General features: G+C 33.3%; 42 protein-coding genes and 14 pseudogenes across 56 annotated transcripts in view, besides 12 other annotated features; 24 read left to right on the plus strand and 32 right to left on the minus strand.

Annotated features, from left to right (window-relative positions):
* Positions 1-1,204: 1,204 nt before the first annotated feature.
* On the plus strand, positions 1,205-16,159 carry TVAGG3_1022940 (uncharacterized protein; the record flags this gene model as incomplete). Its single annotated transcript, XM_001311938.1, has 1 exon — positions 1,205-16,159. One exon carries the CDS (start codon positions 1,205-1,207, stop codon positions 16,157-16,159), a length of 14,955 nt encoding a protein of 4,984 aa, XP_001311939.1.
* A 719-nt stretch (positions 16,160-16,878) lies between these two features.
* Positions 16,879-17,715: a mobile genetic element.
* Positions 17,716-18,238: 523 nt separating this feature from the next.
* Positions 18,239-19,210: a mobile genetic element.
* Positions 19,211-19,691: 481 nt separating this feature from the next.
* Positions 19,692-20,531: a mobile genetic element.
* A 558-nt stretch (positions 20,532-21,089) lies between these two features.
* On the minus strand, positions 21,090-21,992 carry TVAGG3_1022980 (uncharacterized protein; the record flags this gene model as incomplete). The annotated part of the gene is made up of 1 exon (XM_001311939.1): positions 21,090-21,992. The coding sequence occupies one exon, from the start codon at positions 21,990-21,992 to the stop codon at positions 21,090-21,092; it is 903 nt and encodes a 300-aa protein (XP_001311940.1).
* Positions 21,993-22,029: 37 nt separating this feature from the next.
* Positions 22,030-22,067: a mobile genetic element.
* Positions 22,068-22,644: 577 nt separating this feature from the next.
* Positions 22,645-22,681: a mobile genetic element.
* Positions 22,682-23,123: 442 nt separating this feature from the next.
* On the plus strand, positions 23,124-23,368 carry TVAGG3_1023010 (protein of unknown function, DUF4106 family; the record flags this gene model as incomplete). The annotated part of the gene is made up of 1 exon (XM_051254890.1): positions 23,124-23,368. A coding segment is annotated over one exon (245 nt), but the record flags the coding sequence as incomplete, so codon positions are not given.
* A 2,943-nt stretch (positions 23,369-26,311) lies between these two features.
* Positions 26,312-26,869: a terminal%2Cinverted (terminal inverted repeat of Maverick-1C transposon ID:TVAGG3_1023020).
* Positions 26,312-47,725: a mobile genetic element.
* TVAGG3_1023030 lies at positions 27,143-27,471 on the minus strand (annotated as a pseudogene). Its single transcript has one exon. A coding segment is annotated over exon 1 (329 nt).
* Positions 29,983-30,485, plus strand: TVAGG3_1023040 (annotated as a pseudogene). The gene has a single exon. A coding segment is annotated over exon 1 (503 nt).
* TVAGG3_1023050 lies at positions 31,807-32,837 on the minus strand (annotated as a pseudogene). Its single transcript has one exon. A coding segment is annotated over exon 1 (1,031 nt).
* On the minus strand, positions 32,885-33,861 carry TVAGG3_1023060 (annotated as a pseudogene). Its single transcript has one exon. A coding segment is annotated over exon 1 (977 nt).
* On the plus strand, positions 34,834-35,308 carry TVAGG3_1023070 (annotated as a pseudogene). Its single transcript has one exon. A coding segment is annotated over exon 1 (475 nt).
* On the minus strand, positions 35,401-35,856 carry TVAGG3_1023080 (uncharacterized protein; the record flags this gene model as incomplete). Its single annotated transcript, XM_051254891.1, has 1 exon — positions 35,401-35,856. One exon carries the CDS (start codon positions 35,854-35,856, stop codon positions 35,401-35,403), a length of 456 nt encoding a protein of 151 aa, XP_051080465.1.
* On the minus strand, positions 38,341-39,426 carry TVAGG3_1023090 (integrase core domain containing protein family; the record flags this gene model as incomplete). Its single annotated transcript, XM_051254892.1, has 1 exon — positions 38,341-39,426. The coding sequence occupies one exon, from the start codon at positions 39,424-39,426 to the stop codon at positions 38,341-38,343; it is 1,086 nt and encodes a 361-aa protein (XP_051080466.1).
* TVAGG3_1023100 (keratin-associated protein family) lies at positions 39,757-40,477 on the minus strand (the record flags this gene model as incomplete). Its single annotated transcript, XM_051254893.1, has 1 exon — positions 39,757-40,477. A coding segment is annotated over one exon (721 nt), but the record flags the coding sequence as incomplete, so codon positions are not given.
* On the minus strand, positions 40,739-41,449 carry TVAGG3_1023110 (uncharacterized protein; the record flags this gene model as incomplete). The annotated part of the gene is made up of 1 exon (XM_051254894.1): positions 40,739-41,449. The coding sequence occupies one exon, from the start codon at positions 41,447-41,449 to the stop codon at positions 40,739-40,741; it is 711 nt and encodes a 236-aa protein (XP_051080468.1).
* TVAGG3_1023120 (protein of unknown function, DUF4106 family) lies at positions 44,589-44,978 on the minus strand (the record flags this gene model as incomplete). The annotated part of the gene is made up of 1 exon (XM_051254895.1): positions 44,589-44,978. A coding segment is annotated over one exon (390 nt), but the record flags the coding sequence as incomplete, so codon positions are not given.
* Positions 45,798-46,346, plus strand: TVAGG3_1023130 (uncharacterized protein; the record flags this gene model as incomplete). The annotated part of the gene is made up of 1 exon (XM_051254896.1): positions 45,798-46,346. A coding segment is annotated over one exon (549 nt), but the record flags the coding sequence as incomplete, so codon positions are not given.
* On the plus strand, positions 46,597-47,124 carry TVAGG3_1023140 (protein of unknown function, DUF4107 family; the record flags this gene model as incomplete). Its single annotated transcript, XM_051254897.1, has 1 exon — positions 46,597-47,124. The coding sequence occupies one exon, from the start codon at positions 46,597-46,599 to the stop codon at positions 47,122-47,124; it is 528 nt and encodes a 175-aa protein (XP_051080471.1).
* A 39-nt stretch (positions 47,726-47,764) lies between the features above and the next one.
* Positions 47,765-64,253: a mobile genetic element.
* TVAGG3_1023160 (protein of unknown function, DUF4106 family) lies at positions 47,834-48,100 on the plus strand (the record flags this gene model as incomplete). Its single annotated transcript, XM_051254898.1, has 1 exon — positions 47,834-48,100. One exon carries the CDS (start codon positions 47,834-47,836, stop codon positions 48,098-48,100), a length of 267 nt encoding a protein of 88 aa, XP_051080472.1.
* TVAGG3_1023170 (protein of unknown function, DUF4106 family) lies at positions 48,487-49,149 on the plus strand (the record flags this gene model as incomplete). The annotated part of the gene is made up of 1 exon (XM_051254899.1): positions 48,487-49,149. A coding segment is annotated over one exon (663 nt), but the record flags the coding sequence as incomplete, so codon positions are not given.
* TVAGG3_1023180 (protein of unknown function, DUF4106 family) lies at positions 49,200-49,610 on the plus strand (the record flags this gene model as incomplete). The annotated part of the gene is made up of 1 exon (XM_051254900.1): positions 49,200-49,610. One exon carries the CDS (start codon positions 49,200-49,202, stop codon positions 49,608-49,610), a length of 411 nt encoding a protein of 136 aa, XP_051080474.1.
* Positions 51,349-52,298, plus strand: TVAGG3_1023190 (uncharacterized protein; the record flags this gene model as incomplete). Its single annotated transcript, XM_051254901.1, has 1 exon — positions 51,349-52,298. A coding segment is annotated over one exon (950 nt), but the record flags the coding sequence as incomplete, so codon positions are not given.
* TVAGG3_1023200 (protein of unknown function, DUF4108 family) lies at positions 52,622-53,041 on the plus strand (the record flags this gene model as incomplete). Its single annotated transcript, XM_051254902.1, has 1 exon — positions 52,622-53,041. The coding sequence occupies one exon, from the start codon at positions 52,622-52,624 to the stop codon at positions 53,039-53,041; it is 420 nt and encodes a 139-aa protein (XP_051080476.1).
* On the minus strand, positions 53,058-53,501 carry TVAGG3_1023210 (uncharacterized protein; the record flags this gene model as incomplete). The annotated part of the gene is made up of 1 exon (XM_051254903.1): positions 53,058-53,501. The coding sequence occupies one exon, from the start codon at positions 53,499-53,501 to the stop codon at positions 53,058-53,060; it is 444 nt and encodes a 147-aa protein (XP_051080477.1).
* Positions 53,719-54,414, plus strand: TVAGG3_1023220 (protein of unknown function, DUF4106 family; the record flags this gene model as incomplete). Its single annotated transcript, XM_051254904.1, has 1 exon — positions 53,719-54,414. The coding sequence occupies one exon, from the start codon at positions 53,719-53,721 to the stop codon at positions 54,412-54,414; it is 696 nt and encodes a 231-aa protein (XP_051080478.1).
* On the minus strand, positions 54,841-55,398 carry TVAGG3_1023230 (organellar and viral DNA polymerase type B; the record flags this gene model as incomplete). The annotated part of the gene is made up of 1 exon (XM_051254905.1): positions 54,841-55,398. One exon carries the CDS (start codon positions 55,396-55,398, stop codon positions 54,841-54,843), a length of 558 nt encoding a protein of 185 aa, XP_051080479.1.
* On the minus strand, positions 55,531-55,779 carry TVAGG3_1023240 (organellar and viral DNA polymerase type B; the record flags this gene model as incomplete). The annotated part of the gene is made up of 1 exon (XM_051254906.1): positions 55,531-55,779. The coding sequence occupies one exon, from the start codon at positions 55,777-55,779 to the stop codon at positions 55,531-55,533; it is 249 nt and encodes an 82-aa protein (XP_051080480.1).
* TVAGG3_1023250 (uncharacterized protein) lies at positions 55,894-56,256 on the minus strand (the record flags this gene model as incomplete). The annotated part of the gene is made up of 1 exon (XM_051254907.1): positions 55,894-56,256. The coding sequence occupies one exon, from the start codon at positions 56,254-56,256 to the stop codon at positions 55,894-55,896; it is 363 nt and encodes a 120-aa protein (XP_051080481.1).
* Positions 56,482-56,856, plus strand: TVAGG3_1023260 (uncharacterized protein; the record flags this gene model as incomplete). Its single annotated transcript, XM_051254908.1, has 1 exon — positions 56,482-56,856. The coding sequence occupies one exon, from the start codon at positions 56,482-56,484 to the stop codon at positions 56,854-56,856; it is 375 nt and encodes a 124-aa protein (XP_051080482.1).
* Positions 56,995-57,828, minus strand: TVAGG3_1023270 (annotated as a pseudogene). The gene has a single exon. A coding segment is annotated over exon 1 (834 nt).
* TVAGG3_1023280 lies at positions 57,854-58,439 on the minus strand (annotated as a pseudogene). Its single transcript has one exon. A coding segment is annotated over exon 1 (586 nt).
* On the minus strand, positions 58,481-59,070 carry TVAGG3_1023290 (annotated as a pseudogene). The gene has a single exon. A coding segment is annotated over exon 1 (590 nt).
* Positions 60,880-60,917: a mobile genetic element.
* Positions 62,091-62,127: a mobile genetic element.
* On the minus strand, positions 62,329-62,493 carry TVAGG3_1023320 (uncharacterized protein; the record flags this gene model as incomplete). Its single annotated transcript, XM_051254909.1, has 1 exon — positions 62,329-62,493. One exon carries the CDS (start codon positions 62,491-62,493, stop codon positions 62,329-62,331), a length of 165 nt encoding a protein of 54 aa, XP_051080483.1.
* Positions 64,254-64,690: 437 nt separating the features above from the next.
* Positions 64,691-65,550: a mobile genetic element.
* Positions 65,551-91,600: 26,050 nt separating this feature from the next.
* TVAGG3_1023340 (KilA, N-terminal/APSES-type HTH, DNA-binding family) lies at positions 91,601-91,852 on the minus strand (the record flags this gene model as incomplete). Its single annotated transcript, XM_051254910.1, has 1 exon — positions 91,601-91,852. One exon carries the CDS (start codon positions 91,850-91,852, stop codon positions 91,601-91,603), a length of 252 nt encoding a protein of 83 aa, XP_051080484.1.
* Positions 91,853-106,359: 14,507 nt separating this feature from the next.
* TVAGG3_1023350 (uncharacterized protein) lies at positions 106,360-106,638 on the plus strand (the record flags this gene model as incomplete). The annotated part of the gene is made up of 1 exon (XM_051254911.1): positions 106,360-106,638. The coding sequence occupies one exon, from the start codon at positions 106,360-106,362 to the stop codon at positions 106,636-106,638; it is 279 nt and encodes a 92-aa protein (XP_051080485.1).
* Positions 106,639-106,791: 153 nt separating this feature from the next.
* On the minus strand, positions 106,792-107,226 carry TVAGG3_1023360 (uncharacterized protein; the record flags this gene model as incomplete). The annotated part of the gene is made up of 1 exon (XM_001299706.2): positions 106,792-107,226. One exon carries the CDS (start codon positions 107,224-107,226, stop codon positions 106,792-106,794), a length of 435 nt encoding a protein of 144 aa, XP_001299707.2.
* Positions 107,227-108,373: 1,147 nt separating this feature from the next.
* Positions 108,374-108,814, plus strand: TVAGG3_1023370 (uncharacterized protein; the record flags this gene model as incomplete). The annotated part of the gene is made up of 1 exon (XM_051254912.1): positions 108,374-108,814. A coding segment is annotated over one exon (441 nt), but the record flags the coding sequence as incomplete, so codon positions are not given.
* Positions 108,815-109,228: 414 nt separating this feature from the next.
* Positions 109,229-109,461, minus strand: TVAGG3_1023380 (uncharacterized protein; the record flags this gene model as incomplete). Its single annotated transcript, XM_051254913.1, has 1 exon — positions 109,229-109,461. A coding segment is annotated over one exon (233 nt), but the record flags the coding sequence as incomplete, so codon positions are not given.
* A 191-nt stretch (positions 109,462-109,652) lies between these two features.
* TVAGG3_1023390 (uncharacterized protein) lies at positions 109,653-109,841 on the minus strand (the record flags this gene model as incomplete). Its single annotated transcript, XM_051254914.1, has 1 exon — positions 109,653-109,841. The coding sequence occupies one exon, from the start codon at positions 109,839-109,841 to the stop codon at positions 109,653-109,655; it is 189 nt and encodes a 62-aa protein (XP_051080488.1).
* A 2,887-nt stretch (positions 109,842-112,728) lies between these two features.
* On the plus strand, positions 112,729-113,446 carry TVAGG3_1023400 (protein of unknown function, DUF4106 family; the record flags this gene model as incomplete). The annotated part of the gene is made up of 1 exon (XM_051254915.1): positions 112,729-113,446. A coding segment is annotated over one exon (718 nt), but the record flags the coding sequence as incomplete, so codon positions are not given.
* A 257-nt stretch (positions 113,447-113,703) lies between these two features.
* TVAGG3_1023410 (protein of unknown function, DUF4106 family) lies at positions 113,704-114,867 on the plus strand (the record flags this gene model as incomplete). Its single annotated transcript, XM_051254916.1, has 1 exon — positions 113,704-114,867. A coding segment is annotated over one exon (1,164 nt), but the record flags the coding sequence as incomplete, so codon positions are not given.
* Positions 114,868-116,039: 1,172 nt separating this feature from the next.
* Positions 116,040-132,263: a mobile genetic element.
* TVAGG3_1023430 lies at positions 119,047-120,043 on the plus strand (annotated as a pseudogene). Its single transcript has one exon. A coding segment is annotated over exon 1 (997 nt).
* Positions 120,189-120,826, plus strand: TVAGG3_1023440 (annotated as a pseudogene). The gene has a single exon. A coding segment is annotated over exon 1 (638 nt).
* TVAGG3_1023450 (His-Me finger endonucleases family) lies at positions 120,861-121,445 on the plus strand (the record flags this gene model as incomplete). The annotated part of the gene is made up of 1 exon (XM_051254917.1): positions 120,861-121,445. The coding sequence occupies one exon, from the start codon at positions 120,861-120,863 to the stop codon at positions 121,443-121,445; it is 585 nt and encodes a 194-aa protein (XP_051080491.1).
* TVAGG3_1023460 (protein of unknown function, DUF4108 family) lies at positions 121,487-121,906 on the plus strand (the record flags this gene model as incomplete). Its single annotated transcript, XM_001296676.2, has 1 exon — positions 121,487-121,906. One exon carries the CDS (start codon positions 121,487-121,489, stop codon positions 121,904-121,906), a length of 420 nt encoding a protein of 139 aa, XP_001296677.2.
* On the minus strand, positions 121,923-123,374 carry TVAGG3_1023470 (annotated as a pseudogene). The gene has a single exon. A coding segment is annotated over exon 1 (1,452 nt).
* Positions 123,742-124,633, minus strand: TVAGG3_1023480 (annotated as a pseudogene). Its single transcript has one exon. A coding segment is annotated over exon 1 (892 nt).
* TVAGG3_1023490 (organellar and viral DNA polymerase type B) lies at positions 125,850-126,764 on the minus strand (the record flags this gene model as incomplete). The annotated part of the gene is made up of 1 exon (XM_051254918.1): positions 125,850-126,764. The coding sequence occupies one exon, from the start codon at positions 126,762-126,764 to the stop codon at positions 125,850-125,852; it is 915 nt and encodes a 304-aa protein (XP_051080492.1).
* TVAGG3_1023500 lies at positions 127,422-128,283 on the minus strand (annotated as a pseudogene). Its single transcript has one exon. A coding segment is annotated over exon 1 (862 nt).
* Positions 128,340-129,044, minus strand: TVAGG3_1023510 (uncharacterized protein; the record flags this gene model as incomplete). The annotated part of the gene is made up of 1 exon (XM_051254919.1): positions 128,340-129,044. One exon carries the CDS (start codon positions 129,042-129,044, stop codon positions 128,340-128,342), a length of 705 nt encoding a protein of 234 aa, XP_051080493.1.
* On the minus strand, positions 129,091-129,681 carry TVAGG3_1023520 (phage tail repeat-like family; the record flags this gene model as incomplete). The annotated part of the gene is made up of 1 exon (XM_051254920.1): positions 129,091-129,681. One exon carries the CDS (start codon positions 129,679-129,681, stop codon positions 129,091-129,093), a length of 591 nt encoding a protein of 196 aa, XP_051080494.1.
* On the minus strand, positions 129,696-129,851 carry TVAGG3_1023530 (uncharacterized protein; the record flags this gene model as incomplete). Its single annotated transcript, XM_051254921.1, has 1 exon — positions 129,696-129,851. One exon carries the CDS (start codon positions 129,849-129,851, stop codon positions 129,696-129,698), a length of 156 nt encoding a protein of 51 aa, XP_051080495.1.
* Positions 129,947-130,272, minus strand: TVAGG3_1023540 (uncharacterized protein; the record flags this gene model as incomplete). The annotated part of the gene is made up of 1 exon (XM_051254922.1): positions 129,947-130,272. A coding segment is annotated over one exon (326 nt), but the record flags the coding sequence as incomplete, so codon positions are not given.
* Positions 132,264-132,905: 642 nt separating the features above from the next.
* On the plus strand, positions 132,906-133,366 carry TVAGG3_1023550 (annotated as a pseudogene). The gene has a single exon. A coding segment is annotated over exon 1 (461 nt).
* A 4-nt stretch (positions 133,367-133,370) lies between these two features.
* On the minus strand, positions 133,371-133,613 carry TVAGG3_1023560 (serine threonine-protein phosphatase family; the record flags this gene model as incomplete). The annotated part of the gene is made up of 1 exon (XM_051254923.1): positions 133,371-133,613. The coding sequence occupies one exon, from the start codon at positions 133,611-133,613 to the stop codon at positions 133,371-133,373; it is 243 nt and encodes an 80-aa protein (XP_051080497.1).
* An 18-nt stretch (positions 133,614-133,631) lies between these two features.
* On the minus strand, positions 133,632-133,994 carry TVAGG3_1023570 (uncharacterized protein; the record flags this gene model as incomplete). Its single annotated transcript, XM_051254924.1, has 1 exon — positions 133,632-133,994. One exon carries the CDS (start codon positions 133,992-133,994, stop codon positions 133,632-133,634), a length of 363 nt encoding a protein of 120 aa, XP_051080498.1.
* A 1,578-nt stretch (positions 133,995-135,572) lies between these two features.
* On the plus strand, positions 135,573-137,870 carry TVAGG3_1023580 (uncharacterized protein; the record flags this gene model as incomplete). Its single annotated transcript, XM_001300316.1, has 1 exon — positions 135,651-137,870. One exon carries the CDS (start codon positions 135,651-135,653, stop codon positions 137,868-137,870), a length of 2,220 nt encoding a protein of 739 aa, XP_001300317.1.
* Positions 137,871-138,760: 890 nt separating this feature from the next.
* TVAGG3_1023590 (uncharacterized protein) lies at positions 138,761-140,692 on the minus strand (the record flags this gene model as incomplete). The annotated part of the gene is made up of 1 exon (XM_001300315.1): positions 138,764-140,668. The coding sequence occupies one exon, from the start codon at positions 140,666-140,668 to the stop codon at positions 138,764-138,766; it is 1,905 nt and encodes a 634-aa protein (XP_001300316.1).
* A 1,867-nt stretch (positions 140,693-142,559) lies between these two features.
* The window catches only part of TVAGG3_1023600 (protein of unknown function, DUF4106 family), a gene marked incomplete at both ends in the record, with an annotated part of 673 nt that continues 425 nt past the window's right edge, over positions 142,560-142,807 (plus strand). The window contains one exon of the mRNA XM_051254925.1: positions 142,560-142,807. This exon is cut by the window's right edge and continues 425 nt beyond it. Coding sequence (XP_051080499.1) covers positions 142,560-142,807 — 248 coding nt within the window.

A 142,807-nucleotide genomic window follows, 5' to 3' on the forward strand; every position in this document is an offset into this window, starting at 1 on the left:
TACTCATCAAAATTTCTTGCTTTATTGATTCTTAATTATTTGCAATAAGGGTTTCGTTTTGCTAAAATTGTCACTTTTATAGCATATTTGTTTTTGGATGTTTTGCGAAACCAAAAAAAAAAACTATGATATACAATGTGTGTGTAAAGAAAATACTTTATTTACTAGTTAAAAAATCACTTGGTATTGATCAAGTTATTTTTTCTGGATAAGATATTATATGGATAATTGGATAGAAAATACAATTATATAATCTTGTACCTGGTTTAATTAAGCTAATTGTCATCAGAAACTTGTAATTTTTATGAATTTCAGATTTTCTTTTCATTACTGCTTTTCTTAATAGGTCAAGTTCTTATTTACGTTATAAAGTATGATATTTACAAATATCAAGTTATCATGTTTTTTGAGAAATTATGAGAAACAAACAAAAATGAAAAAGATAGGAATAGCAATGAATAGTGATGTGGGTATAGAAAATGTAAGAGATATGAATGCAAAGCAATCAGTATTTAGGACATTGACCATAGATTTCGAAAAAAAAATGCTGCATATTGAGCGAAAACTATGATTATATTATAAGGCTGTCATTTAAAGCATAATGAAACTATTCCCTTTTCATTTTAATCGAATAAGATAGTAAAGATTTTTGAATTAGCTAGAAACTGATGAGATATTTTCACAAATCAGATTTTTAATCTCTATAATGCATAATTCACTCAATATCTCAATTTTGATATTGCGAGATATTTTTGCTATCGGTTTCGCAATTTTGACACAATAGCAAGAGGGTTCTATAAGCATTATTATCAACGTAGAATCTGAATATCATATCAGAAAATGTCGCAAATCTGACATTTACCCGACCAAATAGCAAAAATAATTGAATACTTTTCGCAAAAACTTTAAAAATCGATAAAAATATGAAATATAGATATTAAAGAGACTTTTTATATAATATTCATAAAGATTTTCCAAAAATATGATACCGCAAAATTAAAAAAGTGACGTCTTGAGTGGAGTCAAAGGTCGAAATTGCTAGCTAAATGTTTTTTTAGCGAAATTGCGTATTGTACGTTTTTTTCGCAAAACGAAACCCTTATTTGCAACAACCACTTCACAAAACTGGAGATCAGAAATTTGATTTGAAAAAACTTTTTTTATCAATTTTTTTTCTCCTCGATTTATAAAATCCTCTAGCAGAATGGAGGAATTTTTCGAGTTTTATACGATTTCAGATACAAAAGATAAAAAGCCGAGGAAGTTTCGATATAGTTCTCTTTTTACAGGACGAGAACTGTTTTATATCGCATGTTATAACCTAAAATTACCTCAGAAAAACAAAAGAAAACTATACTATTTCACAGATAGTTTGAAACAACACGAGATACTTCTCGACGAACCTTTAAACAATCAAGAAATTCGTAAAACTAATTCGATTTTTCTTCTGGAAGGAAAACCGCAAAAACTAAATGAATGCCCAGCATACAATGCAACAAGGATTGATTCTTTGCCACCTGCTTCACTTGATTATGCTTCCAATGAAATCTCATCTAACATTCAAATCGCTATCGACGATAAATATGTTGATTTTAATATTACAGATTCAAATGAAAGTATTACAGTCTATGAGGGCTTAACACCAATGAAAACTTATTTTCAATATGATGAAAATAATTTGGATCCTTGCCAATATTATCTCAGCATGACATTCGCAATGACATTAGAAACAGCAATCAAGCATCTCGGAATAAATCCGAATATCGAATACAGAATTTTTATCAAATATCCAGACGAAGATCCAAAATGTTTCAAAGAAATTCATCTGCTAGAGTTTTATGAGGTTACGGAGAAATGTACGATTCACATATTCCCGAAAAATTTACCAATTACTATCAGATCCATGTTTTCGAAAGATTATAGGCAAGAAATAGATTCGGCAGCTACTGTCGGCGAAATTGTAGAAAAGATTGCGCAGAAATTAAAGATCAACGTCTTTCACGATTACACACTTCAAATAACAGATGATCACGGTAACAAAGTAGCACTAAATCTCAGGAAAACAATACCAGCACAAACAAACAATTTCAATATTTTCGTATTTTACAGAAGATTCTTCATTTTTTCGCGAGAAGATATTGATAATCTTGAAAACGCGATCTTTGCAATCAATGAAGTCCGAAATTATTTACATACAATGACAATATATCCATCTATTGATCAAATTATCAATTTATGCTATTATTCAATTGAAGCATTAAATGGACCACTAGAACCAGCCTATTTCCCACTTAATCTTAACTATCTTCTTCAAAATGTCAAAGTTCCAGAAGATATCCACAATTTGATTGCCAAAAAGTACGCGAATGCCAAACATCCTGACAAATTGAATTCCGCGCGGTTATTTCTGAGAGAAATGCGGTTAGTTCCTGGATTTGGCGCCTCATTTTTCAGGGCAATTTATACAGATCAAGATGGCACACTTCATCCTAGCAAATGCAATGTCATTGTCAGTCCAATCACTTTGTTAATTGCTACAAAACATTTAACGAAAACAACAAAACAAGATGATTGTTATTCATTGATGTTGACATACAGCCAATTTAGAATAACAAATGTACACAGGAAAGAAGTAACTTTGGAATGTCAAGAATCATATGAAGTCCCACAATACGAAATAACTCTGAAGATATTGGATAACAAGATTGATGAATTTTTCGAAATTGTTTCTGAAAACGCGAGAATTATCAAAAACATTTTCGCAGAGAGACAAAGAAAGAGAGCTGCAGGAGAACTGATTTCGTTCTCTGCTTCATACGATAGAGTTGAATTGTACACTGTTTTAGATGTAAATGATCCAAATCCACAGATCTTTATCTACGACAGATCAATGACAGGTCAACAATTATGTGAAGCAGCCATAAAGAACTTGAAACTCGACGTAAAACCAGAAAATTACAGAGTTTTACTTTACAGATCGAAAGATTCAAATGAATGGTTTGAACCTGGCCAATTAATTGCTTCTTCTGATCTAAAGAGTAGAATGAAAATCATAGTAAGTCCGCTCTTCATATACGCTACAATCCATTTCTCAAATAACCGCACTAAAACCATTAAAATGGATTTAACACAAACAACAGGACAAATTGTTGAATTCATTTTGTCAAAAATTTATCATCCGATTTACAACGGTTTCGGTTTGTACACTTTTAAAGACGATAAAATTGACAAACCGTTATTTAATAAGTTCTTTATTCCTGCACAAGTTTACAATGTCACTCATTATTTCTTTATGAGAAGAGCATTTGTTTTATCTAAAGAAGACTTTATTACTCGTGTCACAAGAGTTCAAACATTAAGTGATGCGATGTATTACTTGAATACTCAGCCAACATCAGTGACAATGGATCAAATGTATGAATTGATGATTTTGTATAACATTGTCATCGATCCGAAACAAAACAGATCAATCAATGACCAGTTATTCAAGCTGAAACTTCCTTACGGAGTTCCTTTTTCTGAAGAATTGAAACAAGAATTTTTACAAAAAGTGGCAAGTTATGAAAAATTTGATCCAATTAATGCTGCGAAAAGATTCATGAAGATCACAAGGAATATCCAAGATTTCGGTATTATTAAGTTTGTTTGTCAATTCGATACACACGGAGTTGCAGGCGAACAACCGAATTTCAAGGATAAAGATAGAATTGTTGGTGTTGCTCCACAATATCTTTATTTGTACAAATCAGAGACGAAATACAAAAAGTTTTCATGGTTTGATATCAAATACATCAAGGTCTACAACAACAAGGTGATGAAATTGAATTACATGCCGAAAGACAAACAAAACGAAGACAGAATTGTTTATATAACAAGTCAAGTTCCTTCTGCTTTACAAACATTTGATAACTTCAGAGAAGAATTCTTAGTAACTTTGAAAGAAAGAAATAGAATGAGAAAGGAATATTTAAAGTTGATTCCTCTCCAAGAAGCACAAAGAATACAAGGAACATTCGTTGAAGCTGATGGAAGAAAGGTTGGTCCGCAAGTTGATATGTATGTTGGAACAAATCCTGGTGTTGGAACTAACTTAGATAAAACATGGTTCGAAATAACAATGACTTATCAAGAAGTTTACGAAAAGTGCCTTGAAATTTTGACAATTGATCCAACAAAAAAGTATTCATTGTTGTTGTATATTAATAGAGAATCATATGTATTTGATGAACACAATACATTAGGTGATTATTCACCAGTTCGCGAGAGTTTCATTTTCATGGTTCCTCAACAGCAAAAAATTACTTTTGTTTATGAAGATAAGAAACAGAAAATCATGACAATGATGCTCAGTGACATGAAGACTCTTTGTTATTTCATTTGCGGATGTTTCTCTATAATTGATCCAGAAAACTTCTTCTTGTGGATACCAAATGACAGACAACGTCAAACATTGGATCCGAATTTGATTTTGAGCCAACAAACATCAGGAAGAATCGAAATCCATGCTGCAAGATGCAAATTCACCATCCCTCCTGATGGCATGAAATCTCTTTCTTACTTGATGTCATTGTACAGATCAATGAAGGACATCGTCATCACTTCTCCTTGTATCATTGTTGCCATGCAAACATTCACTGATTTAACTGCTTTGAGTTTAGTTATTGAAGACATAAACATATCTAAATTCGAAGATTTAGGACCATTCACGCCTAAAAACTATCAGATGAAGAAGACAGAATTAAGAGATGTAAGAAGTTTCGCACATGTTTGCAAAGACAGACCGAAGCCAGAATTGATATTGATGTACAGAAAATTGTGCATGGACATTCCAACATTTTCAGCTGAATTTGATTTAATCAACATCGAAACTGAAGATGGTTTTGTCGAAAGTTATTGTGTCATTCGAACAATGAAACTCTTCATTGTTTCAACGAAACCAACACTCCAAATCACATTCGAAATTGATATCAGTTCAATTGTTTCAACACCAATTATTAGACCAGAAATAAGACACAACAGAATGTCTTATTTATCAATTAATTATGTTGATACAAATGGAGAACCGAAATCAATTTTGATTCAAGGATACGATGCCAAGAAGATCATGAACATTATTGATGCAAAGAAACAAGAACTCAAGAAGAAAACTAAGCTTTGGCTCGAACAAGATCCAAAGAATCCTCCAACAGTTGAATTACAAACGAAGTATTTCATTGAAGGCGCAAGAAACTTAACTAAAACAGTTCAAGTTAAATTACCTTTAACAATAAAGAAAGCTGAAATAATTTCAAGAATTGTTGATGAATGGAAAGCCAATCCAAACACAAAATACGATGCACTTATCTCTATTGCTATTAACAAATACGAGATAATCAATGAATCACAGCAATTGGCTTATCAAATCATCAATAAAAACGCTGATATTGTTGTAATCCAAAAATTCATGGATTGTAAATTCACTGATGAATACAATACAACGAATATCATGACTTTGGATATAACAAAAAGAGTTGCAGACATAATTCCTACAGTAGCAAATGCGTTTGGCATCGAATACTTCGTAGGATTCATGATTTATTCCAATGGATCAATGCTGGATCCTCATCTTCCTTTAATTCAACAAACATTTGATATCGACAACCTCCAGTTCTTAATGAAAATTTTCCCGCCATTTACAAAATTTGACAGCAGTTTGGCACATTCTGCCAAAGAGATTTTTGATAATTACAAGCGTGTTTTACTCAACACGAAATCAATAAATCTTCCTGAAGACAAACTCATCAAAATGGCTTTGTATCAATGGAATGTCGAAGTCAAAAACAATTTGGAATATGATAAAAGACCAAGGAAATTCGAACCTTTCTTACCAATAGGAAACAAACCAGATCCAAGGAATTTGATCAGTCTTTGCCAAGCAGTCAAAAAGAACAAATACATTGGACCAATTGTAGCTGCAAACAACTACATCAATACATGCATCCAAGAACTAAACACTGGACAACACAGATTCAAAATGCATGTTTTTGAACAACAATCAAGTTCCGAAGTTATGGTTTATATCAGTCCAAACGGTGTCTTGATCAAACGAACAAAGACAATTGTGATGAATTTCAAGTTCAAAGACATCAGGAAATGTTTGCTTTGCAGAAACATTTTGTTCATTGGCGTCATGGATGTAACAAATAGGTTGTATTCGGATATAACATTGAAATCTGATAAAGCACAAACTGTTTATGACATTTTATCAGTTTATCTCAAATACGTGTTGCCAATTGTTGAACAAAGAGAATATTATCAAGCGAAACAATCAGAGTATTTGAACAAAGAGTTTTCAAGTAACGCAATTACAGCTTATTTATGCAAGAAATTGGAAAATCCTTATTTGATAAACCTGAAAATCGAACCAGATTCAATTGCAGGTGATTTGATTGAAGTAGCAGCGAATTTCTTAGAAATTGGTAATTTCAAGAAATACATGTTGTTTGCAAAAGCTCCTGAAGAAACACAAGTTTTGCCTGTTGACGCGAAATTGAAGATCCAAATGACACAAGTCCAAAATGATTCGATTTTATTGTTATTACCACGAGAAAGAGAAATTTTGATTCATTGTCCTGTTTATTCCGTCCGACCATTTAATGTTGATATACTTCAGAATGTATCAGATGTTTGTTTCTACATTATGAAAGAGTTTAATCTTGGTTTCGCTGATGGCCACACATTGAGAATCAGAAAAGGAACGAATTTCCTCAGTTTGGATCCAATGAAACAGATTTACAACGATTCTTTGTTCATGAACGATTATTACTTGATAAGACGTAATTATTACTTCTCAACAATCACGTTTACAGATATTTTGACATTGAAGAATTTGCACATTGAGCTCAAAACTCTTGCAGAAACAAACCAAATTTATATTCCTGAAGAAAAGAGAATTGAAATTTTGGCAATCACAGATTACATCACTAAGAAAGAAACTGATCCAGATTTCAAGAATTACTTCAAGACGAACATAAAAGAAAGACAATTCACTCCTGAACAAGCTTTAGAGTTCAAGAATGATTTGTCAACATTAAAAGCAAGAGGTGACATTTCCAAAGCAATCATGAAACATCTTTCCATTTGTTGTGAGATTCCTGGATTCGGTACAGAGACTTATTCATGTTCTGTTGATCAAACACAAGGATACACAATCTTTTCACCATATGAAATCATTGTTTATTCACTTAAAAACGAAGAAAGATTGTTGACACTCAAAACAATTGATCTTCAAGAAGTAACAATTAAAGATGATCAACTAACACTCAAATATACTAAAACAGAAAATTCATCACTCAAGGAATTCACATTCAATGTTGTTCAATCATTAGAAGCCTATAGGTTCTTGAAGAACATTATTCAAGTAAATCAAACTTCATCGATGTTTACATCCATTGAAAGTTTGCAAGAATATTTGTTGGATAGTATTGATCCGAATAAACCAAAGCCAATAGAAAGGGAAGAAGAAGCATCGAGCTCTTCATTGCACTATTCATTAACTCCTACAACAGAGTTCATGCCTGATGTTGAAACATCTGAAGATGAACCACAAGAAGTCTATGTTCCTGACATGGTGAAATTTGAAGATATTTCAACGACACAATTCACTGAAATCTCGTTAGACATTGATGAAGACACCAAGAAAGAAGTTGAACCAAAAGAAATCGACTCTGATCAATGGTGGAGACTCAATCCAGCATCATTAAACATTTCAGGAATGTTAGGTGGATTCAGAATGATTTCGAAATTTGTTAGTGTTTATGTTGCTAACAGTAATATCTTGGATTCACAGTTCAAGTCATTCATTGAGCAAACATTCCTTGATATATTAATGATTGATAAAAGAGGAGATGATGATTATGCAACGAAATACAATGAATTAATCAAAAATGTAATTCAAATCGATTTTGTTCAAAATGAATTCAAATCTAGTGAAAAATGTGAAGAATTGGAAATCATTTTCGACTCGAAGATCAACTCAATAATGACAACAGAGAACAATAAACCAAGCACTCTTCACGATACAAATGCAGAACTTGTCTACAAAGTTCTCAATTTTGTCGATAAAATTGAGAAGTTTACATTATTCTTCTATTATCAATTTTATGACATTGTAATTACAGGCAGCAATCCGAATGGTATTGTCCATGGATTACACAACGTCAACAACATATTGATGGAAGGTTGCCAGCAGTTTTTGAGCAATGGTGAAATGAATATGATTTCTCAAGCAGTTTTTGAAGCAAATAATTTAATGATGGCAGCAAATTCATTTTTAGAAGAAATCAAATCAGAGATCAACATCATGGAACAGAGGAAATTACTTGAAAGAATGGGAAGAAACATATTCGAAATCAATACTTTGATACAACACATCAATTCCATAACAATCGAAAAGAATATGTTTGATAATTTAATGGCTGCAAGAGCAACGGTTTCTTCAATTTTGACAACTTTACAAAACAGCACTGTTTCTTTGAGTTCCGATGCTTTGGTATTCACGAACTGTTTGATCTTTGTCATTAAGCATAATTTAGATAAAGTCCATATTGATGACGATTTCACTGAAGCAGACAGGGAAATTTATTTGTCAATGTTCTTGAAAATCCGGAAATATATTAAATTCGGAATTACCAATTTCTATGAAGAAGAAAATGACAATTTAACATATGATTTAATGACATTAGAAAGTCATTTGATCAATATGTCCATCGCAAACATTTCTCCAATGAACATAAATAACTTAATCATTCGATTAAATGAATTAAGTTCATTTATGATCACAATAACAAATATTTGTCCACAACTTAAAAGCGACAAACAATTTGATCCAATCATGAACATTATTTACAGTTACATGAATGACTTGAGTCAAAGTGTTGCCATATTAGAAGACTTCATCTTCGATTCACAAACAATTCTTTTAATTCAAAACATGGCAAAACAAATTTCTTTGAACATGTCAGATATTATTTTGATGTTACAAAGTTATAATTTGCCACAAGGAATTACTTATCATGTGTATTTGCTGACGGAAAACATACAACAGAACTTGCAGAAGTTATGTTGCTCCGAAGAGTTCTTCTACGATGAAAACGAATTCCCACAAGTCAGAGAGTTTTTGTTGTTGAAACATTATTTGTTTGAATTGTTGCAAAATTTGAATTACGAAATCACAGTGTCAAATTTGCAAAATCTGATAGATATTTATAATGTTATGAAGAACTACCATGCACAATCATTCTACATAAGGAACACATTGATCTCCAACTTTTATAATGTAGATCCTCTTAATAATTTCATGAATGACATCAAGAATGTTTTGATAAACTTGAACAAAGAAATTTCTCATGTAAATGTTAAAGAAGTAATGAAGGAAAACATAAGACAGATGCTATTAGCCATTGAAAGGTTCTTTAACATGAATCTAAGATTCAAACCTCGTCAATTGAGGAATCCGCCTGTTCCTGAACAAATCAATCGTGCTGTTTCCAATTTGGATTCGATTAATTCCAAATTGAAAGAAGACATGAGTTCCAGTGATATATCAACAATGTTGATTAACATTTCTACATTGGATAGTGAAATATCATTCTTCAATGATATGAAATCACAATTATCTGACCAATTAAACCATCCTTCCCTTAATTTCTACCACATGATTGACAAAATCATCAGTAGAATTGAATCCATTCCTGCAAAGATTATTTCTACAACTTATAGAGCATCTCATGAACAGTTCTTCTCGCAGATCAAACATGAATTCCAAGGAATTGTTTTGATGTGCAAGTCATCAAATGAATCAACGAAAACATTCATTAAATCTTTCATTGATTCTCTTCCGAAAATCACGAAAATACCAAACCTGGAAGAAATCAAGAAGATGAAAGATGTTTTGCAGTTGATGCTGAATGAAAAGGAATTAAGTTATCCAATGATGAGTTTACAAAGATCTTATTTACAAGGAATCAAGAATCTTCTTGAAAAATCAGCAGAAAAAAAAGAGAATTTCTCAATTATCACAGATATTCAAGATGGAATACACTTGATTAACAGCATTGTTACATCAATTGATCATATCCCTTCAATCAGAGACTATTTGTATGAATACTGCAACCCAGTAACATTAGAATCAGTCACTTCCAAATCATTTGACATCATTTTGTCACAGATACAAAGTTTGCCATTAATCATTGAAAACATCACTTCTACTGGCAACATTTTGTTCTATCCATACATGAGTTCTTTGATACAAGAGATAACAAAGAAAGTCAATAAGTTCAAGCAAGAATTGACGAAGAATAACTTGAGAGCATTTATTGACAACTTTAATTCCATTGTTGAAAATCTTGATAATCTGGAACTTTATTTCTGTTTACACAAGAATCCAAATATCTCTAATTTCTTATACGTATTAATAATGAACTTACAATTGTACCTCAAGTACCAGGAGCAGCCACACATTGATTCCCTTAATTTATGTAATTTCCATGATGATATCAAACATTTATATGATTTGGTCAACGAAATTGGCGAAGAAGAAGATAAGAACATGTTCTTAAAGGATTTACGTTCATTGTTACAAGAAAATGATCCACAAATTGCTCAAAACAACTCAATTTCTTTCGCAAAGTTCGCATTAGAAAAAGTGGCAGACAAAAGTTTGTCAATTTTGACACATAAACTTGCTTATCATATGATAAATAAATTACAACTTTACGTGGCAGATTTCTCATGTGATATTATTCCTAAATTCATTTTACAAGATGAAGTTTATATCAGTGAAACAATCAACATCTTGTTATTGGAAGATTGCAACTACGAAAGAGTTTTAGAAGTCATTGACGAGAACAAAAACATTTGGCCAATTTCAATTTGTGATGATTTATATTTACTTGGTGGTTATATCGATGAAAGTATTCCTTCTATAATCAGAAATGGCATAATTCTTAGAGCTCTTGCAATGTTATCTCCTTCACAAGATATCATTACAAACTTAAGAATTTTAATCAATAAATTCATAAGAATTTGTTTGAAACTGATGCCATTCAGAACTGAATTATATTTGGATTTGTTGGATAATTTCATTTCATTCGAAACTTCAAATTATATCTTTGGAATTATTGTGGAAGCAAACTGCAAGATTTCTTATAATCCAATACCAAACTACGACCAATCTAACATAATCTTTGGATTGTACCAAATCATCGCTTGTTACACTGATGTTTTCTATTGCATGATGATGAAATTTGTCAATTTCATTGAAAATTATAAAGAAAAAGTGCCAAGATTGAAAGAATTCATTCAAAAAGTAACAAATCCATTGTTATTTGGTCTGAAGGTGATAGAAGTTCACCCAGAAGAATTATTCAAATTGAGCAATTTCTTGAATGAATACATACTTAATTTCCATGACAATTTGTTATCATTTACAACAGAATTCGAAAGAAGTCAAATAACAACAATTTTGGAAGATTTGAAATTGTGTCAATGCTTTGTTGATCATGTTTCCCAAGTCATGAACAACACAAAGATTTATCCAATTGTTATGACTGTTTTGTCTCCTTTGACAGTTATTGCAAACAAATTAAATGACAATAATTGTAAAGTTGTCAAATTAATTATTAAGTCCATGTTGAACTTTGTGAATTACGAAATCGAAAACAACAATAACAAAGGATTTGTTAAGATAATGAGAGAGATAAACAACGAATTCGCTAAATTAACTCCAGGAAACACTTCGCAATTCATCAAATCCATTGAAAAGATTGTTAATCTCTCAAGTAAAGAGAAAGTTGAACTCCAGGAATATTTGGAAACATGTTCAATCAACTTCAAACAGAAAGATACAGAAAACAAATTCGGAAACTTGATTGCAACAATCAAGAACTTGAAACCATACGAGAACTTGAATGTTCCTAAAGATTTCCCTGTTCCTGAAAGACTATTTAAGTCAATCAGAGCTATCAAAACTTACGAAGATAATGATACAATTGATACAACAGTTATTTCTTCTATCGTCATGAAACGGTTTTTGAAATACGGTCAAAATATTTTGTATAGTTTACAATCGGTTATGTGTCAATTTATATTAGCACAGATAAGACCGGAATCATTCATTTCCAATGTTGACATGGTTCAGTTCCAGCAGATACAAGAGAACAAGTCAGTTAAAACATATGTTTCGATGATGGACAAAGTGAACAATTTACAAAACATTCAAGAATTCAATTCTTTGATCAAATCATTGACAAGAGAAGAAGCTATTTACTTGCACTTGATATTAAGACAACAGGCGACGATGGAACATAATATTGTATTCGATATCAATGATCAGATCGATGAATTGACAAAGAAATGTCCTCAAAAATATTCTCTTAAAGAATTTGTAAATCACAACAAAAAAGTGACAAATTATTCCAAGTTGTTGCTGGAATTCTTGACAAATACTAATGAAATAATCTGTCTGATTGCTATGTATTACTTCTTACAGTCCAATTTTGCTACTATCAAGAAATCCGAGCCAATCGATTCTTTGATTGCAGAAAAAATTGACATTTCGAACACAATTTTGGGAATTTTCCATTTGATGCCTTTCCCAACTATTTTTGTTTCTTCCATCATATCATTGGATGAGCAGACTGTTCCTAAAGTTCTTTCATTCATCACTAAATCATTAGTTTTGATTGGAACTAAAGGAAACAACGACAAACAAGTGAAAGATGTTTTCCAAAAAGTAATTTACAAAGAACAACTTGATGAAAACTTGACAAACGACCATTTGAAGAATATCATTAATTTGATCAACTCAAACTTCACTACGTATTCTGTTCTTCAAGAGTTATTGTCAATGGCAGCAATGATTCTTCAAAATCAACAATTTACAAACGCTAGACCTGACAACACTCAAATTCCATATGGAATTCCAATTCTCCAAGAAGCATTGAAGACAAAAGAATACTCCAAAGTATTGTTCCAGCCTCCTAAAGTCAAACAATCCCTTTTGTTCGCGATCTACAACATGTTTGATACCATTTACAGCAACCAGATACAAACAACATTTAATTTAGGTTTTGTTTGTCCAAATCCAACAGAATTCACAGACAAATTCAGATCAATGAGGAACTACAATGTTCTACAGAAGACTCTGAAGAAGTTCACTACACAGTTCACTGAATATGCTGTTGTATCAAGAGATTGCACCAGAATCAACAAATTCATTCCAGAACTGATGAAAGCGAAACAAGTTTGCATCAAAGCAACTCCATTTGGCGAAATTGATAAGAGACAAGCTTACGATGAAGACTTTGAGATCTCCAATCAAAATGAGCAAGTATTAAATGGATATTTGAAGTACTTGTATGCAGGAATGTTTTCAGAAGATTTCATCAAAGAGTTTTGCAAATACCAGCAATTTTTCATCAGAATTATTTTGTCATTCATGGATGGAAGAGAAACAACATTCAAATCCAGTGATGACGTAATGAGTTTGATGAAGTTAATCAAAGGACAAAAGATTCAGAACCAAACTAAAAAAACAATCAGAAAATTCATGTTGGAAAGACTCAATAAATACACACAAGGAGATACATTAGTTATTAGAAACCCGTTGCCGATCGATCAAATGAAAGTTTTCATGAAAATCCAAGCAAATTCATTTGATACAACTCCTGAAGATTTTTATCCAGAACAAGTTTTGTTAGAGCATCTTTGCAATCTATCAATGGACATCCAGCCAACACAAGCTTCTAGTTATGAACAGTACTTGAATGTCTTGAAATCAACACAAACAGAAATGATGCAAGAAGCGGAAATTACTGATTTCCCATTGGATCAAAAAGGTATCGAAAATGAACTGAAAATTATTGAAGATAATAAAAGAATTGTCATGTTGAAAGAAGAACTATTCTTAGTTTATCCGGAAGTTTCTCAAAGACGACATCAAACAGATATGGTCAATCTTTCATTCCTCGATATCTTCATCGCTGTAGAAAACCTGTTCATGATAATGACAAGTCAAACAGAAGCACAAACAGCAACTTTCATTTCCAAATTGTCTAATTACGAAAGTTCCATAATTTTCATGATTTTGAAGTTGATTTTCAATTATCCACTTCAAAAGACTAATTCTATTCTCAAGAAAACGATCAAAGTTGATGGTTTCGAACACACTTTATGTTCATTGATGACTAAGACAGATGAAATCATCCAAATCATGGAAAGATTTTCAAAAGATGTTGAAGAAATTGCTCCATTGTCATTATGTGTTCCTCAAACAACTAAACCTGCTTTAGTTGAAAAGATCTCTTCCGATATTATCCTTGTAATAGAAGAGATAATTCAATCAAGAGGTCCTGCTTCTTTAGATCTTCTTTACAAATTATGCATCAAAACTTCCCAAATTTTGCCATTATTTGTTGATGACGACAGATTCAACATCCAGCAGCTTGTTGACAGCATCAGAGAGGTTGCACAGTATTCTATCAATACTCCACACTTGAGTGAGAACAAGATGAACAAACAGTTCAAATCAGCCATTGCTTCTCTTTACATAAATTTAGTTGTTTTCTGCACAAATGTCAACAGAACTAAATATTACGAAATGTTCATCAAATCAATTGACACATATTCCCTTGAGTTGTTGTTCATCTCTTTGAACCACATACAGAATGATATCCATGACAGCATGATATTACCTTTGATTTCAAAGATAAACGACAAATTCATTTATAATTTGAAATTAACTGAAGATGATTTCAGCGAATTTTCCGTTCTCACTAAACAAATTCGCCGGTTGTTATCAAACCAAATTGTCAATGTTTTCGAGTTTTATCCAAATCCACAGAATTTCGCAGATCCATTTTTGGATTTCGATCCAAGCGATGCGGATTCTTTGATGAGAGTTTGCGCAGTTTCTTTGAAACTTTGTTCATCGAATGTTCCTTCAATCGCAACATTAAAGGACACAATACAATTAGTTGCTGTTCTTTTGTTCTCGAAAGGATCAGATTTTGCTGATTTCTCCATGAAAATTGTTAATACCATCAAAAACAATTTGGAACAATTCTTCACTCCAATGGGATTATTCAATGAAACAGCTGAATTAAAACTACTGAAGAGTGTTTCAAACACAATGTTGTTCTGTTTGCTTTCATTGGCAAACGATAACTCAACCTCGGAATCAGTTCTTAAACGAGAAAGAATTTCACAAGCTCTTGGAAATTACGATGAATCATTCAAAGTTTGTGCAAATGCTTTGGATAACGACAGTTCACAGTTGTTTAAGAACTCAATTGCAAACATGAAGAGATGTTATTCGATCAACAAAAACACTGAAAATGTTTGGATTAATTTGCTATCAATTTATGAAAAAATTATTTCAAACAAGACATTTTCTTTCATTGAAAACGTGAAAGATGTGAAGCCAAACATCAAAGATATTGCTTCTATTCAGCAGAATCTTCAAGATATGATCGAATCCGTGATTTCTATTCTTAATTCAACGAATGAACAGCTTTACAACGCGTTCAAACAAATTGATGAGTATATCGTGAATTACTCATCAATTTTGTACCAATCCAGTTTGTTTATCTTGAATATGAGCTCGAGAATAAGATTATTGGCATTAATTACTTCAATTATTTCCCAATATGAATCAATTCTACTCAGAATTGGCTCGAAATCGAAGATAACAATCAATGAATTCCTTCCTTTGTCTGATACAATATTGAACGCTTTAATGATTGTTCAAAACGACAAAGAGAATGCAGAGATTGACGAAGAAGTCAAGAAAGTTTTGATCAGGTTGCACTTTGAAGAAAAAGAATGTTTCACCGATGAAGACGTCAAAACATTCATGTTGATCGACATTTTAAGAGAAATCGAAGAAGATATTCTCAAACAGAAGTTGGCACCAGAAGAAGTCAACAAAATACTTGATCAATACGACAATTATTCCTTCAAATATCAAAAGATAAATACATTGGTCGATCTTCTCAAATCAAAAGGAATTCATGACCAGGATCAGAGATTGAAAGAAACAAAGTTCGTCAAACACTTCTTACAAGGAACTCCAACGTCTGTAAGATTGATTTATGAGAAATTGGTTTTCCAGTTATTATAATCTTTTATTTGTATTATATGTTTATATTTTATATTAAAAAATTATTTAGTTTCGTTTTAAAAAAAATATTCAATAGATGCCCTGTAAGCTCTCAAATTTTTAAAAATGGCTGGAAATAAGATATTATAAAGGATATATACATAAAATAATTACAAATTTTAATGCAGCTGCTATCGGCTTATAAGGATTTTTGAAAGGATTTTTTGGTTTACAAATCAGGTCCAGAGAAATTGAGTTTTTTTTTTAAAGTAAAATAGTATTGGAATAATTTCAAAATAAATAAATACATGAAGCAATTGTAATTCTCTTGTTAGACTCTTCATTAATTGAATACTCATCTGTAGCAGAATTTTACAAATAATGGATATGAATGCTCATAAATTTTAGAATATACTGTTTAAGATGATAAATCATTATTTTCGATCTGTAGTTAACTGAAATTTTTCATAAGTTTAAATTTGAATTAAAAATAATTATTTCAAAAAATTCTGTGAGATTTTCTCAAAATTCTGATATAATAAAATTTCTTTTACTTTAATTTTTCATAGCATTTCAGTGATGCGAGATTAAGAGAACTTTTTTTTTGGAGTAAAAATTGAAATAATGCTTTAAATCATTTGAAATATTTGGTCTAATTGTAGCATTATTCTCTATCAGATGGTATTATTTTTTTTAAATGCTAAAATTTGGATTTAGTTGTTTTTGTTATCCAAATTTTGTTATAGACCGAAAATAGATTTTTTCGGTTTTCTCTTCAAATAATTGAAAGAATGATACTATTATAGGTTTATTATATTATATAGCATATAATCATGCTATAGCCGAAAATTATAAGTTTTGAGAAGATTGAATATAACACAAATAAATTTGAATGTAAGTTAAATTGCTTGTTGTTTTTAATAGCTATTTAATGAGAAATCCAATATTGCAAAATTCAAATTGAATGATTGAAAGAACAGAAAAAGTCATTCTTTTCAATTTCGAATATGTTTCATTGTATTTATAATTATATGGCAAATAAGATATTTAAACTTGATTTTTGAAGGAAAATTCACAAAATTGAATAAATTCAAATAATTTTTATTCAAAAATAAACTAGTTATTTGAGTTTAATACTAATTATCTATTCGAACTACAAAGTTTGTAATTTAAAATATTTTGTGAGATCAGATTGAATTAATTCAATGTTCTTTTCAATTAATATTAATGACCATATTACGCATTTTCGAACATTCTAAACCAAATATATAAAAATGGGAGACGAATGTTAAATTTGCTAGACATGGGGAGTTGTCTGCAAAGTTTTATCTCTTATCTCTAACAAAAAATTAATTTTTAAAAAAATGACCGAATACGTTTCACAGCGAGAAAAAAATAAAAGGCAAGATAGAATTTTCTAGACAGAAAGAAGTTGTTTACCGAGTTTTAGCTCTTATCTCTAACAAAAAATTAATTTTTAAAAAAATGACCGAATACGTTTCACAGCGAGAAAAAAATAAAAGGCAAGATAGAATTTTCTAGACAGAAAGAAGTTGTTTACCGAGTTTTAGCTCTTATCTCTAACAAAAAATTAATTTTTAAAAAAATGACCGAATACGTTTCACAGCGAGAAAAAAATAAAAGGCAAGATAGAATTTTCTAGACATAAAGAAGTTGTCTACCAAGTGTCAGCTGTTACTTCTTCTCAATACTGATATAAAATAAAAATCTTTATTATTTATTTAACCTTTATTGTTTCATTAATCTTCATTTATTTATATTATAGTTTTATTCTTTTAGCTACTTGTAAAATACTCTAATTTTATACCATCATTTTACCGGATTATTCTTCAGTACATCGATTGTGTATCTAAAATAATATCATTATCCTTATTCTGTTTTTTCCAAAATTCTTTTAAATATCTTTTTTGGTTAGATTACTTTATACTTTTTACTTTTATTTTTTAATTTCAAAAAAAAAAAATTTGGTGATTGTTCTATTCTGTTACAATGTGCATTATCATATTCTAATGAATTATTCATTACATACATTTAAAAAAACTTGTTAAAAATGAAATTAAAAAATTATGTTTATTATTACGCTGTGAATGTGTCAACAGCGGTCATGCCTGTATCTGTATCCCATATTTGCCACAACCTTTCTGTATCTGCATTTGTGTATTTCGGTTTCAGCTGATACATTTGATTTGGCGTGTAATTTGTTCCAGTTAATGGATTAATTGGGAGATCTTCATGCGGTGTGTTATTATTGTACTCCCAAATAAAGGCAGGAATAGCCTAAATGCTTTGGCAGCGCTCCAATGTCGGCCAGAATCTCTCAATCTTCCCATTTTGGTAGGGAGAATGAGAGTCTGTATGCCGCCATTGGACGCCCCAAAGATCAAGTAGATCTTGAAAGGCGTCCCTATTTTCTGAACCGTTGTCGGTCCAGAAACAATAAGGGGCGCCAAATTCAATGAAGGCGGAAGCCGCAACGTTCGCTGTCGTCGCTGCCAGCATATCTGGTATTTGTATACACGCTAGGACTTTGCGGCTAAAATCGTCGATTATGCCATAAATATACTGGCCACGAACACCCCTAAAATAATGAACATCTGCGTGCCAGATAAGATTGGGTGAAAGCGCCCAATATCTTACTGCTGTTTCTGGCCCGGCATGCTCTAATCGCGTCTTGGTGAAATGATTTTCTTTGAAGTATCTGCGTACTTCTCTATAAGATACATCAATTTGTTGTAATTTCAAACGTTTCCATTGTTTTGTTTGACCACAGGGAAAGGCCCAGTGGTCATGTATCACAGCAAGAGCTTTGATTTGGTCGTAGGGATTGACCCTACGACCTTTCTTGCCTTTAGGCAATGGGATATTCTGTAAGCTAAATTGATTTTGTAAAAAAGATTTTGAAACATCTAAATATTTGAAATCATTTGATTGAAGGGTTGGGGCGATGGGAACATGGGTGCAAGCTTCTTCCCATGTCATTTTACCTTCTTCAATCTGATTGGAAATACCAATTAGGTAAATTCGATCGACATACCCTTTGTAAGGATTCATTCTAATGAAGTACGTTAACAATCAAAATATTCTATAAGTGTCTAGTATGGAATTCAAAAGAATAAAGAAAATGGTAACGTAAATAAACGTATTATGAAATAATTTATAATTAAAATGAAAAAAAGAAAAATAATAAGTAAAGTGACTGGAAATGAAAATGAAAATCAGTGTACAGTTTTATTTTTTTCTCGCTGTGAAACGTATTCGGTCATTTTTTTAAAAATTAATTTTTTGTTAGAGATAAGAGCTAAAACTCGGTAAACAACTTCTTTCTGTCTAGAAAATTCTATCTTGCCTTTTATTTTTTTCTCGCTGTGAAACGTATTCGGTCATTTTTTTAAAAATTAATTTTTTGTTAGAGATAAGAGCTAAAACTCGGTAAACAACTTCTTTCTGTCTAGAAAATTCTATCTTGCCTTTTATTTTTTTCTCGCTGTGAAACGTATTCGGTCATTTTTTTAAAAATTAATTTTTTGTTAGAGATAAGAGCTAAAACTCGGTAAACAACTTCTTTCTGTCTAGAAAATTCTATCTTGCCTTTTATTTTTTTCTCGCTGTGAAACGTATTCGGTCATTTTTTTAAAAATTAATTTTTTGTTAGAGATAAGAGCTAAAACTCGGTAAACAACTTCTTTCTGTCTAGAAAATTCTATCTTGCCTTTTATTTTTTCTCGCTGTGAAACGTATTCGGTCATTTTTTTAAAAATTAATTTTTTGTTAGAGATAAGAGATAAAACTTTGCAGACAACTCCCCCATGTCTAGCAAATTTAACATTCGTCTCCCATTTTTATATATTTGGTTTAGAATGTTCGAAAATGCGTAATATGGTCATTAATATTAATTGAAAAGAACATTGAATTAATTCAATCTGATCTCACAAAATATTTTAAATTACAAACTTTGTAGTTCGAATAGATAATTAGTATTAAACTCAAATAACTAGTTTATTTTTGAATAAAAATTATTTGAATTTATTCAATTTTGTGAATTTTCCTTCAAAAATCAAGTTTAAATATCTTATTTGCCATATAATTATAAATACAATGAAACATATTCGAAATTGAAAAGAATGACTTTTTCTGTTCTTTCAATCATTCAATTTGAATTTTGCAATATTGGATTTCTCATTAAATAGCTATTAAAAACAACAAGCAATTTAACTTACATTCAAATTTATTTGTGTTATATTCAATCTTCTCAAAACTTATAATTTTCGGCTATAGCATGATTATATGCTATATAATATAATAAACCTATAATAGTATCATTCTTTCAATTATTTGAAGAGAAAACCGAAAAAATCTATTTTCGGTCTATAACAAAATTTGGATTTATTTTTTAAAATTATGCATTAAAAACCTATACAATATCAATTTAGTATGTAGAAAGCAGAAAAACACTATTATTTAAACGCAAAGAAAGATATCTTTTGAACTATCAGGAAAATGGAAACAGTGTGCGTGGTGTGGAAAATAATCATGAAATAACGATGTTTTGTAATACAAATTTGTTGAAATTCCAATAGATAATGCCTTTTTGTTGGCAAAAGTTTTTTTCTTTTAAATAATTAGAAAAGCAATGAATATAACAATTGTGTGGCGGATTCGATAAAAATAAATGGGTATCATAAGTCAAAAAAATTTTTTCTTCCATTTTAATTTAGAAAAAAACGAATCAGGATGATTCCCACATACATTCTGGTTTTATTATATATAAAATCTGAAAAACCTCAATTCAAATTGATTTCTCAAAATTGAATTAAATGATATTTATTAATAAGCACGCGAATCAAAAAAAAGGTAGTGGGGCTTCCAGGCGCGTTGCGCCCTCTAGCCCCGAAGATGTTTAGTATAAATGAAGTTTTTATTCGGAAAATTGTTAGTCTTCTGGTGTGAATTCGGAGGACTCTTCTTGGATAGAGTCTTGTATTTCCTCCTCCTCTTCTTCCTCCTCCATTGCTTCTGGGAAGAAGCCTTCTTCTGGGTCGAAAACATTATATAATGTGTAATTGAATGACACATTATATCTTTCTTTGAGTTCGCTCCTGACAAAGAACTTAGTTCCAGGAATACAGAAGACTTCTGTGCGTTGGAAAAGCTGATGTCCTGGAACGAATTTGGCAATTAGAGACTTCTTTTTTCCGAATTGTTCAGGAGTTTTCATGACGACAGTAACAACATCTCCATCTGCGAGGTCTTGTTGTTGTTCGGAAAGGTAAAGAGCAATGATATGAATGGTTGCTGCGTTGAATTCGAGAAAGTCGAATTCAAATTGTGTTGTCGTATAACATTCAAACCATTTTGTACAGTTGTCTCCGAACTCGTCAACGTATTCATCTTCGTCATATCCGTAACTAAAGACTTGGAATTCGGCAATTCTCGTGTCGAATGACCGTTGGATGTAACGAGGAAGATTTTGACGAACTTGGTATAAAGTTCTCAACATTATAAGCTTAGTAAATGTTGGAAAATACTGAACTAAGACATCGCTAAGCTCAATTGGACTTGGAATTGTCTTAGTAAGTTCAATTGAACTAGTAATTGCTTTGTTCAGAACTTCACAGAACTGAGTATTGTATGTAGCGTCTGGTTGTGTGTTTTCTTCGGCGTCTTTGAGATATTTAGAGCAAATTTGTTGAAGAATTTCTCTTAATTCGCTGTTAGACTTTTTGGTGGTTATTCTAACCGCTGTGCCAGTTCTTGGAGGTTGTGGGGCTTTGGCTTTGGTTAGCGGTTGAGAATTGTTAATGTTTGAATTGTGGTTAACAGCGTTGGCTTCCATTAGATAAAAATGAACTGACCAAAAAAGACAGATATTTTGTTGTAAACAGAAATTCATCAAAAGTGACACCTCAGAAAAGCTAAAATATTGAATTTTTGGAACTTTTGATAGAGCACGTTTTTAAATATTAATTAAAGTAAATGTATATTTTGTAAAGATTCTTTTTAATAAAAAAATAAAATTTTGAAGAAGAACACAAAATCTTCTGAAAAATAATATCACATAAACTCATATTATTTTCTAATATATAACTATTTTATATAAAAATCAAATTCAATGATCTTAAAAGCGAAGGATAAACCTCAAAATTTACGAATATAATGAGTGGGAATATAATGCTTATCTATCATAAAACCATATGAAATATCAATTTTTGCTTTACGCCTATTCCCACTCATTATATTCGTAAATTTTGAGGTTTATCCTTCGCTTTTAAGATCATTGAATTTGATTTTTATATAAAATAGTTATATATTAGAAAATAATATGAGTTCATGTGATATTATTTTTCAGAAGATTTCATTCTATATGCCTATGAAAAGTACTCTCAAAACTAACTTTTTCCTAATTATAATTAAATCTAGAATATTGTATTATGCTTAGTATTATTTTATTTTTCTCATTCAATTTAGAATTTACAAATGTCAAAAAATTGAGAGCTGTCACTTTTGATGAATTTCTGTTTATTACAATTTAAATATTTGAGATGAACCGTTTTCGTCAACGGTAACCCCCTCTATTTTTTTATTTTATTTAATAGTTACCGTTGGAAAAAACGGTTTATCTCAAATATTGAATGAACTATAAACGTGTTTTGTTTTCTATATATACTTTTTTGTCCAACGGTAAAACTTTTTACACAACGGTTTTTGAGAGTCGTCGCCGTTGACTTTTTTGTAGAGCACTCAAAATAGTATAACTTTGTCCGGACAAGTAAGGGTCTATCGTCGCTACAGGAAAAGTTACAGGCGTTCCAAGGAAGTATACTTTGAGAAGCCTTTTTCCCCTTATAGAATGAGATAGGACGGTTATTTTACAAAACTGACAACACTTTGACCGAGTAGTTTTTTGTGCTGAACAAAAAGTGTCATATAAACATCTGTCAAAAACCGCTTTTTAACTTCACTTAAAATGCCGCGTAAGCTACGTAAGAATATACGTAAGAGGAAGAGAGCATTGAAACATCCAATAGTAAAACTGACACAACAACAACAGTTGCAACAACAAATGATGAATGACCCCACTATGTTGCAACAAATGTCAAGCAACCCTATGCTTTTAAACCGAGTTATTGGTGCACAGAGTGGAGGTTTAAGAGCGGCACTTTTAGCGAAAATGGCAGGCTATGGTGGAGCTGCAGACGGAACAGCTTATAACCCTCAAAGTCAAATGAATTTGAGTTCACTCAAAAATCAAATAACAGATGTCAAAAAGTCAAACATAGACATACAGAAACAAATAAGTGAAAACGAAAAGAAACTAGAATATGACAGATACACAAAGAAACTCAATGAGTTAAACGTAGAGAAAAAGAAGAAAGAAGAACAACTGAAAGAACTAAGTACAGAGGAATATGCGAAAAAAGTGTCAGAAAAAGCAGCAGAAGTAGCAAAAATGGAACAAGATGTTATAAATTTGAAAAACCATACTACTCAATATAAAGTACTGAAAGATGAAGAAATAAAACAAAAAGCCCTGAAGACATATATGGATAGCGACGAGTATAAAAAAGAAGTTGAAGCAAATGTAAAGGCAGAAAAACTTTTACAGTTGCAAAACCAAACCGTACAGTATGAAAACTTAGCACAAGAAAGTAAAAATAACGACGCAGCCATGCAAAAGGCAATGAAAAGCGCAGAATATATAAAAGCTAATAATGACTGGTTAGATGCCCAAGCCAACGCTAAAGCAGCCCAACTTATAGGGTCAATAAGGACAAAAATACAAGCGGATGAAGACAGTTCAAATGAAGCTTTAATGAATGCTGACTTTAAGAATGCCTTCGAAGCTCTTCATAGTAAAATGAAACTAGTGAACGACTTCTCATCTGGAAAGAAACTGAAGTCTGAAGGTTTCGACAAAGAGTTAAGAGAAGTAGCACAAAATATGACGAAAATAACAGATGCAGCAACGAGACAGGCAGTTCAAAGTGCCTATGACGCCGTTAGAGCAACTGTTGTGGAAAGTCAAGAAAAAGAGTTACAACAGACCAAAACAGACCTAGTAAATGCTTTCTTAAGAACGAAAAGTCAGGTAGGACATTATGCTGCAGATGGAACATATGTGCCAGCTGGTGGAACTTATATACCACCAAACCCTCCAAGAGAAGCACCTGCACCAGGACTACCTAAAACATTTACATCGTCACATGGACACAGACACAGGCATGCATCAAAACCAACACAACAACCAACAGTTCAAAATCCAGCACAGCAACCAACAGTTCAAAACCCTGCACAGCAACCAACAGTTCAAAACCCTGCACAGCAACCAACAGTTCAAAATCCAGCACCACAACCAAAACCAGCACAACAACCACCTCCACAACCAGCACAGCAACCAACAGTTCAAAACCCTGCACAACAACAACCACAAACAGAGCAAGGACATAAAAGAAGTAGAGAAAAAGGAAACCAAGAATTCTTAAAAATGCTTAAGGAAGATTATGGTTACCCAGATACTCTTGACTTTAGTGACAGATATAAAGAAGCTATTAGAAAGTTCAAGGAAGGAAATACTGACCCGAACCTATTTAGCTTTATGGTTCAGCATCAAATCGGATATAATCTCAAACCTGGAAAATACAAGCTCGCTAAGGGATATGATTTAATAGCATATCATCCAAATGACATGAATGAATTTACTCCGAGATATTTGATGTCAGAGCTAAATGATAATTCAACTCTCTTCATGAAACGCGTAAAAATAGAGACGGAACGAAAGAAGAAAGGTTTATGAGTCCGGATGACTTAGATAGGGAACTTGTTAAAAACGGTCTCGGAATATATGAAATGCCACCAGATGAGGTACAAGAAACTCCACAGGAAGAAGTTCAGATACAACCAGACATGGAAGAAATAGTTCAGCAACAACAGCTAGAAGAGCCTGAAGGAAACGAACAAGTCCCTCCTTTGGAAACTAACTTCACAGAACTAGATGAAGATTTGGAACAGCCGAAAAATCTTGACCCTCAACAAGAGTATGAGGTGAATATGGAATCTTTCCAAGAGTCTAAGAAATTTCGGCTGACATAGTAGAAGAATATCGAAAAAATGTTCACCGACATACAAAAGACTCCAACATCAGATGAAAATATTCAGCATAGAATGGAAGTACTGAAAGAAAATGTACGCAAATACAATAATCCTTTTTACTTACGACCATATAACGTTCAATCTTTGGCTGAACTCGGTGAAAATAAAAGGTTAAATTTCAACAAAACATATAGAAATGAAACATTGTTTAAAGTTCATTCAGAACCTAACCAATATGGAAACAAACCTACTTTTGTTTCTGCAGACTATGGAACTACAATGAAATGGGGTCATAAAGCTAATCCGGATAGGTGGTTCATAAACTTACAACCTCAATTCCAAGAAGTTGTTGACGCAATGGAAGTGAATGGTGAACCAGATATAACGGGTATTTTCAGCGCGCTTTAATGCCATTGAAAGATATGAAAGATGCAGATATTTTGGACCAGTATGAAATGAACATGGCTGAAGGAAATATAACACCTGACGTTCTAGAACATTTATCTCAAAGAACTACACAGAACATAGAGATGGTATATTTGGTGAAGAGTTTAGAAAGAAAGTTAGGGAGAGAAGGAAGAGAACCTATTGTACATGACCTTGCAACCGAAAGTTTGCAAAATGTCATAAAAACTTACTTTGCAGACAATGAACTGAGAAGGGATGAATATTTAAGAAAACTCAAATGGACAGTACCAAATGAAATGTTAGTATTGAAAAACATGTTCCTTGACAAAATAAAACCAACTACAGAAATAAATGACGCAAGACTGAAACGTTGGGTAAAAGCTTTCCCATTCACAAAAGATATTATTGGTTACATGGAAAGAAAACCAGAATGGCTACAAAAACATATATTTGGAAACGAGCTTATTCCATATGGACAAGCTCTGTTTGAAGTGCTTGAACCGGAAACTCAGGAAAGAGTCATGCAAACAATACGCGAAGACTCAAATACAAACTATGACAAAATCTTTCTAGGATATAGGTTACCTGAGTTAGTATACAAGTCATGGGTACGGCTGCACTGCGTTCCACCTTACCCAATACTTGTGAATTTGACACTTTACAAAGCCGCCAACCACTTCACTAACGAACTCACTAATGTAAAAAATAAACGTTCTCACTATCGTTCTCACTAACGACTTCACTAATGTTCTCATAAATTTTCCTCAATATCTTCATCATCAGTGTTAACCCTATTGTAGTCATACTTGAAGCCATAAACTTTCTCTAACTTCTTAACGTACAATTTACATAACTTACCTTCGTCATCGTATGGTTTAATGATATAACTATTTCTATCTTTATACACAGTCAATGAAAAGTCAACTGGTCTCGGATGTATTTGAAAGAACATGTTATGCTCAGGAAGGAAGAATAAATGTTTAAATGTATGTTTGTTATACTGTGGAATTCGAATGAGTTGCTTTTGTTCTGTCATTTACATCCAAATAAAAATTTTCAGTAAAATAAAAAATAAACTTAAAAATTAATGATATCACCACCCTCACACGTATGAAAACATAGCACAAAAATAAATTTAGGTGAAGTGGTGAGATCTCACCTCTTTTTTCACCTCTTTTTTTCACCCTGTTGAATTCATTGCTTTATAACTCTCTTCCTTTCTCCAACTCTTCTAACTTCTTCCTAAGTTTAGCAATGTTGTCCTCATGAAGTTTAATCTTTCTCAAAATTCCTTCTTTATCTAATGGTTGCTTTATCTTTCTAAACTGAACTCTACCATCCTTCATAGTATGAATGTAAAAACCTTCTGGAATAGTTCCTGATTTAATGTATTCTACCAAGAACTTTTGTTTCATTGCTTCAGTGACTTTATTTGTCATTTCAATCAAATAAAAATTTTAATATTAAATAAAAAGAACGTTATTTTTTTCAGTAAGGAAACGCAGGAGTTTTACGATTTATTTGAGGAGTAGGTTCTGGTTTAAATGTTCGAGTCGGTTTAGGAGTTGACTTTTGAACAGGAGTTTGTACTTTCATAGGTTCAGGAGTCATTGAAGGTTTTGCTTGTGAAGGTGTCGGAGTTTGTTTAACTTCAGCTACTTCAGTATTATTTACAACATTTGCTTTGTTTCTTTTCAACATCATAACTGCTCCTGCTGTAGCTAGCAAACCTAGTGGGAGACCATATCTTATATAAGGACTTGACCAAATGCTATTTTTGACAGGAGCTGGTGGAACACCTAACCTTGGTGAGACTGCTCTTTGCCATTGTGCAGCTCGTAAGAAATATTCAATAGGTGCTCCATAATCGTTTGGTAAAGTTTGTTTCATAGATGGTGAAGGTTCACGAGAGCTTGATGAAGAACTCATTTATAAGCTTTAAAAATAAACGTTCATCCTTTATTCCTCACTGTCGTCCGTAGCTAAGTTATAGTCATCTAATCTTATTATGGGGATGCCATTAGCACGCACCTGAATGGCAAAGCAACAATCCTCATAAATCCAATAAGTGGCTTTGGTACATTTTCAGTTGCTAGTTCAATAGGTCCTTTAACAGACAATTTGTATGTTATTGGAGCAGTAGATGTTTGACCTTGCTGGAAGCAAAAGTCCACTTCTGTTGGAAAACCACATAAGAAATGTGTGTTGTCATAGCTATCCCATTTATGTTCCACACTACCATCATCCACCAATGACCTCATAACATCTTCATTAAATCCTATCATATCATTGTTTGTATTGCAGGCGTTCGCAACCATTTCATAAAATACAGGTCCATATGATTTTTCAGGTTCTGCAGGCATATTTCCATAAGCTCCCATGGAAAGCTGAAGATATTTAAACTTAGGGTTCTCAAAATTAACATAATAGTTGTCTTTCTTTCTAAATAGTGCCCAAATACTTTTAACATTAATAGGCGTATAAGCTGCTGTAAATGTTGCACTTGAACTATCTGTATTCTTTGAGAATGAACCGTCCATAGGAATCCAATCCATAACTTTAACAGGAAAACATAAAGCCTCGTTTGTATAATGTTCTACAAGTTCTGTATAAATGTTAGGGTCTAAAAAGGAATGACTTTGGATGAATAAAACATTCATTAAAATCCATCTTTGTTCGAAATAGTTGCTGGGTTACAGTTGTAATAGTAACTGTTCCACTAGCTTCTACTGCCTTCGTTATCATAGTGAATGGTTCATTCCATGGAACAAATTTATTTGTCGGTGGATTTGAATCTGAAGCAAATGCAACTTTAAGAGTTGGATTGAAAGCAATGATATCATTTACAGATATAGATGTGCATTGTAAGGCGTCGCTACTGAACTTTACTTTAAGCTGAATGTTTCCTGCAAAAGCTGGAATAAATCGAATAGCTTCTAATGGAAGGAATCTTCTAACAGGAATTCTTAAACGAAGCTTAAAATCAAATGATTTTCCTGCTGTAATTGGACCACTAACAATTTGTCCTGTTCTGCATGTTCCCGAATGACTCCATACATCTTCATGTCGAGTCTTTGAGAAAACATCTACTTTCTTATTTGTTCGGTAGTTTGTGAGTTTGAAGTTATATATGCTTCTTCTCTTGCGTTGTCTGAGAATATACGATACGACCATTTGCAAGGATTTGATAGCCAGCAACTGCATAGAAAGCGTCATCGAAACCAATCCAAAATCCTGGTGGGTTTGTTTTATTGGAACCTGAACCAATTTCTTTATCTACAATAAATTGACCTTCCATTTTATACGTAATGAATGTATTGTAAAGGTCCAACATATTTTCACCAGGAGGTGAGAGATTGAATGTTACCCATGTGTTATCTTTAGCAGTTCCAGGTTGTGATGGAATCTTTGCGTCAGAATATTTTCTATTAGTGTCACCAATTTGAACTGCATTGTCTATGATATCGAAATATGAGCGAATCTGATGAATATGCTCTGCTGGAGTAAATTCGTTTAGCTGTTCGTTCTGCATGTATTTACTTCAGATAAAAATATCTATTTACTTCATTATTCTCACTCTTCTTCTTGGCATTCGTGGTGGAAGTTGTTTCTTGACATTTTCAATGAACTGTACATTCTCTTTTGTCTCAACTTCTTTCACTGGTGGGTCAGGGTTCTTTGACTCGGTTTGTTTTTCAATGAAATTCACGAACTTTGCAATAAGCTCTTGGTTCGTTATTGAAAGTACATCTGGCTTCTTTTCTTTGGTTCTTTTGGTGGCTCAGTTTGAACAGAAGGTTTATATGGGCTTCGTGGACTTCACCCTTGCCATGCACCTTAATGTTGTCGCTTTCTGCATTCGCTAATGGAACCTTTCTTTTTCTTACATATATTTTACCATCTTTACTCTGACTTACGTAATAGAAAGGATGTTGTATTCCTCTGGCGTCATTTAATATAATAGACTCTCGTTCTGATTTTGACAAGCTCATTTTACATCGGTTAAAGTTTTAATTTTGTTTTTTATCTGCAGTCAAATGACTCAGACAAGCCCTACGGACAAGACCCAAGGGGTCATAGATGTTGAAGCATTGAAGAAAGAAATTCGCGAGCAAATTTTATCCGAACTGAAGGAACAAAACAAGAACAAAGCCAGAGAGACCAAAGAGAAAACTTAGTGAAAAACAACTAGCTGCATTAGCTGCTGGAAGACAAAAGAACCCACGTTTGCTGGCAAAGAAAGCTAGAGAAGAAGCAAAAGCAAAGAAGAACAAAAGCTAAAGAAGCTGAACAAAGAAAGAGTAAATGGTTTATTTTATCGGAATTAAATGTATAGACAAATACCTTTAATGTTGCGTTCAGTAGTGAAAACCCTGACGTCAAAATAAAGGGGAACAGAGTAACGTTTAAGTTTCCAACAGACTGGATTGTGAACATAAATGAAGAGAAGTACATTGGCATAACATCTATGTATATAACACGTGCTTTCAGAAAGGTTGACTTTATACTTCAAGTCGAGATAGAAAATGACGAACAGTCTTTAAGCGCCCAAAACATTCACATATACAAATACTTTAAAGACGATACAACATTGTTGCAATGTATGATTTCATTTAATGAGATGTTCGAGAAAAAGTTCAACATTGAAGTACAAACTTTACAGCCTTTACGTGAGTTTCTTGCACAACTGAAGGAAGAAGGTAGTCGGCCACAACTTATAGACTTTCATTATGAATTTAATGAAAATGAAGATGGAACTCATGACTGTCAGTTTGTTGTATTCTCACCATTCAATGAAGTAGCTAAAGAGAAAGAAATCCATTACGTATAAGGTTTCAAATCTCTGAACCAAGTGATGATTTCAAGAATGTTTTCAATTATGATGCAATGCTTCGAGGAAAAATGAATTTTCAAAGATTGTAACACTGGCATTTGGGATAGAAAGCAAGCTATATTATATTCAAACTTAAGTAAGGGAGTTGAAAATGAGTTCATTGGTCATACAAGAACTTCACCACTTCCTAACCTAAATACTATAAATTAACTGGCTTCAATCGTGAGTTTTGGATAGACATGTTCTCACTCATGACCATAACGCCCAGTGTTCTTACCTCCAGACCATAAGGACTGTCTCTAACATTGAAGCACAACTCTTAAACTCTACCATCGCAGTATTGTAAAATCTACGCTAGCTTTATTTTTATCACGAATGACCTCATTGCTGACAAAAATAAATGACCTCATTCATGATCTCATTGCTGACCTCATTCATGACCTCATTCATGACCTCATTGCTGACAAAAATAAATGACCTCAGAACTTCAACTTACGAATAAAGCTTGTTTTAGTCGTTATTGAGAATTAAACTTTTCAGCAAAGCAAGGACTAGAAGACTTACATAAGTCAAATCCAATCTTGACCGTCATAAAGTGCTTTGTAAAGTTTCATTAAACTGAACTCAGAGTCTTTGTCATATGTTCCTTGCGGAACCATTAACCCTTTATCTTCATCATAGAAACACTGAACAGAGTCAGGAAACATTTCATTAGCGGTTAAAGCAATAACATCTTGCTTCACGCCTTTCATTCTGCAGTGAATGCAAACTTCATTTAAATCATTCGTGAGTAAGTCTATGTAAGTCTTCTTTCCACAAAATATTGACTTGTATGCTAAACTTTGTTTTCCAGGTGTTATTTCTGCGAAGTCGCTATGAAACTGACCAAGGTTTTTTACCAATGAGAACTCTTCCATAACGTTTCTCAAACTCTTCAGCTAAACGAGGATATCTTCATTGTAGAGATGCATACTGTCGGTATCGCTATAAAAGATGTCCATTCCTAAGTCTTCAGCAGTACAGAATACTTCACACATTATTCTCTTCGACATAGATAGAATGTTAACACCAAGTGGACAGAAGTTAAAGTGTCTGCAAATGCTTTTCGTTAGCTTGAAAATAGTTTTATCTGAACCATCCAAACCTTCGAACTTCACTATATGGTTGTAGTTTCTGATGGCATATCTTATAGCATCTTGTCATTTACTATGGTTATTTTTTGACTCAATAGGAGATAGAATAGTTTTGCCATAAATACTGTTCAGAATGAGCTTATATATTTTCTTGTAAAGGATTTCCTTCTTTCTTATACTTTAACCTTAACTCAAACAACTTCTTTACTTCTCATCTTATTCTAATATCTCTGTTTCCATCGTAATAGTATCCTTGCAACACTTCACATTTGACACCTTGATATTTTATGAGGTCTTGTAATGTTATATGGTCAACATACATGAGACAGCAAGTGTTTGAACTTCTGGGAACGTTAAGTTCTGGATTTAGTTCAGGGTCACAAACTATTAAAGGAAAGTGTCTATGTATTCCAATCTCTGTTATCTTAATGAGAACAAAGAAGCCGGACATAAACTTTTCACCAATGGGTTCCTTTTGGTCGTCATCGAATAAATGTCTCATGAGATACTCTGTGCTTAACATTTCTTTCTTCATAACCTTTGGAATACCTTCTAAAGTATAAAGTCTTGCTATAGCTGAAGGATATAATGAAACAGCGTCAAAGTCAGCAATGAGTTTCTTTTCGCTCTTTTGTTTAATGTTATCTGACAACATACATCTTCCACCTTGAATGCATCTCGAAATAAATTCTCTTGGTTTATTTGAGAGGTCATAAAGATTTCCATTCGGGAAGTATACTCTGTTCTCAAACAATTTGTTAGCAATAGAACAAATACTAACGTAGTCATAAACGTTTAAATCAAATTCTTTCAATATGTCATTGCGGAACTTAACAAAACCTTCTCTTAAAATTCTTACATCTTGTTTGCAATAAAATGTGCTATACTTTTCTAAGTCGAAGTGGTTCTCATCTATTCTGCAACCTTTGATGGAATCTATGTTTTTCATGAATGTATCTGCATCCCGGATAAACTTACACGCTTCAGAAATGACACCAGTTCTGTTGTCATTTGCTAACAAAGTACTGCTGTAGTAGTTGTATGGAAATACTTCTTTCGGTCCTGTTTGTAAGTTAAACATAGCAGGAAATAGTTTAAGCTTCTTATTTATAACACTGTAAGAGTCTTTTATAATAATTGCCCTTCCTTTATATAAGCCAGTTATTTGCATTGTTCGTGAACCTTTAATGATGGGAGTTCCTTTCACTTCTGTCATGTGTCTTAAGATGAAGTTTATATCATAACTGAGGTTATGGAAATATATTAAACTCTTGTCAGGAAGTCGTTCCAAAAATTCTGTTGCACAGTTCTGACCCCAAATGCTTTCACTCACTGAACCATCTTCACTGTCGTAACATATGTTAAAAGCTTTATGAAAGCCATCGGTACTGCACTCAAAGTCAGCAAAGAAAACGTGCTCAGGAATGAACTTGCACTTATTTTTATTTACTTCTTTTGACTCGGCTTTCTTCTTCAGTTGTACACAATACTTTGGAGCATATGTCAAATCTTTTAAATGGTGCAAGGTTCTGTTTATATAAGTCAGTCGTATATGTGAAAAGTTCTCCATAAGAAATAGGTTCGAAATATTTGCACTCCCACAATGTTTTCATAACATCCCATAGCGGTGTTGTTCTATCATAACGAACTACATATTTATTTCTCTCTCTTTGTATAAATCTTCATCTGTTTCTCAATGTTCATTCCACCACACTCCTTCAAGATTTCTATATAGTTGCGAATGAAATATGTTGTCATTGGTAATCTTTCATTTAGCATGTAGTGGTCTTCAACAAGAAGTAAGTCAATAGTTCGAACAGTTTCACATTCTTTTGGTATGTATCTCTTTATTTCATTATGTCTTGAGTCATTGAAATAACAATGGTAACATTAAATGCTATACCTGTTGCGTCAGAAATTTCTTGTACTTTACTTTGAGGAAAGTCTCTAACACGAATGACTTCTCTCATGTGGTCAATAGTTTCTTCATTTACTCCAGCCTGAATGCAAGCATAAACGAAACAATTGTCTTCTGTCATAAGTGTTGCAGTTCTTTTGTTCAGTTCATTGAAGATTTGGTAGCGTTCAAGATTTATAGGTAATGTGCAAAGATACTTCCAGAACTGACCGCTTCTCTTCTTATAAAACTTCTTTTCACCATTATCTTTCCAAAAGCTTTCTATAAGTGCTGGGTTTCCTGTTTGCTTAAGAGCTTCCAAAATGGCTTTCTGGTCATTTGTCAGTGTGCTTTCATCTCTATATGGTCTCTTTTTTGGTTTGCCTTTCTTTACACTGACATCGTTAAGCCTTCATATTCTGTTAAATCATACATCTTTATTTCAGTAAGATTCTTTATGTTTGTCAAGAAGAAGTCATAGTGCATTTCAACAATACCTGCAGCATTTGCTTCTATCTCTGATATAAAGTTCTCCTTCAAGAGCTGATGTAGTAATGTTCCAATATTATTGAGGTTTAAGCGTAGAACATTCATACTTTCCACCAAGTTTATAACATACCATCCATCTTGTTGTGGAGTTTATTTTAATTTCTCTAAGAGTCTCATGAAAACCTTACCGAAATGTTTGTGTAAGTAGTCTCTGTTTGGTTCATCTAAAGCTTCGATGTTAAAGTCAATGAGTCTATTGCCTGACTTAACATTCTCTTCCTATTCTCTTCATCTTTCTTTAACCATCTCTCACCTTCTTTTGGTTTGTCGTCAATGGAACGAATGACATCGTTAGCTTTGCGAACTTGTTCTATAGCGCTCTTAAACATCTCTCTTCTCTGTTGTTTCAGTGTGTCGTCTCTTCTTCTTGTTTCACCAACGTTTGCATTTGTTATGTCAAACATTTCTCTTCTTACTTCATGAGGTACTGAACGTCTATGATATAAGTCAATAGCAACGTCATTTAAAGGAAATGCTCTTGCATGGACTTCGTCCTCGCCGCGTTGCGGCTTTATGAACTCATGAATTCTATCATAACTTATTGCACCATTGTAGTCATTGAGGATGTCAGCGAGTGCTTTTTTGTTTGTTGCGTAATGCTTTGCAACATCTATATTAGCTTTCTGTAAGAAGTTGTTTTATTTCGAGTGTTCTAACTTAGACAACTTCCGATACATCTTTAGTAGGAAATAAAAAAATATTTTTTGAAAAAATTAGATTAGATTTTTTAAGTTATTTTTCAAAATAATTTAATATTTTTATTTTAATGAAACACATGCAAGATTGCAAGTTCTTTTCATACAATGCTCTCGCTACTGCCATCAAGAATGAGTTCAATAATGCTTCAAAGTTAATGTTATCTTTAACAAGAAGTTTGTGAAAGAATCTAAGTTTGGTCAGTATGTCAGACCATTAGCTATCGTCATTGACCGCAAACGTTATACTTCACAAGAGTTAGCAGTAGTTTTGAAACAAAAGAGTTTCTTCGTGAATGTCAAAGATACTCATTATACTGTCATAAAGAACTCTAATATTGACTTCTTCAGTATTGCTTTAAATCTTTCCGAACAGAAAGAATATAAGAAGGGTGAAACAAATTGTGAAATATTATCCTTCATCTCTGAAGACAAATAACGAACAAAGATGTTATACAGAAATTCTTACCAAAGGTTGAAGAAGCTTCTATTGACATTGACGAAGGAAGTGAAATGGTTGAAGAAATAGACCCTGAAGCTATTTAAGCAAAAAATTTTTTTTGGTGAAGAGGTGAGATCTCACCCGTTTTTTCACCTCTTTTTCACCTCATTCTCTCTTCGTTAATGTTGTCGTGACTTTATTCTTCCTCTTTGAAGTTATCGAAATATTCTGTTATTTTTTCCTTCAGTAATGTTAAGTCTTCTTTGAATGTAAGTATTGTGCAACCTTTGATGTCATAGTGTGTTTGAGGAAGAGTATTTTGGACAATTTCCTTTATTTGTTCATTCGGTGTCATTGAAATCGGTAAGTTTTCACGATAGAACCAGTTTCTGTCAGATTTGTAAATCTTAGCTAAGTCGTAAAAGCTCTTGTTGTTTCTTCTGACTAAATGCAACATAACCATATCTTTATCTTCTTCTTTCTCCAACTCTTCAGTATATATCATATACTTATAACTCTTTTCCTTTCCTTTTGGTACTGAACGCGGTATTCTTTTCTGTATGCTTTTGTCTTTGGATTCAATGACTTCATCTTTTGCTTGAAGTTTCTTTTCCATCTCTCCACGTTCTGCTTTATATAGTTCATCTAACATCATGAAAATTAACAAGCATAACGAGGTGAAGCCCATATTGCTACAGCGTTTACTAAAAGTCTATGAACATAATAACCTTTCAAACCAGGAGCCAAATTCTTGCGATTTTCATACGGAATCTCTTCTCTCGGTTTTCCGAGGGAAGCAATCATATGTGGAAATTCTTCTAAAAGTTCTTTTGTCTGTTGGTTTTCAAACCAATGATATGCTTGCTTTGTAGAACGAAGAGCATTCATTATACTTTGCATTTGGTACATGTCATCTTTGACTGAACGAATGAGACGTAACTGTTTGTTATACTGTATGTACTCGTATTCTTCATTTATAGCTTCATGGACTATAACTGTTGTTGTGTTCTCTAATGTTGACATTACTGTCTTTACATACAAAATAAAAAATAAATAAAAATAAAACTAACTTTATTTCTGACTTTCACAAAAGACCAAAAATAAACGCTTTACATGTATTTTTCAGCAACTTCGTCAAATAATTTTATAGCTTTATCTATCTCATCTACTTCAAACGTTTCTTTACCTTTCGTGGGAGCACCATACATTTTCTCAAAACTTCAAGCAGTTCTGTTTCAGCAGCTTCATATCATTAACAAACACAACCTTGACTCTATTGACTGTACTGTCATATCTTTGAGTTATATTATATGTCTTCCTATCTTATATCTTTTTGTGTTGAAGTCCTTCGGTTTCTGAACGATGTAAAGTAAGCCTTCACTGCAACGTTCCGTATCGAATGAACCATATGTTATGAAGTTATATCCAACAACTGGGTCTAACCATAACAAAAACTATTGGTATAGAGACTTTTGTCTATAAGATATGCTCTTGTTCCATGAAATGCTACTGATATCATAAGCTCAGGATTTCTTGTCAAAATTTTCTGAGTTGAAGCATTTCTAACCCAGTCGTTTGTTTTCTTTCCAGATGGAGATATAATGTCTGACAAAGAATATTTGTTGTATTTCTTTGAGTATCTTACGTTTAAATCACCTATTCTAACCACTTTGGTCATTGTCTATTCTTTCTAACTGTTTCAAACTCAATGTTTGTCATTACTGTCTTTACATACAAAATAAAAAAAAATAAATAAAAATAAAATTAGCGTTATTTTTTCTAACTAATGAAATTCATTATTTTTGTGCTGAATTCAATAAAAATAATTTTTAGGTGAAGAGGTGAGATCTCACCTTTTTTTCACCTAATTTTTCACCTCTTTTTTCACCTCTTTTTTCACAAGCGTTTTACATGAATTGTACGATGTATATTTGAAATCCTAAACAATTTCGTAGCTTCAATTTCTTCTTTAGTACATCGAATGTTTTAATCATGCCGAAAGTCTCTTTATATTTCTTCTTGACGTCAGACAGAAGGAAATCTTCTGCAGTTGGATAGTTTTTGTTCAGAAATGTCAACATATCCATTTTATCTTCTGCTGGCTTTTCTGCTTCTTTCTTTAAGTCTGCATAGTCGTTTCGCATTCTTTCTATCTCTTTGACTGAGTAGTTATATTTCTTATTGCTGCTTTACATTTTGAACATTGCGGATTCATTTTTGCGTTATACATTGAAATAAAACCAGCTAGAACAACTAAGGCGTCAATGGTTTTTTTAACTCAAAAGCTGCTGGTTTTAACTGTTCATGCCATACCTTACCTCTTCTATCTTTATCTCTTATTTCCCAAACACATTTTGCAACTAATGAAAAAGTTATCGTATGTCTTAAACTCCACCGATTTATATATGTCAGAAATATTTTTATAAACCATGTCGCAATCTTTGTCCATAACTTTATGGTTGCAATGATATCCTAGAAACTCATAATTTACTTTACGTATGAATTTCTTTATTTCTACTGAGTCAGTCGGTTTCACTTCTATTTCGTCGAATTCAGGAATAGTTAGTTTTTGCTGTTGGATTTCAGGCAATTTGGGTAAATGGTCAATAATGTCCTGCATTTCATAAAGATACTGTTCATTTTGTTTCATCTTTCGCACTACAGTCTAAATTACTTGTTAAAAGTTCTTGCTTTATCTTCTGGATTTCTGTTTCAAAAGTATATGAAGAAGGAATAAAGCTTTTCATCTCTACCAACATTGACGTAGGATTCATGACTAGCGAGTTTGTGCTGTAGTTGTTTGAATTGTTGTTGTGCCGATTGTTGAAATCATATCTTTTATACAAAATAAAAAAATAAATAAAAATAAAATTAGCGTTATTTTTCTATCTTAAGGAAATTCATGAAAATTCACGAGAAAGCTAAAGCAATCTGAGCCGCTAAGCGGTGAGGGTGAAAAAAGAGGTGAAAAAAGAGGTGAAAAAAGAGATGAAAAAAAGAGGTGAAAAAAGAGGTGAGATCTCACCTCTTCACCTAAAATATATTTTTGGTGTAAATTTATGACAAAAATAAATGGTTCCATTAATGATATCATGACTGTTCTCGTTCATGTCTGATTTACATCTAATGAAAAAGTTTAGAAGAATTTTCTTATTCTTTCTGGCTTATTTTTGTCTTTCCAGTACTCCCACTCTAATGGTCCCAGATGAGTTGGTTTAGATTCTCTCAAGTTCTTAGATGGTATAACATCTTCAACGCCTCCTTCATATCTTACTTTATAAGTGTCATCGTTTATGTTATAGCCAAGTATTTCAATAACCACTCCTCGCTTTGCTTCGTCAATGGTTTCAGCAAGTTTACCATTACTACTTTCGACTAATTTGTGACGAGGGTAAAACGCAATAGAGTCGTCGGCAGCTTTTATAAGATATCCATTACCTTGCGTAGAGTCTACGATATAATAGTTTCTACTTAACCTTAAACGTTTCTTTGTCAACGGTTTGTCGTCAAGAACTACACGAACTTTTGTACCAGGAATGAGGGTAAATTGTGTTGAATTTCTGATATTTTGTGTTTGACTTCGTTTCTTTTGTATATACTTTTCTTCTTGTTGTTGTGTCATTGAATTTGGTGTATGTCCTGTTGTAGAATGTGTTGAGGAATTGTAAACTTCGATGAAATGTTTCATTGTTTCTTCGGTAAAGTCTCGCTCTTGGTTTAAATCTCTGAGCGTTCTTATGAAGCGGTTTATGATGCCGAGTATGTTATGGTTATGGTCTTCAGTAGTGTAGTGAGTTATGTTATGCTTAATGAGAAATTCTGTGATTTCATTGCTGAGGTATGCACTGTCTTGGTCTGATGTTAAAGTACTTGGGCTATGTTCTGCTACAAACTTTTGTAAAACTCTTAACACTTCACGAGTTCCTTTATTCCTCATTGGATATGCATATGCTTTGCGAGTGTTAACATTAATGAAGATGAGGAATGGGTTATGTCCTCCTTTTCTGCTTTGAATGAGAGTGTCAAATTGGTATGCGTCAGGAGTGTTGGAGTAAATTGGTAAAAAGTAGTCGTAAGGGTTTATTTTTGTTTGATGTACAACATTTTTGTCAAAGAACCTTTTCACTTCAGCTCTGTTAGTAAATCCCCAACTCTTTGCAGCTTCATTGAACTTCTTAAATGACCTCCATGGATGTTGTTCGAATACTTCTTTCAAGCTCATTTATGTAAAGTTAAAGATTTTATGCTAGGCTCAAGCGCGTTCATTGAACTCTATACCATGCGAATACAGTCATAAATGGTGGCATATAATCTGCACCCGAACCTGTTGGATTTGTTGTGAAAGTGTGTGAATGATTTCCTCCTGGTTCAGTTGGTCGAAAAATCTTTTTTGCTGCATTGTTATAAGATGGAGATAAAACGTCATGGCCAGCTTCATACTCTGAGTTGTATAATGGGTGGTCTCTTAATGAGTGACTATGGTCGCCAGAAAAGTTTGTCGTTCCTGTATGAGTGTGCGCGGGTAAGTTTGCTTCAGTAATTTTCTTCGAACCTCCTGTTTGCTTTGAAGAGTTAGCACAGTATAAGAATTTGTCTACAATCTGCTGCCATGTACCAAAACCTAAAACACTTGCTGGATTTGTTGAGTTCATTGACGTATAAATAGAACCAACAGGATATAATGTTTGAAGTATTTCAGTCTTCATTGTTAGAAGTTCATGTTTAACATTTATAAATCTTTTGCCATCTACAATATTTATATTGTTTGTTATTAAACCATTAGGAAAAGTAGGAGGATAAATTCTTTGTTCATGTACAGTTGCACCGTTTCTTCCTGTTTTTGTTACTTCTTCAATGCATGCCTTAATTTCTTTAATCCTGATTGTTTGAAATTCTTCATGTGTATGGTTCTTGTCGGCTTTTCCATTAAGCGCAGCATTTACTTCCGACTTCTTTGCATAATTTTCATCTACATAAGTTTTGTCAGCTTTCTTATCTAACATTGCTGGTAGTTCATGTGTTTCAAAGTTTCTGGCATGACCTTCAATGTTCATACATCTGTTATCTAAATTGTTTAGTGTATCTTTTACGCTTGTACTTGGATTCTCTAAAGGTGCACTTGAACCAAGGGTATAGTTCAATATTATGTCGTCTGCTCTAACAGTAGTGAAGGATTCATGTGTATGGTTCTTGTCAGCTTTACTATTTAATGTAGCTTGAAGTTCATTTATATCGGAGATGTTGTGTTTATGAGATTTCAAAACTTTGTTCATTGCGTCAAGTTCATCTTTGTCAGCTTTACTTTTAATAGCATCTTCAAAAGTTATTTTTGCCTTAACTCTCAATGTAAATCTTGGTTCAACTAATACACCGTTAACAGAGAAAGTAGAGGCATAAATTTCATCGTTATAACTAAATGCTTCTGGTGCTTTAGCTACATCATACTGTACAGTACAGCTTATGTCATAACCTTTAGCACGAATGTATTTATATCTTCTTTCATTAACATTTTTTGTCTTCACTTCTTCTTCAGTTCATGTTAAATATCCGTGGTAGCCCGTTATAATCTGTTCGTCTGAAGTTATATAATGAACATGGTTCTTGACTTTATCACTCAGAGCTAAAAGCTCATTTTTGTCTGCTTTTTCGGCTAATTTCTCATTAACATCATTCACTTCTAATTCAACTCTTCCGCCAGAACTCTTATTATCATTAATCTTTTTCATTAATTCGGTAATTACGTCATAAAGACTATATTCTGTTTTCGGTTTTGTAAATAATGAGTCAAAATTTCTTTTCATCATTACATCGCTGACATTAATGATATCACCAATTCCTTTTTCATTTATTCTCTTCATTAATTCTGCAATAATGACGAATATATAATCTGTTAATTTATTCTCTTCATCGATGGTTATAGAATGTTTTGAAATTGAATCATTAACTCCTCTAAATAAATCAATAACTTCAGGATACACGTTTTTAATGTCTCGAATAACCCCACCGGTATCCTGTTGTTCATGTTCTTCGTTCCCGTCGTTACGTGGTTTTATATCTCTAGCCATCATCAACGCAGCCATAACCGGAGGGTTTGTTGCTATCTGCTCGAAAATCCGTCCGTTATGTACAGTATATCTAAATAATTTCTTTGTGTTTGTTAAAACATTTGAAACAAGTCTTTTAAAACCATCAACAAAATTTCCTGTTTCACCTAATATTCTTGCAGCATTTACAAGCTCACTCATTCCCGCTTTTGACCCCAAAAACGTCCATATTGCATTTATTTCACTCTGTATAGTTGTCCATTCAGCGAAACTAACACCCGCATTCGCTAAGCTGAAAATGAAATTCAGTGGATCGAACTTAATTCCACCTTCTTTTTCAATTTCAACGAACTCACTAACATGAGATTTTAAATATTCTTTCGTTAAAATTGTTTTCCCCGATGTTATGTCATTAACGAAACTATCACCGTCAAAAGTTAACGAATTCAATTTCGTCGTTGATGCTTTTATTTCATACACCGCTTTATCGATAGTTTTTGGCTCACCTTCTTTAGAAGCATATGAAACATTAATGAATGAATTATATGTATTCGTGAATGAATTAAAATCAATGATTTTCATTAATGACGCCTTTAATGATTCATTTACTGTCGAATCCCTTAAAGTAATTAATGAACTGTCATGGGCTTCGCCCTGGTCGCTTTGCGACTTTATGAAAGGTACTTTGCAAACCGTCGAGTTTGGATCAAATGCTGTAGTTGGTGCAGGAATATTAATGATATAAGTCATTAAATCATTAAGTGACGTAAATAATGTTGTCGTTTTTGATTTAATTTCTTTAGCATCTGTTATATATGGTAATTTTATTTCTGTAGTTTCTGAATTAAAGATATTCGCTAAAATGTTTTGTAAACTGTTTTGAACAGCTGTGTAAACCGTTGAATCCGGAACTCTTACGATTTCACCGTCCTTAATAAAAGGCATTGCACATGGTGTAGTGCTTGGGTCAAATCTTTCGGAATTATGATTCAACATATATTCTAACGCTTCATAAACAGACCTATATACGGTTGTATTATCTTTTTCAATAATTTCACCGTCCTTTATAAACGGCATAGTACATGGAGTTAAAATAGGGTCAAACTTTTCATAGTCCTTCCATGTTATGTATTTCTCAGTATTTCCATCAGTGATAACAATATATTTGTCAGTAAGTGTGAGAGAGTATTGACCAAAATATAAACGTTTAGCTCTGTCAGCTTCATACGCATATGCAGCTATACTCATATTTTAATGAGAATAAAATGTTGTTCTATTTGCAAAGTACAGACCCAAACGAATACGGGACAGTAAAGCTACAAACAAACTTAGGTCTACAGAATGAGGCGCTTGCATTCAGAATGGTTGACTTCAATACTATCGCTTCATTCGTTATAACAGATGAAACAGATTTCATGGAGATTGAAATAGATGGAAAGAAGCACGAAATAAGATTTCACAATAATAGAATATAAGATGGAAACATTAGCTGGAGTGTTAAATGCTCTCATAAATACTACAATAAACAAGGATAACGAAGAAAACTTAATGAATGTTAAACTTATTGCAGGAGTTTTGAAGTTCAGTTATGCGAAGGAGTTTAAGATACACGAATGAGTCATAGAGTACAACTTCTTTTGGGTGCATACCATATGACATTTCCTTTGAAAAGTGTTGACAAAACGATTGAGATGAAATCTGTTCCATACGTATGTTATGGTAATTGTTTATACATTGAGTCTAAAATAGCTAATGTCACAGGCATTTCAGGAGTTAATAGTAAAGGTTCAGTAGAATATAAATCCTTCTGTTATGCAGTAAATTCAATGTTCATTCCAAACGTTCCTGTCATAGCAACTCATTTAGGTAAATGGGTTCGCATTAGTCCTCATAATTTGAAAGACATGCAATTCAGACTTGTTGACTTTCAAGGAGAGCCTGTAGAACTGAAGGCACCAGTGCGAATGACTGTTGAAGTTGACTTTTTAGAAAATATTAAATGCAACAGCTTACAAGAGAACTCAGAGCTAAAAATATAAAGCATGAATGTTATGTATTAGGTCATGAACTTTGGTTGTTGCTGTTTGATGAAACAAATGAGTTAGTTATGTCAGTCAAGAGAACAGAAAAATATTGTGTTAGTGAAAACTGCACCAAGTCAATAAGATTAGGTTTGCATTATGAAGATGAGTTCATAGTGTTGAAGAAGTTTTGGATAGATATTACAAATTGCTAACTTGAAATTTTTTTTGACTGACGGCGCAAAGCGCCAAGATGGGCTCAAAGAGCCCTCCTGACTGCTTTAATTTACTAAAACATATTTCAAACAAAGTTTATATTCTGTTGAAAGTTTTGTATATTCATTCGAATATTTATACTTAAACTCAACTCCTGTAGTTCCTGGTGTTTCAATGATGCGGATGTTACCTATTTTCATGAATAGTGGAGTTTGACCACAGCATTCGATTTCAGGGTCGAGATAGTCAATGACACATTGTTTCCCTGTTATTCGTGAGATAACATTTTCAAGGTCCTCCTTTGTTAGAATTATTTGGTTCTTGCTTATAAGATTTGTCAAAAGCTTCTTATCGTCTTTGAGTAAAATTGTTTGGTATAACTGAAGAAGGTAATGGTCTACATTATCTGAAGGATTTGTTTGAACATTTGTGTAAGGGTTGTCGTTGGCTTCTCTTGAAAGAATTTGGTCCAGTGGTGGATACTCTAACTTAACATCTGATGTAGCGTTAGCGTTTGAAGCTGAGTTTAAATTCACCGACTTAAGTTCTGGTTCTTTTTCTTTCAAACATTCTGAACTATAGTTCTTTATGACAATATTGTTTGTCGTTCGTGAGTCAACATTTGATGTTGGTTCAATTGGAACATTAACAGCACCAGCTAAGATGGATTTGCTTCTCATTTCATATAGAATAAAAACCTTTTATATGTATGAAATGAACAATATACTCGACAAGGGTTTGAATGTAAAGCTAACGAATGAAAATATTGTTGAATTCACTGAGACAGGTGCTGTGTATAAAGATGTAGAACTACTGAACAAAAGAGCTAAGGGAAGAAGCAGGAACATGAACAAAGGGTGGAAGCCTATAAAAATTTATGTTAATGATGGCTCAGGAGGTTCAAACATAAAGTATGCAGAAAGTTATAGAGTTTATGCTCTCAAAGGTGAAAAGCCTTCATTTAAGAACAGCTATTCTAACGCATATCCTCAAAAGCTAACGGATGGGGAAGTGGATGATATGAATGACAGCAAAAATATTAACAGAAATGGCGACAGAGATGCATGGAATTTGTTTACCATCAGTCAATTGAAGGTTAAGCTTTAAAATAATGTTGGTCGTTCCCATGGAATATTTTTGACTTTAATGGTATTAGTCATGATATGAATCTCAAGGTATGAACGAGGAGAGATGAGAGACTTATATGCTTCCCAAATTTCTTCAAAAGGTAATGTTATACCTGACTGTTTCCAAATGAGTTCAATGTCATAACGTGAGAAACCTTGAAAGATAACGAAGTCAGTTATGAGACGTTTTATGTTTAAAGCTAAAAACCTCCATGTTTGCATAAGTATTGCTACAGTTAAGTGGTAATGTCTGACTTTAGTAATGATGTTAGCTAATGGTGAGTCTGGTTTTGACACTAAACCTTTACCAGCGAAGTCGTCACAAACTAATAAAGTGTTTGAAGGATATTTTTTGAAGGGGTATTTTGAAAGTTTTGATAGAATGTAGTTTGTCAGTCGTTTCATATCGTAAACACCTGAGTATTGACGTAAGTGGTGTTTGTCAATAATTCTTTCCATCTCCTCAGAAGTCTTTTGCATTCCTGACTGTATAAATTCAACGATGGCATAATATTTCCTCTTACGTCGAATGTAACGTTGAAGAAATTCAATGAGTTCACTGTCTGGAACTTTAACGACAGAGGCTTGAACTTTTGACATAAATGTTTTCGCTGTTGAGTCCATAGAGTCTGAAGTTGCTGATATAATGATTTGGTCATAATAAGAGTCGTTTCCTAAACGTTCTGTTATGAGTATATGACGAATGAGGTTAAATGTCTTACCTGAACCCATCTTTCCACAATAGAAATAAACGCCATTTGAACAGAACTCATAGTCCTTACTGAAAGGAAGAATAAGAGAAGAGTTAAGTTTGTCTGTAGTTTCATTCATGTCTTCATCTACGTCATGTATTAAATGCTTCATTTTATCTCCATTAAAAATGCAAGTCAGAAATATTCAGAACATAGCACCGAGTCTAACTGACAAGAGTATAAAGATATACTATGAACATGTTATGATGAAACCAACCAAAATTCAAGAAAGTCAGTATACTTATGAATATCCAAGACACTGGGTAGAGTATGTAGGAGGTGAGAAAGCTATTGAAATCAGACAGGTTCGAAGTATTCCAGCAGAAGAACAATATTATTGAAGAACTTTAATGTTTTGAGGTATAATGATGAAACAAAGAAGCAAGATAGTTTTCCTGTTGCTGTGTATGTGAACTTAGATACAGGAGATGACATGAAAGTTTTTAATACAAAGCTTCAAACGGTAGTGAGAGAACAACTGACTGCGGAAGGACATCCATTACCTTCAGAAGTTACCATAGCATATAATTTTGAAACAAACTCAATAGATTTTAAAGTCATCTCTGCAAAGAAGTCAGGTTTTACATTTAATGAAGCAGATGTATATTCGAATGAAAACTTCAAAGCTATTGCATGGTTAGATAATGACGATTGCTTTAAGAAAATATTTAAATACAGTGACTCAACGATGTCAATAGATGACCTTCGTGGAATGTTACCATCGACGTTTACAGTAGAAGGTTCAGCAGGATTGCTTACAAGATTGTCAATTGGTGGTATTTGGTCTCGTGAGAACATTGTTATAAAATCCAGTATAAGTGAATTTGCTGAAGAATCTATATTATGTCTTTCAAACTACATGTATTCGCCGCCGAAGCATTATAGTATAACAAACTTTGTCAGTAAGTTTAACATAAGACTTGTCGAACCTTCTTCAATGAAAGATGTTGTGCTACCAAAGACGGAAAGGATGGACTCATTATTGAATGATTTTAATAGCATATTAAATGAGCTTGTTCTTGAAGGTCATTCATGATGAAATAACTGTTGTAGAAGATGTTAGCAATTGTTCAGACATTTTGAAGCGTATAGATGATATAAGAAAGAAGTTAGATAGACCGCAAAGCGGTGAGGGCGAAGCCCGTGAGAACGCTTATGTTTCATTGACTTTCTCCAGTAACGAGAACTTTTATGAGATAATATTGAAGAGAGATGATTTTAATATGGTGTAAATGGTAGCTTGGGCAGCTTTAGGCGCAATGGGAACAAAAGCATTAGCATTTGGAGCAAAAGCACTTGGAGCTTATGACGCAGTAAATAAAATGAGTGGAGGTAGGGTTTCGAAGACATTAGATGCAAATAAAGGGAAGATTGGAGGCTGGGTTGCAAAGAAGTTAAGATTAAATAAAATAGGGCTCATAAATAAAGCATCCAATTTGGTTGCGACTGAGTCAGAAAATGCTTTAGGAAAGGACGATGAGTTTGCAAAACACGCAAAAGACTTTAATGACCAGATGAAAGGTGAAACAATGCATTTAAATAGAGTCGATGGAACTAAAGAAAATGTTTCTTCTCCACCAGTAGTTCTTCCGTATGGTCCCTATGGAATGTATGGAAACCCTTATGAACGACCATTTGACCCATTGACTGGTGGAAGTAACTGGTATCATTACGGCCGAAGAAGAAAGACAGTCAAGTTGGAGACAGACGTGAAGAAAGCAACTAAAAAGAAACCAAGGAAGAGAGTTATAAAGCAATGAATTCAACAGGGTGAAAAAACAGGTGAAAAAAGAGGTGAGATCTCACCACTTCACCTAAATTTATTTTTGTGCTATGTTTTCATACGTGTGAGGGTGGTGATATCATTTATTTTTAAGTTTATTTTTAAGTTTATTTTTATTTTATTTTTATAAATGACAGAACAAAAGCAACTCATTCGAATTCCACAGTATAACAAACATACATTTAAACATTTATTCTTCCTTCCTGAGCATAACATGTTCTTTCAAATACATCCGAGACCAGTTGACTTTTCATTGACTGTGTATAAAGATAGAAATAGTTATATCATTAAACCATACGATGACGAAGGTAAGTTATGTAAATTGTACGTTAAGAAGTTAGAGAAAGTTTATGGCTTCAAGTATGACTACAATAGGGTTAACACTGATGATGAAGATATTGAGGAAAATTTATGAGAACATTAGTGAAGTCGTTAGTGAGAACGATAGTGAGAACGTTTATTTTTTACATTAGTGAGTTCGTTAGTGAAGTGGTTGGCGGCTTTGTAAAGTGTCAAATTCACAAGTATTGGGTAAGGTGGAACGCAGTGCCGCCGTACCCATGACTTGTATACTAACTCTGTTTGAAGAGCTTGAACCGGAAACTCAGGAAAGAGTCATGCAAACAATAAGCGAAGACTCAAATACAAACTATGACAAAATCTTTCTAGGATATAGGTTACCTGAGATGGGCGACCAGAGCCCAAAGGCAAAAAGGACATGGGAAATTTACAACATACTAGGTGAACATGAGGCAAAGATGCAACAACTTGAAGCAGAGGGCAAGTTACCAAAAGCGACACCAAAGAAGAAGAGAAGAGTAGAACAAAGTGAATGTAGTGAAGAAGTAACTTCATCTAGTGAAAGTAGTGGCAATGAAGGAAAAAGAAGAGTTAAAAACTCAATCAGGAAGAAAGTAAAGCTTGGTCCGAGTGGGTTCTATTATGACATATAAATCCAACTATTCTATATTTTTACCCATATGAAATGTACGCCGCTCAGAATATAACGCCAACAATTTTGGATGCCATGAACGGAAATGTTTCCAAATGGTATAACGAATGCGACAATGCCATTAGAAGGTCAGAAATAGTTCCAGGAACTTACGAATATACAACTGCTGTTTCTTATGGAAACGTAGGTGAGTTTGGAGAAGGTTCTTCAACAACAGTAGATATTGCTTGCGACAGGTTTCATATTATTTCTATTGACAACTCATTCTTATACGTGGAACAAGACATTGAAATAAAACCTTCTGCCAAGTTGTCTGACAAGAAAGGTTGCAATGGAATTTTCTATGTCGGATACCAATATGCTCCAGAAGTTTTCATGGGATATAAGATATATTCTAACTCTGACTTAGTTCAAACAGTAACATGGGCAAACTATGAATGGTTCGCTTTGAGAAACTCAGTACAACCACAAGCTAGAGAACAAACAGACCAGTATGCAACTATTGAGAAAATAAGAAGACTTGACCCTAACGTTCCAGGAGTTTATGTTAACCTTTCTGGACAAACTGCAGCAGCAGTAACCAAAGTAAAACTGAAACTTAGAGTTCCTTTGTCATCTTTCCTCATCTTTAGGTTCTTAAGATACTTACCAAACTGGGCAGGAAAAATTTCTATCGAACTTACTCCAAGCAAAAATAACTTAGTCATTGCACCAACACAAGACCCATTCACTATTACAGACGTAAAGGGAACAAATCAAACGTCATTCGCTGAATTTTGCAAAGACAAAGTTGACTTAGACTTTGGTTTCTCAAACTTCAACAATGAAGTAAACTATTATTTCAATGCTGCTGGAACTGCTTGGGACCCAGTTAAGTTCACATGCGAAAAATTTGAATGCAAGAGAATAGAAAGCAGACTTGCAGTCTATATGTTGGACCCAGATATTTCAAATGCTTTAGCTGCCAAATATATTGCAGTTCCACTTATGTTCCCTATACACCAAATATCTGTCAAAGACTTTGCAACCCTGGTATTAAATATCATATAAACATAGATGGCAAATATTATCCAAGAGAAGAATATTCTACAGTTGAGGATATGAGGTCATACAACTTGACATTAGATGCTATGAACTTTAACAACAACTTCACAACAACCATTAACCCTGAAATGCAAAGTTCTATTATGCCATATGTGAAAGTATGGACTCATACAGGAGGTCAAAAAACTCAATATACAAATGGAGACCGTTCAAACTTTTGGCTTGGCATTCCATTTGCTGACTCAGAAGACTTTATGGGTGGTATTTCAACTGTTGGTACTGTACAAATACAATATACTGGTGACAGAGACGGTCCAGATGAATTGAGAGCAAAGAAGTTTACAAAACCAATAGCACTTTTCACGGAAGATGCTCTTTTGAAGATTCGTTCGATGAAACCTGCTGGGGCTCCTCAGATTGGCATAACGACAGCTTCCATCGAGCAGATTTTGGCAGCAGGTCAGTAAGTTGTTCTTGAACTGACTTCTCTCCGTCAAATATTGACAGTACGCCAGTTTTGACATAATATTGTATTATAAACTTTCCTTTAGTAATATCTGTAAGTTTTGAAGTTATATTTTTGTCTGCTTCAAGAACTTTCACCATTTCAGTTATACCAACTTTCTTTGCTTTATGAAAATATTTAGGTTCAGCAAAGACTGCTATTCTATAACATTTTCCATTGTTTGTGTAAAGAACTATTCTGTCAATGTATTTGTATTGTTTGTGAGTATAAACTTTGTTCTGCTTCAATTCAATAAGATATCCGAATACGTCCATCTTTTTATTCTAAGTAAAATGTCATTTCCGAAAAATAGAAGCGTAAGTGTTTCAAAAGGTTTAATGGCGGTGGCAGATGTGAAGTTAAATTCACCAACTCAAACAAACAGTCAAAGTGTTGTTGTCAATGTCAAAGACAGAGATGTTGAAGTGGGGAAACCATACGAAGACGAAGATGGTATAACAATTGTTCCTGTAAAAGAACCAACATATCCTGAAGTTACCAGAGACTTAAGTTCTGTTGCAGATATTCGAAACGACTACCAACAACTGAAAGACAAACTTCAAACTCAGGAGAAGATTTGTCAAGCTTTAAGTATAATGTTAAACTTGGGCGAACACAACCCTGTAAAAGTGAACTCATATGTCATTGCACCTCATGAAGTTTTGAAAGAACTATTGAAACTTTTGACAGAGGCAGACGATATAAACATCAAAGAAATAGAACCCGACATTAGTTGCTGTGGTGTTTCATATAATGTCATTGACAAGATATATGTTATGAAAGGAGGTGAAACGTTGAACTTAAAATATAGTTTCCCAGACGTTATAAAAATATTTGACGACCACAACATTTCATTAAAGTTTATTTGCTAAGTAAATGGCAGAAGACATAATGGTTATACTATTACGACTAAAAACCCTGAGTCATATAATTCTATAACAACAAACTTACAAAGTCCTCAAGGACGGTATTGTAAACTAACCTTAAACACAATGACGACTAAAGCCTGTTTTGCTCTTTGACACCAGAAGACTTTATTGTTGTGAATGGTAAAAAATACTCCTTTGAAGATACTTACTCAGATATACCACCAACAGGTTTTGTTGACTTATTTAATACTTTAAGGACGGGTGTAACATGTGCTGCAACTAGAGCAGGTTTCATTATGTTTGGATGTCCGACTGAGTTTACTATAAACGATATGAGCTATAATACAAACTTATTTCTGGTTTTTACTACCAACAGTTTCCTATAACAGGAAAAGGTGTCATACAAGGAATGTCTATTCCATTGACATTAAGCACACCAATCTTATATATTGTTTCAAACTTAGGTTCAAAGTGTTATTCGAATGTGACAGAAACTATTATGACCAAAAGATACTTATGCGTATAAACAATACTTTCTCTGCTGGTTTGCCTATTGTTCATTCGAATGCAGAATTTTCAACCTTAGTGAACTCAAACACTTTGGCAAGTATAACGTTGACATTAGTTGACGCAAACTTTGTTCCTGTAAAACTTTTATGTCCTATGTATTTGTCAATGACGGCAGAAAGTTTCGAATTGGAAGATGCAACTGGTGAAAGTATTGTATTACAAGAACAACTTCAACAACAAATAGCTCAAGAACAACAAATGCAACAAATGGAACAACAAAGTCAAGAATAAAAAAATAATATTTTTTTTATTTTTATAAAAATGTACAGAATAGATGTTTCAGATTTTTATGACTTCCAAGCATTCAGAAATATGTGTCCATTTAGAGACTATAACAAAGCAGTCGAGAATTTGAAACGTTTAGTCATTTATGTCGACTCTGCCCCAGAATGTTATGTTATGAAAGAATGTGATGTTGTATTTAACAAACCAAGAGCAACAATAGTGTCTGAGCAAGAATGTAGACAGAAACTTAAGAAAATAAAAGTTGTACAAGTTGGAATGAAGATGTTAGATGCTTGGGATATCTTATTGTCAAAGTTAGAAGATTTTTCAGTTCGAGGTATAAAGTTCTATACACTTTCTCCAAACTTCTATTCTATCTTCACTGGATATAAATACGAACAAGTAGAATGGAAACACAGTATTATAGAAGCTTGGTTAGACCATGTCAAAGAAATTATATGCAATGGAAACGAAAGAGTCTATGAGTATATCTTATGTTGGTTTGCAAATATCTTACAACATCCAAGTGCTAAAAATGAAACTGCTCTCATTATAATTGGAAAACAAGGAACTGGTAAGAATACTTTCTTTACAGATATTTTGTGCAAACTGTTAGAAGGTTATTCGAATCCGAATATGACAAACTTAGAAAACATCTGTGGCAAGTTTAACTCCTCAATAGAGAATATGAAACTTATAGTTTGCAATGAACTTCAAAGTATAGATACAACAAAAGTTTTGAACTCAGATGCTTTGAAGAGTCTTATAACAGACAAAGTTGGAGTTGTTGAAAGAAAGTATAAAGACCAAAGAGTTTGTGAAAATGTTGCAAACTTCATTATGGTTTCAAACAATGCTGTTCCGATGAAGTTAGAAAGTTCTGACAGAAGATATGTAGTTGTCAGAACGTCAGATTCTCATATGCAAGATACAGAATATTTTGACGACTTAGCAGAAACTTTGACATCTGACTTTTACAACCACTTGTTCTCATATTTCATGACATTAGATATTTCTAAGTTCAATCCAAGACAAATTCCACATACCGAAGAGAGACAAACATTGTTAGAAGCAAACAAGAGTGTATATGAACTGTTCATAGATGAAACTGACTTTGTGTCATTAGATGAAAGGTCATTGTACGATTCGTATAAACAATATTGTCAAGAATATGGTTATATGGCAGCTTCTAAACGTACATTCTTGGCAAATGTCAAAAGTCTTTTAGATGTTCAGAATGGTGTATATACAAAGAAAAATTTTTTCTGAGTAAATTTTTAAAAAAATATTTTTTTATCCGATAGAAAAGATGACGAAATTCATCTCAGTAAACAAGTACATGTCAGGACTTAAAGAAGAACTAGACCCATTCACATATTTGAATGTTTACTTCTACCATTTTGAAAAGTCTTCATTCAGCAAAGTTTGGAACATCGAACCAGTTAAGTTTGCTATTGTGACTAAAAATGGTGCGAAATTTGAAGACTTAGACATAGAAGGTTTTTTAACAGTCAAAGAAAGTTTTGACAGAAGGTTCTCAAACCTTAAAGAAGGCAAAGCATCCAAACTTGTTATACCTTATGAACCAAAGAAGACAGACGACTATGAATATTATGAGTCTAAAGTTGTAGAAGTTCAAGGTAAATTGGGTAAAAAGCTATTAGAGTCTAAGCCAGTGTTTACTCCTAAAGAGGAAGAGAACATTGACATTGACCCAGAAATGTTCTAAAAATAAAATTTTATTTTTACATGTCAAATTTCTTCTTCGGTGGAATTGTCTCTGGTTCTTTCTTCTCTTCTTCTACTTTCTTTTCTCTCTTCTTCTTTTCTGGTGGTGAGACGTCAAATTTCTCAGAACCATATTTCTGTAAAAGTTCTTTGTCCTTTAATAGCTCATCTATTCTGTTTTCTATTTCATCTTCAAGAACAGCGCATGTGTCTTCTTTGCATTCTAAGAACTTTTGTTGGACTTCATCTTTCCAATCGGCGTCATCTCTGTCAACAAGTCTGTCATTGACAAATTTTAAGACTGCTCTTTGTAATGTTTTATGGTTCTTGTCATATTCCCAGAAACAGAACTTTAGAACAAATTCACCTTTCTTGTTTACACTATGTAAGATTTTATGGTCGACAGATGTTTTGCTGTCAAAAAGTTTGTCTCGAATATAGATAGCGAAATCGCTAGACATTTTCTAAAAGATAAAAATTTTAATTTTTCTAAAAATATGTTAGAAAAAAAGTTTGCTGACATTGACAAGAAATTTGAGAATGTTTTAGACAAGAACAAGAGGAAGTTAGAAAATTCTCAGATAAAGCCTATACATGACAAGTTCTTATTTGCTCAGAATGGTATAACAGGTCTAATTGCACCACCTGGGTCGGGTAAGACTTTCACTTATCTTTAAAATGGCTGCACAACAACAAGAACTAGATGAGAAGAACCCATTCTATGAGTTAGTTGTTATTTGTTCGACTTCTGGTCAATTTGACCAAACCGTCAATTCGTTCAAAGATATTATAAAGAAGTCTAAGTTAGTATGTATAAAGGATACTGAGTTGTTAGATTGGATAAAGAAGTACCAAAGAAGAGTTTTGAAGTATAATGCTATAAATGAGTATATAAATTCGAAGTTTAAAGACCCAAATGAGGAAATGCAGAGAATATTAGAGAAGAAACACTTCAGAAACAAACAGAAAGAGATAGAATACATTTCGAAGAAATTGCAATCTTACGATTGGAAGACTTACCCTCATAGATGTCTTCTTATCTTAGATGATTTCGCCTCTCATCCTTTGTTAAAGAACAGAGAACAAGATATGTGTCGAATTCTTAAGAAGCTCAGACACTTTAACATCTCAGTTGTCATTTGTGTACAGACAGCAAAGAGTTTAAGTAAGGATGTTAAAAGAATACTTACTGACATAATACTTTTCCCCGGATTGTCCGAAGACGATTTCATGGAACTTATGAAAGAGTCCATGGCAGGTAAGTTTGACAGACATGAACTATGGGAGAAGTACAAAGTCATACAAGACCCTCATACTTCTTTCAGAATTCATATCTACGCAAACAAAGTTCAAATTGTAAAAAGTCAAGCTTGAAAATTCATTATTTTTGTGCTGAATTCAATAAAAATATATTTTTAGGGTAGATGGGTATATCTAACCCGATTTCTAACCTCATTTCTACCCTCATGAATTTTCATGAATTTTCATGAATTTTATATATTAATGTTTTCGTTAAGGCACTTTGTGCCGTCAGTCAGTTAATGAAATTTACACCAAAAATATATTTTAGGGTAGATGGTTAGATCTAACCCGATTTCTAACCCGATTTCTACCCCAGTTATTTTATAAACGTTTTACATGGTAAACGTTATTTTTGGAATTTTGTGAAAACTCAACGGTTTGACACGTGCCCTAAAAATTATTTTACTCAGAATTTTGTGCTGAATTCAATAAAAATATATTTTAGGGTAGAAGGTTAGATCTAACCCGATATCTACCCTCATTTCTACCCCAGTTATTTTATAACCGTTTTACATGGTAAACGTTATGAATTCGTGAGACTCTAAACAGTTTTGTAGCTTCTATTTCTTCGCTGAGGATATCAAAAATTTTAACAATGCCGAAAGTTTCTTTATACTTCTTCTTGACGTCAGATAGAAGGAAATCATCAGCTGTGGGATAGTTTTTGTTCAGAAATGCTAACATGTCCATTTTATCTTCTACCGGCTTCTCTGCCTCCCTCTTTAAATCTGCATAGTCGTTTCTCATTCTTTCTATCTCTTTTACTGAATAGTTATATTTCCTAATTGCTGCTTTACATTTTGAACATTGCGGATTCATTTTTGCGTTATATTCTGAAACCTTACCTGCTAAAACAACTAAGGCGTCAATGGTTTTCTTTAAATCTGAAGCAGTTGGTTTTATCTGTTCATTCCATACTTTACCTCTTCTATCTTTATCTCTTATCTGCCATACACATTTTGCAACTAATGAAACAAAGTTATCGTATGTCTTAAACTCCCCAGATTTATATATGTCAGAGATGTTCTTATATACCATGTCGCAATCTTTGTCCATAACTTTATGGTTGCAATGATATCCTAGAAACTCATAATTTACCTTTCGTATGAACTTCTTTATTTCTACTGAGTCAGTTGGTTTCACTTCTATTTCATCGAATTCAGGAATAGTGAGTTTTTGTTGTTGGATTTAAGGCAATTTGGGTAAATGGTCAATAATGTCCTGCATGTCATAAAGATATTCTTCATTTTCTTCATCCTGTGCGGTACAGTCTAAATTACTTGTTAAAAGTTCTTGCTTAATTTTTTGTATTTCTGTTCCAAAACTATATGAAGAAGGAATGAAGTTTTTCATCTCTACTAACATAGATGTTGGATTCATGACTAATGAATTTGGTGAAGTTGTTTGAATTGTTGTTGTGCCGATTGTTGAAATCATATCTTTTATACAAAATAAAAAAATAAATAAAAATAAAGTTAGTTTTATTTTTGATTTCGGGAAAATTCATGAAAATTCATGAGGGTAGAAATCGGGTTAGAAATGAGGTTAGATCTAACCATCTACCCTAAACATTATTTTTTGGTCCGGGAACAACTTTCTCTCAATTGGAGCTGTAGCATACTCTTTGCGTAATCGGTTCAGACCTTCTTCGAAGTCTTGGTCTCTCTTCGATTGAGATTGGAATTGGAATTGCTGGGGTGGAGCTTGCTGGAACAACCAAGGGTTGGGGAAGTAAGGCATAGGCTGAGGAGGGTAGTTCGGGAAGCCTTGTGGTGGGTAGTAACCTTGAGGTGGAAATTGGTAGTAATTCGGGGGTACTTGCTGGAACTGAGGTTGCTGAGGAGACTGTTGTGGTTCTGCAGCTTTCGGTTCTTCTGGCTTTGGAAGACATTCAGGAAGAGGAACGTCAGTCATCCGTTTGTGTCCTGTCGGAAGGAAGAACTTTTTCTGTCGGAAGGAAGAACTTTTTCTGTCGGAAGGAAAAACTTTTTCTGTCGGAAGGAAAAACTTTTTCTGAAGTTCGACCAAAAAGTTCTCAATTTTCGAAAATTTGAATGGTTTACGGACGGACAACTGGAAGAGTTCTTCCTGTCGGAAGGAAAAATTTTTCCCTTTGTCGGGAAAATATTTTCCTGTCGGATGGAAGAACTTGGAATGCAAGAAAGACTTGACGAGGCAATTTACCTCATTGAACTTAACGACTGCGTAAAAGACTACTTGCGCAAGGTAATGAAGCCCAAGGTCAAGTTCATCACTATTTCTGGAAGGTCTACACTTCAGCTCGAGACTTCGACTGGAATTCCAATTCAAATACCAGACGGGACAGCCTACGATGGCATAAAGGACGCCAAAAGAGAAGCTCTTGTTAAGTTCCTAAACAAACGTCCTTGGATAAAAATACCAAACAAGGAGAACCCCCTACCCCATATGAAATTGGCAATTCAGTCTCTCCTTCACTTCTCGGGTCAGCCGTTCTACATAACCTCAGAAGGCGACATCCAACCAGTTCAGTAAACATCTCATTTTAACTCACTTTTTTAATGTTTTTTGTGAAAGTGTCAAAAATAAATTGTTTTCATGAGTTTTCTACGATGTTAGAAAAAATGTTATTTTCTAATATCTTCACATTCAATACTTTTTCAGCACTTTTCCCTAGTTATATATGAAAGACAATTCGAGATAAAAGTCATAGTACAATGGAATAATATGTTGCACACCATTTGTTGTGAACCAAACTTGAAAGTCAGAGAAACTGTTACTAGGTGGTTCGTAGAATTTAGAAGCAAAGTCATAAAGGTCCTTACCAATACATAGAAAAATATTGTTGCTTGAACTGAAACTTGCATGACACATAACATTTTGAGGGTCAAACACGTTTCTATAAACCATCAAATCTGCTGGTGGAAGTATAAATTTAAATGGACCATCTGGTGGTAAGGTTCGTTCTGGTTTAGTAACCGAAGAAATTGTGCCAAGAACGTTTGTCTACTTCCCAAAATAAAAACTCTGTATCTCTTGGAGGGTTAATTTCAATCTTTTGAAATGAAACGGTGGAGTTCATCTTGTCATATTCTAGTTTCAGATAGTATGTTCCATTTAGTAAAGAGTCGTATTTTTCTTGAAATTCCCAATAATATTTGTTCATTTGAGTTTGAAAGTCATCTAGAGTTTTCTCAAGACTTTCGTCTGAACGAACTGTAAAGATTCTCATTTCGTCAAATTTGTCTATTAGACCATCAGGACTTCATACTGCCCATGAAAATATACTGCGAACATAAATGCGTTAGTTCTATTTGAAAACAAAACTCTTCTAAATCCTATTGCCTTTGCATCTGAAGGACTTTGAAGCCAACGAATTGGATAGTCAAACCTGTATGCTCGGGATGAAATTTCTTCATCTGAAATAGTCCTACCAGCATTTGTAAAGATATAGTCTAACGGTTTTGTATCTGCTACTTTTGTTCTTTGTTTTTCAACCTGAAGCATTTAATATATGTAAAAATATATTGTTTTAAAATGGTATGCCATATAGCTTCTTGAATTTGTTAAGAAGTATTTGAACGTATTTTCCATCTGTATCTCTAGTGTTTACATAAGCATAGCCCGCCTTAGTAAAATATACTTGTAATTTCCTATAGTTTACGCCGGTATAAAAAGTAGAAAGAGTCTTGTTCTTCGCTATAGTAGTAAAACTCAAACGTATGCTTGCCATAGTCTGTAATTTCAATTGTTTCATCTTCTAGTTCGTCGACAAATTCGAATACAATATCTCCAAATTTGCCTTTGTTCTTATTGTTTTCAGAACGAGTGACCCAACGTAAGTTTTCAAGTCTATTGTCGTTTCTTATATGGTTTATATGGTCTACAAAAGGTAAATTGTTAGGATTCAGTATAAAATGAGTTGCAATGACAACATGTTTAAGATAGTGTTTTCCACCCATCTTCATAATAGCATATCCGTCATTTCGCTCCCATTCGCTTAAAACTCTTTTTGTCTTTTTGTTTTTGACTTCAAATGACTTACAACAGTGAATTTCATATTTCTCATCTAACAAACAAGTTTCCCAACGGTCTTCTCCAACAAACTCAGCGTACATTTCAAATAAAATAAAAAATGTCACTTTTTTGAAAAACGTTTTTACTTCATGCAATGTTTTATTTCTGTGCCGTCTTCAAGTATGCCCCAATATTTCCTTTTCGATATTACATGAACTTCGGAAAATACCTTATCTAGCTTAAAACAGCCCATCTTTTCACCGACTAAACCCATTTCAATGAGTTTGTTGTATCCTTCTTCGTTCGTCATGAGTGCGTCAATGTTCTCATAGTAAACCTTCACTTTGGATTTGACTTCGGAGAAGAATTTGTTGTAGTTGTCAAGTACTGCCTTTGCGAACTGAGGGTAAGACCAATGTTCGACAATAGGTTTTAATGTGGTTACTAAGCCACTTTGACCTTGAGTGAATTCGTACTTCAAAACAAAAGGAGAAAACCTTTCAACAAAGTTGTCGACCTTCTCATAATGTTTACTCTTCATCTCTTGAGGTTTCTTAATGGAATATCCCCATGTCGAATTCATAAGCAATTTGAGTGTCATTGCAAGTTTGGGGTTTGAAGCTTTCCTAATATCATACAGTTGTTGTATGACTTTTCCAACTGTATAGTTCCTTCCCGGAACTCACCATCTTCGTTTGGAATTCCAGTCGGAATATATTGGACAAACCTCATGTACGCAGCGTTAAGGTCGACATAGTATATCTTTTCGTTTGAGTCGAACTTGTCGCAACCAATTGGTCCAGTTTGTGGAAATTCAAGTGAGTCTCTTATCTTCTGAGAAACTTCTCCTGTTATCTCATAAACATCGTCGAAGCAACCTGTTTCATATAAAACCTTCTGACCTAACTCAGATGCTCTCCAATACAATTTGTCGTCAATTGGATGTCTCAATGGAAGTTTGTTTATAGCATCTTGAAGTTCTTGCAACCTCATTGGAAGTTCTTCTGGTTCAGGTTGGTATCCGAACATACCAACCCCTTGTGGAACTGTGTACTTCTTTTGTACTAGAAACTTTGTCTGGAACAACTTTTGGTCTTGCTAACAATGAAAAGCTTGTTTTCTTTTGGTACAAAAGTTTCTGTCAGCTTGTCATCTGGAATTGGTTCCAACAAACCTTTCTCGAAAAGAATGTTTACAGCTCTGACAATGTTGCACTTACTTTTACCAAAGAATGGGTTTGTAAGACTTTCGTTCAACATGAAGTGGTTGTGGACAATTACAATCTTTAACCATGGTAAGTCTTTGTCAACAACATAGTCGTCATGTGAAGAACCTTTAGCTGTAGGTATGTTGACTCGGATATTGACATTTGCCAACGGTGCAATTTTTGCCAATTGACCTCTGAGAATGTACCTTGTCTTCACACATGACTCAAGATACTTCATCTTCTCATCTGTAACAAGACCAGAGTTCCTGAGACATGTAAGAATACAAGGTTCATTGACAATTGTTTCAATTGGATTGTAAATTCCATACCTTGTCAAGTCAATGTCAGACTTATTTATGAACGGGAAGTATCCAGCATGTTGTCTGACTGCTTGAGAGTTAGGTTGGTACCATTCGAACTTGACACTTGCAATTCCTTCAATTGCATTCAAAATGTCTGAGTCGGAGTCAAACCATTTGTTCTCTCTTTGTAGTCTTGAAAGCGTCAAGAAGTTTTGCGGCTGTTTGTTCATTGCCATGTGCATAGTAAATGTGACCATCCAATCTGTTATGGTCAATCTGAGATTGTGTCCTTTCTTATTTCCGTCTTGAATTGCAGCAAGTACACCCATGAAGCCTTCTTTGTTCTTTCCTTCGTCAAAGTTTACTGTAAAGGTTCGACCAGATGTAATTTGACTTCTAACTTCACGATACTTTTCATATGCATATCTTGTTCTTTCCATGGGAGCATGTGCGTCTTCACCTTTTCCTTTTTCCTTCTCAAAGGATGCAATTGTTCGTCATGTTCCAGTAGAATCTGGCAAAGCCGTCGTGTCCTTCAACTTGAGGTTCACTAACATCGAAAGGCATGTTCATAAGACGTTCTTCTTCTAACCTCTCTAGTCTGTTTGGATAATTGGCACGTGCTGTTTCCAAATCTAATTCGTAGGTAAGACCTGCCAATTTGTCATAGACTTTTATTGGCTTTCCCTTCCTATATTTAAACTTCTTCGAAACTCTCCAACCATATCTTTGTAACTCTGCTTTTATTCTAGCAGACTTTCTGTCCATTCTATATGGGGGCATTTTATAAAAATAAAAAAATATTTTTTTCTTTACTTTACATAACCGCCTGCTGCCATAAGTCTTTGACGCCAACCCATACCAGCTAATGAAGGTTGACTTGGTTTAGTTTGGAAACTAAACTTTGGTTTTGGTTTATCTTCAGTTTTTGGTTTTTCTTCTTCTATCGGTTTTTTGTCACTTTTCGGTTCCTCTGACTTTACTTCACTTGCAGGAACAGTTGTGTCGTCAACATCTTCATAAATATCATATTGTTGTAAACAGAAATTCATCAAAAGTGACACCTCAGAAAAGCTAAAATATTGAATTTTTGGAACTTTTGATAGAGCACGTTTTTAAATATTAATTAAAGTAAATGTATATTTTGTAAAGATTCTTTTTAATAAAAAAATAAAATTTTGAAGAAGAACACAAAATCTTCTGAAAAATAATATCACATAAACTCATATTATTTTCTAATATATAACTATTTTATATAAAAATCAAATTCAATGATCTTAAAAGCGAAGGATAAACCTCAAAATTTACGAATATAATGAGTGGGAATATAATGCTTATCTATCATAAAACCATATGAAATATCAATTTTTGCTTTACGCCTAATTTTTGACGACAATTAGCAAAAAATGTTAAATGTTAACACTCAGTCCATTTGAATATGAAAAACAAAATTGACTTTGATTAAATGTTTTATTTATCATGCAATTCTTCTTGCGACCAAAGATTTGAATAAAATTTCAAAAAATAAGATAGCTTAAAAATAATATACGGTAGTGTTTACTAATAGATGAATAGTATATAATTCTATTAAAATGGATTTGATCCAAAAAATATATAAAATTTGATCATAAATAAAATCGTTTTAAATTACTTCTTCATTTAAATTATAACAATTATTTTGGTTTTATATTTTTTTGGATCAAATCCATTTTAATAGAATTTATATACTATTCATCTATTAGTAAACACTACCGTATATTATTTTTTAAGCTATCTTATTTTTTGAAATTTTATTCAAATCTTTGGTCGCAAGAAGAATTGCATGATAAATAAAAACATTTAATCAAAGTCAATTTTGTTTTTCATATTCAAATGGACTGAGTGTTAACATTTAACATTTTTTGCTAATTGTCGTCAAAAATTAGGCGTAAAGCAAAAATTGATATTTCATATGGTTTTATGATAGATAAGCATTATATTCCCACTCATTATATTCGTAAATTTTGAGGTTTATCCTTCGCTTTTAAGATCATTGAATTTGATTTTTATATAAAATAGTTATATATTAGAAAATAATATGAGTTTATGTGATATTATTTTTCAGAAGATTTCATTCTATATGCCTATGAAAAGTACTCTCAAAACTAACTTTTTCCTAATTATAATTAAATCTAGAATATTGTATTATGCTTAGTATTATTTCATTTTTCTCATTCAATTTAGAATTTACAAATGTCAAAAAATTGAGAGCTGTCACTTTTGATGAATTTCTGTTTATTACAGAATGTATAAACTCTTAAATGTATTTCGATAATAAAAAAATAGCTTAAAATGAGAAGATGAAGTGATCAATCACAAAAAAAACCACTCAAGACCATAAATGGTGATAATTCACTTAAACTTTTCGGTTCTGAACTTTTTGTTTGTGGTGTCAAATCTACCGTTTCAACTTCTTCGGTCATTTCATCTCAGTAAAAAATTTTAGTTTGGTTTGTTTTCAACTGGTTGTTGTTGTGGAGGTAGGATGGTTCCTTTAATAATATCATTCAGTTTCACATGCTGAGCCTGACTATATGGTATCGGTTTAAATGCTGGAAGCCGACAAATCCATCTTGAACTCATTTGTCTCAATGCTGCATTGTTCATTTCATCCTAGTTAAAAACCTTACATTTCCCAAGTTTGAGGCGGTTGAGGTTGGTTATTGTTTACCCATTGTTGTGCATGGTTATATCCTCTGTTAAAGAATCTTTCACCTTGGTCCATATAGTGTCCTGCTTGGTTATAGTAGTCATTTGCTTTGTTATAATAGTTTCCTGCTTGTCTTCCTACATTGTCTATCCATCCTTGAACTTTTCTCTTGTTCAGGATTTGGAATAAGATTTGTTGCATCTCGTGCTACATCCCAACCTTTCTGTACAGTTTGTATAATAGGTTGTGCTTTCTCTTTAAGTATACCTAATGTACTCAAAATCTTCCTTCCAACTCCAAATACACCTCTTGCTATTGTGCCCACTGCGGGTAAAAATCTAGATGCGACTCCTGCTAATGCGCCAAATAAACCCATTTCTTATAGGGTAAAAAATGACGAATCCGAACAAGGACCCCTATGTTTCTAAAGCGACAAAGAAAGCACTCATGATAAAAATCTTTAGTTCAACACCAAATGCTTGGTTTATGGATATCTTGGAAAACATTCCGAGAGTTAGAACAGATGGACCACCATACTGGTTAATATTTTGTTGGTCAAAACACAAGATACTGTGAAGCCATACCATTATGGTCCAAAAATATTTTAGATGTGAAAACTGCTTTGACAATATTCGTTGACAAATACCATCCAACAAAACTGACATCTGACTGTGAAAGTTCTTTCAAATCAGATGATATTAAAAACTATCTGCGTTCAAAAAATGTAAACCAATATTTCATTGTCGACCAAAACCATTCTGCTCTTGGTGTCATTGACGGATGTATAAAAATGTTAAGAGACTTAAACCAACCACAAGGTGGTGAAGCAAATGAAATGTCATATGACGACAAGTATAGACACTTCTCCATGGCAAAGATGAGACAAGTTTTAAATATTTACAATAACCGTAAACAAAAAGGTTTGGGAAACCACTCCCCGAAGAAATGAAAAACAACCCTGACTTAGAGAAAGACTATATATTTAATAATTTTAGTCAAAAGAGACAAACAAGAAAGAATGCGGGCTTCAAACTTCAGAAAGGTGACAAAGTAAAAATAGAAATACCTAAACGCGACCCATATGAAAATACTATTGACTATGACAACAATGGAACCCGACAGGTACTCACATTCGTGTTCGTAAAAATAGAAGAAAGTATACAAGAGAATATTATGAGGTTTTAGGCAAACATGGCAAAATGTACACACTGCAAGCAGAAGATAAAACTACTATTGTCAGACCTCGTTTCAAACTTGTCAAAGTTCAAGGTGGTATACTTTCAAAGACAGTTCCTAACAAATATAAGACAACTCCTGATGAATATGCTAAAGAAGTTGAAAATGACGACTAAGCAATTCTATACCATGCGTAAACTGTCATGTAAGGTGGCATGTATTCTTTACTTTGTCCCGTTGTTTGCGTATATCCTGAAACGAAATGTGTATGGTTTCCTTCTCCCTGCGTGTCATCCCAGTAACAATTTATAGCAAACTTAACGTCGTCTTTAACATCATATCCTTTACCTTTTGTCATTCCTGACCAATCCCAATATCTATGCTTATGCCAACCTGCTTGAGATGTACTTAAATCTATGTAATGACTGTGTGCAGGTAAATTTTCACCTGAAATCGTTTTACTTCCACCTGTTTCCTTTGAAGAGTTTGCACAATACAAAAACCTGTCGACTATTTGTTCCCATGCACCAACACCAAACCAAAATTACTTGAGGACCTCTTGCATCCATAGATGTATAAATAGAACCTACTGGGTTCATTAAATCAAACATATGAGATATTATAGGATTGTCTCTTTTGAACTTAAAATATAGTGCAACTATTTCAGGTTTCTTCTGGTTTGTGTCAGAATATTTTTTATAATATAATCTTATGTTTTCAGGGTAGGTACAGTCTTGACTATAATATTTAATTTCTGTCATCTGTATAATAATATACTATTCTCGTTTTTTCTATTGCATTATATCTTTTATATATATAATAATCTAAATATAATGTTAGCTTTTGTTCATCTACATGTGGTGTTCTGTCGTCATCTCCATAGTCATAATAATGTGGTGCCGGAGCTGGGTCAGGTAATATCATATCTGCCATTTCATAAACTCTTAAATATTTCTTTTGTTCGTCTCCATATAAGTTAGTTAGTATCTCTAAGTTGTGTACTGAGGCACTGCGCGCCTCCGTACACCACTTAGCGGTTTTGACACTTTACGAAACCAGTAACGTATATTTTACAACACAACCATAACACCAACTTAACCTTAAATATTTACAAAACCATCTGACACATAAACGACTTCACTAACGACTTCACTAACGAAATTCCCTACCGTCCTCACTAAATAAAAAATAACCTTTATTTCTATTTTTTTAAATTTTTTATTCATTACAAAGACATATCCGACTACATTTACTATGACTCTTTCCCAGAACGTTTCCGTGAACTATTCAAAACTCAAGTAAAACTGAGAAACATGCATTTTAACAAAGACAGACCATTGACGATGAAAGAAAAACCCTGAATATATTACAATCCCTTATGACGCAAAGTTCATGCATACATTCCTTATGGTCGCAGAGGAACGAAACTATTTCAACAAAGAACAAAAATTATTTCTGGAGCGATGAAGAAAATTGCCTTATCTACATAAATGCATACTTAAATAAAGCTACATATTGTACAAAGAAGGTTGGACTGGATTTGAGCTCTACATATACGACGACGATGGAAACAGACGTTGTGTATACCCATACGATAATATGTACCATTGTTTTCATCAAGCATTAAACGAAATACATAGTCAGTAAGGGTCTCATTCCTGCTGAGTAGAAATGTTATATTTTTGTTCCCACATTTATTTAAAAATTAATGATATCACCACCCTCACACGTATGAAAACATAGCGCAAAATAAATTTAGGGTAGAAGGGTAGATCTAACCTCATTTCTACCCTCATTTCTAACCTTGTTGAATTCATTGCTTTATAACTCCTTCCTTTCTCCAACTCTTCTAACTTCTTCTTAAGTTCAGCAATGTTGTCCTCATGAAGTTTAATCTTCCTTAATATACCTTCTCTATCTAATGTTGCTTTATCTTTCTAAACTGAACTCTACCATCCTTCATAGTATGAATGTAAAAACCTTCTGGAATAGTTCTGATTTAATGTATTCTACCAAAAAACTTTTGTTTCATTGCTTCAGTGACTTTAGTCGTCATTTCAATCAAAGGTGAGCTAGCACAGCGATAATGAATTTCATGACTTTTTAGTATTTCATGCATCTTAAACAGATAGCCTTACAAGTACTTCCAGTGTCCCTAGCTGTCCCTCCTTTTTATATAACTCCATGACATTTATAATCTCGCGAAAACTTAACAGGTAGCATAACAGATTAAAATCAGATGAGGTTTTGAACCAAAATTTCTAAGCAACGTTGTCAAGGATTTTGAGGAAACTAGGGAACAGAGTGTGGCAAAGTCCAAGATTTAATTTATCTTCATCTGTTTCATCAGCTATCTCATCTAATATGCCAATATTTTATTCATAACTCGTGCAAACTCACTAACTTTCATTATGTTCATCTGCATGCTTCATCTGATAGAAAGTATGACTTTCATTAACTCTGTGAGATAATGAAAACTACTAGGGACAGAGACCATGGCAAAGTTTATGACTTTTCATTATTTCCAGAACTTAATGAAACTACTAGGGACAAGAAGACCATGGCAAAGTTCATGATTTAATTTATTCTCTCACTAACAACAAACACAAAACTCCAACACTAACATCAAGTACTACTTCAGCACAAATGACAAACACTAACAACAAACACAAACTCCAACACTAACATCAAGTACTAACTTCAGCACAAATGACAAACACTAACAACAAACACAAACTCCAACACTAACGACAAAAATAAATGTCCTCACTTCTTAACAAAGTAATATGTGCTTCTTACACCACCATAGCTCAAACGTTTCTTTTCAAACATCGATTGAAACTTATTTTGAGCCATTGGCTTTAGTCTCTTTTTCTTCAAATACGCCAAGAAATCTTCTTCACATCTTTTCACCTCATAGCCTTCTTTAAACTCCTCCTTGTTAAGTTCTATGAAATCCTTTATCTCATTCTTTGTTGCAATGGCTTCTTCACAAACGACATCGTGAACTATTTCAACACTGTTCTCATGTATGACCTCCTTATTGCATGAACTATTTCATTATTGTTCTCATGTATGACCTCCTCACTGTCTTTCATAAGCGTTTCAAAGTCTCCTTTACTCATTACTTCAATCTCATGCTGTTCACAGTAGTACTTAAACTCACTGTATATGTCTTTGTTGTATGTTATATTGCTTCCCATGTACTCCATGAATTTTTCAACACTAACGCCAACAAGTAGGACAAACATTCATGACTAACATTACAGCATAACGTAAATGTTTTGTCATGATTTCATCGTAATGAACGTAAATGTTTTGTCAAACATGAGCGTATATGTTTTGTCATGATGCAAAAATAATGAGTTCATTTACTCACAATATTTTTGTACAAAATGTAAAGTATGGCGGTTTGAAACCGTCGGGAACCTTCACTTTTTTGACGAAGTGCAAATCTTCACTTCGTGTCAAAACTTCTTCGTACATGTTTTGTCAAAACTTCATCGTAAATGTTTTGTCATGATTTAATCGTAATGAACGTAAATGTTTTGTCAAACATGAGCGTATATGTTTTGTCATGATGCAAAAATAATGAGTTCATTTACTCACAATATTTTTGTACAAAATGTAAAGTATGGCGGTTTGAAACCGTCGGGAACCTTCACTTTTTTGACGAAGTGCAAATCTTCACTTCGTGTCAAAACTTCTTCGTACATGTTTTGTCAAAACTTCATCGTAAATGTTTTGTCATGATTTAATCGTAATGAACGTAAATGTTTGTCAAACATGAGCGTATATGTTTTGTCATGATGCAAAAATAATGAGTTCATTATACCTCACAATATTTTTGTACAAAATGTAAAGTATGGCGGTTTGAAACCGTCGGGAACCTTCACTTTTTTTGACGAAGTGCAAATCTTCACTTCGTGTCAAAACTTCTTCGTACATGTTTTGTCAAAACTTCATCGTATATGTTTTGTCATGATTTAATCGTACATGTTTTGTCAAGACTTCTTCATCGTAATGAGCGTAAATGTTTTGTCATGATTTCATCGTAAATGTTTTGTCAAGACTTCTTCATCGTAATGAGTGTAAATGTTTTGTCATGATTTCTTCATCGTAATGAACGTAAATGTTTTGTCAAGACTTCTTCATCGTAATGAGCGTAAATCAGACAAAAATATATTTTAGGTGAAGAGGTGAGATCTCACCTCTTTTCTCACCTCTTTTCTCACCTCATTGAATTTTCATGACTTCTTCGTATATGTTTTGTCAAACATGAACGTAAATGTTTTGTCATGATTTCATCGTAAATGTTTTGTCATGATTTCATCGTAATGAGCGTAAATGATCCAAAAATAATGTTTATGTTAGAATGTTAGATCTCACCTCTTTTCTCACCTCATGAATTTTCATGATTTCTTCATCGTATATGTTTTGTCAAACATGAACGTAAATGTTTTGTCGAAACTTCTTCGTACATGTTTTGTCATGATTTCTTCGTTTATGATTTGTCAAGACTTCTTCGTCGTAATGAGTGTAAATGATTTGTCGAAACTTCTTCATCGTAATGAGTGTAAATGATCCAAAAATAATGTTTAGGTGAGATCTCACCTCTTTTCTCACCTTTTCTCACCTCATGAATTTTCATGATTTCTTCATCGTAATGAGCGTATATGCTTTGTCAAACATGAACGTAAATGTTTTTGTCATGATTTCTTCATCGTAATGAGCGTAAATGATCCAAAAATAATGTTTATGTTAGAATGTTAGATCTCACCTCTTTTCTCACCTCATGAATTTTCATGTTTCTTCATCGTAATGAGCGTATATGCTTTGTCAAACATGAACGTAAATGATTTGTCGAAACTTCTTCATCGTAATGAGCGTAAATGTTTTGTCAAGACTTCTTCATCGTAATGAGCGTAAATGTTTTGTCATGATTTCTTCATCGTAATGAGCGTATATGCTTTGTCAAACATGAACGTAAATGATTTGTCGAAACTTCTTCATCGTAATGAGCGTAATGTTTTGTCAAGACTTCTTCATCGTAATGAGCGTAAATGTTTTGTCATGATTTCTTCATCGTAATGAGCGTATATGCTTTGTCAAACATGAACGTAAATGTTTTGTCATGATTTCTTCATCGTAATGAGCGTAAATGATCCAAAAATAATGTTTATGTTAGAATGTTAGATCTCACCTCTTTTCTCACCTCATGAATTTTCATGATTTCTTCATCGTAATGAGCGTATATGCTTTGTCAAACATGAACGTAAATGATTTGTCGAAACTTCTTCATCGTAATGAGCGTAAATGTTTTGTCAAGACTTCTTCATCGTAATGAGCGTAAATGTTTTGTCATGATTTCTTCATCGTAATGAGCGTATATGCTTTGTCAAACATGAACGTAAATGTTTTGTCATGATTTCTTCATCGTAATGAGTGTAAATGTTTTGTCGAAACTTCTTCATCGTAATGAGCGTATATGCTTTGTCAAACATGAGTGTACATGTTTTGTCATGATTTCATCGTACATGTTTTGTCAAAACTTCATCGTAAATGTTTTGTCATGATTTCATCGTAATGAACGTAAATGTTTTGTCAAACATGAGCGTATATGTTTTGTCATGATGCAAAAATAATGAGTTCATTTACTCACAATATTTTTGTACAAAATGTAAAGTATGGCGGTTTGAAACCGTCGGGAACCTTCACTTTTTTGACGAAGTGCAAATCTTCACTTCGTGTCAAAACTTCTTCGTACATGTTTTGTCAAAACTTCATCGTAAATGTTTTGTCATGATTTAATCGTAATGAACGTAAATGTTTTGTCAAACATGAGCGTATATGTTTTGTCATGATGCAAAAATAATGAGTTCATTTACTCACAATATTTTTGTACAAAATGTAAAGTATGGCGGTTTGAAACCGTCGGGAACCTTCACTTTTTTGACGAAGTGCAAATCTTCACTTCGTGTCAGAACTTCTTCGTACATGTTTTGTCAAAACTTCATCGTAAATGTTTTGTCATGATTTAATCGTAATGAACGTAAATGTTTTGTCAAACATGAGCGTATATGTTTTGTCATGATGCAAAAATAATGAGTTCATTTACTCACAATATTTTTGTACAAAATGTAAAGTATGGCGGTTTGAAACCGTCGGGAACCTTCACTTTTTTGACGAAGTGCAAATCTTCACTTCGTGTCAAAACTTCTTCGTACATGTTTTGTCAAAACTTCATCGTAAATGTTTTGTCATGATTTAATCGTACATGTTTTGTCAAGACTTCTTCATCGTAATGAGCGTAAATGTTTTGTCATGATTTCATCGTAAATGTTTTGTCAAGACTTCTTCATCGTAATGAGTGTAAATGTTTTGTCGAAACTTCTTCATCGTAATGAGCGTAAATGTTTTGTCATGATTTCTTCATCGTAATGAACGTAAATGTTTTGTCAAGACTTCTTCATCGTAATGAGCGTAAATCAGACAAAAATATATTTTAGGTGAAGAGGTGAGATCTCACCTCTTTTCTCACCTCTTTCTCACCTCATTGAATTTTCATGACTCTTCGTATATGTTTTGTCAAAACATGAACGTAAATGTTTTGTCATGATTTCATCGTAAATGTTTGTCATGATTTCATCGTAATGAGCGTAAATGATCCAAAAAATAATGTTTATGTTAGAATGTTAGATCTCACCTCTTTTCTCACCTCATGAATTTTCATGATTTCTTCATCGTATATGTTTTGTCAAACATGAACGTAATGTTTTGTCGAAACTTCTTCGTACATGTTTTGTCCATGATTTCTTCGTTTATGATTTGTCAAGACTTCTTCGTCGTAATGAGTGTAAATGATTTGTCGAAACTTCTTCATCGTAATGAGTGTAAATGATCCAAAAATAATGTTTAGGTGAGATCTCACCTCTTTTCTCACCTCTTTTCTCACCTCATGAATTTTCATGATTTCTTCATCGTAATGAGCGTATATGCTTTGTCAAACATGAACGTAAATGTTTTGTCATGATTTCTTCATCGTAATGAGCGTAAATGATCCAAAAATAATGTTTATGTTAGAATGTTAGATCTCACCTCTTTTCTCACCTCATGAATTTTCATGATTTCTTCATCGTAATGAGCGTATATGCTTTGTCAAACATGAACGTAAATGATTTGTCGAAACTTCTTCATCGTAATGAGCGTAAATGTTTTGTCAAGACTTCTTCATCGTAATGAGCGTAAATGTTTTGTCATGATTTCTTCATCGTAATGAGCGTATATGCTTTGTCAAACATGAACGTAAATGATTTGTCGAAACTTCTTCATCGTAATGAGCGTAAATGTTTTGTCGAAACTTCTTCATCGTAATGAGCGTATATGCTTTGTCAAACATGAGTGTACATGTTTTTGTCATGATTTCATCGTACATGTTTTGTCAAAACTTCATCGTAAATGTTTTGTCATGATTTCATCGTAATGAACGTAAATGTTTTGTCAAACATGAGCGTATATGTTTTGTCATGATGCAAAAATAATGAGTTCATTTACTCACAATATTTTTGTACAAAATGTAAAGTATGGCGGTTTGAAACCGTCGGGAACCTTCACTTTTTTGACGAAGTGCAAATCTTCACTTCGTGTCAAAACTTCTTCGTATATGCTTTGTCAAACATAAACGTATATGTTTTGTCATGATTTAATCGTACATGTTTTGTCAAGACTTCTTCATCGTAATGAGCGTACATGTTTTGTCGAAACTTCTTCATCGTAATGAGCGTATATGCTTTGTCAAACATGAGCGTAAATGTTTTGTCAAGACTTCTTCATCGTAATGAGTGTAAATGTTTTGTCGAAACTTCTTCATCGTAATGAGCGTATATGCTTTGTCAAAACATGAGCGTAATGTTTTGTCAAGACTTCTTCATCGTAATGAGGTACATGTTTTGTCGAAACTTCTTCATCGTAATGAGCGTATATGCTTTGTCAAACATGAGCGTAAATGTTTTGTCAAGACTTCTTCATCGTAATGAGTGTAAATGTTTTGTCGAAACTTCTTCATCGTAATGAGCGTATATGCTTTGTCAAACATGAGCGTAAATGTTTTGTCAAGACTTCTTCATCGTAATGAGTGTAAATGTTTTGTCGAAACTTCTTCATCGTAATGAGCGTATATGCTTTGTCAAACATGAGCGTAAATGTTTTGTCAAGACTTCTTCATCGTAATGAGCGTACATGTTTTGTCGAAACTTCTTCATCGTAATGAGCGTATATGCTTTGTCAAACATGAGTGTACATGTTTTGTCATGATTTCATCGTACATGTTTTGTCAAAACTTCATCGTAAATGTTTTGTCATGATTTAATCGTAATGAACGTAAATGTTTTGTCAAACATGAGCGTATATGTTTTGTCATGATGCAAAAATAATGAGTTCATTTACTCACAATATTTTTGTACAAAATGTAAAGTATGGCGGTTTGAAACCGTCGGGAACCTTCACTTTTTTGACGAAGTGCAAATCTTCACTTCGTGTCAGAACTTCTTCGTACATGTTTTGTCAAAACTTCATCGTAAATGTTTTGTCATGATTTAATCGTACATGTTTTGTCGAAACTTCTTCATCGTAATGAGCGTAAATGTTTTGTCAAGACTTCTTCATCGTAATGAGCGTACATGTTTTGTCGAAACTTCTTCATCGTAATGAGCGTATATGCTTTGTCAAACATGAGCGTAAATGTTTTGTCATGATTTCTTCATCGTAATGAGTGTAAATGTTTTGTCGAAACTTCTTCATCGTAATGAGCGTATATGCTTTGTCAAACATGAGCGTAAATGTTTTGTCAAGACTTCTTCATCGTAATGAGCGTACATGTTTTGTCGAAACTTCTTCATCGTAATGAGCGTATATGCTTTGTCAAACATGAGCGTAAATGTTTTGTCAAGACTTCTTCATCGTAATGAGCGTACATGTTTTGTCGAAACTTCTTCATCGTAATGAGCGTATATGCTTTGTCAAACATGAGCGTAAATGTTTTGTCAAGACTTCTTCATCGTAATGAGTGTAAATGTTTTGTCGAAACTTCTTCATCGTAATGAGCGTATATGCTTTGTCAAACATGAGCGTAAATGTTTTGTCATGATTTCTTCATCGTAGTGAGTGTAAATGTTTTGTCGAAACTTCTTCATCGTAATGAGCGTATATGCTTTGTCAAACATGAGCGTAAATGTTTTGTCATGATTTCTTCATCGTAATGAGTGTAAATGTTTTGTCGAAACTTCTTCATCGTAATGAGCGTATATGCTTTGTCAAACATGAACGTAAATGATTTGTCGAAACTTCTTCATCGTAATGAGCGTACATGTTTTGTCGAAACTTCTTCATCGTAATGAGCGTATATGCTTTGTCAAACATGAGTGTACATGTTTTGTCATGATTTCATCGTACATGTTTTGTCAAAACTTCATCGTAAATGTTTTGTCATGATTTAATCGTAATGAACGTAAATGTTTTGTCAAAACTTCATCGTACATGTTTTGTCATGATTTCATCGTAATGAACGTAAATGTTTTGTGAAGAATATAACAACCGCCTGAATTCAGACGGTTGCTTTTTATACAAAATTCACACAGGAAAATTCTTGAGTTTTGGATGAAAGAATACGGTCGAGCCAAAAGTGGCTCAACCTCAAACAAACATTTATGAGCTTACTAAGGCATTTATGAATGAATTCAAAGGTATTTGCATACATCCTGACCTCGTTCATTTTGTTGCTGAATGGTGCTCTGTAAAGTATGCATTTTATGTCAAATATATTATGGACTCCATAGATAAGAAAGTTCATGAGAAGTTAGATGAAGAAGAACTCGAGATACAGTAGAGAATGCAAAACATTTTTGACGAAGTGAAGATCTTCACTTCGTCAAATGTGATGCAAAAACAAGCATTTTATGAGCTTACTAGGCATTTATGAATGAATTCAAAGGTATTTGCATACATCCTGACCTCGTTCATTTTGTTTGTTGAATTCAGCAAAAATAATGTTTACGTTAATGTTTTCACTGTTACCATGTTACCATGTGCTACCAGGTTAATTAACTTCTCTTAAAATTACTGACAACATGACATTTAGACAACAGTCCAGGAAATAAACTTCTTCGTAAATGTTTTGTCATGATTTCATCGTATATGTTTTGTCAAGGTTTCATCGTATATGCTTTGTCAAACATGAACGTATATGTTTTGTCATGATTTCATCGTAAATGTTTTGTCATGATTTCATCGTAAATGATTTGTCATGATTTCTTCGTTTATGTTTTGTCAAAATTCTTCGTACATGTTTTGTCATGACTTTTCATCGTAATGAGCGTAAATCAGACAAAAATATATTTTAGGTGAAGAGGTGAGATCTCACCTCTTTTCTCACCTCTTTTCTCACCTCTTTTCTCACCTCATGAATTTTCATGATTTCTTCATCGTAATGAGCGTATATGTTTTGTCAAAACTTCTTCGTATATGTTTTGTCGTGATTTCTTCGTATATGTTTTGTCAAAACTTCTTCGTATATGTTTTGTCATGATTTCTTCGTTTATGTTTTGTCATGACTTCATCGTATATGCTTTGTCATGACTTCATCGTAATGAGTGTAAATGATTTCATATAATTGCTTACCTCGGAAAACCGAGAGAAGAGATTCCATATGAAAATCGCAAGAATTTGGCTCCTGGTTTGAAATATTATTATGTTCATAGACTTCATCGTATATGCTTTGTCAAACATGAGCGTACATGTTTTGTCATGACTTCATCGTATATGTTTTGTCATGATTTCATCGTATATGCTTTGTCAAGACTTCTTCGTATATGTTTTGTCATGACTTCATCGTATATGTTTTGTCAAGACTTCTTCGTATATGTTTTGTCATGACTTCATCGTATATGTTTTGTCAAGACTTCTTCGTATATGTTTTGTCATGACTTCTTCGTATATGTTTTGTCAAACATGAACGTATATGTTTTGTCATGACTTCTTCGTATATGTTTTGTCATGACTTCTTCGTATATGTTTTGTCAAACATGAACGTATATGCTTTGTCATGATTTCATCGTATATGTTTTGTCATGATTTCATCGTATATGTTTTGTCATGATTTCATCGTAAATGATTTGTCATGATTTCTTCGTTTATGTTTTGTCATGACTTCATCGTAAATGTTTTGTCATGATTTCATCGTATATGTTTTGTCATGATTTCATCGTAAATGTTTTGTCATGATTTCATCGTAAATGTTTTGTCATGATTTCATCGTAAATGTTTTGTCATGATTTCATCGTAAATGTTTTGTCATGACTTCATCGTATATGTTTTGTCATGACTTCATCGTATATGTTTTGTCATGACTTCATCGTAAATGTTTTGTCATGATTTCATCGTATATGCTTTGTCACAACATCGAGCCGTAATGTTTTGTCACAGACTTCTTCGTTTTTGGGGTCATGATTCTTGTTTATGTTTTGTAAAACTTCTTCGTATATGTTTTTGTCATGATTCTCAATTTGTTTCATGTCACGTATGCTTTCAGCTCGTAATGAGTGAATGATTCATATAATTGCTTACCTCGGAAAACACGAGAGAAGAGATTCCATATGAAAATCGCAAAGTTAATTTGGCTCCTGGTTTGAAATACTTATTATGTTCATAGACTTCATCGTAAATGTTTTGTTCAAACATGAACGTAAATGATTTTGTCAAACATGAACGTAAATGTTTTGTCATGATTTCCTTCATCGTAATGAGTGTAAATGTTTTGTCAAACATGAAACTGTAAATGATTTTGTCATGATTTCACTCGAAATGTTTTGTCAACTGAACTTATGCTTTGTCAACTGAGCGTAAATGTTTTGTCAAGCTCTATCGTATATGTTTTGTCATGATTTTCTTCATCGTAAATGTTTTGTCATGATTTCTTCATCGGTAAATGAGCGTAAATGATCCAAAAATATGTTTAGGGTAGATGGTTAGATTCTTAACCTCATTTCTACTCTATGAATTTTCAATGATTTTTCATCGTAATGAGCTGTATATGCTTTGTCATGATTTCATCGTAATGAGCGTATATGCTTGTCAATGACTTCTTCATCGTAATGAGCGTAATGTTTTGTCATGATTTCTTATCGTAAAATGATTTGTCGAACTTCATCGTATATATGTTTTGTCGGAAACTTCATCGTATATGTTTTGTCATGATTTTCTTTCGTAAATGATTTGTCGAAACTTCTTCATCGTAATGAACGTAATGTTTTGTCAACATGAACGTATATGTTTTGTCATGATTCTTTCATGTATATGTTTTGTCATGACTTCTTCATCGTATATGTTTTGTCAGACTTCTTCAATCGTAAATGAGCGTAAATGATTCCAAAAATAATGCTTTAGGGTAGATGGTTTAATCTAACCTCATTTCTACCCTCATTTCTAGCCCTCATGAATTTCAATAACGGAATCTCTTTCGTATATTTTTTGTCATGACTTCTTCATCGTAAATGTTTTTGTCAATGACTTCTTCATCGTAATGAGCGTAATTGATCCAAAAATAATGTTTAGGGTAGATGGTTTAGATCTAACTCATTTACCCTCATTTCTACCTATGAATTTTATACGGAATCTCTTCGTACATGTTTGGTCATGACTTCTTCATCGTAATGAGCGTAATATGTTTTGTCATGATTTCTTCATCGTAATGAGCGTAATGTTTTGGTCATGATTTCTTCATCGTAAATGTTTTTTGTTCAATGGATTTTCTTCATCGTAAATGAGTGTAAATGATCCAAAAATAATGTTTTAGGGTAGATGGTTAGATCTAACCTCATTTCTACCCTCATTGAATTTTCATGATTTCTTCATCGTAATGAGCGTATATGCTTTGTCATGATTTCATCGTAATGAGCGTATATGCTTTGTCAAGACTTCTTCATCGTAATGAGCGTAAATGTTTTGTCATGATTTCTTCATCGTAAATGATTTGTCGAAACTTCATCGTATATGTTTTGTCGAAACTTCATCGTATATGTTTTGTCATGATTTCTTCGTAAATGATTTGTCGAAACTTCTTCATCGTAATGAACGTAAATGTTTTGTCAAACATGAACGTATATGTTTTGTCATGACTTCTTCATCGTATATGTTTTGTCATGACTTCTTCTCGTAATGAGCGTAAATGATCCAAAAATAATGTTTAGGGTAGATGGTTAGATCTAACCTCATTTCTACCTCATTTCTACCCTCATGAATTCTTCATACGGAATCTCTTCGTACATGATTTTGTCATGACTTCTTCATCGTAATGAGCGTAAATATGTTTTTCTGTCATGATTTCTTCATCGTAATGAGCGTATATGTTTGTCATGATTTCTTCATCGTAACTGTTTTGCTCGAACTTTCAGATCGTATATGTTTTGTCATGACTTCTTCAATCGTAATGAGTGGTAATATGTTTTTGTCATGATTTCTTCATCGTAATGAGCGTATATGTTTTGTCATGATTTCTTCATCGTACATGTTTTGTCGAAACTTCTTCATCGTAATGATCGTATATGCTTTTGTTCATGGATTTATTTCTTCATCGTAATATGTTTTTGTCATGATTTTCATCGTATATGTTTTTTTGTCAGAATTCTTCATCGTATCATGTTTTGTCATGACTTCTTCATCGTAATGATGTAAATTGTTTTGTCAAACATGAAGTAAATTGTTTTTGTCAAACCCTATGAACCGTAAATGTTTTGTCAAACATGAGCGTAAATGATCCAAAAATGAGATGTTTAGGGTAGATGGTTAGATCTAACCTCATTTTACCCTCAATTGAATTTTCATACGGAATCTCTTCGTATATGTTTTGTCATGATTTCTTCGTAAATGATTTGTCGAACTTCTTTCATCGTAAATGAATTGTAAATGTTTTTGTCATGAATTTCTTCATCGTACATGTTTTTGTCGAAATTCTTCTCGTAATGAGCGTATATCTTTGTCATGATTTCTTCATCGTAATGAGTGTAAATGTTTTGTCGAAACTTCATCGTACAAGTGTTTGTCGAAACTTCTTCATCGTAATGAGTGTAAATGTTTTGGTCGACACTTATCGTACATGTTTTGTCATGACTGTCTTCATCGTAATTGAGTGTAAATGTTTTGTCAAACATGAGCGTAAAATGATCCAAAAATAATGTTTAGGGTAGATGGTTAGATCTAACCTCATTTCTTACCTCATTTCTACCCTATGTATTTTCATGGAATCGTCTTTCGTAATGTTTTGTCATGACTTCTCTGTCAATGATTTGTCGAAACTTCTTCATCGTAATGAGGTATCTGCCTTTGCAAACATGAGCGTAAATGTTTTGTCATGATTTTTCATCGTACATTGTTTTGTCGAAACTTCTTCATCGTAATGAGTGTATGTAAACTGACTAATGTTTGTCGAAACTTCTTCATCGTATGAACGTAATATGTTTTTGTCAGACTTCTTCATCGTAACAATGTTTTGTCATCGACTTCTTCATCGTAAATGTTTTGTCATGACTTTCCATCGTAAATTGTTTTGTCATGACTTCTTCCATCGTAATGAGCATGTAAATGTTTTGTCCGAAACTTTCATCGTACATGTTTTTGGTCGAACTTCTTCATCGTAATGAACGTATATGTTTTTGTCATGACTTTTCATCGTAAATGTTTTGTCATGATTTCTTCATGTATATGTTTTGTCTGACTTTTTCATCGTAATGAGTGTAAATGTTTTGTCAAACATGAACGTAAATGTTTGTGTCGAAATTCTTCATGTCAATGAACGTATATGTTTTGTCATGACTTCTTCATCGTAAATGTTTTGTCATGACTTCTTCAATCGTAATGTTTTGTCATGACTTCTTCATCGTAAATGTTTGTCATGACTTCTTCATCGTAATGAGCGTAAATGTTTTTGTCCGAAACTTCATCGTACATGTTTTGTCGAAACTTCTTCATCGTAATGAACGTATATGTTTTGTCATGAATTTCTTCATCGTAAATGTTTTGTCATGATTTCTCTCATCGTATATGTTTTGTCATGACTTCTTCATCGTAATGAGTGTAAAATGTTTTGTCGAAACTTCATCGTACATGTTTTGTCGAAACTTCTTCATCGTATGAACGTAAAATGTTTTTTGTCATGACTTCTTCATCGTAAATGTTTTGTCATGATTTCTTCATCGTACATGTTTTGTCATGACTTCTTCATCGTAATGAGTGTAAATGTTTTGTCGAAACTTCATCGTACATGTTTTGTCGAAACTTCTTCATCGTAATGAACGTATATGTTTTGTCATGATTTCTTCATCGTAATATGTTTTGTTAATGATCTTTCATCCGTACATGTTTTTGTCATGATTCTTCATCGTAATGAGTGTAAATGTTTTGTCGAAACTTCATCGTACATGTTTTGTCGAAACTTCTTCATCGTAATGAACGTAAATGTTTTGTCATGACTTCTTCATCGTAATGAACGTATATGTTTTGTCATGACTTCTTCATCGTAAATGTTTTGTCAAGACTTCTTCATCGTATATGTTTTGTCATGACTTCTTCATCGTAAATGTTTTGTCATGACTTCTTCATCGTAATGAGCGTAAATGATCCAAAAATAATGTTTAGGGTAGATGGTTAGATCTAACCTCATTTCTACCCTCATTTCTACCCTCATGAATTTTCATACGGAATCTCTTCGTACATGTTTTGTCATGACTTCTTCATCGTAATGAGCGTATATGTTTTGTCATGATTTCTTCATCGTAATGAGCGTATATGTTTTGTCATGATTTCTTCATCGTACATGTTTTGTCGAAACTTCATCGTATATGTTTTGTCATGATTTCTTCATCGTAATGAGCGTATATGTTTTGTCATGATTTCTTCATCGTACATGTTTTGTCGAAACTTCTTCATCGTAATGAGCGTATATGCTTTGTCATGATTTCTTCATCGTATATGTTTTGTCATGATTTCTTCATCGTATATGTTTTGTCATGACTTCTTCATCGTACATGTTTTGTCATGACTTTTCATCGTATGAGTGTAAATGTTTTGGTCAAACATGAACGTAAATTTTGTCAACATGAACGTAAATGTTTTGTCAAACATGAGCGTAAATGATCCAAAAATAATGTTTAGGGTAGATGGTTAGATCTAACCTCATTTCTACCCTCATGAATTTTCATACGGAATCTCTTCGTATATGTTTTGTCATGATTTCTTCGTAAATGATTTGTCGAAACTTCTTCATCGTAATGATTGTAAATGTTTTGTCATGATTTCTTCATCGTACATGTTTTGTCGAAACTTCTTCATCGTAATGAGCGTATATGCTTTGTCATGATTTCTTCATCGTAATGAGTGTAAATGTTTTGTCGAAACTTCATCGTACATGTTTTGTCGAAACTTCTTCATCGTAATGAGTGTAAATGTTTTGTCGAAACTTCATCGTACATGTTTTGTCATGACTTCTTCATCGTAATGAGTGTAAATGTTTTGTCAAACATGAGCGTAAATGATCCAAAAATAATGTTTAGGGTAGATGGTTAGATCTAACCTCATTTCTACCCTCATTTCTACCCTCATGAATTTTCATACGGAATCTCTTCGTACATGTTTGTCATGACTTCTTCGTAAATGATTTGTCGAAACTTCTTCATCGTAATGAGTGTAAATGTTTTGTCGAAACTTCATCGTACATGTTTTGTCATGACTTCTTCATCGTAATGAGTGTAAATGTTTTGTCAAACATGAGCGTAAATGATCCAAAAATAATGTTTAGGGTAGATGGTTAGATCTAACCTCATTTCTACCCTCATTTCTACCCTCATGAATTTTCATACGGAATCTCTTCGTACATGTTTGTCATGACTTCTTCGTACATGTTTTGTCGAAACTTCTTCATCGTAATGAGTGTAAATGTTTTGTCGAAACTTCATCGTACATGTTTTGTCATGACTTCTTCATCGTAATGAGTGTAAATGTTTTGTCAAACATGAGCGTAAATGATCCAAAAATAATGTTTAGGGTAGATGGTTAGATCTAACCTCATTTCTACCCTCATTTCTACCCTCATGAATTTTCATACGGAATCTCTTCGTACATGTTTGTCATGACTTCTTCGTAAATGATTTGTCGAAACTTCTTCATCGTAATGAGCGTATATGCTTTGTCAAACATGAGCGTAAATGTTTTGTCATGATTTCTTCATCGTACATGTTTTGTCGAAACTTCTTCATCGTAATGAGTGTAAATGTTTTGTCAAACATGAACGTAAATGTTTTGTCGAAACTTCTTCATCGTAATGAACGTATATGTTTTGTCATGACTTCTTCATCGTAAATGTTTTGTCATGACTTCTTCATCGTAAATGTTTTGTCATGACTTCTTCATCGTAAATGTTTTGTCATGACTTCTTCATCGTAATGAGCGTAAATGTTTTGTCGAAACTTCATCGTACATGTTTTGTCGAAACTTCTTCATCGTAATGAACGTAAATGTTTTGTCATGACTTCTTCATCGTAAATGTTTTGTCATGATTTCTTCATCGTATATGTTTTGTCATGACTTCTTCATCGTAATGAGTGTAAATGTTTTGTCGAAACTTCATCGTACATGTTTTGTGTCGAAACCTTCTTCATCGTAATGAACGTAAATGTTTTGTCATGACTTCTTATCGTATATGTTTTTGTCATGATTTTCTTTCAATCGTACATGTTTTGTCATGACTTCTTCATCGTAATGAGTGTAAAGTGTTTTGTCGGAAACTTCACGTACATGTTTTGTCGAAACTTCTTCATCGTAATGAACGTATATGTTTTGTCATGATTTCTTCATCGTAAATGTTTTGTCATGATTTCTTCATCGTACATGTTTTGTCATGACTTCTTCATCGTAATGAGTGTAAATGTTTGTCAAACATGAGCGTAAATGATCCAAAAATAATGTTTAGGGTAGATGGTTAGATTAACCTCTTTCTACCCTCATTTTCTACCTCATGAATTTTCATACGAATCTCTTCGTACATGTTTTTGTCATGATTTCTTCATCGTAATGAGTGTAATGATCCAAAATAATGTTTATGTTAGAATGTTAGATCTAACACCTTTTCTAACATGTTTTCTAACATGGAGGATTTCATTAGATATCACATTCTTCCTTCATTTCATTCTATACACAATTTACATCATAGACGATTTAATAGATATAATACTTTACTGTTTCATTAGATATACACATCTTCCTTCATTTCATTCTATACACAATTTACTATCATAGACGATTTAATAGATATAATACTTTACTGTTTCATTAGATATACACATTCTTCCTTTTTCATTCTATACACAATTTACATCATAAGACGATTTAATAGATATAATACTTACTGTTTCATTAGATATAAACATTCTTCCCTAAACATTATTTTAGTTAAGTCCATCAAATATTTTTTAGGATACTTTCAGCAAATAATGTGTATATCTAATGAAATCCTCCATGTTAGAAAACATGTTAGAAAAGGTGTTAGATCTAACATTCTAACATAAACATTATTTTTGGATCATTTACACTCATTACGATGAAGAATCATGACAAAACATGTACGAAGAGATCCGTATGAAAAATTCAATGAGGGTAGAAATGAGGGTAGAAATGAGGTTAGATCTAACCATCTACCCTAAACATTATTTTTGGATCATTTACGCTCATGTTTGACAAAACATTTACACTCATTACGATGAAGAAGTCATGACAAAACATATACGATGAAGAAATCATGACAAAACATTTACGATGAAGAAATCATGACAAAACATATACGTTCATTACGATGAAGAAGTTTCGACAAAACATGTACGATGAAGTTTCGACAAAACATTTACACTCATTACGATGAAGAAGTCATGACAAAACATATACGATGAAGAAATCATGACAAAACATTTACGATGAAGAAGTCATGACAAAACATATACGTTCATTACGATGAAGAAGTTTCGACAAAACATGTACGATGAAGTTTCGACAAAACATTTACACTCATTACGATGAAGAAGTCATGACAAAACATATACGAAGAGATTCCGTATGAAAATTCATGAGGGTGAGAATGAGGGTAGAAATGAGGGTTAGATCTAACCATCTACCCTAAACATTATTTTGGATCATTTACGCTCATTACGATGAAGAAGTCATGACAAAACATTTACGATGAAGAAGTTCATGACAAAACATTTACGATGAAAGAAGTCATGACAAAACAATATACGTTTCATTACGATGAAGAAGTTTCGACAAAACATTTACGTTCATGTTTGACAAAACATTTACACTCATTACGATGAAAGAAGTTTCGACAAAACATGTACGATGAAGAAAATCATGACAAAACATTTACGCTCATGTTTGACAAAGCATATACGGCCTCATTACGATGAAGAAGTTTTCGACAAATCATTTACGAAGAAGTCATGACAAACATGTACGAAGAGATTCCGTATGAAAATTTCTGAGGGTAGAAATGAGGGTAGAAATGAGGTTAGATCTAACCATCTACCCTAAACATTATTTTTGGATCATTTACGCTCATGTTTGACAAAACATTTACACTCATTACGATGAAGAAGTCATGACAAAACATGTACGATGAAGTTTCGACAAAACATTTACACTCATTACGATGAAGAAGTTTCGACAAAACATGTACGATGAAGTTTCGACAAAACATTTACACTCATTACGATGAAGAAATCATGACAAAGCATATACGCTCATTACGATGAAGAAGTTTCGACAAAACATGTACGATGAAGAAATCATGACAAAACATTTACACTCATTACGATGAAAGAAGTTTCGACAAATCATTTACGAAGAAATCATGACAAAACATATACGAAGAGATTCCGTATGAAAATTCATGAGGGTAGAAATTGAGGGTAGAATGAGGTTAAGATCTAACCATCTACCCTAAACATTATTTTTGGATCATTTACGCTCTCATGTTTGACAAAAAATTATTACGTTCATGTTGACAAAAACATTTCGTTCAATGTTGAAAACATTTACACTCATTACGATGAAGAAGTCATGAACAAAACATGTACGATGGAAAAATCATGACAAAACATATTACGATGAAGAAATCATGACAAAACATATACGATGAAGAAATCATGACAAAGCAATATACGCTCATTACGATTGAAGAAGTTTTCGACAAAACATTGTACGATGAAGAAATCATGACAAAACATATACGCTCATTACGATGAAGAAAGTCATGGACAAAAACATATACGATGAAGTTTCGACAAAACATGTACGATGAAGAAATCATGACAAAACATATACGCTTCATTACGATGAAGAAATCATGACAAAACATATCGCTCATTACGATGAAAGAAGTCATGACAAAACATGTACGAAGAGATTCCGTATGAAAATTCATGAGGGTAGAAATGAGGGTAGAAATGAGGTTAGATCTAACCATCTACCCTAAACATTATTTTTGGATCATTACGCTCATGTTTGACAAACATTTACGTTCATGTTTGACCAAAACATTTACGTTCATGTTTTGACAAAACATTTACATCACTTACGATGAAGAAGTCATGACAAAACATGTACGATGAAGAAATCATGACAAAAACATATACGATGAAGAAATCATGACAAAGCATATACGCTCGTTACGATGAAGAAGTTTCGACAAAACATGTAACGATGAGAGAAAATCATGACAAAACTATACGCTCATTACGATGAAGAAATCATGACAAAACATTTACACTCATTACGATGAAGAAGTCATGACAAAACATATACGATGAAGTTTCGACAAAACATGTACGATGAAGAAATCATGACAAAACATTTACACTCATTACGATGAAGAAGTTTCGACAAATCATTTACGAAGAAATCATGACAAAACATATACGAAGAGATTCCGTATGAAAATTCATGAGGGTAGAAATGAGGGGTAAGAAATGAGTTAGATCTAACCATCTACCCTAAACATTATTTTTGGATCATTTACGCTCATTGTTTGACAAAACATTTACGTTCATGTTTTGACAAAACATTTACGTTTCATGTTTGACACAAACATTTACGTTCATGTTTTGACAAAAATTTACACTCATTACGATGAAGAAGTCATGACAAAACATGTACGATGAAGAAATCATGACAAAAACATATACGATGAAGAAATCATGACAAAAACATATACGTGAAAAAATCATGACAAAGCATATACGCTCATTACGATGAAGAAGTTTCGACAAAACATGTACGATGAAGAAATCATGACAAAACATTTACACTCATTACGATGAAGAAGTCATGACAAAACATATACGATGAAGTTTCGACAAAACATGTACGATGAAGAAATCATGACAAAACATATACGCTCATTACGATGAAGAAATCATGACAAAACATATACGCTCATTACGATGAAGAAGTCATGACAAAACATGTACGAAGAGATTCCGTATGAAAATTCATGAGGGTAGAAAATGAGGGTAGAAATGAGGTTAGATCTAACCATACTACCTAAACTTATTTTTGGATCATTTACGCTCATGTTTGACAAAAACATTTACGTTCATGTTTGACAAAACATTTTACGTTCATGTTTGACAAAAATTTACACTCATTACGATGAAGAAGTCATGACAAAAACATGTACGATGAAGAAATCATGACAAAAAATATATCGATGAAGAAATCATGACAAAGCATATACGCTCGTTACGATGAAAGAAGTTTCGACAAAACATGTACGATGAAGAAATCATGAACAAAACATATACGCTCATTACGATGAAGAAATCCATGACAAAACATTTACACTCATTACGATGAAGAAGTCATGACAAAACATATACGATGAAGTTTCGACAAAACATGTACGATGAAGAAATCATGACAAAACATTTACACTCATTACGATGAAGAAGTTTCGACAAATCATTTCGAAAAATCATGACAAAACATATATACGAAGAGATTCCGTATGAAAATTCATGAGGGTAGAAATGAGGGTAGAAATGAGGTTAGATCTAACCATCTACCCTAAACATTATTTTTGGATCATTTACGCTCATGTTTGACAAAACATTTACGTTCATGTTTGACAAAACATTTACGTTCATGTTTGACAAAACATTTACACTCATTACGATGAAGAAGTCATGACAAAACATGTACGATGAAGAAATCATGACAAAACATATACGATGAAGAAATCATGACAAAACATATACGATGAAGAAATCATGACAAAGCATATACGCTCATTACGATGAAGAAGTTTTCGACAAAACAGTGACGATGAAGAAATCATGACAAACATATACGCTCATTACGATGAAGAAATCATGAACAAAACATTTACACTCATTACGATGAAGAAGTCATGACAAACATATACGATGAAGTTTCGACAAAACATGTACGATGAAGAAATCATGACAAAACATATACGCTCATATACGATGAAGAAATCATGAACAAAACTATACGCTCATTACGATGAAGAAGTCATGACAAAACATGTACGAAGAGATTCCGTATGAAAATTCATGAGGGTGAAATGAAGGTAGAAATGAGGTTAGATCTAACCATCTACCCTAAACATTATTTTTGGATCATTTACGCTCATTACGATGAAGAAATCATGACAAAACATATACGCTCATTACGATGAAGAAGTTTCGACAAATCATTTACGAAGAAGTCATGACAAAACATGTACGAAGAGATCCGTATGAAAATTCATGAGGGTAGAAATGAGGGTAGAAATGAGGTTAGATCTAACCATCTACCCTAAACATTATTTTTGGATCATTTACGCTCATTACGATGAAGAAGTCATGACAAAACATATACGATGAAGAAGTCATGACAAAACATATACGATGAAGAAGTCTTGACAAAACATTTACGCTCATGTTTGACAAAGCATATACGTTCATGTTTGACAAAACATTTACGATGAAATCATGACAAATCATTTACGTTCATGTTTGACAAAACATTTACACTCATTACGATGAAGAAATCATGACAAAACATTTACGTTCATGTTTGACAAAACATTTACGTTCATGTTTGACAAAACATTTACACTCATTACGATGAAGAAGTCATCAAACTGTACGATGAAGAATTCATGACAAAACATATACGATGAAGAAATCATGACAAAACATATACGATGAAGAAATTCATGAACAAAGCATATACGCTCATTACGATGAAGAAGTTTCGACAAAACATGTACGATGAAGAAATCATGACAAAACATATACGCTCATTACGATGAAGAAATCATGACAAAACATTTACACTCATTACGATGAAGAAGTCATGACAAAACATATACGATGAAGTTTCGACAAAACATGTACGATGAAGAAATCATGACAAAACATATACGCTCATTACGATGAAGAAATCATGACAAAACATATACGCTCATTACGATGAAGAAGTCATGACAAAACATGTACGAAGAGATTCCGTATGAAAATTCATGAGGGTAGAAATGAAGGTAGAAATGAGGTTAGATCTAACCATCTACCCTAAACATTATTTTGGATCATTTACGCTCATTACGATGAAAGAAATCATGACAAAACATATACGCTCATTACGATGAAGAAATCATGACAACATATACGCTCATTACGATGAAGAAGTCATGACAAAACATGTACGAAGAGATTCCGTATGAAAATTCATGAGGGTAGAAATGAGGGTAGAAATGAGGTTAGATCTAACCATCTACCCTAAACATTATTTTTGGATCATTTACGCTCATTACGATGAAGAAATCATGACAAAACATATACGCTCATTACGATGAAGAAGTTTCGACAAATCATTTACGAAGAAGTCATGACAAACATGTACGAAGAGATTCCGTATGAAAATTCATGAGGGTAGAAATGAGGGTAGAAATGAGGTTAGATCTAACCATCTACCCTAAACATTATTTTTGGATCATTTACGCTCATTACGATGAAGAAGTCATGACAAAAATTACGATGAAGAAGTCATGACAAAACATATACGATGAAGAAGTCTTGACAAAACATTTACGCTCATGTTTGACAAAGCATATACGTTCATGTTTGACAAAACATTTACGATGAAATCATGACAAATCATTTACGTTCATGTTTGACAAAACATTTACACTCATTACGATGAAGAAATCATGACAAAACATTTACGTTCATGTTTGACAAATCATTTACGTTCATGTTTGACAAAACATTTACGATGAAGTCTATGAACATAATAAATATTTCAAACCAGGAGCCAAATTCTTGCGATTTTCATATGGAATCTCTTCTCTCGGTTTTTCCGAGGTAAGCAATTATATGAAATCATTTACACTCCTACGATGAAGTCATGACAAAACATATACGAAGAAGTTTTGACAAAACATAAACGAAGAAATCATGACAAAACATATACGAAGAAGTTTTGACAAAACATATACGTTCATGTTTGACAAAACATATACGATTAAATCATGACAAAACATTTACGATGAAATCATGACAAAACATTTACGATGAAGTCATGACAAAACATATACGAAGAAGTCATGACAAAACATTTACGTTTATGTTTGACAAAGCATATACGAAGAAGTCATGACAAAACATATACGAAGAAGTCTTGACAAAACATTTACGATGAAGTCATGACAAAACATATACGAAGAAGTTTTGACAAAGCATATACGATGAAATCATGACAAAACATATACGAAGAAGTCATGACAAAACATTTACGTTCATGTTTGACAAAGCATATACGATGAAGTCTATGAACATAATAATATTTCAAACCAGGAGCCAAATTCTTGCGATTTTCATATGGAATCTCTTCTCTCGGTTTTCCGAGGTAAGCAATTATATGAAATCATTTACACTCATTACGATGAAGTCATGACAAAACATATACGATGAAGTCATGACAAAACATAAACGAAGAAGTTTTGACAAAACATATACGAAGAAATCACGACAAAACATATACGAAGAAGTTTTGACAAAACATATACGCTCATTACGATGAAGAAATCATGAAAATTCATGAGGTGAGAAAAGAGGTGAGAAAAGAGGTGAGATCTCACCTCTTCACCTAAAATATATTTTTGTCTGATTTACGCTCATTACGATGAAAAAGTCATGACAAAACATGTACGAAGAAGTTTTGACAAAACATAAACGAAGAAATCATGACAAATCATTTACGATGAAATCATGACAAAACATTTACGATGAAATCATGACAAAACATATACGCTCATTACGATGAAGAAATCATGACAAAACATATACGCTCATTACGATGAAGAAGTCATGACAAAACATGTACGAAGAGATTCCGTATGAAAATTCATGAGGGTAGAAATGAGGGTAGAAATGAGGTTAGATCTAACCATCTACCCTAAACATTATTTTTGGATCATTTACGCTCATTACGATGAAGAAGTCATGACAAAACATTTACGATGAAGAAGTCATGACAAAACATATACGAAGAGATTCCGTATGAAAATTCATGAGGGTAGAAATGAGGGTAGAAATGAGGTTAGATCTAACCATCTACCCTAAACATTATTTTTGGATCATTTACGCTCATTACGATGAAGAAGTCATGACAAAACATTTACGATGAAGAAGTCATGACAAAACATATACGAAGAGATTCCGTATGAAAATTCATGAGGGTAGAAATGAGGGTAGAAATGAGGTTAGATCTAACCATCTACCCTAAACATTATTTTTGGATCATTTACGCTCATTACGATGAAGAAGTCATGACAAAACATATACGATGAAGAAGTCTTGACAAAACATTTACGCTCATGTTTGACAAAGCATATACGTTCATGTTTGACAAAACATTTACGATGAAATCATGACAAATCATTTACGTTCATGTTTGACAAAACATTTACACTCATTACGATGAAGAAATCATGACAAAACATTTACGTTCATGTTTGACAAATCATTTACGTTCATGTTTGACAAAACATTTACGATGAAGTCTATGAACATAATAATATTTCAAACCAGGAGCCAAATTCTTGCGATTTTCATATGGAATCTCTTCTCTCGGTTTTCCGAGGTAAGCAATTATATGAAATCATTTACACTCATTACGATGAAGTCATGACAAAACATATACGATGAAGTTTTGACAAAACATAAACGAAGAAATCATGACAAAACATATACGAAGAAGTTTTGACAAAACATATACGTTCATGTTTGACAAAACATATACGATTAATCATGACAAAAATTTACGATGAAATCATGACAAAAATTTACGATGAAGTCATGACAAAACATATACGATGAAGTCATGACAAAACATTTACGATGAAATATGACAAAACATTTACGATGAAAATCATGACAAAAACTTTACGATGAAATCATGACAAAACATTTACGATGAAATCATGACAAAACATATACGATGAAATCATGACAAAACATTTACGATGAAGTCATGACAAAGCATATACGATGAAGTCATGACAAAACATTTACGATGAAATCATGACAAAACATATACGATGAAATCATGACAAAGCATATACGTTCATGTTTGACAAAACATATACGATGAAGTCATGACAAAACATATACGTTCATGTTTGACAAAACATATACGAAGAAGTCATGACAAAACATATACGAAGAAGTCATGACAAAAACATATCGTTCATGTTTGAAAAACATATACGAAGAAGTCATGACAAAACATATACGAAGAAGTCTTGACAAAACATATACGATGAAGTCATGACAAACATATACGAAGAAGTCTTGACAAAGCATATACGATGAAATCATGACAAAACATATACGATGAAGTCATGACAAAACATGTACGCTCATGTTTGACAAAGCATATACGATGAAGTCTATGAACATAATAATATTTCAAACCAGGAGCCAAATTCTTGCGATTTTCATATGGAATCTCTTCTCTCGGTTTTCCGAGGTAAGCAATTATATGAAATCATTTACACTCATTACGATGAAGTCATGACAAAACATATACGATGAAGTCATGACAAAACATAAACGAAGAAGTTTTGACAAAACATATACGAAGAAATCACGACAAAACATATACGAAGAAGTTTTGACAAAACATATACGCTCATTACGATGAAGAAATCATGAAAATTCATGAGGTGAGAAAAGAGGTGAGAAAAGAGGTGAGATCTCACCTCTTCACCTAAAATATATTTTTGTCTGATTTACGCTCATTACGATGAAAAAGTCATGACAAAACATGTACGAAGAAGTTTTGACAAAACATAAACGAAGAAATCATGACAAATCATTTACGATGAAATCATGACAAAACATTTACGATGAAATCATGACAAAACATATACGAAGAAATCATGACAAAACATATACGTTCATGTTTGACAAAGCATATACGATGAAACCTTGACAAAACATATACGATGAAATCATGACAAAACATTTACGAAGAAGTTTATTTCCTGGACTGTTGTCTAAATGTCATGTTGTCAGTAATTTTAAGAGAAGTTAATTAACCTGGTAGCACATGGTAACATGGTAACAGTGAAAACATTAACGTAAACATTATTTTTGCTGAATTCAACAACAAAATGAACGAGGTCAGGATGTATGCAAATACCTTTGAATTCATTCATAAATGCCTTAGTAAGCTCATAAAATGCTTGTTTTTGCATCACATTTTGACGAAGTGAAGATCTTCACTTCGTCAAAAATGTTTTGCATTCTCTACTGTATCTTCGAGTTCTTCTTCATCTAACTTCTCATGAACTTTCTTATCTATGGAGTCCATAATATATTTGACATAAAATGCATACTTTACAGAGCACCATTCAGCAACAAAATGAACGAGGTCAGGATGTATGCAAATACCTTTGAATTCATTCATAAATGCCTTAGTAAGCTCATAAAATGTTTGTTTTGAGGTTGAGCCACTTTTGGCTCGACCGTATTCTTTCATCCAAAACTCAAGAATTTTCCTGTGTGAATTTTGTATAAAAAGCAACCGTCTGAATTCAGGCGGTTGTTATATTCTTCACAAAACATTTACGTTCATTACGATGAAATCATGACAAAACATGTACGATGAAGTTTTGACAAAACATTTACGTTCATTACGATGAAATCATGACAAAACATTTACGATGAAGTTTTGACAAAACATGTACGATGAAATCATGATAAAACATGTACACTCATGTTTGACAAAGCATATACGCTCATTACGATGAAGAAGTCATGACAAAACATTTACACTCATTACGATGAAGAAATCATGACAAAACATTTACGCTCATGTTTGACAAAGCATATACGCTCATTACGATGAAGAAGTCATGACAAAACATTTACGCTCATTACGATGAAGAAGTCTTGACAAAACATTTACGCTCATGTTTGACAAAGCATATACGCTCATTACGATGAAGAAATCATGACAAAACATTTACACTCATTACGATGAAGAAATCATGACAAAACATTTACGCTCATGTTTGACAAAGCATATACGCTCATTACGATGAAGAAATCATGACAAAACATTTACACTCATTACGATGAAGAAATCATGACAAACATTTACGCTCATGTTTGACAAAGCATATACGCTCATTACGATGAAGAAAGTCATGACAAAACATTTACACTCATTACGATGAAGAATCATGACAAAAACATTTACGCTCATGTTTGACAAAGCATATACGCTCATTACGATGAAGAAGTCATGACAAAACATTTACGCTCATTACGATGAAGAAGTCTTGACAAAACATTTACGCTCATGTTTGACAAAGCATATACGCTCATTACGATGAAGAAGTCATGACAAAACATGTACGATGAAGTTTCGACAAAACATTTACACTCATTACGATGAAGAAGTTTCGACAAAACATGTACGATGAAGTTTCGACAAAACATTTACACTCATTACGATGAAGAAATCATGACAAAGCATATACGTTCATTACGATGAAGAAGTTTCGACAAAACATGTACGATGAAGAAATCATGACAAAACATTTACACTCATTACGATGAAGAAGTTTCGACAAATCATTTACGAAGAAATCATGACAAAACATATACGAAGAGATTCCGTATGAAAATTCATGAGGGTAGAAATGAGGGTAGAAATGAGGTTAGATCTAACCATCTACCCTAAACATTATTTTTGGATCATTTACGCTCATGTTTGACAAAACATTTACGTTCATGTTTGACAAAACATTTACGTTCATGTTTGACAAAACATTTACACTCATTACGATGAAGAAGTCATGACAAAACATGTACGATGAAGAAGTCATGACAAAACATATACGATGAAGAAATCATGACAAAGCATATACGCTCGTTACGATGAAGAAGTTTCGACAAAACATGTACGATGAAGAAATCATGACAAAACATATACGCTCATTACGATGAAGAAATCATGACAAAACATTTACACTCATTACGATGAAGAAGTCATGACAAAACATATACGATGAAGTTTCGACAAAACATGTACGATGAAGAAATCATGACAAAACATATACGCTCCATTACGATGAAGAAATCATGACAAAACATATACGCTCATTACGATGAAGAAGTCATGACAAAACATTACGAAGAGATTCCGTATGAAAATTCATGAGGGTAGAAATGAGGTAGAAATGAGGTTAGATCTAACCATCTACCCTAAACATTATTTTTGGATATTTACGCTCATTACGATGAAGAAGTCATGACAAAACATTTACGATGAAGAAGTCATGACAAAAACATATACGAAGAATTCCGTATGAAAAATTCATGAGGTAGAAATGAGGGTAGAAATGAGGTTAGATCTAACCATCTACCCTAAACATTATTTTTGGATCATTTACGCTCATTACGATGAAGAAGTCATGACAAAACATTTACGATGAAGAAGTCATGACAAAACATATACGAAGAGATTCCGTATGAAAATTCATGAGGGTAGAAATGAGGTTAGATCTAACCATCTACCCTAAACATTATTTTTGGATCATTTACGCTCATTACGATGAAGAAATCATGACAAAACATGTACGATGAAGAAGTCATGACAAAACATATACGAAGAGATTCCGTAAAATTCATGAGGGTAGAAATGAGGGTAGAAATGAGGTTAGATCTAACCATCTACCCTAAACATTATTTTTGATCATTTACGCTCATTACGATGAAGAAATCATGACAAAACATATACGCTCATTACGATAAGAAGTCATGACAAAACATGTACGAAGAGATTCCGTATGAAAATTCATGAGGGTAGAAATGAGGGTAGAAATGAGGTTAGATCTAACATCTACCCTAAAACATTATTTTTGGATCATTTACGCTCATTACGATGAAGAAGTCATGACAAAACATTTACGATGAAGAAGTCATGACAAAACTATACGATGAAGAATCATGACAAAGCATATACGCTCGTTACGATGAAGAAGTTTCGACAAAACATGTACGATGAAGAAATCATGACAAAACATATACGCTCATTACGATGAAGAAATCATGACAAAACATTTACACTCATTACGATGAAGAAGTCATGACAAAACATTTACGTTCATGTTTGACAAAATATTTACGTTCATGTTTGACAAAACATTTACACTCATTACGATGAAGAAGTCATGACAAAACATGTACGATGAAGAAATCATGACAAAACATATACGATGAAGAAATCATGACAAAGCATATACGCTCGTTACGATGAAGAAGTTTCGACAAAACATGTACGATGAAGAAATCATGACAAAACATATACGCTCATTACGATGAAGAAATCATGACAAAACATTTACACTCATTACGATGAAGAAGTCATGACAAAACATATACGATGAAGTTTCGACAAAACATGTACGATGAAGAAATCATGACAAAACATATACGCTCATTACGATGAAGAAATCATGACAAAACATATACGCTCATTACGATGAAGAAGTCATGACAAAACATGTACGAAGAGATTCCGTATGAAAATTCATGAGGGTAGAAATGAGGGTAGAAATGAGGTTAGATCTAACCATCTACCCTAAACATTATTTTTGGATCATTTACGCTCATTACGATGAAGAAATCATGACAAAACATGTACGATGAAGAAGTCATGACAAAACATATACGAAGAGATTCCGTATGAAAATTCATGAGGGTAGAAATGAGGGTAGAAATGAGGTTAGATCTAACCATCTACCCTAAACATTATTTTTGGATCATTTACGCTCATTACGATGAAGAAGTCATGACAAAACATTTACGATGAAGAAGTCATGACAAAACATATACGAAGAGATTCCGTATGAAAATTCATGAGGGTAGAAATGAGGGTAGAAATGAGGTTAGATCTAACCATCTACCCTAAACATTATTTTTGGATCATTTACGCTCATTACGATGAAGAAATCATGACAAAACATATACGCTCATTACGATGAAGAAGTCATGACAAAACATGTACGAAGAGATTCCGTATGAAAATTCATGAGGGTAGAAATGAGGGTAGAAATGAGGTTAGATCTAACCATCTACCCTAAACATTATTTTTGGATCATTTACGCTCATTACGATGAAGAAGTCATGACAAAACATTTACGATGAAGAAGTCATGACAAAACATATACGATGAAGAAATCATGACAAAGCATATACGCTCGTTACGATGAAGAAGTTTCGACAAAACATGTACGATGAAGAAATCATGACAAAACATATACGCTCATTACGATGAAGAAATCATGACAAAACATTTACACTCATTACGATGAAGAAGTCATGACAAAACATTTACGTTCATGTTTGACAAAATATTTACGTTCATGTTTGACAAAACATTACACTCATATACGATGAAGAAGTCATGACAAAACATGTACGATGAAGAAATCATGACAAAATATACGATGAAGAAATCATGACAAAGCATATACGCTCGTTACGATGAAGAAGTTTCGACAAAACATGTACGATGAAGAAATCATGACAAAACATATACGCTCATTACGATGAAGAAATCATGACAAAACATTACACTCATTACGATGAAGAAGTCATGACAAAACATATACGATGAATTTCGACAAAACATGTACGATGAAGAAATCATGACAAAACATATACGCTCATTACGATGAAGAAATCATGACAAAACATATACGCTCATTACGATGAAGAAGTCATGACAAAACATGTACGAAGAGATTCCGTATGAAAATTCATGAGGGTAGAAATGAGGGTAGAAATGAGGTTTAGATCTAACCATCTACCCTAAACATTATTTTTGGATCATTTTACGCTCATTACGATGAAGAAGTCATGACAAAACATTTACGATGAAGAAGTCATGACAAAACATATACGAAGAGATTCCGTATGAAAATTCATGAGGGTAGAAATGAGGTTAGATCTAACCATCTACCCTAAACATTATTTTTGGATCATTTACACTCATTACGATGAAGAAATCATGACAAAACATTTACGCTCATGTTTGACAAAGCATATACGCTCATTACGATGAAGAAGTCATGACAAAACATTTACGCTCATTACGATGAAGAAGTCTTGACAAAACATTTACGCTCATGTTTGACAAAGCATATACGCTCATTACGATGAAGAAGTTTCGACAAAACATTTACACTCATTCACTCATTACGATGAAGAAATCATGACAAAACATTTACACTCATTACGATGAAGAAGTTTCGACAAAACATGTACGATGAAGATTTCGACAAAACACATTTACACTCATTACGATGAAGAAATCATGACAAAGCATATTACGCTCATTACGATGAAGAAGTTTCGACAAAACATTGTACGATGAAGAAATCATGACAAAACATACTTACACTCATTACGATGAAGAAGTTTCGACAAATCATTTACGAAAGAAATCATGACAAAACATATACGAAGAGATTCCGTATGAAAATTCATGAGGGTAGAAATGAGGTAGAAATGAGGTTTAGATCTAACATTCTACCCTAAACATTATTTTTGGATCATTTACGCTCATGTTTGACAAAACATTTACGTTCATGTTTGACAAAACATTTACGTTCATGTTTGACAAAACATTTACACTCATTACGATGAAGAAGTCATGACAAAACATGTACGATGAAGAAATCATGACAAAACATATACGATGAAGAAATCATGACAAAGCATATGCTCGTTACGATGAAGAAGTTTCGACAAAACATGTACGATGAAGAAATCATGACAAAACATATACGCTCATTACGATGAAGAAATCATGACAAAACATTTACACTCATTACGATGAAGAAGTCATGACAAAACATTTACGTTCATGTTTGACAAAACATTTACGTTCATGTTGTGACAAAACATTTACACTCATTCGATGAAGAAGTCATGACAAACATGTACGATGAAGAAATCATGACAAAACATATACGATGAAGAAATCATGACAAAGCATATACGCTCGTTACGATGAAAGAAGTTTCGACAAAAATGTACGATGAAGAAATCATGACAAAACATATACGCTCATTACGATGAAGAAATCATGACAAAACATTTACACTCATTACGATGAAGAAGTCATGACAAAACATTTACGTTCATGTTTTGACAAAACATTACGTTCATGTTTGACAAAACATTTACACTCATTACGATGAAGAAGTCATGACAAAACATGTACGATGAAGAAATTCATGACAAAAACATATACGATGAAGAAATCATGACAAAGCATATTACGCTCGTTACGATGAAGAAGTTTCGACAAAACATGTACGATGAAGAAATCATGACAAAACATATACGCTCATTACGATGAAGAAATCATGACAAAACAATTTACACTCATTACGATGAAGAAGTCATGACAAAACATATACTACGATGAAGTTTCGACAAAACATGTACGATGAAGATTCATGACAAAACATATACGCTCATTACGATGAAGAAATCATGACAAAACATATACGCTCATTACGATGAAGAAGTCATGACAAAACATGTACGAAGAGATTCGCGTATGAAAATTCATGAGGGTAGAAAATGAGGGTAGAAATGAGGTTAGATCTAACCATCTACCCTAAACATTATTTTTGGATCATTTACGCTCATTACGATGAAGAAGTCATGACAAAACATTTACGATGAAGAAGTCATGACAAAACATATACGAAGAGATTCCGTATGAAAATTCATGAGGGTAGAAATGAGGTTAGATCTAACCATCTACCCTAAACATTATTTTTGGATCATTTTACGCTCATTACGATGAAGAAATCATGACAAAAATGTACGATGAAGAAGTCATGACAAAACATATACGAAGAGATTCCGTATGAAAATCATGAGGGTAGAAATGAGGTTAGATCTAACCATCTACCCTAAACATTATTTTTGGATCATTTACGCTCATTACGATGAAGAAGTCATGACAAAACATTTACGATGAAGAAGTCATGACAAAACATATACGAAGAGATTCCGTATGAAAATTCATGAGGGTAGAAATGAGGGTAGAAATGAGGTTAGATCTAACCATCTACCCTAAACATTATTTTTGGATCATTTACGCCTCATTACGATGAAGAAGTCATGACAAAACATTACGATGAAGAAGTCATGACAAAACATATACGAAGAGATTCGTATGAAAATTCATGAGGGTAGAAATGAGGTTAGATCTAACCATCTACCCTAAACATTATTTTTGGATCATTTACGCTCATTACGATGAAAATCATGACAAAACATATACGCTCATTACGATGAAGAAGTCATGACAAAACATGTACGAAGAGATTCCGTATGAAATTCATGAGGGTAGAAATGAGGGTAGAAATGAGGTTAGATCTAACCATCTACCCTAAACATTATTTTTTGGATCATTTACGCTCATTACGATGAAGAAGTCATGACAAAACATTTACGATGAAGAAGTCATGACAAAACATATACGAAGAGATTCCGTATGAAAATTCATGAGGGTAGAAATGAGGTTAGATCTACCATCTACCCTAAACATTATTTTTGGATCATTTACGCTCATTACGATGAAGAAATCATGACAAAACATGTACGATGAAGAAGTCATGACAAAACATGTACGAAGAGATTCCGTATGAAAATTCATGAGGGTAGAAATGAGGGTAGAAATGAGGTTAGATCTAACCATCTACCCTAAACATTATTTTTGGATCATTTACGCTCATTACGATGAAGAAGTCATGACAAAACATTTACGATGAAGAAGTCATGACAAAACATATACGAAGAGATTCCGTATGAAAATTCATGAGGGTAGAAATGAGGTTAGATCTAACCATCTACCCTAAACATTATTTTTGGATCATTTACGCTCATTACGATGATAGAGAAGTCATGAAAAACATTTACGATGAAGAAGTCATGACAAAACATATACGAAGAGATTCCGTATGAAAATTCATGAGGGTAGAAATGAGGTTAGATCTAACCATCTACCCTAAACATTATTTTTGGATCATTTACGCTCATTACGATGAAGAAGTCATGACAAAACATTTACGATGAAGAAGTCATGACAAAACATATACGAAGAGATTCCGTATGAAAATTCATGAGGGTAGAAATGAGGGTAGAAATGAGGTTAGATCTAACCATCTACCCTAAACATTATTTTTGGATCATTTACGCTCATTACGATGAAGAAATCATGACAAAACATTTACGATGAAGAAGTCATGACAAAACATATACGAAGAGATTCCGTATGAAAATTCATGAGGGTAGAAATGAGGGTAGAAATGAGGTTAGATCTAACCATCTACCCTAAACATTATTTTTGGATCATTTACGCTCATGTTTGACAAAACATTTACGTTCATGTTTGACAAAACATTTACGTTCATGTTTGACAAAACATTTACACTCATTACGATGAAGAAGTCATGACAAAACATGTACGATGAAGAAATCATGACAAAACATATACGATGAAGAAATCATGACAAAGCATATACGCTCGTTACGATGAAGAAGTTTCGACAAAACATGTACGATGAAGAAATCATGACAAAACATATACGCTCATTACGATGAAGAAATCATGACAAAACATTTACACTCATTACGATGAAGAAGTCATGACAAAACATATACGATGAAGTTTCGACAAAACATGTACGATGAAGAAATCATGACAAAACATATACGCTCATTACGATGAAGAAATCATGACAAAACATATACGCTCATTACGATGAAGAAGTCATGACAAAACATGTACGAAGAGATTCCGTATGAAAATTCATGAGGGTAGAAATGAGGGTAGAAATGAGGTTAGATCTAACCATCTACCCTAAACATTATTTTTGGATCATTTACGCTCATTACGATGAAGAAGTCATGACAAAACATTTACGATGAAGAAGTCATGACAAAACATATACGAAGAGATTCCGTATGAAAATTCATGAGGGTAGAAATGAGGTTAGATCTAACCATCTACCCTAAACATTATTTTTGGATCATTTACGCTCATTACGATGAAGAAGTCATGACAAAACATTTACGATGAAGAAGTCATGACAAAACATATACGTTCATGTTTGACAAAACATTTACGTTCATTACGATGAAGAAGTTTCGACAAATCATTTACGAAAAAATCATGACAAAACATATACGATGAAGTTTCGACAAATCATTTACGATGAAGAAATCATGACAAAACATTTACGCTCATTACGATGAAGAAGTCTTGACAAAGCATATACGCTCATTACGATGAAATCATGACAAAGCATATACGCTCATTACGATGAAGAAATCATGAAAATTCAATGAGGGTAGAAATGAGGGTAGAAATGAGGTTAGATCTAACCATCTACCCTAAACATTATTTTTGGATCATTTACGCTCATTACGATGAAGAAATCATGACAAAACATTTACGATGAAGAAATCATGACAAAACATATACGATGAAGAAGTCTTGACAAAACATTTACGCTCATGTTTGACAAAGCATATACGTTCATGTTTGACAAAACATTTACGATGAAATCATGACAAATCATTTACGTTCATGTTTGACAAAACATTTACACTCATTACGATGAAGAAATCATGACAAAACATTTACGTTCATGTTTGACAAATCATTTACGTTCATGTTTGACAAAACATTTACGATGAAGTCTATGAACATAATAATATTTCAAACCAGGAGCCAAATTCTTGCGATTTTCATATGGAATCTCTTCTCTCGGTTTTCCGAGGTAAGCAATTATATGAAATCATTTACACTCATTACGATGAAGTCATGACAAAACATATACGAAGAAGTTTTGACAAAACATAAACGAAGAAATCATGACAAAACATATACGAAGAAGTTTTGACAAAACATATACGTTCATGTTTGACAAAACATATACGATTAAATCATGACAAAACATTTACGATGAAATCATGACAAAACATTTACGATGAAGTCATGACAAAACATATACGATGAAGTCATGACAAAACATATACGATGAAGTCATGACAAAACATTTACGATGAAATCATGACAAAACATTTACGATGAAATCATGACAAAACATTTACGATGAAATCATGACAAAACATAAACGAAGAAATCATGACAAAACATATACGAAGAAGTTTTGACAAAACATATACGTTCATGTTTGACAAAACATATACGATTAAATCATGACAAAACATTTACGATGAAATCATGACAAAACATATACGATGAAGTCATGACAAAACATTTACGATGAAATCATGACAAAACATTTACGATGAAATCATGACAAAACATTTACGATGAAATCATGACAAAACATTTACGATGAAATCATGACAAAACATATACGATGAAATCATGACAAAACATTTACGATGAAGTCATGACAAAGCATATACGATGAAGTCATGACAAAACATTTACGATGAAATCATGACAAAACATATACGATGAAATCATGACAAAGCATATACGTTCATGTTTGACAAAACATATACGATGAAGTCATGACAAAACATTTACGTTCATGTTTGACAAAACATATACGAAGAAGTCATGACAAAACATATACGAAGAAGTCATGACAAAACATATACGTTCATGTTTGACAAAACATATACGAAGAAGTCATGACAAAACATATACGAAGAAGTCTTGACAAAACATATACGATGAAGTCATGACAAAACATATACGAAGAAGTCTTGACAAAGCATATACGATGAAATCATGACAAAACATATACGATGAAGTCATGACAAAACATGTACGCTCATGTTTGACAAAGCATATACGATGAAGTCTATGAACATAATAATATTTCAAACCAGGAGCCAAATTCTTGCGATTTTCATATGGAATCTCTTCTCTCGGTTTTCCGAGGTAAGCAATTATATGAAATCATTTACACTCATTACGATGAAGTCATGACAAAACATATACGATGAAGTCATGACAAAACATAAACGAAGAAGTTTTGACAAAACATATACGAAGAAATCACGACAAAACATATACGAAGAAGTTTTGACAAAACATATACGCTCATTACGATGAAGAAATCATGACAAAACATTTACGCTCATGTTTGACAAAGCATATACGCTCATTACGATGAAGAAGTCATGACAAAACATTTACACTCATTACGATGAAGAAATCATGACAAAACATTTACGCTCATGTTTGACAAAGCATATACGCTCATTACGATGAAGAAGTTTCGACAAAACATTTACACTCATTACGATGAAGAAATCATGACAAAACATTTACGCTCATGTTTGACAAAGCATATACGCTCATTACGATGAAGAAGTCATGACAAAACATTTACGCTCATTACGATGAAGAAGTCTTGACAAAACATTTACGCTCATGTTTGACAAAGCATATACGCTCATTACGATGAAGAAGTTTCGACAAAACATTTACACTCATTACGATGAAGAAATCATGACAAAACATTTACACTCATTACGATGAAGAAATCATGACAAAACATTTACGCTCATGTTTGACAAAGCATATACGCTCATTACGATGAAGAAGTCATGACAAAACATTTACACTCATTACGATGAAGAAATCATGACAAAACATTTACGCTCATGTTTGACAAAGCATATACGCTCATTACGATGAAGAAGTCATGACAAAACATTTACGCTCATTACGATGAAGAAGTCTTGACAAAACATTTACGCTCATGTTTGACAAAGCATATACGCTCATTACGATGAAGAAGTTTCGACAAAACATTTACACTCATTACGATGAAGAAATCATGACAAAACATTTACGCTCATGTTTGACAAAGCATATACGCTCATTACGATGAAGAAGTCATGACAAAACATGTACGCTCATTACGATGAAGAAGTCTTGACAAAACATGTACGATTAAATCATGACAAAACATATACGTTTATGTTTGACAAAGCATATACGAAGAAGTTTTGACACGAAGTGAAGATTTGCACTTCGTCAAAAAAGTGAAGGTTCCCGACGGTTTCAAACCGCCATACTTTACATTTTGTACAAAAATATTGTGAGTAAATGAACTCATTATTTTTGCATCATGACAAAACATATACGCTCATGTTTGACAAAACATTTACGTTCATTACGATTAAATCATGACAAAACATTTACGATGAAGTTTTGACAAAACATGTACGATGAAATCATGACAAAACATGTACACTCATGTTTGACAAAGCATATACGCTCATTACGATGAAGAAGTTTCGACAAAACATGTACGCTCATTACGATGAAGAAGTTTCGACAAATCATTTACGTTCATGTTTGACAAAGCATATACGCTCATTACGATGAAGAAATCATGACAAAACATTTACGCTCATTACGATGAAGAAGTCTTGACAAAACATTTACGCTCATTACGATGAAGAAGTTTCGACAAATCATTTACGTTCATGTTTGACAAAGCATATACGCTCATTACGATGAAGAAATCATGAAAATTCATGAGGTGAGAAAAGAGGTGAGATCTAACATTCTAACATAAACATTATTTTTGGATCATTTACGCTCATTACGATGAAGAAATCATGACAAAACATTTACGTTCATGTTTGACAAAGCATATACGCTCATTACGATGAAGAAATCATGAAAATTCATGAGGTGAGAAAAGAGGTGAGAAAAGAGGTGAGATCTCACCTAAACATTATTTTTGGATCATTTACACTCATTACGATGAAGAAGTTTCGACAAATCATTTACACTCATTACGACGAAGAAGTCTTGACAAATCATAAACGAAGAAATCATGACAAAACATGTACGAAGAAGTTTCGACAAAACATTTACGTTCATGTTTGACAAAACATATACGATGAAGAAATCATGAAAATTCATGAGGTGAGAAAAGAGGTGAGAAAAGAGGTGAGATCTAACATTCTAACATAAACATTATTTTTGGATCATTTACGCTCATTACGATGAAATCATGACAAAACATTTACGATGAAATCATGACAAAACATTTACGTTCATGTTTGACAAAACATATACGAAGAAGTCATGAAAATTCAATGAGGTGAGAAAAGAGGTGAGAAAAGAGGTGAGATCTCACCTCTTCACCTAAAATATATTTTTGTCTGATTTACGCTCATTACGATGAAGAAGTCTTGACAAAACATTTACGTTCATTACGATGAAGAAATCATGACAAAACATTTACGCTCATTACGATGAAGAAGTTTCGACAAAACATGTACGATTAAATCATGACAAAACATATACGATGAAGTTTTGACAAAACATGTACGAAGAAGTTTTGACACGAAGTGAAGATTTGCACTTCGTCAAAAAAGTGAAGGTTCCCGACGGTTTCAAACCGCCATACTTTACATTTTGTACAAAAATATTGTGAGTAAATGAACTCATTATTTTTGCATCATGACAAAACATATACGCTCATGTTTGACAAAACATTTACGTTCATTACGATTAAATCATGACAAAACATTTACGATGAAGTTTTGACAAAACATGTACGAAGAAGTTTTGACACGAAGTGAAGATTTGCACTTCGTCAAAAAAGTGAAGGTTCCCGACGGTTTCAAACCGCCATACTTTACATTTTGTACAAAAATATTGTGAGTAAATGAACTCATTATTTTTGCATCATGACAAAACATATACGCTCATGTTTGACAAAACATTTACGTTCATTACGATTAAATCATGACAAAACATTTACGTTATGCTGTAATGTTAGTCATGAATGTTTGTCCTACTTGTTGGTGTTAGTGTTGAAAAATTCATGGAGTACATGGGAAGCAATATAACATACAACAAAGACATATACAGTGAGTTTAAGTACTACTGTGAACAGCATGAGATTGAAGTAATGAGTAAAGGAGACTTTGAAACGCTTATGAAAGACAGTGAGGAGGTCATACATGAGAACAATAATGAAATAGTTCATGCAATAAGGAGGTCATACATGAGAACAGTGTTGAAATAGTTCACGATGTCGTTTGTGAAGAAGCCATTGCAACAAAGAATGAGATAAAGGATTTCATAGAACTTAACAAGGAGGAGTTTAAAGAAGGCTATGAGGTGAAAAGATGTGAAGAAGATTTCTTGGCGTATTTGAAGAAAAAGAGACTAAAGTCAATGGCTCAAAATAAGTTTCAATCGATGTTTGAAAAGAAACGTTTGAGCTATGGTGGTGTAAGAAGCACATATTACTTTGTTAAGAAGTGAGGACATTTATTTTTGTCGTTAGTGTTGGAGTTTGTGTTTGTTGTTAGTGTTTGTCATTTGTGCTGAAGTTAGTACTTGATGTTAGTGTTGGAGTTTGTGTTTGTTGTTAGTGTTTGTCATTTGTGCTGAAGTTAGTACTTGATGTTAGTGTTGGAGTTTGTGTTTGTTGTTAGTGAGAGAATAAATTAAATCATGAACTTTGCCATGGTCTCTGTCCCTAGTAGTTTTCATTAAGTTCTGGAAATAATGAAAGTCATAAACTTTGCCATGGTCTCTGTCCCTAGTAGTTTTCATTATCTCACAGAGTTAATGAAAGTCATACTTTCTATCAGATGAAGCATGCAGATGAACATAATGAAAGTTAGTGAGTTTGCCACGAGTTATGAATAAAATATTGGCATATTAGATGAGATAGCTGATGAAACAGATGAAGATAAATTAAATCTTGGACTTTGCCACACTCTGTCCCTAGTTCCTCAAAATCCTTGACAACGTTGCTTAGAAATTTTGGTTCAAAACCTCATCTGATTTTAATCTGTTATGCTACCTGTTAAGTTTCGCGAGATTATAAATGTCATGGAGTTATATAAAAAGGAGGGACAGCTAGGGACACTGGAAGTACTTGTAAGGCTATCTGTTAAGATTGCATGAAATACTAAAAAGTCATGAAATTCATTATCGCTGTGCTAGCTTCACCTTTGATTGAAATGACGACTAAAGTCACTGAAGCAATGAAACAAAAGTTTTTGGTAGAATACATTAAATCAGGAACTATTCCAGAAGGTTTTTACATTCATACTATGAAGGATGGTAGAGTTCAGTTTAGAAAGATAAAGCAACCATTAGATAGAGAAGGTATATTAAGGAAGATTAAACTTCATGAGGACAACATTGCTGAACTTAAGAAGAAGTTAGAAGAGTTGGAGAAAGGAAGAGAGTTATAAAGCAATGAATTCAACAAGGTTAGAAATGAGGGTAGAAATGAGGTTAGATCTACCCTTCTACCCTAAATTTATTTTTGCGCTATGTTTTCATACGTGTGAGGGTGGTGATATCATTAATTTTTAAATAAATGTGGGAACAAAAATATAACATTTCTACTCAGCAGGAATGAGACCCTTACTGACTATGTATTCGTTTAATGCTTGATGAAAACAATGGTACATATTATCGTATGGGTATACACAACGTCTGTTTCCATCGTCGTCGTATATGTAGAGCTCAAATCCAGTCCAACCTTCTTTTGTACAATATGTAGCTTTATTTAAGTATGCATTTATGTAGATAAGGCAATTTTCTTCATCGCTCCAGAAATAATTTTTGTTCTTTGTTGAAATAGTTTTCGTTCCTCTGCGACCATAAGGAATGTATGCAATGAACTTTGCGTCATAAGGGATTGTAATATATTCAGGGTTTCTTTCATCGTCAATGGGTCTGTCTTTGTTAAAATGCATGTTTCTCAGTTTTACTTGAGTTTTGAATAGTTCACGGAAACGTTCTGGGAAAGAGTCATAGTAAATGTAGTCGGACATGTCTTTGTAATGAAATAAAAAATTTAAAAAATAGAAATAAGGTTATTTTTATTTAGTGAGGACGGTAGGGAATTCGTTAGTGAAGTCGTTAGTGAAGTCGTTTATGTGTTAGATGGTTTTGTAAATATTTAAGGTTAAGTTGGTGTTATGGTTGTGTTGTAAAATATACGTTACTGGTTTCGTAAAGTGTCAAAACCGCTAAGTGGTGTACGGAGGCGCGCAGTGCCTCAGTACACAACTTAGAGATACTAACTAAGTTTAAGTAGCAGTTGTTGTCTAATGGAACTTTAACTTGTGTACCATCATTCTTTTTATAGCTTACATACATTTCATTGTTATTTTTCGGAATGAGTTTATACCGTGTACCATTTTCTAAGGACTGTACCAACTGCCATCTAAAATATTTATTTTCTTCATTGACAGAAAAGTCACCAACAATAGTTTCAATATTTTTTGTTCCTATCAAACTTTGGTATATTTCATTGACATATGTTTTATCTACTTTATTTTCAAGGCTAACGTTTAAGTCTGTTATTTCAGAAGATGTATGTGTATGTCCAACGGCACTTTTCCTGTTTAAGGTTTCTTGTAAGTTTGTAATATCAGATATAGAATGTGTATGAGTCTTATCTGCTTTTGTCTCTAATGTTTCCTTAAGACTTGGTATTTGGTTAATATAATGTATATGAGTCTTTTTAGAATATTCGTTTTCAGCTCTTGTCACTTCACTTGACATTTTATTGTCAACATATGTTTTGTCTGCTAGTTCAGGATGAGTATGTTCTTTTGTTGCATAAGCATTGTTAGCTCTTTCTTCTTCTTTTGCTATTGCATCGTCTACATATTCTTTGTCAGCTTTGTTGTCAACATCTGCTTTCAAAAGAAGTTCATTTATAGGTTTCTCGTTTAAAGTTCCTTTTGTTGGATTTATACAGACAGTATTGTTCTTCTTGTCTTGAAACAGAAACTCATCTGTCATTGGGTTTAATGTCAGTTTTAAGTCACCCCCCTTCAATGACTCAGATATCTTAGAATAGTTTGAAAAGTTTGTTGTGTTCTTATTTAGAGCTTGCATAATGAGTTGTCGGTTGTGTTGTATTTCTCTCATAGACGCTGTTTCATTTGACATTTTTATTATAGATAAAATATGCTTCCAATAGAAAAAGAAAATTCTAGAGTTGCTACAACTAAACCATTAGATGAACTTTTTACTAATGTCGGTCAAAAGTTTGAGACAGATACCGTAAAGCATGAAGGCTATCGTTTTGACTACCCATTAAGATGGTTAAGAGACCCATCTGTCACAAAAGCTATTGGCTTTCGTAGAATGAAGTTCATTTCAGAAGCCATACATGGTTTCCCATTTACGGTCGGTTTTGAAGTTCGATACTATAACAAAGAAAAACGTATGTATGAGAAATTTGAACAAGGAAAACTTTTACAAGTTAATTTGCTTATAAACTTAGAAACAACTCTTCAAGCTTTTCAAGAAAAAATAAACGATATCTATATTGAATATGCAAACCAGTTTAACATTGACGAAGGAGAATACTATCTCGATATTATTTATGACAGGAAAAATGCAACTGTTAAAATCAATAAAATAGAAGACCTTGGAGAAAACGTTTATATTTCTACAAAAATAAACAACTTGGCATGGTATAGATTTATGAGGATGTTAAATCAGCCTGCAGCATATCCAGTACACCCGGACTATTATGAAGTCGAAAACCCTAATGGAACATATGAAAATATTTTCGACCCAGATGCTATTATTGTTCATGCTTCATTTTCTGGCGCCCAAAACTCTTTCTTATGCTTGGCAAATGACTTTTACGAAAAACCTACAAAGTTATACGAACCACCAAGTGGAAGTATTTCAGACTTTCAAGTATGGTTTACTACAGATGGAAGAAAAAGAATAATTCCATTATACCATGCGTTTTTACTTAGAACTTAGTTTCATATACAACTACTATCGAACGGTAAAAATATAAACTTTTTAATATACCGGTTGTGGTTGCCAACTGACTGTGGTGCAGGTTCAGGCTGTTGTATTACAGGAGCTTGTTCTTCTGGTTCAGGGTCTTTAGGTATAATACCAACAAACTGGCCTACTCTTTTACCAATATTTTTGACACCGTTCCATACTCCTCTTCCGACAGATTTTATTCCATTCCATATACCTCTTCCAACATTTCGAAAGAAGTTTCCTATCTTACTGAAGAAACCCATTTTACTATATGTAAAAATCTAATGTCCGCCTAGTCTCTTACGTTTCCTGTTGAGTTCCATAGCATTCTTTAACTGGAGCTCATACATTCTGTTTCTCCTCTGGTAGAAACATATTCTGGGTCAACTCCTGTGTTCGCGTCATCTGCATAAAGTTGTTTATATCCCACTTCATGGTTTGTATAAAACTCTTTTCATCTCATATTTGCATACCATAGTGGCAAACCTAACGCAGCGTCATTTGACATGGCAGTTTGCATTTGTACATCTGTTGGCACTTGACCATAGTTTGCCATTGCAGTTTGTATTCTAACTTCATTTGGAAAATTCTCTGGGTTTGGTTGTCCAGGTTGCTGTGCATTCGCTAAATTCTGTGCGTCCATTTAATATTAGATAAAAATATCTCTTACGAGTACATATGCTGAACATTTGCAGGCATTTTCATCTTCATATTCTCTGTACTTTCTGCCACGTCAAATAAATAAATGACACAATGGAAAAACCTAAAACAAGTAGTCCTATTTCAAACCACATTTACTTACTAATAAAATTTCTTTGTTATGACACTTTCTCCAGTTTATAGGACCTCTCTCATATTCTATCTTGTCATATATAAACTCATAGTCATGTATGTCCTCTAACCATCTCATAACGGTTTCCAAACCACTTTTATCGGATGTAAAGTAAAAGCATGGATGGTTATGTATAACGTCTAAAGTTTCTAAAGAGTCTCTCAAAGTCCAGTCTACTTGGTATTGAAAATCCCATGTTATAGAACGGCGGGTCCACTATAAAGAAAACATTTTCCTTGTCTTTATATTTTTCATACAAATCTGTCCAATGACATCTCACAAACTCTATACCCTCAATATATTTTTCTATGTCCTCTTTGAAAACATTTGTATAGTTAAGATATAAAACTTTTGACATAAGTGTTTCAATGTCATGAACTCTTATAGAACCACTATATAATAGTCTAGCAGATATACTATCCCAGTCTATATATTCTGCTTTTTTCAAAACCTCTCTCACAATATTTTTCTTATCTAATGGTATACGTTTCATCTTACCTATAGGTATCTTTTCTTTTAACTCTTTCAATATATTGTTTGTGTCTGGAATATGTTTGAGACGGTCCATATAGTTGTCGAAGTCATTGCATATAATCTTTGAGTCAGGAAATATTGTATGGCACAAATGGGATATATAGAAACTTCCACCGAACAAATCTACAAATGTTAGACCATTCGGTAGTTTCTTAAGTTCTCTTAATATAATATCTTTACATCTACTCTTATTTCCAAAGAACGGTAACGGTGGTTTTGTAAAATTCATTTATATATAATAATAAAAATGTTTTTACCCGAAAAGTGACAGAAAAGTGACAAAACATGAAAACATATATAATTTGTGAAAAGTGACACATTATATAATGTTTTCGACCCAGAAGACTAAACAATTTTCCGAATAAAAACTTCATTTATACTAAACATCTTCGGGGCTAGAGGGCGCAACGCGCCTGGAAGCCCTCCGAATAAAAACTTCATTTATACTAAACATCTTCGGGGCTAGAGGGCGCAACGCGCCTGGAAGCCCCACTACTTTTTTTGAATCCAATCTAGATTTATGTTGAGTCGAACATATTAAAATGTCGTGGGAAAATTATTTTCAATTAATCCGAACTCTCTTTCAATTTTCCTATTAAAAGAATATCTCTACATCCAGAAAGAGCACATTGAAACTCTTTAAAAAAAAAAAAAAAAAAAAAAAAAAAAAAAAAAAAAAAGGAGTGGGGCTTCCAGGCACTTCGTGCCTTCTAGCCCTGAGGATGAATGAGTATAATGAAGTTTTTTTTTTTCTTGGGGTGGGCTTCCAGGGGCTGCGCCCCTTCTAGCCCACATAAATGAAGTTTTTATTCGGAGGGCTTTCAGGAGCTTTTCACAAAATATATATGTTTTCATGTTTTGTCATGATTTCATCGTAAATGTTTTGTCAAGACTTCTTCATCGTAAATGTTTTGTCAAGACTTCTTCGTAAATGTTTTGTCAAGACTTCTTCGTAAATGTTTTGTCAAGACTTCTTCGTAAATGTTTTGTCAAGACTTCTTCGTAAATGTTTTGTCAAGACTTCTTCTTCGTAAATGTTTTGTCAAGACTTCTTCGTAAATGTTTTGTCATGATTTCATCGTAATGAGCGTAAATGACCAAAAAATATATTTTATGTTAGAATGTTAGATCTAACACCTTTTCTAACATGTTTTCTAACATCGTAGAAAACTCATGAATTTCTTCGTATATGTTTTGTCAAGACTTCTTCGTAAATGTTTTGTCAAGACTTCTTCGTAAATGTTTTGTCAAGACTTCTTCGTAAATGTTTTGTCAAGACTTCTTCGTAAATGTTTTGTCAAGACTTCTTCGTAAATGTTTTGTCAAGACTTCTTCGTAAATGTTTTGTCATGATTTCATCGTAATGAGCGTAAATGACCAAAAAATATATTTTATGTTAGAATGTTAGATCTAACATGTTTTCTAACATGTTTTCTAACATCGTAGAAAACTCATGATTTCATCGTAAATGTTTTGTCAAGACTTCTTCGTAAATGTTTTGTCAAGACTTCTTCGTAAATGTTTTGTCGAAACTTCTTCGTAAATGTTTTGTCATGATTTCATCGTAAATGTTTTGTCAAACTTCTTCGTAAATGTTTTTGTCAAACTTCTTCGTAATGAGCGTAAAGGACCCAAAAATATAATTTATGTTAGAATGTTAGATCTAACATGTTTTCTAACATGTTTTCTAACATGGTCTAAAACTCTTGAATTTTCATGAATTTTCATGATTTCATCGTAAATGTTTCGACAAAACATAGACAAGAAAGTTTGACAAAACATAGACAAGAAAGTCTTGACAAAACATAGACAAGAAAGTCTTGACAAAACATTTACGATGAAGTTTGACAAAGTCTCAACAAAGTCTTTACGATGAAGTTTGACAAAACATAGACAAGAAAGTTTTGACAAAACATGTACGATGAAACCTTGACAAAAACATATACGAAGAAGTCTTGACAAAACATATACGATGAAATCATGAAAATTCAAGAGTTTTAGACCATGTTAGAAAACATGTTAGAAAACATGTTAGATCTAACATTCTAACATAAAATATATTTTTGGGTCATTTACACTCATTTACGAAGAAGTCTTAACAAAGTCTTTACGAAGAAGTCACAATAAAACATCTGTCAAAAACCGCTTTTTAACTTCACTTAAAATGCCACGTAAGCTACGTAAGAATATACGTAAGAGGAAGAGAGCATTGAAACATCCAATAGTAAGACTAACACCACAACAACAGTTGCAACAACAAATGCTGAATGACCCCACTATGTTGCAACAAATGTCAAGCAATCCTATGCTTTTAAACCGAGTTGTTGGTGCACAGAGTGGAGGTTTAAGAGCGGCACTTTTAGCGAAAATGGCAGGCTATGGTGGAGCTGCAGACGGAACAGCCTATAACCCTCAAAGTCAAATGAATTTGAGTTCACTCAAAAATCAAATAGCAGATGTCAAAAAGTCAAACATAGACATACAGAAGCAAATAGGTGAAAACGAAAAGAAACTAGAATATGACAGACACACAAAGAAACTCAATGAGTTAAACGTAGAGAAAAAGAAGAAAGAAGAACAACTGAAAGAACTAAGTACAGAGGAATATGCGAAAAAAGTGTCAGAAAAAGCAACAGAAGTAGCAAAAATGGAACAAGATGTCATAAATTTGAAAAACCATACTACTCAATATAAAATACTGAAAGATGAAGAGATAAAACAAAAAGCCCTGAAGACATATATGGATAGCGATGAGTATAAAAAAGAAGTTGAAGCAAATGTAAAGGCAGAAAAACTTTTACAGTTGCAAAACCAAACCGTACAGTATGAAAACTTAGCACAAGAAAGTAAAAATAACGACGCGGCTATGCAAAAGGCAATGAAAAGCGCAGAATATATAAAAGCTAACAATGACTGGTTAGATGCCCAAGCCAACGCTAAAGCAGCCCAGCTTATAGGGTCGATAAGGACAAAAATACAAGCGGATGAAGATAGTTCAAATGAAGCTTTAACAAATGCTGACTTTAAGAACGCTTTCGAAGCTCTTCATAGTAAGGTGAAACAAGTGAACGACTTCTCATCTGGAAAGAAACTGAAGTCTGAAGGTTTCGACAAAGAGTTAAGAGAAGTAGCACAAAATATGACGAAAATAACAGATGCAGCAACGAGACAGGCAGTTCAAAGTGCCTATGACGCCGTTAGAGCAACTGTTGTGGAAAGTCAAGAAAAAGAGTTACAACAGACCAAAACAGACCTAGTAAATGCTTTCTTAAAAACGAAAAGTCAGGTAGGACATTATGCTGCAGATGGAACATATGTGCCAGCTGGTGGAACTTATATACCACCAAACCCTCCAAGAGAAGCACCTGCACCAGGACTACCTAGAACATTTACATCGTCACATGGACATAGACACAGGCATGCACCAAAACCAACACAACAACCAACAGTTCAAAATCCAGCACAACAACAACAACCAACAGTTCAAAATCCAGCACAACAGCCACCTCCACAACCAACAGTTCAAAACCCTGCACAACAACAACCACAAACAGAACAAGGACATAAAAGAAGTAGAGAACAAGGAAACCAAGAATTCTTAAAAATGCTTAAAGAAGAGTGTGGTTTCTCAGATACTGTTGACTTTAGTGACAGATATAAAGAAGCTATTAGAAAGTTCAAGGATGGAAATACTGACCCGAACCTATTTAGCTTTATGGCTCAGCACCAAAACGGATATAATCTCAAACCTGGAAAATACAAGCTCGCTAAGGGATATGATTTAATAGCATATCATCCAAATGACATGGATGAATTTACTCCGAGATATTTGATGTCAGAGCTAAATGACAATTCAACTTTCGTCATGAAACGCGTAAAAAAGAGAGACGGAACGAAAGAACAAAAGCTTATGAATGCGGATGACGTAGATAGGGAAATTGTTAAAAACGGTCTCGGAATATATGAAATGCCAGCAGATGAGGTACAAGAAACTCCACAGGAAGAAGTTCAGATACAACCAGACATGGAAGAAATAGTTCAGCAACAACAGCTAGAAGAGCCTGAAGGAAACGAACAAGTCCCTCCTTTGGAAACTAACTTCACAGAACTAGATGAAGATTTGGAACAGCCGAAAAATCTTGACCCTCAACAAGAGCATGAGGTGAATATGGAATCTTTCCAAGAGTCTAAGAAAGATTCGGCTGACATAGTAGAAGAATATCGAAAAATGTTTGCCGACATACAAAAGACTCCAACACCAGATGAAAATATTCAGCATAGAATGAAAGTACTGAAAGAAAATGTACACAAATACAACAACCCTTTTTACTTACGAGCATTTAACGTTCAATCTTCGGATGAACTCGGTGAAGATAAAAGGTTAAATTTCAAGAAAACATATAGAAATGAAACATTGTTTAAAGTTCATTCAGAACCTAACCAAGATGGAAACAAACCTACTTTTGTTTCTGCAGACGATGGAACTACAATGAGATGGGGTCATAAAGCTAATCCAGATAGGTGGTTCATAAACTTACAACCACAATTCCAAGAAGTTGTAGACGCAATGGAAGTGAATGGTGAACCAGATTTAGCTGGTATTTTCAGCGCGGCTTTAATGCCATTGAAAGATATGAAAGATGCAGATATTTTGGACCAGTATGAAATGAACATGGCTGATGGAAATATAACACCTGACGTTCTAGAACATTTATCTCAAAGAACTACACAGAACCATAGAGATGGTATATTTGGTGAAGAGTTTAGAAAGAAAGTTAGGGAGGGAGAAGGAAGAGAACCTATTGTACATGACCTTGCAAACGAAAGTTTACAAAATGTCATAAAAACTTACTTTGCAGGCGATGAATCGAGAAGGGATGAATATTTAAGAAAACTCAAATGGACAGTACCAAATGAAATGTTAGTATTGAAAAACATGTTCCTTGACAAAATAAAACCAACTACAGAAATAAACGACGCAAGACTGAAAGATTGGGTAGAAGCTTTCCCATTCACAAAAGATATAGTTGGTAACATGGAAAGAAAACCAGAATGGCTACAAAAACATATATTTGGAAACGAGCTTATTCCATATGGACAAGCTCTGTTTGAAGAGCTTGAACCAGAAACTCAGGAAAGAGTCATGCAAACAATACGCGAAGACTCAAATACAGACTATGACAAACTCTTTCTAGGATATAGGTTACCTGAGATGGGCGACCAGAGCCCAAAGGCAAAAAGGACATGGGAAATTTGCAACATACTAGATGAACATAATGCAAAGATGCAACAACTTCAAGCAGAGGGCAATGAAGGAAAAAGAAGAGTTAAAAACTCAGTCAGGAAGAAAGTAAAGCTTGGTCGGAGTGGGTTCTATTATGACATATAAATCCAACTATTCTATATTTTTACTCATATGAAATGTACGCCGCTCAGAATATAACGCCAACAGTTTTGGATGCTATGAATGGAAATGTTTCCGAATGGTATAACGAATGCGACAATGCCATTAGAAGGTCAGAAATAGTTCCTGGAACTTACGAATATACAACTGCTGTTTCTTATGGAAACGTAGGTGAGTTTGGAGAAGGTTCTTCAACAACAGTAGATATTGCTTGCGACAGGTTTCATATTATTTCTATTGACAACTCATTCTTATACGTGGAACAAGACATTGAAATAAAACCTTCTGCCAAGTTGTCTGACAAGAAAGGTTGCAATGGAATTTTCTATGTCGGATACCAATATGCTCCAGAAGTTTTCATGGGATATAAGATATATTCTAACTCTGACTTAGTTCAAACAGTAACATGGGCAAACTATGAATGGTTCGCTTTGAGAAACTCAGTACAACCACAAGCTAGAGAACAAACAGACCAATATGCAACTATTGAGAAAATAAGAAGACTTGACCCTAACGTTCCAGGAGTTTATGTTAACCTTTCTGGACAAACTGCAGCAGCAGTAACCAAAGTAAAACTGAAACTTAGAGTTCCTTTGTCATCTTTCCTCATCTTCAGGTTTTTAAGATACTTGCCAAACTGGGCAGGAAAAATTTCTATCGAACTCACCCCAAGCAAAAATAACTTAGTCATTGCACCAACACAAGACCCATTCACTCTTACAGAAGTAGTGGGAACAAATAAAATGTCATTCGCCGACTTTTGCAAAAACAAAGTTGACTTAGACTTTGGTTTCTCAAACCTCAACACTGAAGTAAACTATTATTTCAATGCTGCTGGAGATGCTTGGGACCCAGTTAAGTTCACATGCGAAAAATTTGAATGCAAGAGAATAGAAAGCAGACTTGCAGTCTATATGTTGGACCCAGATATTTCAAATGCTTTAGCTGCCAAATATATTGCAGTTCCACTTATGTTCCCTATACACCAAATATCTGTCAAAGACTTTGCAGGTGAAGTTGGAAACCAAAGTGCTGACCCAGGTGCAAGAACAGATATTGCCTTAACAACTGCAATGAAACATGCAGATACTATGTTTGTACTGTTCAGACGAACTATAAATGACTATTCTTGCTTCTACAACCCTGGTATTAAATATCATATAAACATAGATGGCAAATATTATCCAAGAGAAGAATATTCTACAGTTGAGGATATGAGGTCATACAACTTGACATTAGATGCTATGAACTTTAACAACAACTTCACAAACAACCATTAACCCTGAAATGCAAAGTTCTATTATGCCATATGTGAAAGTATGGACTCATACAGGAGCTCAAAAAACTCAATATACAAATGGAGACCGTTCAAACTTTTGGCTTGGCATTCCATTTGCTGACTCAGAAGACTTTATGGGTGGTATTTCAACTGTTGGTACAGTTCAAATACAATATACTGGTGACAGAGACGGTCCAGATGAATTGAAAGCAAAGAAGTTTACAAAACCAATAGCACTTTTCACGGAAGATGCTCTTTTGAAGATTCGTTCGATGAAACCTGCTGGGGCTCCTCAGATTGGCATAAACGACAGCTTCCATCGAGCAGATTTTGGCAGCAGGTCAGTAAGTTGTTCTTGAACTGACTTCTCTCCGTCAAATATTGACAGTACGCCAGTTTTGACATAAAATTGTAAGATAAACTTACCTTTAGAAATATCTGTAAGTTTTGTTGTTATATTTTTGTCAACGTCAAGAACTTTCACCATTTCAGTTATACCAACTTTCTTTGCTTTATGAAAATATTTTGGTTCAGCAAATATTGCTATTCTATAACATTTTCCATTGTTTGTGTAAAGAACTACTCTGTCAATGAACTTGTATTGTTTGTGTGTGTAAACTTTGTTTTGCTTCAATTCGAAGAGATACTCAAATACGTCCATCTTTTTATTCTAAGTAAAATGTCATTTCCGAAAAATAGAAGCGTAAGTGTTTCAAAAGGTTTAATGGCGGTGGCAGATGTGAAGTTAAATTCACCAACTCAAACAAACAGTCAAAGTGTTGTTGTCAATGTCAAAGAAAGAGATGTTGAAGTGGGGAAACCATACGAAGACGAAGATGGTATAACAATAGTTCCTGTCAAAGAACAACCAACATACCTGAAGTTAGCAGAGACTTAAGTTCTGTTGCAGATATTCGAAACGACTACCAACAACTGAAAGACAAACTTAAAACTCAGGAGAAGATTTGTCAAGCTTTGGGTATAATGTTAAACTTGGTTGAGCACAACCCTGTAAAAGTGAACTCATATGTCATCGCACCTCGTGAAGTTTTGAAAGAACTATTGAAACTTTTGACAGAGGCAGACGATATAAACATCAAAGAAATAGAACCCGACATTGCTTGCTGTGGTGTTTCATACAATGTCATTGACAAAATATACGTTATGAAAGGAGGTGAAACGTTGAACTTAAAATATAGTTTCCCAGACGTTATAAAAATATTTGACGACCACAACATTTCATTAAAATTTACTTGCTAAGTAAAAATGTCAAAACTTCTTGAAAGATGTTTGAAGAAAAAATAATATAGACTTTATTTCATGTAAAGGACTTTACACACTTTTGAACGATATGAAAGACCCTGTTTTGTTTGTTCGTGTAGACAAAGGAAAGTTCTATGTCTTTACAAAATATTTGAACTTCTTAGACAGAGAACTTCAAGAAACGCCATGTGAAAGTTTAGATGAAGTTCTTCTCCACTTTCAGAAAAACTTTTAAATATATGTAAATGGCAGAAGACATAGTGGTTTATACTATTACGACTAAAAACCCTGAGTCATATAATTCTATAACAACAAACTTACAAAGTCCTCAAGGACGATATTGTAAACTGACCTTAAACACGATGACGACTAAAGCCTGTTTTGCTCTTTGACACCAGAAGACTTTGTTGTTGTGAATGGTAAAAAATACTTCTTTGAAGATACTTACTCAGATATACCACCAACAGGTTTTTGTTGACTTATTTAATACTTTAAGGACGGATGTAACATGTGCTGCAACTAGAGCAGGTTTCATTATGTTTGGATGTCCGACTGAGTTTAGTATAAACGATATGAGCTATAATACAAAACTTATATCTGGTTTTTACTACCAACAGTTTCCTATAACAGGAAAAGGTGTCATACAAGGTTTGTCTGTTCCATTGACTTTAAGTACACCTATTTTATATATTGTTTCAAACTTAGGTTCAAAGTGCTATTCGAATATCGACAGAAACTACTATGACCAAAAGATACTCATGCGTATAAACAACACTTTCTCTGCTGGTTTGCCTATTGTTCATTCGAATGCAGAGTTTTCAGCTTTAGTAAACTCAAACACTTTAGCAAACATAAACTTAACCTTAGTCGACGCAAACTTTGTTCCTGTAAAACTTTTATGTCCTATGTATTTGTCAATGACGGCAGAAAGTTTCGAATTGGAAGATGCAACTGGTGAAAGTATTGTACTACAAGAACAACTTCAACAACAAATAGCTCAAGAACAACAAATGCAACAAATGGAAAAATGCAACAACAAAGTCAAGAATAAAAAAATATATTTTTTTTATTTTTATAAAAATGTACAGAATAGATGTTTCAGATTTTTATGACTTCCAAGCATTCAGAAATATGTGTCCATTTCGAGACTATAACAAAGCAGTCGAGAATTTGAAACGTTTAGTCATTTATGTCGACTCTGCCCCAGAATGTTATGTCATGAAAGAATGGGATGTTGTCTTTAACAAACCAAGAGCAACCATAGTTTCAGAACAAGAATGTAGACAGAAACTTAAGAAAATAAAAGTCGTACAGGTTGGCATGAAGATGTTAGATGCTTGGGATATCTTATTGTCGAAGTTAGAAGATTTTTCAGTTCGAGGTATAAAGTTCTATACACCTTCTCCAAACTTCTATTCTATCTTCACTGGATATAAATACGAACAAGTAGAATGGAAAGAAAATGTTATAGAAGCTTGGTTAGACCATGTCAAAGAAATTATATGCAATGGAAACGAAAGAGTCTATGAGTAATCTTATGTTGGTTTGCAAACATCTTACAATATCCAAGTGCTAAAAATGAAACTGCTCTCATTATAATTGGAAAACAAGGAACAGGTAAGAACACTTTCTTACAGATATTTTGTGCAAACTGTTAGAAGGTTATTCGAATCCGAATATGACAAACTTAGAAAACATCTGCGGTAAATTTAACTCTTCAATAGAGAATATGAAACTTATAGTATGTAACGAACTTCAAAGTATAGATACAACAAAGGTTTTTTAAACTCAGATGCTTTGAAGAGTCTTATAACAGACAAAGTTGGAGTTGTTGAAAGAAAATATAAAGACCAAAGAGTTTGTGAAAATGTTGCAAATTTCATCATGGTTTCAAACAATGTTGTTCCGATGAAGTTAGAAAGTTCTGACAGAAGATATGTAGTTGTCAGAACGTCAGATTCTCATATGCAAGATACAGAATATTTTGACGACTTAGCAGAAACTTTGACACCTAACTTTTACAACCACTTGTTCTCATATTTTATGACATTAGATATTTCTAAGTTCAATCCAAGACAAATTCCATATACCGAAGAGAGACAAACATTGTTAGAAGCAAACAAGAGTGTATATGAACTGTTTATAGATGAGACTAACTTTGAGTGTTTAGATGAAAGGTCATTGTACGATGAATATAAACAATATTGTCAAGAGTATGGTTATATGACAGCGTCTAAACGAACATTCTTGGCAAATGTCAAAAGTCTTTTAGACATACAGAACGGCGTATATACAAAGAAAAATTTTTCTGAGTAAATTTTAAAAAAAATATTTTTTTATTTTATTTGAAATGTACGCTGAGTTTGTTGGAAAGGACCGTTGGGAAACTTGTTTGTTAGATGAGAAATATGAAATTCACTGTTCTGAGCCTTTTGAAGTCAGAAACAAAAAGACAAAAAGAGTTTTAAGCGAATGGGAGCAAAATAAAGGATATGCTAGGATGAAGATGGGTGGAAAACACTATTTAAAACATGTTGTCATTGCAACTCATTTTATACCGAATCCTAACAATTTACCTTTTGTAGACCATATAAACCATATAAGAAACGACAATAGACTTGAAAACTTGCGTTGGGTCACTCGTTCTGAAAACAATAAGAACAAAGGCAAATTTGGAGATATAGTATTCGAATTTGTCGACGAACTAGAAGATGAAGCAATTGAAATTACAGACTATGGCAAGCATACGCTTGAGTTTTACTACTATAGCGAAGAACAAGACTCTTTCTACTTTTATACCGGCGTAAACTATAGAAAATTACAAGTATGTTTTACTAAGGAAGACTATGCTTTTGTAAACACTAGAGATACAGATGGAAAATACGTTAAAATACTTCTTAACAAATTCAAGAAGCTATATGGCATACCATTTTAAAACGTTTTTTTAAAAAAATATTTTTTTATTCTGAAGAAAAGATGACGAAATATATTTCAGTAAACAAGTACATGTCAGGACTTAAAGAAGAACTAGACCCATTCACATATTTGAATATTTACTTCTACCATTTTGAAAAGTCTTCATATGACAAAGTTTGGAACATCGAACCCGTTAAGTTTGCTATTGTGACTAAAAATGGTGCGAAATTTGAAGACTTAGACATAGAAGGTTTGTTAGCAGTCAAAGAAAATTTTGACAGAAGGTTTTCAAACCTTAAAGAAGGCAAAGCATACAAACTTGTTATACCTTATGAACCAAAGAAAGCAGACGACTATGAATATTATGAGTCTAAGATAGTTGAAGTTCAAGGTAAATTAGGTAAAAAGATTTTAGAGTCTAAGCCAGTGTTTGCTCCTAAAGAGAAGAGAGACATTGACATTGACCCAGAAATGTTCTAAAAATAAAATTTTATTTTTACATGTCATATCTCACCTTCTCTGGAACTGGTTCAGGTTCTTTTTTCTCTTCTACTTTCTTTTCTTTCTTTTCTCTCTTCTTCTTCTCTGGTGGAGTTATGTCAAATTTCTCAGAACCATATTTATGTAAAAGTTCTTTGTCCTTTAATAGCTCATCTATTCTGTTTTCTATTTCATCTTCAAGAACAGCGCATGTGTCTTCTTTGCATTCTAAGAACTTTTGTTGGACTTCATCTTTCCAATCGGCGTCATCTCTGTCAACAAGTCTGTCATTGACAAATTTTAAGACTGCTCTTTGTAATGTTTTATGGTTCTTGTCAATTCCCAGAAACAGAACTTTAGAACAAATTCACCTTTCTTGTTTACACTATGTAAGATTTTATGGTCGACAGATGTTTTGCTGTCGAAAAGTTTGTCTCGAATATAGATAGCGAAATCGCTAGACATTTTCAAAAAGATAAAAATTTTAATTTTTCTAAAAAATATGTTAGAAAAAAAAGTTTGCTGACATTGACAAGAAATTTGAGAATGTTTTGAAGAAGAACAAGAGGAAGTTAGAAAATGCTCAGATAAAGCCTATACATGACAAGTTCTTATTTGCTCAGAATGGTATAACAGGTCTAATTGCACCGCCTGGGTCGGGTAAGACTTTCACTTATCTTAAAATGGCTGCACAACAACAAGAACTAGATGAGAAGAACCCATTCTATGAGTTAGTTGTCATTTGTAGTACTTCTGGTCAATTCGATCAAACCGTCAATTCGTTCAAGATATTATAAAGAAGTCTAAGTTAGTATGTATAAAGGATACTGAGTTGTTAGATTGGATAAAGAAGTACCAAAGAAGGGTTTTTGAAGTTACAATGCTATAAATGAGTATATAAACTCGAAGTTTAAAGACCAAATGAGGAATGCAGAGAGATATTAGAGAAGAAACACTTCAGAAACAAACAGAAAGAGATAGAATACATTTCGAAGAAATTGCAATCTTACGATTGGAAGACTTACCCTCATAGATGTCTTCTTATCTTAGATGATTTCGCCTCTCATCCTTTGTTAAAGAACAGAGAACAAGACATGTGTCGAATTCTTAAGAAACTTAGGCACTTTAACATTTCAGTTGTCATTTGTGTACAGACAGCAAAGAGTTTAAGTAAGGATGTTAAAATACTTACTGACATCATACTTTTCCCTGGATTGTCCGAAGACGATTTCATGGAACTTATGAAAGAGTCCATGGCAGGTAAGTTTGACAGACATGAACTATGGAGAAGTACAAAGTCATACAAGACCCTCATACTTCTTTCAGAATTCACATCTACGCGAACAAAGTTCAAATTGTAAAAAGTCAAGCGTAAAAATGTAAGTGTTTTAGTCTTAGTCTGTTGTGGTGCTGGGGCTGTCGGTTCTTCTGGCTTTGGAAGACATTCAGGAAGAGGAACGTCGGACATTCGTTTGTGTCCTGTCGGAAGGAAGAACTTTTCCTGTTGGAAGGAAGAACTTTTCCAGTTGTCGGGAAATTTTTTTCCTGTCTGAAGGAAAAATTTTTTCTGTCGTTCGACCAAAAAGTTCTCAATTTTCGAAAATTTGAATGGTTTACGGACGAACAACAGGAAAATTTTTTCCAGTTGTCAGGAAAATTTTTTCCAGTTGTCGGGAAATTTTTTTCCAGTTGTCGGGAATTTTTTTTCTTGTTGGAAGGAAGGACTCGGAATGTCGGATGGAAGGACTCGGAATGCCAGAAGGATTTGACAAGACAATTGACCTTATAGAGCTACCTGAGCCATCTGAAGTCAAGCGTAAAAATAAATGGTTCATTTACTCTGCTTGTTTGAAGTTGTCAAAATACTCTGTTATTTTTTCTTTCAGTAGCGGCAAATCTTCTTTGAAGGTAAGTATTGTACAACCTTTAATATCATAGTGTGTTTGAGGTAACGTATCTTGAACTATTTGTTTCACATCTTCATTTGGGGTCATTGAAATCGGTAAGTTTTCGCGATAGAACAATTTCTGTCAGATTTGTAAATCTTAGCAAGGTCGTAAAAGCTTTTGTTGTTCTTCTGACTAAATGCAACATAACCATATCTCTGTCTTCTTCATTTTCCATCTCTTCAGTATAAATCATATACTTATAGTTCTTTTCCTTTCCTTTTGGTACCGAACGTGGTATTCTTTTCTGTATGGTTTTGTCTTTTGCTTCAAGCTTGTTTTCCATCTCTTCACGTTCTTGTCTATGAAGTTCGTCAAGAAGTTTACAGACATACCATGAATAGCGAGCTGAAGCCCATTGTGCCACATTATTTACAAGAAGTCTATGTACATACCAACCTCTCAAACCATTTGGCAAATTTTCACGATTTTCATAGAGTTTTGGCGACTGGGGTTTTTTACCTACTCGCTGTTCTTCACTGTTTTCATAGAGTTTTGGCGACTGGGGTTTTTTACCTACTCGCTGTTCTTCACTGTTTTCAGAAAAAAGTATATCTCGCTGTGCTTCGCTCAAAAGTTCTTGTGTGCTTTGGTTCCTAAACCAGTCTTTAGGAAGCTTAGTATCTGGAGCAAAACATGCTGTCAAAATACTTTGCATTTGGTACATGTCATCTTTGACCGAACGAATGAGACGTAACTGTTTGTTATACTGTATGTACTCATATTCTTCATTTATAGCTTCATGGACTATAACTGTTGTTGTGTTCTCTGTTGTTGACATATCTGTCTTTACATACAAAATAAAAAAATAAAAAAAATAAAACTAACTTTATTTTTTCTATCTTTCACAAAAGACCAAAAATAAACGCTTTACATGTATTTTTCAGCAACTTCGTCAAATAATTTTATAGCTTTCTCTATCTCATCTACTTCAAACGTTTCTTTACCTTTCGTGGGAGCACCATACAATTTCTCAAACTTTTCAAGTAGTTCTGTTTCTGCAGCTCTCATATCGTTAACAAACGCAACCTTAACTCTATTGACTATACTGTCATATCTTTGAGTTATATTAAATGTTCTTCCTATCTTATATCTCTTTGTATTGAAGTCCTTCGGTTTCTGAACGATGTAAAGTAAGCCTTCACTGCAACGTTCCGTATCGAACGAACCATATGTTATGAAATTATATCCAACAACTGGGTCAATCCAGAACAAAACTACTGGTATAAGACTTTTGTCTATAAGATATGCTCTTGTTCCATAGAATCTTACCGATATCATAAGCTCAGGATTTCTTGTCAAAATTTTCTGAGTAGAAGCATTTCTAACCCAGTCGTGTGCTTTCTTTCCTTCAGATAGTGTTAAAATGTCTGACAAAGAATATTTGTTGTATTTCTTTGAGTATCTTACGTTTAAATCACCAATTCTAACTATTTTGGTCTCATTGTCTATCTTTTTAACTGTTTCAAACTCAACCTTTAACATTTCTGTTCTTACATACAAAATAAAAAAATATTTTTTTAAAAAACTAACTTTATTTTATTTTGTATAAAAGATACAGTTATATCATGAAATTTGGTCATTTTTTTACGATTTTCATGTGTTTTAGGCGTTCCTCGGTTTTCCGCGGGTCGCAATTTTTTACGATTTTCGTACGGAATCTCTTCCCTCGGTTTTCCGAGGGAAGCAAGCATATGCCATTTTACTCAGATTTTTGTGCTGAATTCAGCAAAAATATATTTTAGGGTAGAATGTTAGATCTAACATGTTTTCTAACACGTTTTCTAACATGGTCTAAAACACACAAAACTCATGAAATTTCATACGGAATTCAATAAAAATATATTTTATGTTAGAATGTTAGATCTAACATGTTTTCTAACATGTTTTCTAACATGGTCTAAAACACACAAAACTCATGAAATTTCATACGGAATTCAATAAAAATAATGTTTATGTTAGAATGTTAGATCTAACATGTTTTCTAACATAACTATTTACAAGCGTTTTACATGGTATATGTTGCGATGGTTCATGACTCTAAACAATTTCGTGGCTTCAATTTCTTCTTTTAGTACATCGAATGTTTTAACGATACCGAAAGTTTCTTTATACTTCTTCTTGACGTCAGATAGAAGGAAATCGTCAGCTGTTGGATAGTTTTTGTTTAGAAATGTCAACATGTCCATTTTATCTTCTGCTGGTTTCTCTGCTTCTTTCTTTAAATCTGCATAGTCGTTTCGCATACGTTCTATCTCTTTGACGGAGTAGTTATATTTCCTCATTGCTGCTTTACATTTAGAACATTGTGGGTTCATTTTTGCATTGTACATTGAAACCTTACCTGCTAGTATGACTAAAGCGTCAATGGTTTTCTTTAACTCAAACATAGCGGGTTTTATTTGTTCGTTCCATACCTTACCCCTACTATCTTTATCTCTTATTTCCCAAACACATTTTGCAACTAACGAAACAAAGTTGTCGTAGGTCTTAAATTCTTCGGATTTGTAAAGGTCAGAGATGTTCTTATATACCATGTCGCAATCTTTGTCCATAACCTTATGGTTGCAATGAAATCCTAGAAACTCATAGTTTACCTTTCGTATGAACTTCTTTATTTCTACTGAGTCAGTTGCTTTGACTTCTATTTCGTCAAATTCGGGAATGGTTAGTTTTTGTTGTTGGATTTCAGGCAATTTGGGTAAATGGTCAATAATGTCCTGCATTTCATAAAGATACTGTTCATTTGTTTCATCTTTCGCACTACAGTTTAGATCTCCTTGGAGAAGTTCTTGCTTTATCTTCTGGATTTTTGTTTCGAAAGTATATGAAGAAGGAATGAAGCTTTTCATCTCTACCAACATTGACGTAGGATTCATGACTAACGAGTTTGGTGCTGTTGTTGCTAACATGTTCTTACAATAAAAATAAAAAATATTTTTTTAAAAAAACTAACTTTATTTTTTATGTTTTTTGTGAAAGTGTCAAAATTCATGAATTTCGAGAGTTTTCTACGATGTTAGAAAACGTGTTAGAAAACATGTTAGATCTAACATTCTAACATAAAATATATTTTTGGGTCTTTTACGCTCATTACGAAGAAGTCTTGACAAAACATTTACGAAGAAGTCTTGACAAAACATTTACGAAGAAGTCTTGACAAAACATATACGATGAAGTCTTAACAAAAAATATACGATGAAATCTATTTCCTGTGTTGTTGTCAAAATGTCATGTTGTCACACTTTTTCAAAAAGATGTTAGTTGACCGAGTGACCGAGTGACCGAGTGACCTGGTCGCCTAAAATATATTTTTTTTCTATCTTAAGGAAATTCATGACAAATTCACCTGTTGAATTTTGTATAAAAAGCAACCCGCTGTTTTCCGCGGGTTGGTATATTCTTCACAAAATGCTTGTTTTGAGGTCGAGCCACTTTTGGCTCCACCTCTTTTTTCAACCAAAAACTCATTTTTGTCGAATTCAGCACAAAATTCATGAAAATTCAAGAGGGTGAAAAAACAGGTGAAAAAAGAGGTGAAATCTCACCTCTTCACCTAAATATATTTTTCAATACTTTTTCAGCACTTCTCCGTAGTTATATATGAAAGACAATTCGAGATAAAAGTCGTAGTACAATGGAACAATATGTTGCACACCATTTGTTGTGAACCAAACTTGAAAGTCAGAGAAACTGTTACTAGGTGGTTCGTAGAATTTAGAAGCAAAGTCATAAAAGTCCTTACCAATACAAAGAAAACTGTTGTTGCTTGAACTGAAACTTGCATGACACATGACATTTTGAGGGTCAAACACGTTTCTATAAAACTGTCAAATCTGTTGGTGGGCGTATAAACCAGAACGGACCGTCAGGTGGTAATGGTTCGTTCTGGTTTAGTAACCGAAGAAATTGTGCCCAAGAACGTTTGTCTACTTGCCAAAATAAAAACTGTGTATCTCTTGGAGGGTTATTTTCAATCCTTTGAAATGAAACTGTGGAGTTCATCTTGTCATATTCTAGTTTCAGATAGTACGTTCCATTTAGTAAAGAATCGTATTTTTCTTGAAATTCCCAGTAGTATTTGTTTATTTGAGTTTGAAAGTCATTTAGAGTCTTCTCAAGACTTTCGTCTGAACGAACTGTAAAGATTCTCATTTCGTCAAATTTGTCTAGTAGACCATCATGACCTCTATACCGCCCATGAAAATATACTGCAAACATAAACGCGTTAGTTCTTTTTGAAAACAAAACTCTTCTAAATCCTATTGCCTTTGCATCTGAAGGACTTTGAAGCCAACGAATTGGAAAGTCAAAGCGGTAGGAGCCAGATGAAATTTCTTCATCTGATACAGTCCTACCAGCGTTTGTAAAGATATAGTCTAACGGTTTTGTATCTGCTACTTTTGTTCTTTGTTTTTCAACCTGAAACATTTAATATATGTAAAAATATACTGTTTTAAAATAGTATGCAATTTTTTATTTCTCATCTAACAAACATGTTGTCTGACTGCTTGAGGGTTAGGTTGGTATCGTTCGAACTTTACACTTACAATTCCTTCAATTGCATTCAAAATGTCTGAGTCGGAGTCAACCATTTGTTCTCTCTTTGTAGTCTTGAAAGCGTCAAGAAGTTGTGCGGCTGTTGTGACATTGCCATGTGCATAGTATATATGACCGTCCAAATCTGTTATAGTTAGTCTGAGATTGTATCCTTTCTTATTTCCATCTTGAATGGCAGCAAGTACTCCCATGAAGCCTTCTTTGTTCTTTCCTTCGTCAAAGTTTACTGTAAAGGTTCGACCAGATGTAATTTGACTTCTAACTTCACGGTACTTCTCATATGCATATCTTGTTCTTTCCATGGGAGCATGTTTGTCTTCACCTTTTCCTTTTTTCCTTCTCAAAGGATGCAACTGTTCGTTATGTTTCCAGTAGAACCTGGCAAAGCCGTCGTGTCCTTCAACCTGCGGCTCACTAACATCGAAAGGCAAGTTCATAAGACGCTCTTCTTCTAATCTCTCTAGTCTGTTTGGATAATTTGCGCGTGCTGTTTCCAAGTCCATTTCATAGGTCAGACCAGACAATTTGTCATAGACTTTTATGGGTCTTCCCTTCCTATATTTAAAATTCTTTGAAACTCTCCAACCATATCTTTGCAACTCTGCTTTTATTCTAGCAGACCTTCTATCCATTCTATGCGGGGGCATTTTTATAAAAATAAAAAAATATTTTTTTTCTTTACTTAACATAACCACCAGCTACCATAAGTCTTTGACGCCAACCCATACCAGCTAATGAAGGTTGACTTGGTTTAGTTTCAATACTAACCTTTGGTTTTGGCTTCCCTTCTTCTATTGGCTTCCCTTCTTCTATTGGTTTTTCGTCACTTTTCGGTTCCTCTGACTTTACTTCACTTGCAGGTATGGTTGTGTCGTTAGTATCTTCATAAATATCATATGCCATCTGTTTTTGTTTTCCTTTCAACTTTTTGTGTTTGTTGTAAAGTTTAGAATATTTCGACTCTAAGTCAATGAGATGTTCTATAATGAACTGTTGGTCAGTGAAGTAAACTTTTCCATCTGTTGTCTCGAAAGCTCCTTCAGACTTCAATATTTTATTTGTGAGAGTCTGTTTCTTTTTTGAGATACTAGCCGTTCCATTTCTATGAAAAGTGACTTTGTAGTTAGGGTTTGTATTTCCAGACCTGGCACTTTCTATTATTGAATTTTTTTCTTCATCTGTAAGTTCTTTGACAGGTTTTGACAATGGTTCTGAACTTTTTGTTTGTGGTGTCAAATCTACCGTTTCAACTTCTTCGGTCATTTTCATCTCAGTAAAAAATTTTAGTTTGGTTTGTTTTCAACTGGTTGTTTAGGTTTTTTAAGTCGGTCTAAAACTTCTTGAGGTATAGGAAGAACTTGACAAACACGTGGTTGTGTAACTACTGGAAGTCGACAAATCCATCTTGAGCCCATTTGTCTCAATGCTGTATTGTTCATTTCATCTCAGTAAAAAAATTTACATTCCCCACGTTTGAGGCGGTTGCGGTTGGTTGTTGTTTACCCACTGTTGTGCATGGTTATATCCTCTGTTAAAGAATCTTTCACCTTGGTCCATATAGTGTCCTGCTTGGTTATAGTAGTCATTTGCTTTGTTATAGTAGTTTCCTGCTTCTCTTCCTACATTGTCCATCCATCCTTGAACTTTTCCTCTTGTTTCAGGATTTGGAATAAGATTTGTTGCATCTCGTGCTACCTCCCAACCTTTCTGTACGGTTTGTATAATAGGCTGTGCTTTCTCTTTCAGTATACCTAATGTACTCAAAATCTTCCTTCCAATTCCAAATGCACCTCTGGCTATTGTTCCCACTGCGGGCAAAAATCTGGATGCAACTCCTGCTAATGCGCCAAATAAACCCATTTCTTATAGGATAAAAATGACGAATCCAAACAAGGACCCCTATGTTTCTAAAGCGACAAAGAAAGCACTCATGGTAAAAATCTTTAGTTCAACACCAAATGCTTGGTTTATGGATATCTTGGAAAACATTCCGAGGTATAGAGAAGATGGACCACCATACTGGCTAATATTTGTCGGTCAAAACACAAGATACTGTGAAGCCATACCATTACAGTCCAAAAATATTTTAGATGTGAAAACTGCTTTGACAATATTCGTTGACAAATACCATCCAACAAAACTGACATCTGACTGTGAACGTTCTTTCAAATCAGACGATATTAAAAACTATCTGCGTTCAAAAAATGTAAACCAATATTTCATCGTCGACCAAAACCATTCTGCTCTTGGTGTCATTGACAGTTGTATAAAAATCTTAAGAGACTTAAACCAACCACAAGGTGGTGAGGTAGATGAAATGTCATATGACGACAAATACAGACATTTCTCCATGGCAAAGATGAGACAAGTTTTAAATATTTACAATAACCGTAAACAAAAAGGTTTGGGAAACCACTCCCCCGAAGAAATGAAAAACAACCCGACTTAGAGAAAGACTATATATTTAATAGTTTAGTCAAAAGGGATGAACAAGAAAGAATGCCAGGCTTCAAACTTCAGAAAGGTGACAAAGTAAAAATAGAAATACCTAAACGCGACCCATATGAAAATACTATTGACTATGACAACAATGGGAACTCGACAGGTACTCGCATTCGTGTTCGTAAAAATAGAAGAAAGTATACAAGAGAATATTATGAAGTTTTAGGCAAACATGGCAAAATGTACAGACTGCAAGCAGAAGATAAAACTACTATTGTCAGACCTCGTTTCAAACTTGTCAAAGTTCAAGGTGGTATACTTTCAAAGACAGTTCCTAACAAATATAAGACAACTCCTGACGAATATGCTAAAGAAGTTGAAAATGACGACTAAGCAATTCTATACCATGCGTAAACTGTCATGTAAGGTGGCATGTAGTCTTTACTTTGTCCCGTTGTTTGCGTATACCCTGAAACGCGATGTGTATGGTTTCCATCTCCCTGTGTGCTACCCCAGAAACAATTTATAGCAAACTGAACGTCGTCTTTAACATCGTATCCTTTACCTTTTTTCATTGCTGACCAATCCCAAAATCTATGCTTATGCCAACCTGCTTGAGATGTACTTAAATCTATGTAGTGACTGTGTGCAGGTAGGTTTTCACCTGAAATCGTTTTACTTCCACCTGTTTCCTTTGAAGAGTTTGCACAATACAAAAACCTGTCGACTATTTGAGTCCAAGTTCCGAGACCAAGTACTACTTCTGGTCTGGTAGAGTTCATTGACGTGTAAATAGAACCTATAGGATATACTGTTTGAAGTATTTCTGTCTTTAACGTTTGAAGCTCTGTTTTGTCAGCTTTTTTAACTAACTCATCGTTAACATATGTTTTGTCAGCTTTTTTATCTAACTCAACGTTAACATATGTTTTGTCAGCTTTGTTGTCATATAAATCTTGAGCAGTGAATTTAACTTTGTTTTCATCCTCCATGACATAGACATTTCTACATCTAGTGTATTTCATCGTCGTTATGTCTTCATCCGATGTTAAACCTTGTGGAAAGTTAGGAGGTTTCCAAAGTAGTACATCCCCACCAGTTCCATCAGGTTCTTCAACCGTTCCTGCAATATTTTCTATACCAACAGTTGCGAAGAAATCGTGTGTATGAGTCTTTTTAGAATATTCTTTGTCAGCTCTTGTCACTTCACTTGACATTTTATTGTCAACATATGTTTTATCCGCTTTGTCATCTAACATTGCTGGTAGTTCATCTACGTCATAGATGTTATGTGTATGGTGTTTTTGTGGGTATGTTCTATCTGTCCATGCGAGAATATAGTCTCTTGTTGCATCTACATACTCTTTGTCAGCTTTGTTGTCAATATCTGCCTTCAAAAGAAGTTCATCTATAGGTTTCTCGTTTAAAGTTCTTTTTGTTGGATTTATACAAACAGTATGGTTCTTACTGTCTTGAAATAGAAACTCGTCTGTCATTGGGTTTAATGTCAGTTTTAAGTTTCCTTCTTTCAATGACTCAGATATCTTAGAATAGTTTGAAAAGTTTGTTGTGTTCTTATTTAGAGCTTGTACAATGAGTTGTCGGTTGTGTTGTATTTCTCTCATAGACGCTGTTTCTTTCGACATTTTTATTCTAGATAAAATATGCTTTCAATAGAAAAAGAAAATTCAAGAGTTGCTACAACTAAACCATTAGATGAACTTTTTACGAATGTCGGTCAAAAGTTTGAGACAGAGACCGTAAAGCACGAAGGCTATCGTTTTGACTACCCATTGAGATGGCTAAGAGACCCATCCGTCACAAAAGCTGTTGGCTTTCGTAGAATGAAGTTCATTTCAGAAGCCATACATGGTTTCCCATTACGGTCGCTTTTGAAGTTCGATACTATAACAAAGAAAAACATACGTATGAGAAATTTGAACAGGGAAAACTTTTACAAGTGAATTTGCTTGTAAACTTAGAAACAACTCTTCAAGCTTTTCAAGAAAAAATAAACGATATCTATCTCGAATATGCAAAACAGTACAACATTGACGAAGGAGAGTACCATCTCGATATTGTTTATGACAGGAAAAATGCAACTGTTAAAATCAATAGAATAGAAGACCTTGGAGAAGACGTTTATATTTCTACAAAATATAACAACTTGGCATGGTATAGATTTTTGAGGATGTTAAATCAGCCTGCAGAATATCCAGTACACCCGAACTTTTATGAAGTCGAAAACCCTAATGGAACATATGAAAATGTTTTCGACTCAGATGCTATTATAGTTCATGCTTCATTTTCTGGTGCACAAAACTCTTTTTTATGCTTGGCAAATGACTTTTACGAAAAACCTACAAAGCTATATGAACCACCGAGTGGAAGTATTTCAGACTTTCAAGTATGGTTTACAACAGATGGAAGAAAGAGAATAGTTCCATTATACCATGCGTTTTACTTAGAACTTAGTTTCATATACAACTACTATCGAACGGTAAAAATATAATTTTTTAATACGGTTGAGGTGTTGGATTTGGTTGCCAACTTGACTGTGGTGCAGGTTCAGGCTGTTGTATAACAGGAGCTTGTTCTTCTGGTTCAGGGTCTTTAGGTATAATACCAACGAACTGACCTACCCTTTTACCAATATTTTTGACTCCGTTCCATACTCCCCTTCCTACGGTTTTTATTCCATTCCATATACCTCTTCCAACATTTCGAAAGAAGTTTCCTATCTTACTGAAGAAACCCATTTTACTATATGTAAAAATCTAATGTCCACCTAGTCTCTTACGTTTCCTTCTGAGTTCCATAGCATTCTTTAACTGGAGCTCATACATTCTATTTCTCCTCTGGTAGAAAACATACTCTGGGTCAACTCCTGTGTTCGCGTCATCTGCATAGAGTTGTTTATATCCCACTTCAGGGTTTGTATAAAACTCTTTCCATCTCATATTTGCATACCATGGTGGCAAACCTAACGCAGCGTCATTTGACATGGCAGTTTGCATTTGTACATCTGTTGGCACTTGACCATAGTTTGCCATTGCAGTTTGTATTCTAACTTCATTTGGAATATTCTCTGGGTTTGGTTGTCCGGGTTGCTGTGCATTCGCTAAGTTCTGTGCGTCCATTTAATATTAGATAAAAATATCTCTTACGAGTACATATACTGAACATTTGCAGGCATTGGTTCATCTTCATATTCTCTATATCTTTCTGCCACGTCAAATAAGTAAATGACACAATGGAAAAAACCTAAAACAAGTAGTCCTATTTCAAACCACATTTACTTACTAGTAAAATTTCTTTGTTGTGACTTCTTCGTAAAGACTTTGTTGAGACTTCTTCGTAAATGAGTGTAAATGACCCAAAAATATATTTTATGTTAGAATGTTAGATCTAACATGTTTTCTAACATGTTTTCTAACATGGTCTAAAACTCTTGAATTTTCATGATTTCATCGTATATGTTTTGTCAAGACTTCTTCGTATATGTTTTTGTCAAGGTTTCATCGTACATGTTTTGTCAAAACTTTCTTGTCTATGTTTTGTCAAACTTCATCGTAAAGACTTTGTTGAGACTTTGTCAAACTTCATCGTAAATGTTTTGTCAAGACTTTCTTGTCTATGTTTTGTCAAGACTTTCTTGTCTATGTTTTGTCAAAACTTTCTTGTCTATGTTTTGTCGAAACATTTACGATGAAATCATGAAAATTCATGAAAATTCAAGAGTTTTAGACCATGTTAGAAAACATGTTAGAAAACATGTTAGATCTAACATTCTAACATAAATTATATTTTTGGGTCCTTTACGCTCATTACGAAGAAGTTTGACAAAAACATTTACGAAGAAGTTTGACAAAACATTTACGATGAAATCATGACAAAACATTTACGAAGAAGTTTCGACAAAACATTTACGAAGAAGTCTTGACAAAACATTTACGAAGAAGTCTTGACAAAACATTTACGATGAAATCATGAGTTTTCTACGATGTTAGAAAACATGTTAGAAAACATGTTAGATCTAACATGCTAACATAAAATATATTTTTGTCTGATTTACGCTCATTACGATGAAATCATGACAAAACATTTACGAAGAAGTCTTGACAAAACATTTACGAAGAAGAAGTCTTGACAAAACATTTACGAAGAAGTCTTGACAAAACATTTACGAAGAAGTCTTGACAAAACATTTACGAAGAAGTCTTGACAAAACATTTACGAAGAAGTCTTGACAAAACATTTACGAAGAAGAAGTCTTGACAAAACATTTACGATGAAATCATGACAAAACATGAAAACATATATATTTTGTGAAAAGCTCCTGGAAGACCCGTATATAAAAACTTCATTTATGTGGGCTAGAAGGGGCGCAGCCCCTGGAAGCCCACCCCAAGAAAAAAAAAACTTCATTATACTCATTCATCCTCAGGGCTAGAAGGCACGAAGTGCCTGGAAGCCCCACTCCTTTTTTTTTTTTTTTTTTTTTTTTTTTTTTTCTTTCTAGTATATTTCACAAAAACCCTTTTTTCAACGCTTAAGTTGATTCTTGAAAAATTAAATCTTAAACAAAGATTACAACTATTTAATTTTTCAAGCAACACTCAAAATTGAATTAAAGAGTTATCCTACTTAGCACTCAAAAACTAGATTGAATTGGCCATGGAAAAACAAAACACATATATTATTTGGCTATTAACAATATTTATTAAATATTAAAATAAGTCAAATTTAATTCCCATTTCAATTTAACTTGCTTTAAATCAATTCATTTTTCATTGATGATCTCTTGCCTTCTATTCCTAAGGATTCCAAATGAGGATATTAATGTTCCAAAAACTATCTTAACGAAAGAGGGAGTCAAAATCAAAGACTATGTACCGGAAGAACAATATAACACTTACAAGCCATATGCTGACAAGTTTGCTGATAAAAGTTCAAAGATTAGACCATTACTTGCTGATTTAATGAAAAAGTTTTCTGAAGAATATGGCTCTAAAGAAATAGAAACGATCTACAATTCCAATGTTAAAATGTATGTAGAAAATACTACTGCTGTTTCAGAGATATTAAAGTCATTTGAGCTCGAAAGTGAATTCTTTGCTGATTGTATCAAATACTGGCCACATGTAGAAAGAATACTTAAATTATTGAAGTATGATTCTAAGAAGATCAAGCCAATAGTTGAAGATTTGTCCAAAGCTACTTCAAAAACAACATTCAAAGATATTGCAGAAGCATTTGAGCTACCGACAGAATGGTTTTATTACATGGGTGAAGCTGCGAAAGGAGTAATGACAACTGACACATTTTCAATTAGAGACTGTATTGCTCACCTCTTCATAGATAGTGGTGACTTCTTCAAACTCCTTGAAAAACTCGTAGATGTAGTCAAAGATGATAAAGTTACATTAGATGAACTTGTCGAAACAATTAATTCTGCAATTACAGCAGCACAAGCTGCGTTCTATGGAGTCAGGAAGATAACAGCAAGCGGATTAGTTCTCGCATTAACTCCAATAGAACATGTTTTGCCAAAATCAAAATCAGAAGTTGAAGAGATGATTGATAACTATATTGCAATCATCGATGAAGCTCGCAAAGATTCAAATCTTCCAGAAGATTTTTTGGAAGGGATTAAATCTGAAAATTCATCATATGGCCAAATTTATACATTATGCAAACAGGCAAAGAAAGATTCATATTTCACAATTCCTGAAGAGGATGTTATAATATTCAAGAAGCTTGTTACATATTTAGATCCTCAGACTCCAGCAATGGGTTTTGTGATGCCAACATTTGGAAAATATTCCATTTTTAATGTCCTTTACCAAGGAAATCTTTCTATTTTAAATGGAATTCAAGACTTAATATCACGTGATTACAACCCAGAAGAAACCAAACCCACACCAGAAGAAACTGAACCCACACCAGAAGAAACTGAACCTGAACCAACAGAATCTAAACGTAAGCTTCAAGAAACTGAACAAGAATCAGAGGAAATTGTTTACAACCCAGAAGAAACTCTTAAGGAAATTAAGAAATATAGAACTGATGAGGCTTTATTTACTAGTATATCACTTGATGATTTGTTGACAGCTATATTTGGTATTGATCTCCCACTTCCAGAATTAACAGTTACAATCAATGATTTAGTTAAAAGTTCCGGAGTTGATCCATTTGACAAGGAGACATTCACAAACACAATGAAGGCAATAAAGAGCATATTTGCAGACCATGATGATATTTTCATGACAATTGGTAAATTTGCAGAGGAAATATTTGGAAAGTTACAAAAACTTGATATTGAAAAAGCTACTGTTGAAGATTTCATTAAATGCATCACATATGGCGATGAAATTATTTCATATCTTAAAGCTTGTAACGAGTTTAAAGAAAAAGGAGCAGAAATGGGTGATGTTGTACTTCTAGGAATCAATGTTAAATCATCACTTGAAGCTATTAGCAAGCTTGAAAAAGCTACAATAAATGCAGTTCTCGATGCAATCAAAACATCTACAGATGAAGGAAAGAAGCTTGTTGCTAATGTTAAAAAGTCTCTTGATTCTCTTGCAGTAACAACATCAGCTGATGATCTCATCAAAACCCTCGATAATGAAAAGATAACAAATACATATAAGTTCTACCAAGAAGTTATGGTTCCTATTGTTGGCACTAGCACTGATTATTTCAAACTTCTTACAAACATGGATATGTCAGAGACACATTTCCTTCTTCATGATTTAGTTAAAGAGGGCGCTTCAGGAAAAATCAGTTTCGAAACAGTTGCAAAAGTCGGAGAATCCACATCAGATTTAAAGGACGGCCTTGCGAAGGAAGCTAAAAGAGGTGGTCTTAGCGCAGGAGCAATAGCTGGTATTGTTATCGCCTGCTTAATTATAGTTGCAATAATAGTAGCTGTATGCGTTTATTTCTTCGTCATCAAGCCAAAATCAGATGGCGGAAATGACGAAGAAAACAAGGATGAAGAACAAGTTTAAACCATAAAAGTTAAATTTTCATTCATTTCTACTCTTTTTAATTTATATACAGCTTGAAGAATGATATAATTCAAATCAAAATGTTGAAAATGTAATCGTATATTATGAATTTTAAGTGCTAAATTTTATATCTAGATAAAAAAACGGTATGGAAGTGATTTGTTGTTATATATCTATAAATACATTTTTCGATTATTGGATATATTTTAATAATCTCGAACACCCATATGCATTAATTCATATTTCAGACAACAAAGGTCGAGGGAAATTGAAATAATTGATGTGTAGAGATAAGAACACCTAAGATAAAATAAAAACATATTGTATATTTACACCCATATGAAAATATATCAAATTTCTGACAACTTGTATTGACATAAAGATGTAGGTGTATTTGCATGCTTTTATAGTTTACATAGTAACCAACCAAATAATAAGAAAGTTCGATATTTTTTTATACTATCTAAAAAATTTCAATATGGGTATCCCAAGCTTCAAGTAGACAAAATCGATTTGGGATTTCCAAACATTTTATTTTGTTATTAGTCATATATAACTAATTTTTGTTGAGAGCCTGATAAGGTCGATAAAAAATTGAAGGTTTTTAAAAAACAGCCGTTTGAGAGGAAAATTGAGAACCTCGATGTATACTTTTTGACATTGTCAAAAACTTTGAAAATTTTTGGTGTCAGAAAGTTTACAAATGTATACTTTCTGACGAACAGACCCTCAGAAAGTACTAAAACTGCGGTTTTTAATTTCCGTACTTTTTTTTGGCGACCTTATATTAAAATATTATTCATTTTATTACAACACATACACACATACATAATAATGATAATAAAAAAAATATTAATATCATTTTATTACAATACACAAAAAAATTGAATTATTTACATTTCTAAAGAATAATTTGAATCACTTGAACTAGACAAATAATTGTCAAGATTCGGACCAACAGGTAATGCGAATGAAGAGAAAGATCTAGGCAATGCAATTGGGTCATATTTCTCTTTCTGTGCGATATCTTTCTTAGAGAATCTATTTGACCAAAACAGCTGTTCTTCTCTCTTTTTTGCTGAAGTTGGAGGAACATATCCAAATGCTTTGTTGTCTTTCAATGTCTCGTACATTGTTTTTGAGCAAATCTTTGTAGAAAGCATTTCGAGTTCCTTTCCAAGTCTCGGGAGAGAAGGAGCAGATGATAACTGTACCTCTGTCATCAATGCCATCTTCGTGATAAAGATTTTCTCGTCATCTGGTTTGTATTTCGAAATCCACTTGTCAACGGCTGTTCTCAAAACTAACGATGCTTCATTGTGTCTCCTCAGAATTTTTATGGCCATTTCTGGACATAAACTAGCTTGTTTCTTACCCTGTTTCTCCAACATCAATGAAACAATCTTCATAAACTGTTGGCCACGAGAAACATCACCAGAACTAGGATAATCTTGTTCCATTTCTTTAATCGCGTTCACAAAGTTCTGTGGGATCTTCAAGGAGTCGTCTTTCTTCTTTAATCGCTCTGTCTTCTTCTTATGACGACCTTTTCCTGGTGTACAAATGGCCAAAGCCGCTGTGAAAAACCATTCGAAGAAATGCATCATCAATTCGCCATTTTTCATGGAGGATATCTTGTCTATGAGTAAAGGAATGTTTATATTATATGGAAGTCGTGCACAAAGAATCGCAAGCAAAGATAAAATTGATTTATCTTTCAAATCAACGTTTTTTGAGAAGTCTTGTATGTCAAATGAACACTTATATAGTTTAAAACTAGATATGTCACATATTATATGCGATATCCTGATGTTTGTCGATAATTCTGTTAATGGACCTGAAGAAAACTTTGTTGGAAGGACAAAAATGACAGGTGGTGATGTTGTGAAGTCTACAAATGCGGCAAACATATTGATGATGAAAATAAAGACGACTTTTCCGTGTTGGATAAAAGATAATGGATAATCAGGGTCAATTCCTGTTATCGCAGTAATTTCATAGTATTTATCGCGTATAGTTGAAACAGCAAATGTTAAAACACTGTTGTATCCTTGATAAATTTGCTCAATTATTCCTATTTCGTTTCCGAATGGGAAAACATAAAAATTTGATCTTGTAAATTTGTAGATCGACAGATTTCTATGTATAGATGGATATAATGCTAGCTCTAATGGTAATAATGACTCGGGATTCGTATCAAATTCGTAATTTTCTTTAGTATAGTTACCTTTATTATCAAATCTATAGAATTCAAGTATCTTCTTCGGCCTGAATACTGCTAGATACATGGGGTCCCTGCTGTAGAAAAATCTGACCATATCTTTAATTTGCATTCCACCATGTTTTACTGACATTTTTATCTTTTTATCATTAAATGTAATCTCGTTGTGCTCAATTTTTTGTCCATTGATTGTTATTATTTGATATTTTGCCCCAATTTTTGGAATAAAGAATCCAGTCATAGGAGTAGTACCTTCGTAAATCTGCTGCTTTGATAATGAATATACATGCCAGAGTGTAGTTTTGAAAGTAAAAGTCGTATTATTAATGATTCTTTCAGTGAAAAATAGAAATTCTTGGTCATCTGTGAGTTCTGCTGATATGATATCGATGAAATAACGAAATGACATCACGAGGGTTAAATCATTTGATGGAGTAAGCAAATATAAAAAAGTATGAGTGGAAGTATTAATAGAAAACAGCAAACTGTCTGTATCATACTCACCAACAACACGAAATCGAGAGTTCTTGTCGACTTTGAGCTCACCTATGTTAAAGGTGGGCTCAAATTTAAACATAAAATCTTCAATTCGAAATTTTTTATGATCTTTTTTTACAGCGTCAAATTCGTCATTCAAGATTTTAATTCGCAAACTTCAATTATTAATATATGCATGTGGAATGTTAGAAAAATACGCACAATGTAGCTCTATAGCATGCTTTCCTTAATATACGAAATATAATTTTGTTTTAACAAACTCGTCCTAAATCTCAGAATAACTAAATAGATGCGATACAATATCTCCTTGCTTAACATAGATCCTCAAAGCTCAAATTTATCAAGAGGATGTTTTATTGTCGTCTGGGAAAAGTGACAAAATTATTATTGTCGTCTAAAAAGGTGACAAATTATTATTGTCGTCTGGAAAAGTGACAAAATTATCATTGTCGTCTAAAAAATAGATTTTTCAAGCATGTTTCGGTACCTAAATAAAGGAAGAACATCAATTCCATCTATGTATATAGTATGCAAACACGCATGATATATGGAGTAGCTCTTTATCTGGCTAAAAATCCTATTATTTGAAAATTCGCATTGTCGTCTAAAACCGCCAGACGACAATAATAATAATTTAAAAAACCACAAATTTTGTGAATCGGCTAACCAATAATGAAACCACGAAAAAAAAAAAAAAAAGGTAGTGGGGCCTCCAGGCACTTCGTGCCTTCTAGCCCTGAGGATGATTGGTATAATGAAGTTTTTTTTTTTTCTTGGGATGGCCTTCCAGGCACTTCGTGCCCTCTAGCCCATAAAAAGTTTAGTATAAATGAAGTTTTTATTCGGAAAACCTTCTTCTGGGTCGAAAACATTATATAATGTGTCACTTTTCACAAATTATATATGTTTTCATGTTTTGTCAAGACTTCTTCGTAAATGTTTTGTCAAAACTTCTTCGTAAAATCAGACAAAAATAAAGTTTAGGGTAGAAGGTTAGATCTAACCTGTTTTCTAACCTCTTTTCTACCCTCATGAATTTTCATGATTTCATCGTAAATGTTTTGTCATGATTTCATCGTAAATGTTTTGTCATGATTTCATCGTAAAATCAGACAAAAATATATTTTAGGTGAAGAGGTGAGATCTCACCCGTTTTTTCACCTGTTTTCTCACCTCTTGAATTTTCATGATTTCATCGTAAATGTTTTGTCAAGACTTCTTCGTAAAATGTTTTGTCAAGACTTCTTCGTAAATGTTTTGTCACTTTTCTGTCACTTTTCAGGTAAAAACATTTTTATATATATATAAATGAATTTTACAAAACCACCGTTACCGTTCTTTGGAAATAAGAGTAAATGTAAAGATATTATATTGAGAGAACTTAAGAAACTACCGAATGGTCTAACATTTGTAGATTTGTTCGGTGGAAGTTTCTATATATCCCATTTGTGCCATATAATATTTCCAGACTCAAAGATTATATGCAATGACTTCGACAACTATATGGACCGTCTCAAACATATACCAGACACAAACAAAATATTGAGTGAGTTAAAAGAAAAGATACCTATAGGTAAGATGGAACGTATACCATTAGATAAGAAAAATATTGTGAGAGAGGTTTTGAAAAAAGCAGAATATATAGACTGGGATAGTATATCTGCTAGACTATTATATAGTGGTTCTATAAGAGTTCATGACATTGAAACACTTATGTCAAAAGTTTTATATCTTAACTATACAAATGTTTTCAAAGAGGACATAGAAAAATATATTGAGGGTATAGAGTTTGTGAGATGTCATTGGACAGATTTGTATGAAAAATATAAAGACAAGGAAAATGTTTTCTTTATAGTGGACCCGCCGTTCTATAACACATGGGATTTTCAATACCAAGTAGACTGGACTTTGAGCTGAACAAAAAGTGTCATATAAACATCTGTCAAAAACCGTTTTTTACTTCACTTAAAATGCCACGTAAGCTACGTAAGAATATACGTAAGAAGAAGGGAGCATTGAAACATCCCATAGTAAAACTGACACCACAACAACAGTTGCAACAACAAATTATGAATGACCCCACTATGCTGCAACAAATGTCAAGCAACCCTATGCTTTTAAACCGAGTTATTGGTGCACAGAGTGGAGGTTTAAGAGCGGCACTTTTAGCGAAAATGACAGGCTATGGTGGAGCTGCAGACGGAACAGCCTATAACCC

Source organism: Trichomonas vaginalis, chromosome I (assembly GCF_026262505.1).
Source record: "Trichomonas vaginalis G3 chromosome I, whole genome shotgun sequence".
In the NCBI taxonomy this organism is placed as follows: Eukaryota; Parabasalia; order Trichomonadida; family Trichomonadidae; genus Trichomonas; species Trichomonas vaginalis.